General features: G+C 40.7%; 3 protein-coding genes and 1 pseudogene across 6 annotated transcripts; 2 read left to right on the top strand and 2 right to left on the bottom strand.

Moving 5' to 3' along the window:
- Window positions 1–204: 204 nt before the first annotated feature.
- Window positions 205–63501, bottom strand: DMGDH (dimethylglycine dehydrogenase). 3 transcript variants are annotated; one of them, XM_045847918.1, is made up of 17 exons: window positions 63330–63496; window positions 62331–62505; window positions 55621–55719; window positions 54008–54172; window positions 51033–51237; window positions 42264–42512; window positions 40276–40474; window positions 35223–35392; window positions 34686–34839; window positions 32857–33022; window positions 32264–32394; window positions 31744–31932; window positions 30731–30948; window positions 29259–29416; window positions 26981–27040; window positions 6827–6961; window positions 205–1596 (listed from the first exon to the last, which is right to left on the bottom strand). In XM_045847918.1, exons 1-17 carry the CDS (start codon window positions 63428–63430, stop codon window positions 1381–1383), a joined length of 2790 nt encoding a protein of 929 aa, XP_045703874.1. In that variant the 5' UTR covers window positions 63431–63496; the 3' UTR covers window positions 205–1380. The 3 variants fall into 3 exon arrangements, with proteins under 3 accessions (XP_045703874.1, XP_045703875.1, XP_045703876.1); XM_045847919.1 differs by lacking the exon at window positions 6827–6961 and having other exon boundaries at window positions 63330–63501; XM_045847920.1 differs by lacking the exon at window positions 31744–31932 and having other exon boundaries at window positions 63330–63491.
- LOC123824648 lies at window positions 44737–45797 on the bottom strand (annotated as a pseudogene).
- Window positions 63490–74913, top strand: BHMT2 (betaine--homocysteine S-methyltransferase 2). Of its 2 annotated transcripts, none has more exons than XM_045847922.1 (8): window positions 63490–63609; window positions 68132–68264; window positions 69137–69228; window positions 70162–70353; window positions 72018–72165; window positions 72401–72583; window positions 72843–73071; window positions 73966–74913. In XM_045847922.1, exons 1-8 carry the CDS (start codon window positions 63577–63579, stop codon window positions 74045–74047), a joined length of 1092 nt encoding a protein of 363 aa, XP_045703878.1. In that variant the 5' UTR covers window positions 63490–63576; the 3' UTR covers window positions 74048–74913. The 2 variants fall into 2 exon arrangements, with proteins under 2 accessions (XP_045703878.1, XP_045703877.1); XM_045847921.1 differs by lacking the exon at window positions 63490–63609 and adding an exon at window positions 66891–67036.
- Window positions 74914–88376: 13463 nt separating this feature from the next.
- BHMT (betaine--homocysteine S-methyltransferase) lies at window positions 88377–104913 on the top strand. The gene is made up of 8 exons (XM_045848047.1): window positions 88377–88532; window positions 92300–92432; window positions 96387–96505; window positions 97465–97656; window positions 98058–98205; window positions 101060–101242; window positions 102268–102496; window positions 103581–104913. The coding sequence occupies exons 1-8, from the start codon at window positions 88500–88502 to the stop codon at window positions 103762–103764; spliced, it is 1221 nt and encodes a 406-aa protein (XP_045704003.1). The 5' UTR covers window positions 88377–88499; the 3' UTR covers window positions 103765–104913.
- Window positions 104914–121896: the final 16983 nt, after the last annotated feature.

Genomic DNA, 121896 nt, shown 5'->3' with positions numbered 1-121896 from the left:
AGATATTCTAAGGTTATAGGGCTACAGAAAGGCAGAAAATGAGAATCAGGGCCTCTTGATTCCCATCCATAGTCATTAACCTGCACCTAATATCAGAATTAAAATATAGGGTCTGGATAATTCTTGTTAATTAGGAAAGGTTACCAGAAGGATTGCCTCCTTTTCTTACTTAAGAGGACATACCAAAGAGAAATGAATGCTATGTTGAAGTGTTCTAATATAGAATTACTTTAATGAAACATTTAAAATACAAATTAGACACTTTTTCAAAACTTGCAAGAAATTATTTGAAAATCTATTTTCATTACAGAATCTTCTCATGTTTCACATTCATCTTTCTTTAATACCTAGGAGAAATTCAATAAATGTTTAACAAGTATATAATAAATTATAAATGATAAATTACCTTTTACCAAAAATGTGATTTACTCAGTCAACTAAACCCAAATAATTTCAAGAAGTATATCAAAGAATTACTCCTAAATGGATTTTTTTCTTGCTGCACGCAGCACTAAGGGCAGTCCTGTTAGCTCTTAAGCTCTTGTTTGAGCTGTTTTGTGAAGTGCTTTGTGAAATGATATTCAGAACGGCACAGCGTGATGTCAACTTGCATTAATTCTCCCCACAGAGAGGTGTTCAGTATTCAAACTGTGTCTGTACTGGCACAATCTATTCCTATTTCAGCTTCATTTCAGAAGGTTTACAAGTATTGCTTCCTTTGAAAGACCGTTTTTGTTTTTTTGTAAGTTCTCTTCTAAAACAACCTTTGAAAAGACAATAATAATGTCCCATAAAGCTGTTTTCAGAGAGGTCATCAAGAAAATAAATATTTCAGAGAACTGAATAAAATATATCAACATTAAATTTTACTATTTTTATCAAAGATATATTATAAAAAGCCTATACTTTATCAAGCCTATTCTTCATCAACTAAGAAGATGTTTCTCAATGCAGTGAATCCATTAACAGTATTGCATTTGTTTTTATGTAAAACATAATATATTAATTGGTTTTCAGGTAATAAAAACCATATGCATATGTTTCTAAAATTATTTAATGTCTTTAAAAATAAAATGAAATTATATAATGTCCTCTAATTCTATTGCAATAATGATTGTATATTAGCAAACAAATGTTTTACTGATTGAATTTTATAAGCAACAGTACAGGGTACTAAAAGCATTCATTTCTAATTTCTTCATCTGAAACAATGTAAAGTACTAATCCATTATGCTATCTACCAAAGAGAAGAGGAGACAGGTTTTAAGATTCTAAATCTAGATTTTGATGATTTTGAAATAAGTCCTTGGTTTTCCTTGTTCCCCTGCAAATCAATGATAATTTTGCACACATAATTCATTTGACTGCTGAATATCTTTTTCAAATTTTGTCCTTTCCACTTTTTTTCTGAAGCCGGTTTCTGGTTGGTTCCGTCAGTACCAAGGGTTCTTGTATGATGACTGCTGGGTAATGCTTGCCTAATAGTTCAACTTCCACTTGTTGTCCTACCTTGCTCAGCTCTACAGGGACGTATGCAAAAGCCAGACTCTTCTGGATGCTGTAACTGTAGCTCCCAGAGGTCGTGTTGCCAACCACCTGAAAAACAAGGCCCAGAGATGTTCGGAGTGCAGGCCACAGCTTTGTGCCTCTCCCCTCCAGCTGGAAACATTTAAATTCGAGATTCAGTTCACAATCTGAAAGTTTTACGATATGCTGTCTATGGGTATACCACCAGGAGGAAAACTTCACTTTTTTGAGAAAATTAATGAAAATTTACAAATTATGAAAAGTAATTCTCAAATTTATATAGGTATATTACTTTGAAACTTTTCATTTTTAAATAATAACACCTAGTTTCTTAATACCTGGCAGCATTTGCTCATTTGCGTGCCAAGAGGTCTAATAGGAGGAAGAATGGAATATTTTCACTTTACACTTAAAAGAAATTCTCTTCTATTATCAAACTAGTATGGCAACAATAAATACATGGGAGAAAAATCTAAAACCCAAATGCAAACCTAGTTAACTGTCCCCGGTGGGGTTGAGAACACAGCCTGCCAAAACAGTACTCAATTAAACTATTTATTGACATACAGTCAATGGGAAGTGAACGTTCTGTGTGTGACTACAGGTAGCATTTAGCAGTTCCTGGCAACTGCTAGGCACTTAAATAAATGTTAACTTTAACCCTTCCAGCCCTACTCCGTACATTCCAGAGAATTAGTAGAGGCCTGGTTCCCACCCTCATGAGCTTCCAGCCTCACTGAGGAATTAACAGAGAGAGAGGAGGAAATATAACAGGAAGTCAAGACGGTTAAGTCAACATAATTAAGCCAGGATTTGTGCTACTCTTTGAAGGTGGGTGCAATTAGGCGGGTGGAGATGGGACATGAAACTTCCCAGATGAGTGGAGGCACGGTGTTCAGCAGGAACAATCCCCCTGAAGGAGGATGAAATAGGATGACTTGGGACGGCAAAACAGAGGAAAATACTGAACAAGGAATCAAACACAGGAGAGGAAAGCAAAAGCTTTATGCTACAAAAAAAAATTTCAGTATAACAAGGCTGATTAGAAGATAAGAGGATAAGTGGAAACCAGATCTAAAGGTCTAAAGGAAAGTTTGAAATAGAAGGAAAAGCAGATTAAAATGCTTTTACACATATATTGGGTTAAAATACCACATTGAAAAATGTAAAAGGAAGACAACAAAAGCCAAATATGATTTATGGCCCTGCTCTGAATGGCCTCTCCCGGCAACACAACGTCGCACCCATCCGCACAGCCTCGCCGTCCAGCTCACATGTCGCAGCCGCTGCCCTGAAACACACGCAGACAGGCATCAGCCTGGTGGCCTTTTGGCTGCCTCAGCAAAGAGCCCACTAGAGTCAACAGTTTTTACAGCACGTCTAGTCTTTTAGGTGCTGTACTTTCATGAAATTAAATATAGACTCCTACCTCTGTAGCCCCAGTTTTTTGAAATACCAAATCAGAACCTCTCTGTATCACTTCTGAACTTGTTATGGTGAGAACTGGCTGATTTAAAAAAAAAACCATAAATGCATTCATTAGTAAAGGCTTCTCTCTTGTAGATTAACTGCCCAAGTATTGCTGGGATAATACACGTTTTAAAATTGCTTTTCTCCTTTAGATCATAGTTAAGTGATATAAGACAGCAATCTGCATCAAGGAGGCTGGATTCTTAATCGCTGCTTTTGAAAGACTTTCTTGGTAACTTTGGGTTCATGTCCCAGTCTGTAGAACAGAGACCTGTTTCTGGAGAGCTGGGAAAGTTAGCCTGACTTCCTTGGGTATCTTAAGAAAACAGGGAGAGGCCTGAGCAAGTCTCTTGGCCAAATCCCCTAACTCACTAGGTCAAGACCCCAGAGCCACTCTTTGGGGACTGGGAATGAACACCACTTCCTCGGGCTCTCCCCTCTCTTAAAATCCCAGCAGTGATTGTCTTACAGTTCTTTCTGCTTTAGTAAGTTAAAGGAGTAGCATATTTTTTGTGAAAGCTATTTTGAAAATATGTATTGAATGCTTTGCTTTCTGCTAGATTACTTTCATTTCTCCTTTAATTTCCCACTAATCTCGGAGTTAGCTGCCCAGAGTATTTTAGAAGTCTGTCCTTTTCTTTTATCCTATTACTAAATATCCAGGGAAACATTTTTTTTCTAGCATAAATTTTATATTGTTTCTACCTTAAAATCTTCACATTCAATTAAATTCACCGGTTCTTTTTGCTCAGTGAATAAATAACAAGAACAACCTGCTTAGTAGATGCTCATTCTCATATTCTTGTTGTTCAAGTACAGTTGTCTCCATATATTCTTCGTGAAATCAAACATTGGCCTCCTTGGTACCAATGTAAAGAAGGCTCGTTTATTTTTAGCCTTTTCTCGTTCTTCTCTTATGAGACCTGAAGACGCCTCTAACCGACTTAGAGAAGATAACTTGGTAAACGGCCTTTGAAGGTGGTCACATAATTTAAATTGGATGATATATTGTTTCTTTGGTTGTCCTGGGGTGTTTTAGTTTATGAATAATGAAAAAGAACACGTTCTAAATTCTCCAAACTTCCTTTTTTTGTAATCTTCTTCAACACCTACTTACCAGCAAAGCTGCTTTTAAAACTCAGGGAAACACCTTCTCATTCCTATCTTTGTGCCTTGATTAAAAAAAAAATAAACCTTATTTAAAATTATAATCCTTAAAAAAATTAAAAAAATAAAATTATAATCCCTCTATTCAGCACTGCCCATCTCCCAACTGGACTTTCCTTTTCCTCAGTGTGCTACTCACTCCCTGACGGCCACTTATTTTATTTATATGTTCATCGTTGATCTCTCCTGCCCCTGGAATCTAAGCTCCACGGGGACAGAGATTCTTGCCTATTTTGTTCACCGCAGCATCCCTGGTGCCTAGAATATTGCTGGCACAGAGTAAACACTCAATAAAAACTTGTTGATTGCTTGAGTACATTTGTACCCTATCTCAGCATTGGAAATATTTGCAGGAATGGAATGCCAAATACCAAAGGCAGTACAAGTCCAGACAAAATCAGGAAATAAAAAGCAAAAACTATATCACATTATTCTAGAGCACAAAGTGGATTGAAGAGGGTTGTCCACGTGATAAAATGCAGAGCCTATTAAGCACCAAACAGCAGATAAGCTGATTTCAGAAAATTTAGCAGCGATAGTATTAATAAAGGATCCTACAAATAGGTTAAGCTCTTTGTAAGCAGATGACATACTGTGGGAAAGATGAACAATATAGCATGTAAACTCACCACACAGATACAGCAAAGGAAAATTCAAAAATGGACTTTAGTTTCCAGGGTTCCCCCTCCCAGCTTGGGGGCATAATTAACATATAACATTGTGTGAATATAAGGTACAGATGTCCAGGCTTTTTAACTTTAACTTGGGTATCATCATATTTAGCATGCTAAGAGTCTGTCAGTTCATCCTAGTTGGTGTGGGGTTGCAAACAGAATGTTATAGTGTAATCTGTCAATCCGTGGCCCAGTAAAACAGAAAGTTGGTGGAAGGATGGGTGTGCTCTATATTGTTAAGACTGGGAAAGCTGGATGAAATACAGTGAAAATGTAAAGCGTAAGAAAAATGAGGTGGGAAAAATATAATCCCTAGGGAAGATTAATTAGAGCTGGAAAGAACCTTAGACATTATCTTTTCCAATAGCTTTACTTTATAGATGAGAAAACTGAGGCCCAGAGAGGCTAGGATCAGGTCACACCGTTGGTCTGTGGCAGAGGTGGTTATCAGCAGAAACTGTGGGCAAATTTGAAATTGGAGGAAAAGCCTACTAAGAAAAGAGGGCTGAACCAGAGGTTTAAAATAGAAAGAGGAAGGGGAAACAGTGAGTTAAGAGTAGGAAAGGTTCAAACACAAGAAAAAGGCAGCACAACTATAGGGGAGGCACTTAAGAAAGAGTTCAAGATCTGAGAAAAGTATGTTGGCTTCTTATTGTCTAATGGCATCCAGCTGCTACTCACATCTACGAGAACTGTGGGTACCTAATTAGTGCTGAAGACACTGCAGTGGGACCTCAGCAGAGACAGAGAAGAGAGTAAACCGGGGTATTCGGCACGACTTAGAAGAAAAGATAAGCAATTCAAAGTCCAACTATGCCTGTGTCAGAAATCAGCTCCGTCAGTCATGAGCTGTGTAACCTCAAGCTACTTCACCTCTCCCAGCCTCAAAGCCTCAGCAAAATGATCAGCCTCATAAAAATGAAGATGATTGTACATATCTGGGAGGGGTGTGGTAACATCAGATTAGAGAGTACATAAAAACCACCCAGCACACAGTAGGAGCTCTGTAGATGTTAGTTAGCTCTATGCCCGACTGACCTATGCCTCGGCCCGAATGGCCATTTCTTCAGTAATCCAAAGGCTGGTATGCGAGCCCACTGGCTTTACGCACCTCCAGTGCTCTTTTTGTCACTGAAGAGATGGGGGAAATGGGAATTAATATTAGGTAGGCTGCAGGGCGTGAGTAACAACGGAGGCATGGAGTGTGTGGGTCCCTGGGTATCGACCAAGCAGACACTGTTCCATGCAAACCAGCTGTTCAGGTGAAGGCTCTGTGCCCGCCCCCCAGTCTAAGGTGCGTGCCCTGCACCTGCCTGATGACCCCAGCCAAAATGCAGCAACACCTTGAGCTGTACAGCAAATTGGGTTTTACAAGTAGTCATGAAAAGGGTGGAGATGAAGTCTATCATGAGTTACCTGGTTTTACTGAAAACCAAAAGAGAAAATGAAATGTAGCATCCCAAAGTGAGAAGAAGGTAATTTTACTCTTCCTGAAGAACAAAGTGGTTTCCACTTTTCACTTTGCTTCCTAAGTCCCTACCCTTTATTGTCATAGATGTTTTCATTTAGAATTTTTTTCCTGCCAATGTGCTCCGGTTCGAATCACCTTCTCCTGAAAGAAGCTAAGTTGGGAGCCAAATTCATTATAAAATCCATCTCTGCATTCACAGACATGGATGTGGTGGGCAGGTAGATGATCTTACTCTCTAAATCATACCTTCCTCGTTGTCGAATGTCTTTCAAGTTCTTGGGTTTATTTTCTTTAACCAAAGCATATGAATTTTTTGTTTTTGAAACTGTGTAGCATTTTGTTTTCCTTTTAGTTAATTGATTTCTGTTTCTTGAATGTCAGCCCAGAAATCAAAAGTTTGTCAACCCAAAAAGAGATAAATAAAGAGCAAAACTTCTGAAAGGAGACAGATAGAGACCAGGGAGTCCCTGTTGCAGAAACGCTGCAGTGGCCCCACTGGGAGGTCCTCGGCTCTCACCTTGCCATTGTGCCAGATGCTCTCATTTCCCTCCGGATCAACATCGTCCGTTGCCAAGGTGAGGCAGACCAGTCTCCGTTTCAACCCCTTGGCTTTAATCTGTTTCAGTGCTTGCTTTCCTATAAAGTCTGCTGGCTGCGGGAATCCAAGATAATGATGATGAATGAATGCTCAAACGCCGTGACAAGGTTAGAGATGCAAGCATTTAAATTTGTCTTTGCTATTTTCTTGCCAATTACACATTCAATAAAAGTACAGATTGGATCAAACGTCTAGACAAATATTTCTTAGTCCTCAAATGACAATATCAGCCACCTATTTCTGAATAGGTTAGACTTAAGGGTAATAACTTGTGATAACAATTCTACCAGAGCTACCTAGGCAGAAAACATAAGGTATTATTATACTGCAAGGGTGGATTATGAAAGTGACCCTTGCATCTAATGGTTCTGGGCAGTGGTCCTGGCTGGTGGTGAACGAAGTGCTACTCAGTTTCTACCGATAGTAAGCCTTTCACAAGAAGGAAATTCACTGTTTGAAATGTGATGCCAAAAAACAACTCCCAAATACTTGATGTCTTTTTCCTTCTTCAGAATAATGATCCAGGGAATGTATTAACCTACTGAGTTGCACCCATTAGCTTGTTCAGGAAACGTACAGAGGCACTGAGCCCGGGTGTGGGGCACCATGCCAGGCCCTGTGTGGGTCACAGCGTTGGCCAGGCACAGACGGTTGGATCAAAGAGCTTATCTCTAACATCGCGCATTTTAACATTTTTCCCCCTCCTTCCATGCAGCACATGACAGATGACATTCCTATTCCTGGTGCATTCCTCTGGGCACACTCAGGGTTACTTCCAACGCAACACAACTGAGTGCGAGCGAGCGGCAGTGTCACAGGGATAACCTTGAATCCATTCGTATGCGTGAAAAAAGGAGGAATGGAGGAATCAGGCAAACTTCAGGGCTTTCACATTTATTAATAACACTTTACAATGAACAGGCGAGTGATAACTCATCAGTGGAGATACTTAGTTAATACAGGAGAGACAATTCTGTGCAACCAGAAGGCCAGGCGAGTGGAAGACACTAGTCAGTGGCTGAGAGCAGGAGGAGTTCAGAGGACGGAGCACGGGAGGACGGCGTCCATGTGCTGTGCGCTCAGACCAGCACTCCTGCCAGACGCAGAAACGGGGCATCAGAGATGCACAAATCACATCGCTGAGAGTGAGATCTAATCAGGGTTACACTGTGGGAAATTAAATTCTCAGAAATAATTCTTATGTGCAGATCAACTACTCTCTAAGAGAAAAGAAAGGGAACAATGACTTTAATTTCTTCATTGGCCAAAAAAAAAGGAGGAAAAAATATTTCATGCCAAAAAATTTCTTCTGCTTTCAACATTTAGGATTTATACAGCTCTTCCTGCACACAAAACATTTTGGATTGGTGCAGTAAGTCCCCTTAACCTCTTGGTTAAGTAGCAAGAGGGGTCCTCCCATTCTCTCTGCCTAAGACCACCAGTTCACTCCTTTACTAACTCAGAACTTTCGGGGTAGGTCCACAATGAATAGTGATTTCTATGGATATTGCAACTTTAAATTGCTGACCTGTATAGGAAGCTACAGAAAGTGTCCATTGGCCTAGGTTAAAATAATTGCAAAATGAAAGTCCAATTCTTTCCCCTTCCCCAGTGTGAATCAGAAGGCAACCAATTCTAAAGCTTTATTATGAAGCCAGGCAAAAATTCAAAGAAGTCTTGATCCCGTGTTATGTAAGATAGGACTGCCAGGGGAAAACAAAGCAAATCCATAGGAAGAGCTTGATTCATCTGATTTCATATGTGGGAAATTCATATATAGGAAAAATTCATAACAAAAGTCACAAACCAAAGTTCATTATGGTTAAAACATGGGTACGTGAACATAGAAAGAACCCTATAACAATAGCAACATTTTTTTTTGCGACCTTTTTAAAAGAAGACTTACACTATGGCTAAATAATGGCAAGGGGAAGTCTTTAGAGGGCCGGGCGGTCTCCCCTTTACCGTGTGGACAAGCCCTGGCACCAGCGCTGAGAGGCCAGTACGTGGCACAGCGTGATCTGTGGCCGGGGGGGCCGGGAGAGCCAAACAGTTTCCGTACCTCCTGTTATGAACTCTAAATCTGTACTCTTAGAGATTCATTAGACCTTGAAGGTTTTGGGTCTTCGTGAGTCCCTATTACAGAACTTTCTTTCGATTATTTACTCAACTGTTATCCCCCTGCTGTGTATCATATACTGTGTCAGGCACGAGGCATTCGGAGCTAAAGGGAACCGTGGTCACAGCTCCCGCAAGGCTGCTGAGGAGATGTGGCCTCTTCCCTCCACCTCACGACATGCCCAGTCTGGAAATTCTTGTATCTCCTCGATGTGTTAACACGTCAGAAGCGAGGAGGATAAATTGAGATTGCTGGAATTTGGTGGAACAAGACACACGATAGCACACAAATCAGCTACACCAATTTGAAACACGACTCAATGTTGGTTCTGTTTGTTCAGTGAGAGTGTCAATGTTGTTAATACAATATTTTGTAAATTCAAAGCAAGCATGTCTGCTGTGTGGAGGCAGGGATGCAAACAAACATGCTGTAGGATCGGGGTCAGCACAGTGGGGGCTCAGGGACCAGTGCGATCCCTTCCCTCTGGGCGGGAGGGGCGGCGCTGCAGCAGGGTCCGTCCGCAACAATTGCACGGAGGGAGGAGTGTGAACTGAATTGTTAAAGATGAGCTTTCATAATAACTACTGCCTGCGTAGCCTTTTCCAAAAACTCTTACATTTACATTATAATTTGATCTTTGCACGAACCCACAGATGGTGGATTTGGAGTCTAAAAGTGAATCTGGCCAAGAAATCAGGAAACCGGTTTAGAAGGACGCTCTCGGGAGCCCCAGCGCGGACTTTCGTCTTCTGTGAGGGGCTTCCAATGAGCCGCTTACCCTGACACCTGCTACACCTTTGGGGGGCTGTGGTGAAGGATGGCCACAAGGAGAGCTTTCAGAAATGGGTCCTTGTGGGGGTGCTGGATGAGAGCTATCGGGGCGGGTGCCAGGGGGTTGAGGGAATATGTGCTGGAAGGGGGGCCTAACTCAACCTTTGCCAAATTCACAACCTCACCAAAGTCTAAGCAGGGACATAAAGTATCGGATAATCGCAGGAACCAGGGAAAGGAGGGGCTAGGGGGACAATCCCAGAATACTTCCTTTAGAAGAGAAAAATGAAAGTGATGAATTCAGTAAAAAAGAAATAATGTTGATAATATTTACAATGTATTAAGCACTTGGTGCTAGACACAGTGCTGAGGGCTGTACATTTGTGAGCTCATTTAACCCTCATGGCATTCCTACGAGACAGCAAATTTTACCTCAGTTCATGGACGAGAAAGGCCCAGCAAAGGTGAGGCTCAGTTACACGGCTACATAACTCAGCACCTTTAGATTTTATCCATATGTATTTTTTAATGACCATACCTGGAGACCCTCATTGGCAGACACAGCTGCTATAAATACTTTAAAAATATTTTTTAAATTATTCCTAGGTATCCGAAACCTATTTGAAATATATTCACTGTCCAATAATATTTTTGTATTACATAAAAGGATTTGAAAATACCCTAAGGCTAGTATTAATGAAATTTGACATCTATATGTCCCTGAATTAGGAAGTGATCTTGTCAGCAATATTATTCTCAGACATGAATGAAAACAGCACTCAAACAACAAAACCTAGTGAAATGTAAGGAACACAGACGTCCAACCCGGAGAAGAGGTGACCCCAGCCCCTTGAGACGACACGCCCTTCCCGAGCTCCCCTTGTGCCGGACTGGGAAGATCTGAAGGGGGGTGATGTCACGTCATTCTTGTTTCGCTTGACTTTCCTCGCAAGGCTGTAGATTTTACTGTATTACATAGTTATTAATTATAAATGAGAGAGGGAAAAATGACTAAAAGTAAGTGCTGTGATTAAAACTGGTGCTTTCGAGATGACCTGAGAACAGAAACACATTTCTTTAATGAGTCACTACCAAACTAACTATAGAAATAGCTATTCATGTCTTTAAGAGATGTACATTCCTGGGGCACTGAGACTATAGCTTAAAAATAACCTTGGCTTATATTTTTTAATTTATTAATTTTAAAGAGCAATAAGATCTATTAAAACAGCCACCTGTGATACATACTAAATCTAACACCCACATAGATGAAAATACTAAGTAGATTTTAAGTGAAATGTAATTACTCATCTCTTATTAGCTCTTTTAAAACTACACATATTAGCTAAAAGTATATGGAAATGAAATAAACCAGTACATTACTGGTCCCACTTCTCAGGGCAATGGAGAGTTCTCAGATGTAGCTAAAGTCAAATTCAATAATGGAACCTCAGTTCTTGAACTAAATTCATTCCAGAAAACTGTGCAAGAAGCAATATGTTTGAAAACTGAGTCTCCTCTGTTTGTCACCTGAGAGACGAGTGGCCGAGCCCACAGGTATCAGCATGGAAGTGTTGTCTGTTGGAAAACTGAGACTTTGGGTTTTCCTAGACAAGCAGGACATATTTTCCATGAACAACCTGACAGAGAACCAAACTGTTGGAGAACCAAGACATTCTAGAACCGAGGTTTGACTGGGGCAGCAGAAGGAAGGGTCTCCTACGGACAGAGCCAGCCTAGTAGGTTTTCACAGACTGGGAGAGGAATTATAAAAACCTAAATTTTGGAGGTTTTTTTGTTTCATATATTTGGGGTGTATACCCATTAGAAAATTCAAGGAAGTCACCAATTTGATATAATTTTTGGCCCAAGTCCCTTTAACTTAAATATCAAGAGGTTACAAAGGCATAAGACAATTGCTGTAACATCCTGGCTCCCAAGAAAGCCCCCCGCCTTAGAAACCAGGCGCAGCACTGGGGGTGGAATTTGCTCCTACTTTTACAGATGGAAGAGAGCCCCCGTTGTGTGTGTTCTTTATGACCTTCACTAGATTCACTGCCAAGGAGAATATTTACTTTCCAGTGTTTGAGTCTAATGATTCAAACAAGAACAGCGCGATGGACTTGTGGCTTTGTCTGATGTACATCCATGTTTAACAGCATTAGCGATATTACATAATAGAGTTTTCATAATAGTTTTCATCTCGCTAAAGTGAGAAACACCCACTTGGTGTTTTTAGTATAGCACTCAAGTCTAAATGCAAACTAAATAATTATTAAAGAAAATGAGGAAAACATGAAGAAATGAAGTCTCACCAGGGACCTAAAATCTTTCTTGCTGGGGTCTTAAAAAAATTGAAAGAGCTTTATCTATAGCTCTTTCTTTTAAGTCTAAAAGATTTTAGAGTCAATTCAATCAGATGGAACTAATGTTTATAAAAGTACCAAATGTTCTTTATCTCATCTAATACTTGTAACAAACCTATGAGATGGATAGTTTCTTCATTTTAGAGATGAGGAAACTGAAGTGCTTATAGGTGAAGCAACTTGTTTAGTTTTAGAACCAGTAAGTGGCAGACCCATGATTCAAACTGTTCAACAAATACTTACAAAGCCCCTAGTAATTATTAGATGGTTCTAGCCCTAAGAACTCTTGGCCCCGTCCTCAGGGGGCTCACAGTCTAGTTGAGGAAGCCTCCAGTCTTATGGGGTATGATAAGTACCTCATTGGTAAGGACAGGGTGCTATAGAAGAGGTGCTCCCAACACACCCCTAGCTTTAATTACCACCTTTCATATGAATCATCCAAATCTATACTTTTGGACCAGAGGTCTCCAAAACCATATGCTTAGCTGCTGCCTGAGACTCTGCACTTGGCTTTTCCAGAGCTCTGCAACCCCACAAATTCTTCCAAACTCCTCCTCAGCATACTTTTCACATATAGTCCTCATGGGGTCTCCACCCTGCCATCTTAATATCACTCACAACTCTTTCTTCTCCATCCTATGGCCACTGTCTTAGTTGAAGCCCTTGAGATCTCTCCACTGGATTTCTCCAATAATTGGGAAGGTGATCCCCCCAGGACCAGGCTAATAGCCTTTTAATTTGTTTTTCATTACTAGAGTCTCACTCCTTACTCAACACCCTTCATGGCTTCCCAATGTCTCCAGGATACACTACAAATTCTTTTTTTTTTTTTGAGAGAGAGAGAGAGAGAAGGGAAGGGAGAGAGAAACAGAGGGAGAGGAACATCGATGTGAGAGAGAATGTTGATTGGTTGCCTCTAGTATAGGTCTCAACTGGGCACTGAACCCACAACCTAGGCATGTATCCTGATGGGAAATCGAACCAGCAACCTATCGCTTTGTGGGACAATGCTCAGCCAACTGAGCCACACCAGTCATGGTGCACTCCAAGTTCTTTAGCCTAGTAAGTGAGGCCCTTCATCATGAGTCTCCAGCATTTTCCATCACCCTCTCTCAACACTGCTTTCAACAATGTAATACTTGCTCGGCAGCTGTTATCTGCCAGCCCTGAGGTAGGTGCTGGGCATAAAATGGTAAACGAAACACATTTTGCATTGTTAGAACTGTACTTACGGAGCTTACATTCTGTTCAAAGAGAGAGAGACAGAGAGAGAGAAAGAAAGAATTATAAGCTGCAACATCTTATAAGGAGAATGTAGCTGCAAATTTTCTTTTTTAAATTATCAAGTAAAATCCAACAATATGGAAAAACGTAATATATAACTAAGTGGGTTTTATTCCAAAAATGAAATGTGGGTTAATATTTGAAAATTAATAAATGTAATTTACCATATAAAAAATAAAAACACGATTATTTCAATAGATGCAGAAAGAGCATTTGCCAAAATCTAATATTCCCAATTTAAAAAAAACTTTTAGCACTGGAAATAGAAATAAATGTCCTCAACTGATAAAAGCACCCTGTAAAACCTGTAGCTAACACTGTACTTGAATGAAAGACTGAATGCTTCCCACTTATGACCAGAACACATAACGATGTCTGCTCTCACTACTTCTATTTAACTTTGTTGAAGGAGGTTCTAGCCAGTTCAATAATGCAAGAAAAAGAAATAAAAAGCATCCAGATTAGAAAAGATAAAGCAAAACTTATTTATATACTTATTTATTTATATACTTACTTGTATATTTATTTAAAAACTTATTTTTAGAACATAATTGTCCATGTAGAAAATCCAAAGAAGTCTACAGAAAAGCACACTACTAGAAGTAGTCAGTGAGTTCAGCAAAGCTGTAGAACACAAGATCAATGTACAAAACCCAATTGTTTTCTGTTTACTAGCAATACAAAACTGAAAATTGAAATTAAAAACTCCATTTACACTAAAATAAAAATGCAAAAAGATTACCTAAATAAATTGAGAGATATACCTTGTCCATGAGTTGGAAGACAAACTGACCTAGAGAATGCAAAACCAATCAAAATCTCAGCAGGCCTTTTAAAAAAATAATAAATTGACAGGGTGACTCTGAAATATATGGGGATTCAGAGGACATAAAACAGCTAAAACAACTTTGAAAAAGAAGAACAAAGTTGCAGGGCTACCACAACATGAGCTAAGCTACCACTATCAAGATAGTATGGTAGCGGTATCAAGAAGATCAATACAGATGCTTCTCAAATTACTATTCATTGTAAGTTGAAATATATCAAAAATGTATTTAATACACTTAACCTAGCAAACATCATAGCTTAGCCTAGTGTATCTTCCACGTGCCCAGAACACTCACATTAGCCTACAGTTGGGCAAAATCATCTGGCTACCAATGACCAGCATCACAGAGAATATTATAAAGCATGTTGCTAGCCTGGGAAAAGATCAAAACTCAAAGTACACTTTTGACTGAATGCATATTGCTTTTGTACCATCAAAAAGTTGAAAAATCATTAAGTTGAACATTTGTAAGTGGGGGATCATCTGCAGATCAATAGAACATAGTAGAATCCAGAAACAGACCTAAACACATATGGACAACTGATTTTTGACAAAGATACACAAGGAAATGCAGTTCAGAACACTAGTCTTTTTAACAAATGGTGCTGAAAACAATTGAATGTTTATATGCTAAAAAATAAACTTCATATCTTGCACCAGATACAAAAATTAAGTAAAAATGAGCCATAGACCTAAATGTAAAAAGATGATAAAACCCCTAGGAAAAACATCAGAAAATCTTTGTGATTTTGGATTAGGCAAAGATTTCATAGATATACACCAAAAGCATGACTCATTAACAAACTACAGATAAGGACTTTAAAAATTTAAAAAATCAGAGTCAGGTAAGAGGTTCTGGTTAAGATGGAAGTGTAGGTAGAAACCCTTTCCTTCCTCACACAACCAAAAGAAGGATAATAACCAATCTAAAATCAATAAACAACCAAAGTACCAGAAAATCAAACTGCATGGAACTCCAACAACCAAGGAATTTAAGAAATAGTCAACCAGACCAACCAGACCGGTAAGATGGGCTGACCATGCAGGTGGGGCTGGTTGAATGGGAAACTGAGACTCAGAGCTCACTATAGACTACAGTGGGGGTTGCCATGGTGGGAGAAACTCCCAGTCTCCCACAAGAGTTCATTGGAAATGGGGCTAGAGCCGAGCAGGTGAGCTGCATTGTTCCCTCCCTGACCCCTCCCCCATGAACAGTGCCATAACACAGCAAGGAGGGTTGCCCTGCCCAGGTGAATAACTAAGGTCCTTCCCCCTTACAACTTAACAGGTGAAATAGACAAAGAAATATGCCCCAAATGAAAGAACAGAGCAAAACTCCAGAAAGAGAGCTAAGCAAGGAGGATATAGCCAACATATCTGATGGAGAATTTAAAGCCTTGGTAATCAAAATGCTCACAGAACTGATTGAGCTTGGTCACAAAATGAAAGAACAAATGAAGAATACACAAAGTAAAATAAAGCAAAATATTCAGGGAACCAACAGTGACAGGAAGGAAACTAGGAGTCAAAGCAATGATTTGGAACAAAAGGAAGAAATAAACATCCAACTGGAATAGAATGAAGAAACAAGAATTCAAAAAATAAAGAGAAGCTTAGAAACCTCTGGGGCAACTTTCAAGATTCCAATATCCAAATGATAGGGGTGCCAGAAGGAGAAGAACAAGAGCAAGACATTGAAAACTTATTTCAACAAATAATGAAGGAAAACTTCCCCAATCTGGTGAAGGAAATAGACTTCCAGGAAGTCTAGGAAGCCCAGCATCCCAAAGAAGCTGGACCCAAAGAAGAACACACCAAGGCACATCATCATTAAGTTACCCAAGATTAAAGATAAAGAGAGAATCTTAAAAGCAGCAAGAGGAAGGGAAACAGTTACCCACAAAGGAGTAAGACTGCCACATAAGACTGTCAGCTGATTTCTCAAATGAAACCTTGCAGGCAAGAAGGGACTGGAAAGAAGCATTTGAAGGCATAAAAGGCAAGGACCTACATCTAAGATGACTCTATCCAGCAAAGCTATCATTTAGAATGGAAAGACAGATAAAGTACTTCCCAGATAAGGTCAAGTTAAAGGTGTGCATCATCACCAAGTCCTTATTATATGAAATGTTAAAGGGACTTATCTAAGAAATTGAAGATCAAAAACTATGAACAGTGAAATGACAACAGACTCACAACTATCAACAAATGAACCTAAAAAAAGAAAAACAATGAAAACAAAAACTAAGCAAACAACTAGAACAGGAACAGAATCAAGGAAATGGACATCACATGGAGGGTTTTCAGTGGGTAGGGGGAAGGGAGGAATAGGGAGGAAGCATAATCGGTAGGCATAAAATGGATGGGGAGAGGTCAAAATGGTATAGGAAACGGAGAATTCAAAGAACTTATATGTGCAATCCATGGACATAAACTAAGGGGGGGATGCTGGAGGATTGGGGGTGCAGGTCAGAGGGGAGATAAAGAGGGAAAATTGGGAAAACTGTAATAGCATAATCAATAAAATATACTTTAAAAACTTCAATACATTAGCTCTGGCTGGGTAGCTGAGTTGGTTAGAACGTTGTTCCAATACTCCAAGTGTGTGGGTTTGATCCAGGTCAGGGCACATACAGGAATCAACCAATGAGTGCATAAATAAGTAGAACAACAAATCTCTCTCTCTCTCTCTCTCTCTCTCTCTCTCTCTCTCTCTCTCATACTCCCCGTCTCTCTAAAATCAATGAATACATTTTTTTAAAAAATTAAGAAGTTCAACATAAAATGGAGTAAAAACAGTCTGTTCAACAAATGGTGTTGGGAAAACAGGACAGCTACATGCAAAAAAATGAAACTCAAGCACCAACTTATACCATACACAAAAATAAATTCAAGGTGGATAAAAGACTTAAATATAAGCCATGTTGCCATTAAAGTCCTAGAGGAAAACATAGGCAGGAAAATCTCAGATATTTCACGCAGCAACATTTTTACTGATACATCCCCCAGAGCAAGGGACATAAAGGAAAGAATAAACAAATGGGATCTCATCAAAATAAAAAGCTTCTGCACAGCTAAAGAAAATAGTATTAAAATAAAAAGAGAACCAACTGTATGGGAAAACATATTTGCCAATGATACCTCAGACAATGTTTAATCTCCAAAATATATAAAGAACTTACACGACTACACTCTAAGAAGAAAAGCAATCCACTTAAAAAATGGCCAAAGGACTTGAACAGACACTTCTCCAAGGAGGACATACAGATGATCCAGAAACACATGAAAAGATGCTCAGTATCACTAGCTTTCATAGAGATACAAATTAAAACCACAATGAGATACCACTTCACACCAGTCAGAATGGCCATCATAAACAAAGCAATAAACAACAAGTGTTGGAGAGGTTGTGGTGAAAAGGGGACCCTAGTACACTGTTGGTGGAATTGCAGGCTGGTACAACCACTATGGAAAACAGTATGGAATTTTTCTCAGAAAACTAAAAATGGATCTGCCTTTTGACGCTGCAATTCCACTGCTAGGATTATATCCTAAGAACCCTGAAACAACAGTCCAAAAGAACCTATGCACCCCAATGTTCATAGCAGCACAATTTACAATAGCCAAGTGTTGGAAGCAACCTAGATGCCCATCAGTAAATGAATGGATCAAAAAGCTATGGTACATTTACACAATGGAATTCTATGCAGCAGAAAGAAAGAAGGAGCTCCTACCCTTTGCAACAGCATGGATGCAACTGGAAAGTATTATGCTAAGCAAAATAAGCCAGGCAGTGAAAGACAAATACCATATGATCTCACCTTTAACAGGAACCTAAAACAAAGAAACAAGCAAAATATAACCAAAGACACTGAAATAAAGAACAGACTGACAGAGTTCAGAGGGGAGAGGAGAGGGAATTTCAGGGGAAAAGGGGAAGGGTTTATAGGAATGAGTATAAGGACACATGGATAAAAACAAGGGGAGGGTAGAAATGGGAGGGAGGAGGTGAGGGTTGGGTGGGTGGGCTGGGATGGGAGTAAAAGATAGAAAATTGTACTGCAACAACAATTTAAATAAAAATTTTTTTTTAAAAAGCTCTGTTCTTTGAAAGACTATTAGACAAATGAAATGACAAGACACAGACTGGGAAAAGATATTTGTAAAGCATGTATCTAATAAAGAATTTGTACCTGGAATACATAAAGAACTTCTAAAACTAAACACAAAAAGAAAAGAAAAGAAAACAACTAAAAATTAGTAAAAGAATTGACCAGATACTTCACATAAAAAGAGATAGGGATAGTAGACAAGTACATAAAAATATGTTCAATATCAAGACATTAAAAAAATAAATTAAAACTTTGATGAGATACTACTACCTACCTCTCAGAAAAACTAAAGTTAAAAAGACTGACCATGACAAGTGATTGGCAAAGTTGTACAGGAACTGGAACTCTTGTATACTGCTGGTAGAAATGTAAAATATAAAATGGTACATCACTTTACAAAACAGTGTCTTAAAAATTAACACATGCCTGATATTTTATCTACCCACTTCACTCCTAGGTATTTATCCAAGAAAAAAAAGAAAGTATTTGTCCATACAAGTACTTGTACACAAATGTTCATAGCCATTTTATTTGTAACAGCCATAAGCTGAAAACAACAAGAGTTAATCAGCAAATATATATATCTCCTAGTATCAAAAGGAATGATCTATTGATACATGGAACACCACAGATGAGTCTCAAACTAATTATATTGAGTGAAAGAAAACAAAGGGTACATTTGTATGATTGCATTTATATAAAACTCTAGAAAATGTAAAGTAGTCTACAGTGCCAGAAGGTTCCTTGGGATCACATCAGGGTGCGTGGAGGGTTTGGAGGTAGAGATTGCAAAGGGGCATGAACACACTTCTGGGGATGAGCAACATGCTCACTATCTTCATTGTGGCGATGGTTCCATGAATATAAACATGCATTAAAACTTATCAAACAGTATACTTTTATATTTCAATTTATTGCATGTTTAGTTAAGCTGTTAAAATAAAATAATGGTAAATAAAAGCAATCTAAATAATTACTTCAATTCATTCCTAGACCAAGGTACACGGACTTCCAAATTATAAAGCAGTCCACTAACCAGCACATTTAAGTTTGTAGGGTGGAATTACTATTTCATAAAGGAAATTCGGTACAAGTGAGGATAATGGTTCAATGCCTGCTAGTCTGATACACTCTGAATACACTCTGAAAGATGTTTCAGGAATTACAAGCTTTATCTCAACCTAAGTTTTTCTTCCTTTTTTCTTTCTTTCCTTTCTATTTCTTATCATTCAGCCATGGAAATGGGTAAGAGAATAAGGATGGCTTAATTAAAATGACACAACTATGTGGCTCATGTAGATAATGTAGCACTGATATCATCAACTGCTGTGCTAGCTGGTAGTTCCTAGAATTTTAGACATGGCAAGGGAGCCCTCATTTCACAGATTAGCAATCTCAGGTACAACATGAAATAGCTTTCCCAAGGCCACCTAGCTAGGATCTGGTGATTAAAAAAACAAATTACTGCCAGTTCCAAAGAAGGGGGGATAGAATGTATTCACCTGCAGACTAGCCAAAATGGGTCATGCATCTGCCGACTTTCAGCCATTCCACTCAGACTCTATAGCACCAGCCTCTGATGACTCTGCCTGTTCCTCTGCTTTCATGTTTATTCCTAGGACCACAGCAGGCATGAGGTTAAAAAACACTAAGACAGTGGTTCTCAATCTTCACTGCATAATAAAACCAAGAATCCTAGACCCTATTATCACCGCCCCCCATGCCCAGCCAGTTGGTTTGGGGTAGGTCAGGGTTCTCGAACTCGAGTGTGAGTCAGAATCTCCTCTTATAGCTCCAGAGAACAGATGGATGGTTGCCAGAGGGAGGGGGTGGGGGACTGGGTAAAAAAGGGGAAAGGTTTGAGAAGTACAGGCTGGTAGTTACAAAACAGTCAGGGGGTGTACAGTGCAGCACAGGAAATATAGTCAATAATATTATAATAACCATGTATGGTGCTAATATTGTAATAACTACGTATGGTACTAGAAATATCATGGGAAACACTTTGTAAAGTATATGATTGTCTCACCACTATGCTGTACATCTGGAACTAATACAAAATAATATTGAATGTAAAGTGTAATTGGAACAATTCTTTTTTAAATAAAAGTCTACTGCAAGACGTGTTAAGACAGACCGTTGGGCACGCAGTTTCTGATTTTGGGGTCTGGGATGGTACTCAACACCTTGCATTTCTGACAGATCCAAGGCAACACTGATGTGCTGGCCTGTGAGCCCCACTTTGAGAACCACTGGGGCACAACATCAGTAATGTTTTGAAAGTTCTCCAAGATAGAAAAGTTCAGCTAGTTGAAAATCACTGATCTGAAAAAATTATTCTCAATCTTTTCTAGAATCATCTGGGGAATTAAAAAAAAATACTGATGCCTAAGTCCCTACCAGCAAGATTCTTTTTAAACTGATCTGGGATGCAGCCTGAACCTCAAGATTTTTTAAAGCATATAGGAAGAAGTTGAAGAAGATACAAATAAGTGAAAATGTATATTGTGTTTATGGATAGAAAGAATTAACATCATTAAAACATTCATACTGCCCTGACCAGTGTGGCTCAGTTGGTTGGGTGTCATCCTGCAAAGGAAAAGGTCACTGGTTGGATTCCTGGTCAAGGCGCATGCTAGGTTATGGGCTCAGTCCCCAGATAGGGCATGTACGAGAGGCAACTCATCAATGTTTCTCTCTCACATGGATGTTTCTCTCCCTCTGTTTCTTCCTCACTTTCCCTCTCTCTAAAAATAAATAAATAAATAAATTAAAAAATGTTCATACTACCCACAATAATCTAGAGATTCAACACAATTCCTATTATTAGGACACCAATGATGTATTTCACAGAACTGGAACAAATATTCCAAAAATTTATATAGAACCACAAACACATAGAATAGCCACAGCAATCTTAAGAAGAACAAAGTTGGAGGAATCATGCTACTGGATATCAAACTATACTAAGGCCATAGTAATCAAAACAGCAGGTACTGGCATAAAGACAGACATATAGATCAATGGAACAGAATATATAGCCCAGAAATAAACCAATGTTTTTATGGTCAAATAATATTTGACAAGGGCTGCAGGAACATATAATGGGGTAAAGATGATCTATTCATTAAATGGTATTGGGGAAATTGGACAGATACATGCATAAAAACGAAGCTAGACCACCTTCTTACACCACATACAAGAATAAACTCAAAATGGATGAAAGACTTAAAGACTCAAAACTATAAAACTAGAAAAAAACATAGGAAGTAAAATCTCAGACATTTCTCATAACAATATTTTTTCTGCTATATTGCTGCAGGCAAGGAGAACAAAAGGAAAAAGTAAACAAGTGGGACTACATCTAATTAAAAAGTTTTGCACAGCAAAGGAAACCATCAGCAAAATGAAAAAGAAAACCCACCGAATGAGGGAACATATTCATCAATGAGACAAATGATTAGGGGTTAATACCCAAAATTTATAAAGAGCTTACAACACTAAAATCCCCCCCAAACCCCAAATACTTAAATTAAAAAAATGGGCAAAAGACCTGAATAGACACTTCTCCAAAGAGAACATGTAGATGGCCAATAGACATATAAAAAGTTGCTCAACATCACTAATCATCAGAGAAATGCAAATTAAAGCCACAATGAGATATCACTTCATATGTGTCAGAATGGCTATAATCAATAAATCAATAAACAACAAGTGCTAATGAGAATGTGGAGAAATGGGAACCATCATTCGCTATTAGTGGGAATGCAGAATGGTGCAGCTACTGTAAAAAGTAGTATGGAATTCCCCCCCAAAACTAAAAAATGGAACTGCCTTATGACCCAGCAATTCCACTTCTGGGAAGATATCTGAAGAAACTCAAAATACTGATTAGAAAGAACATACACATTCCTATGTTCATTGCAGCATTACTCACATTAGTCAAGATTTGGAAGTAGCCCAAGTGCCCATCAGTAGATTAAAAAGCTGTAGTATATTTACACAATAAAATACTACTTGGTCAGAAAAAAGAATGAAATCTTACCCTTTGCAACAGCATGGATGGACCCAGAGAGTATCATGCTAAGTGAAATAAGCCAGAGAAAGACAAGTACCATATAATTTCATTCATATGTGGAATCTAATCAACAAAACAAATGAACAAGCAAAATAGAAACAGACTCATGGATACAGAGAACAGACTGACAGCTGTCGGGGGGAGGGTGATTAGGGGCTAGGTGAAAAAAGTGAAGGGATTAAGGAAATTAAATACATTTTTAAAAATAAAAATAAATAAAAGAATACTCTGCTGAACATAGTGTGTGGAACACTGGTAGCTCCTTTGAAATATTATTATAATGCCATTTACTGAGGGTGCGTGGTGGCAAATATTGTTTGCAGGTAGAAAGAAAAAGCACTGTATGATTTAAAAGAATCATAGTCCAGATGATCCTACTGCAGCCAAGACTGAGAGTCACTGAAAATTTTCTGCCTCTTCAACTCCTACTACTACTTACCTAAAATCTCCCCAACAGAGATGGGTATTTTACCACTATAGCATATTAGAAATTCGTTTCTAACTTGTTGTCTGTCAACAATGATTAAATTCCACTCGGGTGTTTTAAAACTGCTAATATTTATTGACTACTTAGGGTATAGTAGGCCTGGTAATAAGCTCTTTGCTCCTGTACTGTTTTTGTTTTGTTTCATTTCTATGCTTTAAATAATTTTCCCTCAAAGAGAGATCCTGTATTTTCTAGAATCAACATTGTTTTCTAATTTGTGATTACTATATATTACATTTTATTTCATTTCTACTGGTTAGAACCCCAAGTCAGTAAGAGAGAGGGAGAGCAAGAAGGCAATAGGGGACCTTACAGATAAAAATATTCTGAACTACTTGAACACATTACACTTAGGTCTTGATTCTCTGTGAATCTTGGCTGAGATTCTCTGGAAATACACAAATATTCAGTTATTCCAAGAGAAAAATTCCAAGAACATGTATGACTCAATTTTAAGGCAGTTAATTTTCCTTTTGCTCTTGATTAGTGTGCTTCTTTCATTTTCAACAACAAAAAAAATGCCACTATTTTCCCCAAAAGTAACTTCCTTTGGAACAGATTCTAATACCAGTAACAGCGATGATATGAATTGTTTCAGGTAAAGGGGTTCTAGCTGAGGGAATTTAGAAGTGTATGCAAGTATTCAATTATTTTTACCTGCATCACAGCTGAGGCTAACGCTCCCGCTCCAGGCTCTCTGCTCACTCTCCACGAGATGGCACTGTTCTGCGCAGCCAAACAACTCTACCGTGTGGATGGTGTTTTTGTAATTAATGTTAAGAATGTTTCTTACATCTTTGGGTCCTTAAATACCATCTGATTCAAGTTTCATGAGATCTGAGAGCCACCAGGAGCTCTGTCTTTAACTTTTAGACCTGCGGTCCAGTGAGGTGTCTAATAAATGAAGTTAATAATGTTGACTCGATAGATGAATTGTAACGCCGCCAGGGAACCTGAAGCTCAAACAACTCTAAAACTTAAGCAAGGCAAGTGTCACACCGTCTTCCTTTGCCATCTAAGACTCCCTCAATATTTCACTTTCTTTTCCCTACTTTTCTACCAGTTTCACAAGAACTGAGTTCACCCTAACGAAGTATAATGGTCCATCTCCTCACTCACCTATTTTCCTTCTTAAATGGGCAAAACTACCAATCTACCAATTGGTAGTATCCAATACTACCATAAGACACAGAATTTGTTATAACAAAATACGATTATGGGAGGTATCAATTAATAAAGTTGAGTCCATGTAAATTCTATGATATATGTTCCCAGGGAAAGGAATTCCTGGGCAGTTATTTAAGACTGATAAACTCTTTATGGGAAGGGACCTTGCTGGCGAGAGGGCGGGGTGAGAAAGCACTGCAGTGAGGTCAGAGCTCAACCCGGGCCAACTTGCTGACTGCACCTACGTCTCTCTGCCTCTCTGTGCTTTAGTTTCCTCGCCCTCCAACGAGGAGGTGGTGCGGAGTGATCTCCAGGGGCCCTCCTAGCTGGGACACCATTGCATCTCTCCGTCTTCCTTAGTATTATGGCTCATTAACAATCATGTAAATGCTACAGGGCCAAGCAGGGAGTTCTACACAGAGGCTTACCTAGTTTAATTGCTGTTCACTTTATTGCATTTCACAGATGTGTGGGTTTTTTTTACAAATGGAAGGCTAGGCTCTCCACCAGCAGAAAGGTTACACCTTGCTTTATTGCAGTACTCAAGTATTAAGGCCTTGCCTTCAACTGGTAAAACAAACAAACAAACATTCCCCCACCCCCCAAAAAAAGCCCCACCATCAACAATACAACATCTGTGAAGAGCAATAAAGCAAACAGTAATAAAACCTGGTATGAAGGTAGGATCTAAACAAAGTTGATCCAACCTATTCACCTGCCTTGGAAATTACCAAACATCACTATGGCCAGGTTGACTCCCACCAACCACCTGAGTCAATACAATTGAAAAAGACCGGCTCAGGTGGGTCCAGGTCCTTGTGCTCCTGGACTTGCACCTGATGAAAGCACTAGAAATTAACTTTGTGACACCAGAATGAGAAGCCACAATTCAGAAATCATAAAAACACTCCATAAATCAAAATCATTATCTGTTAAATAACTAACTTAATTCTGGGCTGAGCTTTGGTTATTGAAATAATTTAGAAAAACTAATAAATACATAATCCATACCAGCTTATAACCATAAAGGGAGCTTTAAAATCCATTTTCAATACAAAGAGATAATTTATCTGTGCTTTATTCCCAAACAATAATACCCAAACACTGAAGTAAAACAGTTATCCATTTACCTATTGGTGACCAACAACAGAACTTTAGTGCTTTCAAGCACCAGGCCATTTTTATCCTTATTTTAAACAGCTAAACTAAGACTTCTGCTATCAGAAGAAGCAATCTGCTGCTAGGGTCTGCTTGGATTCCGAGCACCTGCTTCCTCTGGTCTGGAGGCAGATGGTACATCATAAAAATACAAGTCAGGGGGAATATACACAGAAAGATATTCCCTTTAAAACCCTTTAGGAGAAGGCTCTTTTTCCTAAAATCTAATACTGTAAATATACATGTTTATGTTGCTATCTTAGCTCAGAATTTGGGAACTGATGCAGGGACATTAAAAAAGTTTCCTTAGCCTGATTCATATGCACGTGCTCACATATTTCCATAGGATGGGAAAACAGCCTTTACTTTAGCTTATTAGCACCTAAGGCAGGACAGTTTGTTCTTGGAACTCTCACAAGAATCCTGAACAGCAGCAGCTGCTGTTCTAACCTACAACCCAACCTCAACTCCACCAAGTCCTTTTATAGTAACCAAGACACTACTTAGTGGGTGCGAGTCAGCTGGAGCTGCTCTAACAGAGGACCACAGGCTTGGTGGCTTAAACAACAGGAATTTATATCTTACAGTTCTGGAGTCTAGCACGTTCAAGATCAAGGTGCTGGCTGATTCAGTTCTTCTATAAGTGTTCTCTTCCTTGCTTGCTCTCTCGCTGTGTCCTTATATGTACAGAGAGCAAGCTTCTGGTCTCTCTTCCTCTTTTCATAAGAACATGAATTCCCGCATGGGGACCACACCTCATGGTCTCATCTAACCCTAATTACCTCACAAAGGCCCCTTCTCCAAATAGCATCCCATTGTGGGATTAAGGGCTTCAACATGTGAATTTTGGAGGGGGCACAACATTCTGTCCATAACAACGAGATGTTTCCTATATGTCTTTGTTGGCTTGAATAGATGAGCTAAGCTGTAATAAGTTGGCCTTAATATGCTTTTCCACAATAATTATGTAGAGTGGTGCTTCTCAAACTTTAGGTGCATCAGAATCTCCTGCAGCTTGGTAAAAGAGATTTCTTGGCCTGACCCCCAGAGATTCTGATTTAGTAGGTCTGGGGTAGAACCTGAGAAAATGCATTTCTAACAAGCTCCCAGATGATGCTGACATGACCTGTCTGAGAGCTGCACTTGGAAAACCACTGATGTATGAGTTCCCTTTAGAATGTTGATATCAGTGCTGATTCTTTGGGCCTGTATTGACTTCCAGTAAATACCTATTTTATACCGAATGCATTCGGAATGTGTCATTTGCTTAAACTCAGGTGCTGCGGTTACATACAAAGATGCTCAACAAACAGATGGAAGTTCTGCTGAGGCAAGGCTGCTCTGTGCTGTGAGCACCCAAGGAGAGTCATTGATGCAAATGTCTGACTAGCTGACATGTGGCTTCGCAAGGCACCAAATACGTCTGCTGACCTCTTATCCTTACTTATTTTTACCTCAGAACGTAGATTTTGTCTTTAAAGTTGCTGGGTTCAGCTATATTACCTCTATGAGCACACTGCAAAAGGTTGAACAGATAGCAAATTTTTGACAAAGCGCACTGTGGAGCACTTGAGCAATGCTTGGCATTTCTGTTCAACTCCTTTGTCCTATAATCACACGGCTACATTTCAAAGCAAGGCTCTGTCATGAAACAGGACAATTTTAAGATTTACTTCAAGTACACTTTGGAATGTAAACATACCTTATTTAGCTTTACAAAATATTCCAGGCCAGCTTCCAAGGGATTTGTATCACAGTTCATCTAAAAGGGAAGCAAACATTTTAAATCTTAGATGAGTACAAATCATTTCAGTAACTTTCATGTATTATTTTTTTTGAAAGAATACTTTTTGACTTTGAATATAAATTGTGAAAAAAAGAAAATCATGGATGGGTCTTTAAAGTGATTTTTTAAATCTAAAATTTAAATGTATCCTTTTAGTTATTATTTCAATAGCAAATTAGAAACTAAAATTCACAGTTTGTGTCCATGACTTTTATTATAATAAATACCTGAGAAATACCACATGATATTCCTTCCAGAAACAAGACTTTCATATGTTTTTATGTAATAATTTTGTGTAATTAGGTTTTGAAAACTTATGAAGTAATTTACTTATCTTACAATTAGCCAGGAATCAGGATAAGTAAAGGAGAAAGTAGACGGTAGGAAAATGACTTCTACAGAGTTCAGGAACAGAGAAAAGACAAAAAGAGAGGTTGAATCTCAATCTTTTCAAATACAGGTGAGTTATGAAAATATACTTCAAATCAGAACTAAAGACACTACTTGGGATTAGACTTCAAGTTAATGGTTTTTGTTTGTTTTGTTGTTATTGGTCTCCTTTGCTCCAAGAGACCTTGTCTAAACCCCATAAAGAGTAGCCAAACTTCTTTAAAAAGGCAACACAGCAATAGTATAACCAGATGAGTAATATAAACTTGTTTCACATAATATAAAATTTGGTTTCATATATTCTAATTAATTTGAGCAACCCTAAAATTATTTTGTATCTGCTCAAGGTTTCAGAATTTCTCCAGGAAAAAAATTAAAACAAAGCCCAGAAGATTGATTGCTGTAATAGCACTAGAGGGCGTGCTGGCACTGCTGGGAGACCAAGGGATCTGGGATGGGAACAGCTCTTCAGAGGACTGCTTCCTGAGAAGGAGGCACCAGATACACAAAAAGGCAGGAGGGTGCAGAAATGCCTAACTCCAAAGGTTGCTTCTGCTGCTTCATTCCCTGGGGCACAGAGTGGGGACAGAACTTTCTCTGTTTCCCTCCCTGCTGCAACCTTATCTGAAGGCTGGGAATCCCTTAACAGAGCCTCTCCCCTGCAAAATGACAACCTGCCCCAGGGCCCTCGCTCTTACACTGGTGCCCGGAGGCTGCCCTCTCTACCTCAAAGTCCACTTGCTCCTGCCTATAGTTTAAAGGCCCAAGGGGCCCTGCGTCTGCTTTCAAACTCACTCTGCTCTCCAGTTAAATTCATCCTACTATTCATTAGGCACTTTGTAGTCTATCTAATATCTATAGCTCTGTTGGAAAAAGATTGTCTCTATTTTACAGGAGAGTAAGCAGGGGCTTTGGAGAGTTAAGGTCGCACCTATGCAGTAGAGGATGAACTCAAACCCAAGAGACCCCACCACAGTCCATCCTTCACCACTATCACTCATCTCACCTCTCAAGCCTAAAACCTCAAAGTCTTCTAAGAAAAAACAAGGAATCTGAAAAAGCTAAGGGGTCCAGAAATAGCCTGCTACATGGGAGATCAAATAGGAGAACAGAGTTTGAGCCACAGTTTGGCCACTTCACATAACCTGGACCAAGCTGTTCACTGTTTCTGAGTATGATTGTGGGCAGAATTCGGATAATGTAGACACCCTGACTCCCAACCTCTTGTCCCAGAATCACCAACAATTGGAGAGCTGAGAAGGTAAGGGAAATCACCATATGAAACAGTGTGTAACTAGACAAACAGAAATCCTTCGTCCCCATTATTAATGGTAGACGTAGGCTAGACCACACATCCTGGACCATCAACTGGGCTCCTTGGAAAGATGCCTTTTGTTGTTATTTCCCCCAAAAGGAACATGGAAGAAGAAAATGAGAATGGGAAAAATGACAGAGGAGGAAGAATTTGAAAGGTGGGGGAGGGGGATAGGCTCCCTCGGAGCAGTCACAGCCCACACACAGTCAGAGATGGGCGTCCAGGGCTCTCGGCCAACAGGAAGGATTAGCCAGAACAACCATTATGTCATCATTCCGCTACACTTGCAACTGAGAAACTGAAAAGAGAAACCTCTGCCTTAATTAAATGAAGTTATTTAATAACACGTAATTTCTCTTACAGTCAGAACCAATGTTAAGGCAGTAAAAACTACCCCTTATAAAAATAAAGAATGAAAAAAAAACAAGCCCTCATATAAAAATCAGACACAATAAACAAAATTGTAATGAAGATGCTAGCATTTCAAACCTCTGATCCCCAGGCTCTGAAAGCTTTCTCCAGCCTTAAGGCATTCATGGCATATGTTCCAAAATTGTCAATTCCCTCCTCCTGGCCTGCATCCATGATGATGCTATACAGTGCTGCAGAATCTTCTCGCCTGTGGTACAGCTCCCAACCCAGCTCACCTAAAATAAACCCACAAGTGCCACATCAGATAGGAACAGTGGCCACTAGGTTTAACACACATTAGCTAAAAACCATAAATAGATGGAGAGATTTCACTTATGCAACATAGACATTGCTGAATTTTAAAAGGCCAGTTCACTTAAGAAAAAAACAACAACAACAGTTGCAACAAAAACCCACTGCAAAGAAACCTGCCATATCAGAGATGCGTCAGTGCCCAATCCTGTCTCTCACACAGAGGGCGGTGTTCTAGGACCCCTCTTCACATGACATGGAGAGACTAGAATGCAGCAGTTAATCTTGACCCTGGACCTCAGCTTCATAATGTTGGGTAATTAGCATGGCATAGTTTATCCAGCTGCCTCTTAATCACAAGGTTTAAAAAATAAGCAATTATCATTTGTTCAAATGGTCTTAATTGTGGTCTTCATAGTCTCTAATTCCCCCTACTCCGTACCCTATCTTCCCCACTTGGTCATTTATTTCACCATTTGAGCTGTAGGCACAAGTGGAGGAAATGAAACCCAACCCAGTCTGCTTATTTTTTAACCTGCTTGTGCCTTGTTCCGGTCACCATTTGGCCAAGGTTAGCAGGGAGGGGGTTGAGGAAAGGTACATGGACTCCAGGGAAGGTCGATGGGCTTTATACTGTGTGTTCCAATGGTCCCCCAGTGTCCAGGGCTGGTGGAAATACGTTTTTCCAGGACGGCACCATAACATGGGCAGCAGGTAGCTGAACAAGTGCCTGGGCACCAAGTACTCCTGGGAAGGGACAAGGTGGTCTGGAGGAAGTTAGAAGTAAACCCAGAGCTCAGTGGAAAGCTAAAGAGCATGCATTCAACTCTGTTTTGAATACCTACTATGTGCAAGATCAGGTGCTATATGAAGACTTCCCTAATGCACTTACAGTCTAGAAAGCAAGCTAGAGAGCAGGAATGCTGTAAGACAGGTGCCTGATATATTCAAGATGGGAGACGGCCTATGGGAGGTGATCTTGAATGTTCTCAGGTGGAGTCGGCTGGCCCAAATATCATGCCAACCCTTCCTATATTCCAGCAGCTGTCACCTCCTCTTCTCCTACCTACCCTTGCAGATGGTAGGCAGCTATAGCACAATTGAAAATCTCTGGAATAACTTTCTCAGACTAAAAAGTGAATAGACTAAATTTTTATAAAAATTGGGCAGGAGAAAATTTCCTCCAAAATTATACTGATGAAAGAGAGAGGGGGTGGGTGGGTGGAGAGGTGAGGGAAGTACATTTCGGGTAGCCTCGTTTAAACTTTAGAGACTCTAGGTTATTTTCTGATTCTTACCAGTGTAAGATATCCTAATAGCAGTGACAGGAATGTTGGAAATCTTTAAAGATTTGGTTTGAAGAAACTTGAAAACGTCATCACTAAGATCTTCAGAGGTCAGCTTCTGAAGGACCTTTCTTGCATGTGGCCCTGCAACTCCAAGAACTCCAAGCTCATCGGTTATATTTTTAATTTCAACGTTGTATCCACCTTTGGCTGCCTCTTCTTCAATCCATCTGCATTTGAGTCATAAACGTTGTGTTAAATTTTGCTTGAATAATGCATGTTATAACATATTATTTCCCTGAAGATGTACTCTGTGTTTAGAATTACCAGAAAGTCCCCAGAATGTTGTTTCATATAATCACCTAATTTTCAAATTTGAAGAAACTGAGTCCCAGAGATGTTAAGTGACTCTTTATAAACCACCCCCTTTTATAAACTTGGGGTAGTTTTTCACAGCATAGAAGGATCCTTCAATTTAAACAAGATCTGCCACACAATTATTTTAAATAGTGACAGCCCTATTGCATTTAAAATAATGACTTAGTCTTCAAAAATTAATTTAAACCCAAATTTTCTCTGATGCCCGTATGCAGAAGGCACATCCATGCTGCCGAAAGCTTAACAATGTGCCTGCCAGCAGACACAGAATTGCTTTGACAATCACAAGGAAAATATAAAAACTCTAAAGAATAGTTTAAATTTCTGTCTTGATGCATAATTGGGACCCGGTTATAGAGTTTGTTGATGGTTTGTTGAGCAGTCCCTAGAACTACACGAGTCTATCACAAAACAATCATCTGGGTTTACTCACAGCTAAGCTACTAAAATGGCTCCCAATACATCTTGCATTGGAGGATATAATTTGCATAATTTTACAACTATAGTAAGAATCTACCTGTCAGAGTCAAGATTTCTCCTGCCCAACTTTTATGGCAATTCTGTCTATTCACTCCTAGCCTGACACTTGTTAAACAATAATATTCCAAATATTTTTGGAATACTAGACGAGAGACTACAGATTTTACAGTAGACTAAACAGCAGACTGAAGATTGATGCGAAGGATCGACTGGGCAGGTCGACGGTTTGGATCCAGCTGCGAGCAGAGAGCACGAAGCACGAACAAGGGGGAAGGTTACCGACTGTGAGCGTCAGAGTCAGAAAGACTGGCTTCAGCACATTCTGTGATCCAAACCGCAGTTTTCTCACCTGAACACCGGAATGGTGAATACTATGTGAATATATATCCATTAAGAGAATTAATTAAGATAATATATAAAAAGAATTCTGACACATTGATGATGCCTAATAAATGGGAATCGACATTATTGGAATCAGTACACCTTATAGAAGGATTACCTTTTGGAGGGGGGCAGGGACAGGGTCCCCCACTTTAAATAATTTCCTGTAATGATGTGAGGTTTATTTGAAACAGTAAGGTTTAAGAATGAAAGTTACACTTTCAACTACTGGTAAAAGGAAAACTCAGCTTAAGATTGAGTCAATGTTTAATCCATATGAAATTCTCTCACTGGGTGTGCACTCACCTAAGATCATGAAGTTCTGATCCAGAACCAGTTATTAACAGAAATTCCCCAGGAGACTGGTGAGAAACAGTCAATTCAGCGTACACTCGGCCTTTTGGGGTTAACATGTGACTTATATTTGTAAAACCCACCTACACAAAAGAATTTAAAATGACCTCAGGATGAAACAAAAATCTTACGTATCCCTCTAAAACAACATGGGTATAAAAATGTGGGTGTCAACAACGCAAAACATCTGAATCTTATCACTTATACTAATTGTATGAATTATTTGTAAACCTAAGCCCAAGATAAATTTTGAAGTTCTCAGTTTACATTACAATTATTTGTCATAAAAATTGTACCTCAGTCAACGTTTTAACTCCCACTGACACAATTAAGCAAAGTCATAGGGTCCTTGGATGATAATTCATTCAACAAAATTTAAATTTAAAAATTAGCTACAATACTCTTGACTAATTGAAGAGCTCTAGTGTTCATACAGAAATCATTAGGTGGACTAAAATAACATATTGGGGTTTTGTTTTGTCTTTAATGATAGGAGAGTTAAGCAGACCACGATCTGAACCTTGTACCATTCTAAGGTTATTTACCTTTGGAATGACATTCGCAAAGAGATGGTCCAACAGTCTGATAGAATCCTGGCCTTTGATGTCAAACTTGCCAAACGGCGACAGGTCAATCACCCCTACTCTTTGCATAACTTGTTGATACTCAGAGCCCACAGGCTCAAACCAGTTTGTGCGGCGAAAACTTGGCCTGAAACACAGTTTGTGATAAAACAACTGTCATTCATTTTCAGAAAATTACAGAATAAGGATATTTTAATAAACCCCATTCATCTTGTAAATCCCATGTGGAAAAAGAATACAACCTAAAATTCTGGTCTGTAAATTACATGTATATGTTGGAATCTGATTTTTTAAAGTTACTCATATGTCCCTTTGACCAATTTCATAGTGAATAAAGTATTTGTTAACTAGAAAATAAGATAGCAGTTGTGGGCTCTCAGATCTGGAAGAGAGCTTAGAAGCCAGCCAGTCCTGGGGTTTTGAACCTGATTGCATATGAGAGCCCCCTAAGGAGCAGTTAGAAGGAGCAGTTTTTCGGATCTAATTAAATCAGAATGTGTGGGGGCGGAGCTGTGCTGCCCAGTGCTTTTCAGACATGAATAAAAACACAAATCACCTGCACTTGTTAAAATACAGACTCTGGTGCAGCGGGTCTGGGGTGGGGCCCCGATTCTGCATTTTAGCAGGCTCTACACCTGGGCTAAGTGAGGATCTGATCCAACATCTTCATTTTTTAGAAAAAAGACACGAAGTGACTCCCAAGGACCTTGTGTTATTGAATGACAGAGCTGAACCTGGAGCAAAGGCCTCCTGATACATTGCGCAGGATCCCTTCTATTTTACGAAGTGGACTTTCTAATGTGGTATTTTAACTTCAGAGTAAGCTGCTAAGTCTGCAAAATGAGTTTTCAGTAGTTTAATTATTAAAATAGCAAAAGAAATAGGCCAGATCCAAACAGCACAAGGTGAAGAATAGATCTGGCATTTATACAAGTCATTTAGGAAAAGCCAAGCCAGTATTTTGCCCCAGACAATAGAGATTGGCTGCCTGGGGAGCCCCAATTCATTAATCAACGACTGGCCTTCTGTTGTATTTTGCACTATTTAGATCTGGTCTTAAAGTAGACATCAAAACCTGTTTAAATAAGCAAAATGACAAGTTAAAAAATAACTTAATTTCTAGATTTGCTATGTGTTTTCTTTTGTCTTATAAACTCTCATTGGGAAAAATATATAATCACTATTAATTCCAAGTATAATCAGGGCATGTAATCCAAGTAAAACAATGGCAACAACATTAGAGGAAATCACAGAATTGTTCTAGTGACATTCTTTATGTTTTAGCTTAACCTCAAGTGCTAAGTAAATGATATTCTCCCCTAACTTATTGACAGTGCATTAATTTGCATGACTCAGTGTGTACACAGTAGGAAGTTGTTGCTTTGAGCTATTCCTTGATAAATAGAAGCCCTATGTATCCATTGTGTTTTCATACTGTGTGATTCAACCAGGCATCCTAGGCCAGAACAAAACTTCAGGAGCAAGTGAAGGTGTGTGGGGATTTTGGACAGTGTGGGAAGTTTCCTCTGAGCTCCTGGAAAATGCCAAACAGAGGCTTCGCCAGGGCTGGCTGTAGGACTCTTGAAGCCAAATGGGTCCTAGATGTAGGCCAGTGTCATGTGGGATAGACTGATGCTTCCACTGTTAGAAAATAAATTTTGTAGGAATGGGGTGGAGTGACAGGGTCAGTGGGGAGAAATGGCACTGGTGTCCCTCTGATGTCCCTCCAACCTACCTCTGAAATTTCAGTGGGCAGTGAGAGCCACAGGCAGGTTAAGTCATTTGCTTACCTGTACGCGGTGTCCTGGCCCGGCTTGTAAAACCAGTGTGGCTGTTCCCAGCCTGCGTGGAACCCCATGGAACATTTCGACTCCAGGGTTTTATAAAGCCCACTGACTCGCTGAGTCGGCCTCCCAGCAAATCGTTCTTCTTTAGGGTACCCAACTGAAAAAGGAAAATGAGTGCTTTATATAGCATATAACCAAAGCCATAACATACTTTGAAGGGACTCACAAAATGGAAAACAGTGCTTACAATCCAGAAGCATATAAATGTAGTAAATTTATGTTAAAAATACCCTAAAAGCTGCCATTTTTATTTTGATCATCAACGGGTAAAGTAAAAATAAATTTAGAACTGAACATCACTGATGCACTCCACACATTAAATATGTACATCAATACAGATTCCTTGTTGCATCTTAGAGGCACAAGGCTTTAATGCCTAGCTACTCCCACCCAAGTGCACAGAATAAAAAGCATCTAAAGTCAGAGGCGCTGTAAGGCAGCCTGTACACACTCTGTGGACAAGAGTAGTTTGCACTTCACCAATATTGTTGAATCCATATGACTCTCTTGCTTTGGCCTCAGTGTACTGAGTGGTTGTCCATTTGCCGTAGCGATTGGGATCCAGTTCTATCAGATCAAAAGGAGGCTCTCCATGCAGGATCCAGTCACTGAGATACTTCCCTACCCCACCAGCATGAATTATGCCGTATCTTTAAAATACAGAAATAAATGCACTGTTACTAACACATGTTATTTTCAAACAACAAAACATGTCCAAATATTTCACAGGGCCTTAAAATCAGGGTGTTCTGTGCTATTCGGAGCACATAGTCTATGTAATCTTTATGCTATAATTTTTTCCTCAAAAAGAAAACATATTTAGGTATCCAAATTAAATGTGCCCGACTTTATAACTAGTTTGTTTACACAGTTTCAAGAACTGCATGCTGGCAAAGTAGCTTACCACGCTTACTTAGCTAGTAACTATGCTCACTTTGGGAAAATGGGGTGGAGGAAGCAACAGGCAGATGTAGCTGGCACCTTGTTGACATACCCTTTGATCTGTGATTATCCTGATAGGAAATTTGCAGGAAAAGTACGTACACTGTGGAGTAGTATGCTCATTTCTTCTCTGACTCAGTTTAGTTCTGTGCAGGGATCCTGGGCCATCATCTTAGAAGCATTCAGACAAGAGGCACTCGCCCCGAAACTTGTGGGGCGGAGGTGGAAAAGAGCACTGGCCCCTGTATTTTGTAACTAAAAGGTCACTTAGTGTAGACGATGGCTTGTTTTCTATTTCCATATGAAGATGCTTTAAACAAAGAACATGACTGCGGCAAATATGTGATAGAGGTGGAGGTGCCATAATTTAATGTTAGCTACGTGCTGTTCTTCCCACACACTCGTGTCTAATGAAGGCCTTTGTCATGGGTTTATTTGTGGTTTAAGAGAGGCTTCTGAGGAAGCCTCTCTTGGATGAGCATTAAGTTATGGGGGGAGGACCAAGAAAAGCAGCTACGTGAGCAGACCTCTAAATGCAAGAAATCCCAGTACCCCAAATAACAGCAACTTAATAGCCAGACACACAGTTCTAAGTGCTTGGGAGGACCTTAGCAGAAACTGGGGATGTTCACTAACTTTTCCCACCCAAGATGCCAGTTTTGCTTTTTTATAAAAATGAATGTCTAAGTTTGTTATAAGGCTATTTCTCAAGCAGAATAAAAAAGCAGCAATTAATAATTCCTTTGATATTTAAAAGAGAAACACAGGTCATCCAAATTATACACAAACAGTCTCACTAAATTTCAAGAAAGCAAGAAAAATTATTACATATATACTTAAAATAATTATGAAATATATACTTAAAATGTTTATTAACTCATCCAGGCCCAATGTATGAGACAATAGTTGCCATTTTTGAGACCTAGAGATACTGTTTACAGGACTAGAAACTATAAAATTTTACTGGCTTATTGAAAGTGCTTACGGTGATCTAGGCATTGTTTCCATCTGACATGTGCCAGCTGATTATATCTGTAGCAAGTCTATTTTACTAATGAAAAAACCAACCTGCACACAGGGGTTAAATAAGGTCACACAGCAATAGGGAAAAATTCCGTATGCAAATCCAGTCATCTGACCCCAGTGAGCACTCCCTGTTATGGGGCTTCACTTCTTCAGTAGTTCTAAATCTTTTGTCAGACAAGACACACACGACAGGAGTCACGTCCCTGGCAGACTCCTTGGGCACAGCCAAGGTTATACTTCGGTTTCCTCTGGTCTCATCACTGGGCCATCATGTTCTTTCCCTTTTAGTAATGCCCGCCCATGTGCAAACAAATGGGACAGAGTGCTATAATTTGCAGATAATCCTGAATCAAATCTAGTTTCTTTTTTAAAAAGTAAATCTTATACAAACTTCCACCCTCTAACCACTAGCAATTTATATGTAAAATGCCACACAACTGACTGTTAGGAAATGTCTATTGAGAGCCCCTGAGTTAGTATCTAAAAGAAAGTATCAACCATAAAATTAAGGAGATCTGGGTATGATTCTTGTTCTGCCACTACGAACTGTGTGACCTTGGGCAAGTTGTGCAGCCACCCCAAGCTTTAGTCTCCTCATTTTCTTTATGGTGTTGACGAAGACTTCATTCACATGGCACTTAAAAGTGCATAGTAGGCAAGCAGCACATGGTGGCGGTTGGGCCCTCGTGTAACCAACAGGCGAGGATGGCTGTGCCCACTTGGTAAGATTTTCATAAGGAAGTAATGTGGGAAGTGGAAGTGGAAGGGAACTGGATGAGGAGAGCTAGGTTCTCCTTCTATCTCCAGCATAACTGCAGAACCTGCTTCTTCCCAAAGGCCCAGCTGCTATATTTTTTGAGTGTTTGTGTCTGCTTTTCACGACAACTCTGTTAAACTGTCAGATGTTCTGTCTTAAAGCACTCTCCCCTCTTCAAATTTGCTGCTTATAGTCTGTTCTAGGTCAACAAACTAGATTCAATTCAATACGATTCATTCAACATTTTGGGGGGCACTGTGTTAGTCACCCAGAAGCAGAAACAGTTACTAGATTATGACAAGACAAAAGCAAAACAGCTCTGTCTGAGAGTCATCTGTGAGTAAGGTACTCATGTGCAGGCAGTTTACAAATACCTATTCTATGGACTGGTTGCAGCAGAATAACAACATAAAAACAAAGATTCCTGGGTGTCTCTCCAGACTGCTGAATCAGAATTTATAGGAATGGGGTTCTGGAACCTGTTTGCTTATTAATTTTCCAATTCAACACATCTTTCATGGATTCTAGGGACAAACAATAGACATTTCATAGACAGCATGTAAAGGAGAATGAAACACACACAAGTGACTAACCATAAGTTGAGATTCTATTTTGAAACATTCTCAAGGGACGATTTTGGTGCTCAGCCAGGTATGGGCACCACAGGCCCTCAGAGCCACAGGATGGATCAATGAGGTGGGAGGGGCAGCCAGCGTGACCGTTCCTTCATATTACAGAAGAAATAGCTACTGTGAATAATGCTGTGATTTTGCCATGTATAATGTGCACCCACATTTTTGGCCCAAACTTTCAGGAAAAAAATCCATTTTAATTTTTTAATTAATTAATTCATTTATTCATTTATGTTTAGATACTTGCTTTTTTGTATCATAAAGGAATTTTAGCATTTTTTAATACATTATGGTGCAAGAAGTTTTATGTAATGAATAATTACAAAACACAAGAACAGATACAAGATATTTCAGGTACTACCCATGTATAATGGCACATCTTTGTTTTTCCCTCAAAAATTTGGGGAAAAAGTGCACATTATACATGCCAAAATATGGTATGTCTTTACAAATAAGCGTCTCCAAAATTTTCAGGCAGATACCCAGAAGAAGGACTGCTGGGTCATATGGGGGTTCTATTCTTAATTTCTGAGGGAACTCCAGAAAAGAACCATATGATTTCCCTAATACATGGATTATAAAACAATAGGCAACAGACAGACAAACAAAGGAAACCTTGTCGGTACAGATAACAGTATGGTGATCAGCAGAAGGAAGTGGCTTGAGAAGGATTCAGAGGGTCACAGGGGGGTCAAATATATGGTGATGGGAAAAGACTAGACTTCAGGTGGTAAGCACACACCAGACTACGATGTCATATTACAGAGTTGTACATCTGAAATTTATATAATGTTATTAACCAATGTTACTCCACTAAATTTAATTTGAAAAAAGAAAAAAATACACATTCTAGACTTCATCAAAATTAAACACTTTGTGCTTCTATAGACACTATCAAGAAAGTGAAAGAACCCACAGAATGGGAGAAAAAATTGCAAATCTGATGAAGGTCTTGTATCTAGAATGTATTTTAAAAAACTCCTACAACTTAATGATATGAAGGAAAATAAATAATCTAATTTTTAAAATGGGCAAAAGATACAAATAGACATTTCTGCAAAGAAGGCATACAAGTAACGCACGAGAGAACCACCTCCACGTGCACAGGCACACGCGGACTCTATAAGGTCACCTAAGCCCTCCCTTACATTGCCCCTGCAGCCCTGATCTCCCTCTGGCTTCTTCCCTCTAGATGCCCCACAGGTCTAAACTTCACACTTCAAACCCAACCTAGCAAAAATGACACCCGTTATTTTCCTGGTGCTCTCTCCCCACGGTCTTCAGCATCCAACCAAGGGCCATCATTAGCTATTTTTGTCTCTCTCTCAGGACCTAATGCAATCAATTGCCAAACCCAAATGATTTCCTCTCCTGTCTCAGTCCTCACTGCTGCTTCCTGTGTTCAGACCCCAGCCTCTCTCCTGTTGGCAGGTCGGCACTCCAACCAGCCTTGCACCTCTGGTCAGATCTCATGGCTGCCTTGTTCTCTCAGCTGTAGCCCAGGATGCAGCACTAACTGGAAATCATGTAAGTAGTAGTTGCATAGGCGGTCAAATAAAATGGGGAAGGAAAATAGAATATTAAAAGTTGTGGTATAACAATAAATGGGGTTTAATATTTAATATTAATACCAATATTAATAGCAATATTAATATTTACCAAATTAACAGCACCAATATTAGAGATGAAACATCAAATGGATGATGGACATAGATAGTAAGCAAAGTGAGAAATCATAAACAAAAACAAATCATGTTGGCCAAACATGAATTATGGTAAAAATAGCATCAGGTATGTTATACATTAGATTTTTTAAATTATCTTTGTTACGTCTTATGAAAACACCCTTGTAAAACTGGAGCCAAGTGACCCATCTAACATATACAGCATGAAACAAGACATAAATAATGGATATGGCAGGGAATATGCAAAGAGAAATTTCCAGGAAATCATTGCCCTTTTGTGTGTGAATCTTTAGAAACTTATACAAGTGATTAAACCATTATATAGTCAGCATTTTAAAAGTAAATTTTTTATTAGTTCCACTTCCTTGTTCATGAAAGGGAAAACTCTCTGACCCTTTCCCATTTTCCAGTTTGGGCCTGAGATTATGGGATAAAACTTATCTAAAATACATGACTCTAAAATAAATGTTGAATTACATGGAGATACTCACCCAAAGCCTATAGCTACCCAGTAGTTTCTGACCCCCTGGTGGGGACCCACCATCGGCAGAATGTCAGGAGAATAGGTGATAGGCCCATTGACGACATTGATGATGTGGGCCTTTTTCAAGACTGGAACCATTTCCATGGCAGCCTCGACGTGTTCCATGATTCGGTCTAGATCAGACTCAAAGAGCTCCTTTCCAAACCCTGAAAGGACATGATGTTGTGACTGACCAGGATGCCACTGCTGCAGTGACAAGTACCCTAAAGTGATTTGAATCCCTGAATCAGCTTACACTTACAGATGGCCTGTTAGGAAAGTACTTCCTCTTTTTGTTTTAAGTCTAAACTATATTATTGGGAACAATATTATTTCTTGAAACAATAAAATCATGAAAATTAACCTTTTCAATTAGTAGAAAATTTAAATTTATACATGTTAACAGTTTTCAGTATTTAATCCAATCACACTTTGAAATAACAAATGACAATTGTTTGGTTTGATAACAGACATCTTTTATCCTTCAAATAACCATAAAGTCTGCTTCTCAGGTGAGGGCGATTGAGAGTCATGTCAGAATGTTGAGGCTAATGGGAAACTACTCTAGGATCTGAGATGGTGAACCAATAGACCCTTTTAACTCTCAGCAGGGAGGGGGTGGCATGGCGGCCTTCCCCCTGAGCCCACTCCCAGACATATCTGAGGGCCAGAATTCTGAGAAAAGAGTCAGAGCCTGGGAGTACAGTCATCTTCTCTGTCCTAAAAGGCACTGTGATTGAAGGCTGGGTCACAGACGACCTTCTTAAAGAACATGTCCGCCAACAATACTGATGATTCTTGCACACAGCAGCCAGCACCTTCTTACTGCTCCTCCTCCACTGAGTGGTGGTGGATCAGGGGCATGGCGACCTGCAGATCACCAGGACTGGACCAGGACATGTGGCACTCGGGGCCAGCCCACATCTGGCTCTCCCTTCAACTGCAATTACTTAAATATTCATCTAACATTTATTTAGGGAAGAGGCTGCCAGCATGAGGCAGAGCAAAAAGGGAGGCTCCCAGTGGCAGATCAGCCCTCTCTCTGGGGTCAGGAGCTATTCTGCTCGGGCCCAAGTGTGCACAGCCCAATCAGCTGAACTACAGCCCTGGAATAACTGGTCCAATGTCTGTCGAAGGCAATTCAGTGATTTATTCTGACAACGGCAAAGGTGTTCTTTGAAGAATAGGAGGGAGGAATTTAGTCCCTAGCTCAAGTAGCTTATCAAAGTATAATTCTAGAAAGTATAAATTCCTCCATTTCTAAAGTATATTATATCCTTTATAATAATTCAGTTTCCCAATGACATTTTAGCTACCTCCCTAGTTGACCCAATCTTTAATCTGGCTCTGTTAAAATGTTTCATGAAAAACAAAAACCAGGTCATTTTTCCCTTGCAGAACTTGAGAGAGAAACTATGGTGCCTCCTCCTTTAGCACTGAGTCCTGAGTCTTTTCCTCATGCACTTACGCAGTAGGTAGGACTTCAGTGTGTAGTCCTACCCTATCCTGCTCTGTGAAAGACTCCAAGTCTTTCATTCTTAGCAGGTTGGACACCCTGTCTCTGATACCTGTCTATGTTTCCACCTGTCAAAGCACAGTAGCAGCTACATCCAAATCTGGAAATGAGGCCCAGCAGGAGGGGGAACAGGAAAGAGTGAGGATGCAGGAGGTAGGTGTGCGCAGGTAAAAATTACCTAGAGCCTTCCAAAGCAGTGGGGAGCATATTTCTTCAGCTTCTCCACCACCAACTGCCTCTTCTCTCTTTCCTTACTTCCTGCTGTGATTATTCAAAGCGATAAGAGAACAGAGGTTACCTCAAACCCCTCACCCCTAAGATCCCAGGTGTCCTATAGTCTAGTATTACAGCACCATCTTATTCAACCGCCAGTACCCCAGCCTCCGGGAGGATAAAATGTACATGTCTGATAAGCACACACTTCTATTTGCTAAACTTACCTGGAGGGACTCCATTGGCAACCCACGAATCCTGAAGTTTCATTTTCTCCTGACTTTCATAGGGACCAAACAAGAGCCCATCCCTTTCCTGTCGGAGGTAGTAAGACCCTTCCAGGTCGCGGAGCACAGGGAGTTCTCGTGTCAAAGCTTTTACTTCAGGGATAGTCGAAGTTACAACATACTGATGCTGAACCGGAATGAGAGGATGTTCCAGTCCAGCCATTTTACCTACTTCACGAGCCCAAAATCCTTAAATAAAAAATCATGTTCAAATGTCACCACATATATAAACAAACCACATCTGACACTGATAATAGCAATTTATATTAGCATAAAATTGTAGACTTCAATACTTATGGAAAAGTCTAAAGAATGTCCTAATGACTTTTTGTCATTGCAAACTCAAATAAGAGAAAAGAAGACAATAGTGCACATTGCCTAGAGTTTTGAATATAATTCTATAATCTAAGGAAATTCTATTCATGGAAAAGTATTTTGCCCATAAGTAAAGGTGGGCAGGAAAAAGAAAACACAGACTGACCCTACTTGTAGAGCAGGGATGGTCAGGCATGGAAGAGCCACCCCCGCCCCACCGATGACCAACATAACGCGTCATGGTCGTGAACAAATCCCTGAAAGTCAGCCTCCTCTGTTCTTCGGGCCCTCCTGAACGCCTAAAATTCCACCACTACAGAACTGTTCTGTTAGCTTAAATTTGAAAATACATATACTTGGAGAGAGAGAGCACATTAAGTTTTCTCTGTTATTTTAACAGTTTAATTTGAATATGTTTGTAAGATCCTTTCTTGCAAAGGGCACGAAGTCAGCGGAGGAGTCCAGGGCCAGAGGGAAGAGGGGCCACAGCCAAGGGAGAGGGCTCCCAGACAATAGGGGCACCCACAACCAATGTTTCTCACTTCACAGTGTGCATGGGACTGTCTTATTGATGAGAACGAATGTGACCTTTTTCCTCTGCAAAAGTTGAACCAGATGATTTGTGGATGGAAGAACCCTTGATTCTATACTGGGTGACTCTTCAGAAAAAAGATGTGCACCTCAAGTCCAGAGAGAAAAACAGACCTACCCAAGGTCAGAAGGGGATACCCTAGAAATACCAAATCTTATCACTTTAAAAAAAACACAACTTTTTTATTGTTGTTCAAGTACAGTTGTCTCCATTTTCCCCACATCACTCCCCCCACCCCCAGCCATCCCCACCTCCCACCCTTGATCCCACCCCCCTTTGGTTTTTGTCCGTGTGTCCTTTATAGATGTTCCTGAAAACCCTTCCCCCTTTGCCTCCCATTATCCCCTCTCACCTCCCCTCTGGTGACTCTCAGTTTGTTCTTTATTTCAATGTCTCTAGTTATATGTTACTTGCTTGTTTGTTTTGTTGATTAGGTTGCACTTACAGGTGAGATCATATGGTGTTATTGCTTTTCTTGCTGCAGGAAGACTTTATTTTAAAAATCCAAGACTCCTTTACTTGTATAAAGATATTTTAAAATCTAAAATGATAAAAATAATTATTTCTCAAACCTACCAATGGATTATTTGGGGGTGAGGGGATTCTATGTGTGTGTTTGTTTCATAATTTTGAGTAATCATCCAAATGATTAGGGGATCTTATTTAAGTTATTTCCTTAGGGGTTTTACTCTCTAAATTTTTAACCATTTCTCTTTTTTCCCGTTTTCATTGCACTGTAATTTAACCCCTCCTCTACTTGGTGGCAACTTGATCAACAGAGTTGATATGATTATGCCCAAGAGCACAGTCCCTTTCCATATGTTAAAGTCTCCTGTGTTCCTCGGTGACGTCTAAAAGCTTTTTTCATAGAAATCTCACACATCTCTGTAGGCTTTATATGTATTCCCATGTGTTATCTTTTTTGTAGTTGTTGTGAACAACAGATTTCTGTCCTTGGTCTGTCCCACTATGAGACTCACCCGCAGAGGAAGGGACAGTATGGGCTGCATGGAGAGCCCTGGGCATCAGCAATGAGCCTTTCTTGTATAATCATTAGTGACAGGGGGGTTACCTTAGGACTTTTGAGTCACCAGTTTCTGCAGGGAGGCAGCTAACACTTACTGGGTCCCTAATATACACATATGCCAAGCATTATGCTGGTGATTTAAATAAAAGTATAATATGTATATGAAGTAGATGGTACTATTTTTCCTTTACAGGTGAAAAAAATCAGAAGTTCAAGGTCACAGAGGCAGTAGACTTTTGGACTCCAAAGCCACTATTTTCTACTATATCCCAGAAGGAGCTATAGTAGGCAGTGAGGTGACCTACTGTTGTTCACAAGGAAATATTCATTCTCTATTGCTAATTATATAATAATATAATATTATTATAATTAATTATATATAATATATAATTAATATATAAATAATTAATTATATTTAAATATACTTATTAGGTGGCTCAAACTCATTACAACCACTATTCTTATCAAATGAAGGCAATATACATTTTTACTAAGTGGTTCAAAAGAAATTAAGTCATCATCCAAATGATTTCTAAATTCTACATGTCATTTTTTTCATGCTTTCACTATTGTTTTCCCCAAATTATCTCCTTTCAGTGTTTCCATAAATGCAGCTGGCATGTCCTCAAATCCTTCAATGACGTATTCATTGTACTGGATTTTCCCCTCTGTGACCCACTTCAGTGAGTCTTTCAGAGCCTTCTGGCGGCCCTCCCCTTGCCAGCAGCTGACAATGAACCCTTCCATGCAGAGCTGCTGAGAGATAATAACCTTTGGGGGTGGACCTGGGAGAAGTGGACAAGTAAGGTTATATGTAAAGATGGCCCCGCATATAGCAATTCTTCCAAATTTCTTCATCTGGGAAATAACAATGTTTGAAAATTCTCCACCTACATTATCAAAATAACAATCATAACCATCAGGAGAAGCTTTTTTCAAAGTTTATTCCAAAGGCTCTGCTGTCTTGTAGTTAAAGGCAATGTCAAATCCAAGCTTTGTAAGGTAGGCAACCTTACCATCACACCCTGCTGCTCCAACAACTTTGCAGCCCTTGAGCTTAGCTATCTGCCCCCAGCAGAGCCCATGGCCCCTGCTGCTGCATTCACCAGAACTGCATCTCCGCCCTTGCTCCGCAGATGTGGAGTCGGCCGAAGTCGGCTGTTAGACCTGGCACGCCAACTGTTTCCAGCCTCAAAGACAGAGGTAATGTGTCTGGCCTCTCCTCAGGCAGCGTCTCCAGTTGTTTTCCATCAGAAATGGAGTGTGTTGTCCAGCCCGAAGGAGCCGGAACAATAGTTCCTGTTGGGAAGGCTGAATTTTTACTTCCCACAACTCGGGCCACTTGCTCCCCCATCATCGTATCACCCTCCTTCAGTCTTTTGGCCGCCACTCTCACGTTAGCATCCACAGTGAGGAACAAAGCTTCCAGCAGGCCCTCTCCATTTTTAAGGGAGGGAGTTCAGCTGTCTTCATCTCAAAGTTATTATTTAGGGTGGCCTTCAAAGTGCTCCTTCAAGGTCCAACTCTTAGCACAGACCATCCTGAAGCTCCTGAGTCCACAGGTTGCACTACCTAGAGAAGGTGGTTAAGATTGCACAGCTGAGCACCCAGGGCCAGGATTTCTGTACGGACCCAGGGAGGGTGGGGCTTCTCCCAGGGCAGAGCTGGGGTGAAACTTTTAACCATTTGTATTTCCACCTTTTCCACCCCAGAATCTCATGAGGAGTTCTGAAGTCTCTGTGATTATGAAGTTCAGAGCTAGACACAGAATCAACAATTATGAGTTGGTCTGGGAACCCGATTATATATTATTAGGTGCTGAAGTTTATCTCTACTTGTCCATCTAAATGTCACTCTGGTCTGTTATTATGTTTTGGCTTAATGGTCACACTTGTATAATAGCCCCAGAAATGGGTATCCATTTGCAAACCAAAAATCTCACCTGTGGGCATTAGAGCTGTTTATTGGTCTTTCAATAATTTGGAGACTTAATTTATGTGTGCTGGCGGGAAGATGTAAATTACTAATTCAGGATTTTGTAGGAAAAATAAAGTAAAGCCACAAATTCTAGCTATATGTACTAGAGGAGCTTTATAATATAAAAAGCCAAAATGTTTGGCCTAGTAATTCAAAGTAGTGCAATATTCTCAATATATTTGTTTCAATTAAAAACATAAAATGAATAAAATAAATTCTGTTCTATTAAAAGATATTTATAAATTTCTGAGTCTAATTGCTTGCTTATTAATGTACTTCATCATTAAAACAAAGTGGAAACATTTGCTTAAGTATCATATCACTATATTATTTGAAACCCCCTGGAATAGTCAACACAGCTTTACCCTATGTGGTGGTGTTTGTTGGCATTCTCTCCTCTGTATGTCAGTCGAGCTAACCAAGGTCAAGCCAGGACTACACTTCAACCCCTGCTAGATCACCCACCCACCAAGTGCTAAGGGAATAGAGGCAAATGTGGAGGAATCATCTAAAAAATATACCATTATCACTTGAAAAACACTGAAGAGAAGAATCAGTAAAATAATGGTTGTAAATGGCTTCCAATTACAAACAAATCATTGATTACTAGAAATGGAGTTAAAATGAAGGGCACGGGTTTGTGGACAAGTTTACTGCTACTAGGGTTTACACAGTGGCCATGATGGTTATACAGGGACATTTACTGATGCAGAGTATCAGGCAAAATTAAGCAATTCTTTTGGCTGAACACTGGCCTCACATTGGCACAATCTGATCACATTTCTGATTTACCACATCAGGAGAACTCTTAAGTAAAGTTTACAAAGTTACCTCAGGCTTAATGAGTCGAATGTAGATGAGGTCAAGAGAAACATTCATCACTATACAAAGAAAAAACTGCGTCATCACTAATAGCTCCTGCCGTGCCCCTGAGCTGCACTCACAGGAGGGATAAAGTGAAGGTAAAATGAGGAAGTTTTTAAAGCAAGACTAAAGGCAAGTTCGCCTATTGCACACCAAGAGATCAGGGGTGTCAGAAACTGCTCTTCGGCTCTGCTCTTTTAACAACGAGGTTACCTCATTCTGTCTCCCTTAGGAACACCGGTGTAGTAGCGTTCCTCAAAACATGTTTTGCAGACCACTTGGTGCAGACAACACAGTACCTGGAATACTTGTTTAAAATGCAGCTTCCCACCAAGACCAGCTGGATTAGAATATATCTGAAACCTGGGAAACTCCCCACAGTGATTCTCGTGCACACTCACTTGAGAACCAAGCTTCTGGGGAAGTCCCTTTACCAGCAGAATGGGTGCCGGTTGACAATAGAGTAAGTAAAAGGATTTGGGTGATCTTAAGGCTGGTACCAAGTAGCTACGATACCCTGATGCTAGTGTCTGCCAGACCAGGTAGGGCACAGGCTTTCAAGGAAATAATAATAATAACAACAATAATTATTCATAATAATAATTCATAATAATTATTCATAATAATAATTATTATTATACTGAATTATTTTAGTGTTTTCTGTTTGGTTAACCCTGTTTTGAGTACTTTACATCATTAGCTCATTTACTGATCATAGTAACTTTTTGAGATGGACACTATTATCTCCATTTCACAGACGAGCAATCTGCCCAGGTCCCACGGTTGGCAATACATTGTCTCTGGGCAAGAAAGTGCTGCTGCCCTGGACGATGCTGGAGACACAGCAGCCCACGGACATATTTTTGCTTCTAGAGTTTCCTTCTCACAGACACCCTAAAGACTCAATAGCCTTCTGTTATGACTCCATGTACAGAAACTTCTAGCAGGTTATTGTACAATTGAGGAGATAACAGTGGGCTTTACATCTTTGGCATTTTGATTATATTTCCAAGTCTACATCCTGGTTAGTTTATTTATTTATTTATTTATTTATAACATTTTATTTATTTATTTTTAAAGAGAGGGGAAGGGAAGGAGATAGAGAGGGAGAGAAATATCAATCTGTGGCTGCCTCTCATGTGCCTCCTATGCAGCCTGCAACCCAGGAATGTGCCCCGACTGGGAATTGAAGCAGTGACCCTTTGGTTTGTAGATCCGCACTCAATCCACTGAGCTGCACCAGCCAGAGCCTACATCTGGTTACTTTAATTAGATTTCAGACCTGGCCTGAGGGTCTCACTTGAATTTGTGACATATTTTGGTCGCACTGAGCAACCCTGGAAAGCTTCCATCAAACACACGTGCTCAAATCGTGTTAGCATGACGCCTTCTGCAGGTGGTTGCTTTAATCATGAAACTGATCTTTGTTAGTTTTAATTCTAGAAGGGGGCATATCTAAACCTTCGCCCCCAATTATTGAAGCTTACCACTTGAGGAGCTACCATACTTTAAATAAGGTGTTTAGTTTTAAAAAACAGACTCACAACCAATTAAACACACACCACTCACACCTTGCATGGACTACTAATATGTAATCAGTTAAATTTTTTCCAGTCACTTTGCCCAGTGGAGGAGAAGACATGGAGGAAGAAAAGAAAAAAAAATATTTGGGCCAGAGATATGATCTGAATGAGATAAAGAATTAATGGGATATACAGTGATGTATTATAAAATTGTGCATTCAATAAAATTGAAACTTTATATAGAGTTATTAACCAATGTTACCTCAATAAATTTAATTTAAAAATTTCGATAGGATAGTTCTCAATACAACAGTCAACAAAGAGTCACCTGGAGTTACCCATGAGGATGGGAGCGGGAGCAGATGGCTGGGTAAGAGGCTCAGGGACAAAGACAAAAGGGGGCTGCCCTAGAAAACTGCTTTCCTGGTGCTGGCCTGGGAAAACAAGTCCCAGAAAGTCAGTGGATGGTACAAGCCTGTGCTTACCACTCCACACAGGGCTGCACAGTCAGTCAGCCTAATTCCTGGGATTTGTCCTCCCAGGCCAGGACCAGAAGGGCTGTTCTCCAGGACCCCAGCCACTGCCCAAGCTGCCCTGATCAACCCAGATTTCCTAGCTGCACAGAATATGTGCTTCATCTGGTAAGCAGTGTCCTGGGTTTGGCTCAGATCTCTTCAGAAAGTATGCTTTTCCCAGTGATTCCTTATTCCTTACAGTTTAAGGTTTAGGAAAAAAAATTATTACAATGGCAACGAATTACATAAACAAAATTGTATCCATTTTAGAAAAATAATTGAGATATGTGTTAAATTAAGGTCTTCTGTGTTATTTCTCAAAATATCCATCAGGAGTGTGTGGCTGCCTGAAACACTGTATTGGGGAAAATGGTTGGGCTTACTCACGCCCGTCCGAAGCAAGTGCAGTGATCACTTAGCAATGCCTGCCGCGGGCGCTGGCCTGGAAGTCAGAGTATGTGTGCTTAGTCTTTGCCATCACTCTGAAAACAGTAAATGTTTTGGGGGACTGAATTCATGAGACTATAAAGAATGTGCCAAGATTACAGAGAATCCTTGCTACTTGGGAAAAAAGGATGAAGGATCTTGTTGCCGTAGATATTCTAGCAAAGTTTAAACCAGTGGTGCTGAAGGATGGTGAGGGGCAGGGGATGTCACATGGGGATTGCAGGGGTAGGGACAAGTGAAGTTAAAGAAGAAGCAGTATTGTATGGCTTTGCTTTTAAGTTTTTAGGCAATTCATTTTATACAGCTGTGTTTTGAATTTCAAATGATATCAAAGAAGGCATGAGATTTTTTATGCTTTTCAAATGAAGGACATTGGGGAGAAAGATTCAGAAATACTCATTTTAATTCTTCAATATTAAATACATGAATTTTTTCTAGAACCACTAAAAATAATTTGTTAAAAAATAACATCAAAGTTATAGTTTAGAGGAATGGATCTTAAGGGTCCATGTTTCTATTGTCCACATGGCATATCATTTGAGCTAATATGTAATAAGGATTGTTTTCACTGTACAATTTAAACACTGACTCAAAGAGCAGACCACAAGAAAATCAGTTATTGCCTCCTGCTTATTTTAGGTTTTCAGTTGACCTTTATAAACTGTAAAGTATTAGCCCAATTTAGACTGCATACACATTTTCACTTGCACAGGAATTTATTTTTGAGTATATGATAGTTGAAATAACCTGTCAGAAAGACTATTAACTCAAGTGTCAAAAGATCCAGGTCCAAATCCTGGCTTTGACATAAGTGTCACTTTGCCAAGTGGCATGGCCTTTTTTTTTAACCTTGGTTCCCATAAATGGAAAATGAGTGGGATGTTAGATTTTCTTAAACATTCCTTTTGGCTTCACTCTATTCTGAGTCTAAATTGTAGCAGAACAACCTAAGAAAAAATTATGAAGTATGTTTAATAATGTGCTGAAAGGAAAACGGCTACAAATTTTTTGACCAGTGTCAAATAACCACACATAGATGAGAGAGAACACAAACGATCAAATCTGCCCCCAAAAGCAATCTGAGAACAAAGAAGATGCTCATGAATTTGAACACTGCAGTTTAATTATTAATAAAGAAAGAGTGAACCTAAGGAAGGAAAAAGAAACATAATTTGGCAAAACATGATCTGGACAAAAATAAAGTGGGGCATGGAGAAGAATACCAAGTTTCTACAGATTACCAAGACCAAGGACAGTGGTATCTCCACCAAGAGCACAGTAATGGACGGAGAGCTTTGTAGCTTAGAAACAGACAAAATGTTCACCTTAAAAGCATCACAGTGTTTTATAACAATGTTCACAATATAAAAATATTACTTTATGTCATCTTATTTCTCTGCCACTTTAAAAAAAACCTCACTAATTTAAAAAAAAAGATTTGACACTTACCTGCAGCATTCACAATTCTGTTTGCTCTCATCAATCCCTGCGGTGTTTCAACATCCCATGTTCCATCCGACCTGGCTTTCAGAGAAATCACTGGTGCTGGGTATTTTAAAAGGGCTCCATATTTCCTGGCCCCAGCAGCCAGGGCCATAGTTAGAGAATAAGGATCAATATGACCATCTCCAGGATTATACAGTCCAGCTAAAATCTAAATCGATCATAAGAAAATATTCAAATGAGTATATACTCATTTTTCAGTGGAACTATATCCTGCCAGCAAATGTGTAATAAAACTGGACTTGAAAAAATTCATCGGGGCATCAGATGGGTCAGTCTGCACTTCTTTTCTCCATGTCAAAATTCAGACTTGGGCAGGACCTGCACTGAAAGTTAAATAGACAGGCTACCTGAGGCACCCTAGCAATTGTCTCCAATATCCATTCTCCCCTCTCCAATCAGAGCATGGCAATGGAATGTTTGTTTAGACACATGTCCACTAAAAGCAAAGAGTTTCCAACAGTTGCCAACTATTAGCTCCAGCTGACAGACTAAGTTCTGGCCAATGAAATGCAAATGAAAATGTCATGTGGCAGCTTCCACAAACCATTATAAAAAGACAATTGGCATATGCCCCTGTCTCCCTTCTTCTTGGGCCCTTCTTCCTCCATCTGGCTGTGGCCTGCAGATGTGATGGCTGGAGCTCTAGCTGCTATCTTAGGATAAGAACATAAGAGTCACACCCAAGGAATGAGACAATGATACGGAAGAAGATTGGGTCCCTGAAGTCTCATAGAAAAGAACTACCATTCAAGTCTGGACTGTCCAAGTAAAAGAGAAATAAACTTCTATCTTGTTTAAGCATTATTTTGGTTTCTGACATTTGCAGCCAAATCTAACACTAACTGATCAATTACTTATATTTAGTTAATAAATACTCTTAGTAAATTCTCATGTTAAATATATACCTGGTGTCAGAAAAATATAAACTTAACTCAGTCATTTGACAACTAATTCTTAAATAGCTATTTTGTGGTAGGGCCTGAGGCTAGGTACTGTGGGGTGGGGGGAAGAATAAAATTCAGATGAAACGGGGGGAACACCGTGAAGTGGTATTTTTAGGTCTTAGCCATTCAACGAAAATCTATGGGACACCAAATATGAGCAAGGAGGTTTTGTCAACTTTTTTGTCTGCATCTGCCAAGGTAATCATCTGTATTTGTATTTTGTTTTATTAATCTAGTACTACATTGATTGATTTTCAGATGTTGAACCAGCCCTGCATTCCTGGAATAAATTCCACCTGGTCATGCTGCATAATCCCTTTTATATGTTGCTGAGTTCAGTTTGCTAGTATTTTGTTGAGAATTTTTGCATCAGTATTCATAAGGAATACCAACCTTTCTTTATTTGTGATGTCTTTGTCTGGATTTGGCATCACAGCAATACTGGCCTCATAGATGAATTGGTAAGAGTTCACTTCTATTTTTGAAATAGAAGAATTATGAAGAATTGGTATTAATTCTTCTATTAATTCTATTTTTGAAATAGAAGAATTATGAAGAATTGGTATTAATTCTTCTCTAAATGTCTCATAGAATTCACCAGGACAGCCATCTGGGCTTTTCTTTGTAGGAAGTCTTTGATTACTAATCCTCTTATTATAGGTTTAGTGCAAGAGGCTTTTGATTCTAATGGAATTCACATTACTGTAGACTTCCAAATGTTACACTGGTGTTTTATAACTGCTACATCATTATAGTAGTCCTATATCTATTTAATTTGTCACCCTCCTTGAGAACCAGAGAATATTCTTTTCACATGTCTCCATTGCCTAATGCCCTTGAGAAAAGTCTGTGATGGTGAGAACTTCCAGCAAAATATTCTAGGACTGACATATAAACAGATAAAAGCATATCCTCACTAGTAGCAGTGATAGAATTTCAATGCAGACAATGCAATGCCGTATAAGTGTGCCATCACACTGGCATCACACAGAACCATAGGCAAGAGAGTGCCAGTAGCTTGCAAAGACTCACAAGGGCAAACAACCTCAGCACCTATATCAATAATACAAACCTGAGGGTGTCAGAGATACTGCAGTCATCACCAAGGAGAATCGTAAGCCTCTGCTTTCTTGAACAGCCCTACCCAATACCCTTAGGTAGTATGTACAAAGAAGTCAGAAAGCCTGGGTTCAAATCTTTACCCAGCTCTTTTTATCTGGATGAGTTTAGACCCACTATGTAAACCATCTAAGCTACAGTTTCCTGTTTATATACTATATACCTTATATTATTACTGTGAAGATTCAATGAGATTATGCATGTTAAGGGCTTAGCATAGTATCCGGTACATAAATATGTGCTGTAGTGTCCTATAGAATAGTAAGTCATTGTTGTTAGTATTATGCAAATTAGATGATCAGCCAACAAAAAAAGATACAATTCTCAAGTGGATTATCTCAGTCAAATTTGGTTAAAACTAGATAAATACCTAGGATATAGTTCTCAGGGAAGTATAGCTATTAGTTAGGTACTATTTGTGTAGTAAAATAGTATGGTACTTCTACACTGGATTTTGTAAAAATCACAGTCTTTTAATACATATATTTAATAACACAGTCTTTCTATCCACATATCTATCATACCAGGTTACTGTTTTCTTTGTAGTTCTCAAACTGAAGGTTTATGTATGGAAACCCCTAGATCTGGGGGACACAGGAATAGAAAGGTATTGAAAATGTTTCCTCAGTTTTCATAGGTAGAAAACTAATAAAATTTTTTCATTATCTTTTCATATTTCATTTAGTGTACATAATAGCCCATCTTGTAATTTACCCAAACCCCAGCATTAATCATCTGATTTTGCCATTTAAAATGTGTGCACATAGTTTTTCCATTTTTAATTAACATTTTAAAATAACTTTCCTAATCTTCATTCAAGGCGACCAATAGTGAAAATGCCCTCAAGACAAGTACCTTACTCATGTTGAGTAAAGGGAACATCTCTTGAATTTTTTCAGGTTCAATAATATACTGTTCCGTTGCATGCCAGCGAGTCCGAGTCATTTGATATTTAAATTCATCCACTCTTACAGGAGTTGTAGCAAGTCTGATACTACCTGGCTGATGGAATCCCACCACCTGTTAAAATAATGCCAATAAAACTCATAAATAAATCATTATTCAGCAATGAAAATGCAGGTATACAAGGAAAGGGACTTATTGTACTATACAGTAAAAGAGATAACTATATAAACATATCTGCATCTTACAAAAAGACATTCATTCATCAACTATTGACTAAGTGCCTGCTCTGTGTCAGGCACTATGCTGAGTCACAGAGATGCTGTTAAGAACAAGAGAGGCAAAGACCCTTCTTGGATGGAGCTTATAGTCTGCAGGCAAAGGCAGACAGCTAATTGCATTATACAATAACATGAGATAATGTTAATGTACAGAGTGAATGAAAATTATGTGGAAAAGAGAAAGACAAAGGATTTGAAGAGGGAATATGAAGAATCAAAATGTTGCAGTGATAAGACTAAGTGTGGATTGAAGTAAATATCCATTTGACATTTATTGGAGTCCTTCAGTTGGCCAAGAACTCAGCTGAGCCCTGGGATACAGAGAAGATAAAAGATGTAATCTTTGCCCTCAGGCTGCTCACAGTCTGCAGGGAAGACCAATCAGTAAAGCAACAACCACTACAGAGAGCTGTGTGTTATAAGAGGGGTGTGCACAAATATTCTTAGAACCAAGTGGTACATCCTCAGTTCAGTCTGACTGGTGGGTGAGCAAAGTTGAAGCCAGCTTCCCCAAGGGGATGGCCCCCAGAAAAAGTGAAGGGTGAATGTTGAAATGCAGGGCGTGGGGGGGGGGTGAGGAGTGCGGCAGAAGGAATGTTGTTTCAGGCAGAGAACACGACCAGCGCATTCCAGAACTACAAGTAATTAAGAAGAGCTGTAGCATCTGAGCATAACAAAGAGAAAATGTGGGCTCAGCTGAGGAACGCCCTGCTCCTCTGTCCTTTGTCCTGTAGGGGAGCCATTGGATGGTTTTTGGCAAGGGAAATGGAATGAAAAATGTAAATAAATTTCAGTCTTAGCCTATGGATGTTCTATGCCTGCCACTTTATTTTCAGAGTCCTAATAACTATGAGAAGTGATAAAAATAAAAGCGAGGGCCCTTTAGTGAAGTACTTTTCAAAGCCATGTGACAATGTACCACCCAATGTTGTCATATCCTTTGCAATCCAGTTGCTGAAAGGCCCTAATTTCTTAGATTCTAGATATAGTAACAGACTAGACACACTTTTGAAGGCTGCTGCTTTTTCTTCTTCCTTCATTAAATACATCAGTAAGAGTGGGTAATCACATGTTTAATACACTTTAAGAAACTCAACTGATTGTAGAGCAAAATTCAGAGGTTCTTCCCTTAAATTCTCGTCAAATTTCTCTACCACATTAAACATTTCACATGCCCTTAACATCATTATACACAGCTCTACATGATGATATCAAAATTCTTCAGAGATCTTACATATTTCTAAGAAACTGACTAAAAGACAATTTCAAGTTCAACTGATTTACCTGTCCAGTTTCTTCTTCCAGTTTCTCATAAAGCTTGATACTATCATAGTGTATTTTCTTCAAGTTTATTCCAGGATGAAAGTAGGTTGTTAAGCCTGCCTTAAAAATGAGGAGGAAAGGAAATATTGGAAAACCATTAACACTCTGAAAATGTTGGTAGTTTAGCTGTTAAGCGGGATTTTACCGCTGGCCAGAAAATGGAGCAGCACCAGCCAGTCCCTGGGGGTGAGAACACATGAGCAGCAGGCTGAGCACGCCAGGGCCTGAGGCTTGTAATACAGTAGTAAGAACAGTCTGAACCGTATAAGTCATGTCAGAGCCAGCCAAAGAACAAATACAGTAAGTCCCTAACAGTTACTAGGAAAGGTTGTTTGAGACTAAGAAATGGGATGATCTGGCAGGAAGTTCAGGAACATGTGCTGCTACAGGGAAGAATGTGGGGGACGGCACACAACATGGACTCAAACCGGCAGACCGTGTGTTCCCTTACGGAGAAGGGCTACAGACTAGCAAAGAGTTTTCCTTGACCAATCCCCACAGTCCCTTGAATGGAGCAGCCCTCAAAGGGAACTGGAGTTCTCTTTGAAATTTCTGAAATTCAAGAATCAGAAAATTCCTGGAAATTATAGCCTGGTAAATTAGTGAACAGACCTTCATCATAACTTTACCTGTTTGATAAGCACACAGATTGTACATGAAAAATATTTGCTGAATAAATACTGAATAATTACTCTCAGGAAAAAATATCTAAATATTAGCATGCCCAAATCCTTCTTATCAACTCAGCTGCATTGTAGTACCCAGACAAAGAATTCTACGCAATTACATGAAGCAGGTTCTCTCAGTTTAGTGTCTGGGGCCCCAGATTGCAGCAGTGTATCTTGGAAAGTTCAACAGAACACAGTCTGTTTAAAATAACATCTGTTTAGGAGTATCTATCAGGCTCTTCTATGGTACAGTGGGCATTTGGTTCTCCTGAACTCAAAAACACCCACTTACAAGTTCATCAAACATTGTTTATGGAACGATCCTCATGCTTCTCTCAAGCATTGGTTGAAGCATTTCAACATACATACAGTTCTGAGAAAAATTCTGGCCCAGTTTATAAGTCCTCTCTTAGCACAGCCCTGTTACAATGGAACTAAAAGTTGGGCTTCTTCACTTTCAGTTAAATACTCTACTCTCCTGTAAATGTTTGGTATCTATCGTGCATATAAACTTTTCTAGTTCAATAATAGAGAATCCCTGACCTTCAGGTATCTAACAGAGAAGTCAACTTTGTCTCCCATATGGCACCCATCATTTGAGAAAACTGATATTCATGAGCACTGACCTAGAATTCTGGTCACCATTCACTCCTTGAGATACTCTAATTTTAACCTTGGTTAAGCCTGACCTCCAGAAAGTTATATACTATTTACACTACATCAACTCTCTTCTTCCCCATCCCAGAAAGCTATTTTCATAGAAGGAGTTAATGATCTTTCATTTGTAAGAGTCACATGGGTTACTTTTTATAAAACTGTTACTTAATAAAATTTAGCCCAACATCTTTTGTTTAGGGAACAAATTCTTCTAGGAATTTCTGGTCAAGGAAAAGTTAGCTCTACCTTAGTGAAATAGTACACCTATTTCCACCAAAAAACTCATACCACTCTAGTTTCCTTGTTACTGGGAAGGTCAGAAGTAAATCCTGAGCTTTTTTTTTTAACAGGCATGAAAGGATATTATTTATTTTTTGCATTGTATATATTTTTACTAACTGATTTTTATCTTTTAATCTGTGTTGAGAATTGCGGGTGAACCATATCTGTGTTTTTATTATAAGTTATCTGAATGTAATATCTTGTGTGGTATTTATTGTTAATTTATGTGCTATTCTTATGGCATGGGATATAAGATGGGTAAAATGTTTTTCTGTTCTGAGCTTCAGCAAGCTTATATTAAATGGAAAGTTTGAAGAAGGTGAAAATATTGTTTTTATCCTTCAAGATTGTATGTTGTGACTGAGATCATGAAACTTTCATACATGAAACAATAAAATCAAAAGCATATGATTAAGTGCCAGAACATAGAAAGACATAAGAACTAAGGGAACAGGGGGCATTAGAAGAGTCACAGAAGTCTTTAAGGAAGACAGGAAAGAGGCCTACCTTTGGTTTGAAGAAAGAAAATAACTATAGTTGGCAGAGAAGATAAAAGAGGGAAGATAAATCAGAGACATGAGTAATCATTAGAAAATATAGCCCTTTAAATAAAATTAAAATGTATGAATCCTTATTGATGTAAATAAATGAGCAAATGGGAAAGCTCTTCTTTATGGTAGACTGACAATAATGAATTAATGAAAAGATGGGGAAAAATTGGGACAACCATAATTGAACAAAAATAAAGAAATAATGAATTAATGAAAACAATGAGGGAGGTAGAAAATTTACCAAATGAGCCAATGATGTGCTCCTTACCTATCTCTTTAACAATCTTTCCCTCTTTCATGAGCCCCTATAGCCTCAAAAAGCCCATCGACTGAGCTCAAGCCATATCCCGGTGGCTCCAGATCTTCTATCCATGCACTCACATCTGATTTGAAAAGTTTGGGTATTCCCTCTAAAAATGTGCATTGCCTGATTGTCATATGATACATAAATATGTATCACTAAATTAACAGAGATCATAAAACACACAAGACAACTTGAAATGAATTAAATATTTTAAATCATTCCTTTGTTGTTTAGAAAAGGTTTGGAATATTAAGTTTATATATTGGTGAGGGCTATGTAATTAATACACTTTATTACTAAAATATATATTTGGGATTAACCTTGGTAAAACAGCAGTGTGAAGGCCAACATCTAGGTTTGTTCTGTTTTGGGTCTGGTCTGCACGGCAGTGGTGGCTGGAGAAGCTGCCTGGCGCAGCCCTAAGACCTGAGTGGGAGCAGTGCACTCTCCTAGCTGCACTTTCCCGGCTGCACTTGCTGCACCGTGACGCCACTTCCTCCGTCCCAGTCACCACTTACTTCAAGGTTTCCACTGAAGTTAGACTGTTAATGTCTCATGTTCTCTTGTTCAAGTTAATTGGAAGGTATTGCATTTTTATAGCTTAAATAAATGGGTACAAATCCCACTGAAACTCCTCATTTGGAAAATTTTTAGGTGGGTTAAAAAAGTTAATTTTTGCAGATATGAAAGTTTTTCTAGGTGATGCATATCATTGTGGCCAGAAAAATCTAGTAATAGTGCCAACTTTCCAAATTCTCTCTTCCCAACAGGACTGTTTTGCAAAAAAGAAAAAGCAGTTATTTCTCACTTGTTGTAACATCACCTTTAGCATCTATTTTTTAAATATGTATATGCTGTGTAGAAATGACTGGCAACCATTTGCATCACTACAAAGGTTGCCAAATTTGGGACACTGTCATTTTGTAAAAGAAAAACTTTAAGTTTCACAACTCTTTTAATTATTAATGTGAAACAACCAGTAAATCCCCATGTAGGACAACACTTTCAAGGTCACTCCCTCTCCCTTTCCTCAGCAATTACACCATTTAAAACCCTGGTTCTACAAAATGAATCACAGCAGTGATTTCCTACAGCACATGCTCTGCAATACAGACTGAAGACCAAAGAAGTGAGGACTCTCCCACCGTAGGGCTCCAGCCCCTCCCTCACTCAGTCGCTCGGAACCAAATCCAACACATCACTCACACCAAAGGTGACGGCTATTTATAAATACTAGTAAAGCTCAATTTATATCTCACATTTTTAGATAAAAATAGAAAGTTCTAATAGTCTTCCTTGTCCCAAATGACCCATCTTGCATCTTTAGTCCTCAACCCTCCAAAACATCCACTTTCTTACTATCCCCGGGGCACCCTGTCTTGGGGACCCCATGCTCCAAAACCACATCTCACTCAATCCTCTCTCCTACCCTTCAGCCCACAAGAAATGCTCCATATTGGTAGTAGTGCCAGGTGCTGACAAAGCAGTCTCATTAAAATATAGCAAACCCTCAGGATTTTGGATTTGTGACTCCATTTTGAAGACTCACATTACAACCTGTGCCTTCCTCCCTGAGCATTGATTCCTACACTCCCAGACAAGGTGGACTTGCGCACATGTTATACTTCAGTGAGACCACCCTTATTCTTTGTATTCTGCTGCTTTAGCTGGCTCCCCAACCTCACACCTTCTCTTATCTGCTGCAAATATTTCTGTGTTAAAAATTCCTAATACATGGGATTTTTTCACATTACTTCTCAGAGGCAGGCCCCCTTGACTTGCAAAAATTCATAGAATCAGCTTCTTAGGGGGACACTCTTTCTTTTCCTTCATTCCTCGGGGGCAAATAACCTGGCTTCTGATGCCTGACTCCATCTCGAGCTCCCACTGCATGGATCTCACTTTGCAAACCATCGCATAGCGCTTTCTTCACCAACCAGGAGAACGCCTTTTCCATTCACTCTGATATCTCTTCACTTAAGGGAAACTGTTTTTGCGTAGTTAACATTTAACAAGAAACTGGAGCCCTGGCTGGCATAGCTCAGTGGATTGAGCACGGGCTGGGAACCAAAGTGTCCCAGGTTCGATTCCCAGCCAGGGTACATTCCTGGGTTGCAGGCCACAACCCCCAGCAACCGCACATTGATGTCTCTCTCTCTCTCTCTCTCTCTATCTCCCTCCCTCCCTCCCTTCCCTCTCTAAAAATAAATAAATAAAATCTTTAAAAAAAATAAAATAAAATAAAATTCAGTACCAATTAAAAAAAAAAAAGAAACTGGAATGTTAAAAACTTTGTCCACTTTTCTTAAAAGAACTTAGGTTAAGGGTATGTTGCTTTAAAAAAATTCTTGGGATATATAAGTAAAATTGCAGGGAATTCAGTAATCTATTCTAAAATGTAAGCCACATCAAATCAATCAAATATAAATGAGCAAATAAGTAATTAAAATGTTAAAGAGTATATCCTCCTTAACAACCCAAAAGTGTTAAAAGCCACCCCCTCTTAGGTTACTTCCACTTGCCCAAATTTCCTTCTGCCTACATGCCTTCACCTGGACAGCCTGGGGCCGCTCACTCACTCACTTCTGCCTTATCTCTGCCCTTTCAAGTAGCCTCCTGATGCTTCTGTCTCTGTCATTCTTTCCTGCATTCATCCCTTTACCCAGACTTCCTCTTCTTCCTGGCACTGATTACTCTCAAACGCGCTTTGTACATTTTCTGTCTGCCCTCCCAGAATGTGGCGCCAAGAGGGCAGGGACTTCGTTTTGTTCACTGCCATGTCCTCACCTAAAACAGTGCTGGTCTGACACAATATGGGCTCTTTCAACAATACGTTTGTTGAAAGAATGATTGAATGTCCAGCAAGGAGAAGTTACAGGAGAACTATAGGAGAAATGCGGGCTTTCTTTTCCATGATAGCAAATAGCCTACACAGAAGGTCTAGTTCAGGGAGGGAAGAAGAGCCAGGAGTGTCAGTGGCCTCCTGGACGCCTCTCTCCAGACGGGAGGAAGGAAGCTGAGGGGAACTGGTGAAATGATGTGCCTGTGAAGGTTCTGAAATGACGCTCAGGAGCACTAGGTGCCTGGGCCTCTCTCCCAGACTGGGTGGGGACGGGGGGTGGGGGGGGTTTGGAAGAAGGGGAAAGAGGGAAGAGAAGATGTGTATGCTATGATTTTTCTAGGCACCTTCATCCAACCACGTGGTCAGGCTCTGCGGCCAGTGGGATGTGGCACCATCTGGGTTTAAATCTGAGCCGCACTCTCCTTCACACTCAACTAGAGGCAGGCAGCCCTTTTAGTGCTCAGTCTCCACCCATACCTTGAGCAGGTTCTGGATGTCAAAGGGGCCTAAAAGCAGGGTTTTCTCTTGTCTCAGCAGAAGAAAGTAATGATGAAAAGGGAAATTAATGACAGGAAGTTAAACTGACATTGCCTAACTAATCCTCCAAAAGAACTCTGTACAATAGTCATAAAAACTCTCTCCCATCCTTAGCTGACTTCAGAAACAATTGATTTGGTGGCATGAAAGCAAGTGTCAATCCCCTCATTTCCCTGAGCAGCTTTCCATGTTGGCCTCAGTTATTGCAGAGCACTGGAACAATTACGCATATACCACTAAGTACGTGAGACGAACTTGGCTGTGTGTCTTAACACAAAAGTGTGTCACATGTTCTCAATCCTCATAGTTAAGTCTTCATGCAGCCAAGCTGTTGTCTTACAAAATTAAAACCATAAATAAATAAACAAAAAGGACCACTAAAGTCAGGTGAGAGAAATGTAGGCGAAGGTCTCAGCCATATTCAGGATCACCCAACCACTGTTCTTTGATACAAAGGGTACCATTTACTAAACACTTAGTATGTGTTTAATAACTTTACACACAGTAACTCAATCTTCATCACAACCTTAGCAGTTAGGTATGATCATCATTTTCATTTTAAACACCAGGAAATGGAAACTTAAGTAATCTGCCCTAAGTCACATGGGTAGAAAGATGTGAATCCAGAAGCCATGTGTTCAAGATAAAGACATCACGAGTGTTGATCACTGCCTGGAGGTATGCCAACCAAAATGGAACTTCACGTTCTAACACTGTAGAAAGGGAACTCACTCTAAAGAGCTAGAAGTGGGGCGTTGTGAATGGGAAGGAAACTGATTGCACTAGTGCACAATTCAGTGTCTATGACAGTTTTGAGGTGTTTTTCTTACTGCATGCCAGGTAGATCCAGCAGTGAGCTCCGATTTCTCCAGTAGGACCACATCTTTCATCCCCGCTTTAGCCAGGTGATAAGCCAGACTCACACCAATGCAACCACCTCCGATGATCACTGTCTCTGCTCTCTCTTTCCATCTTGTTTCTGCAGATGAGGCTGGGTTGTCCTTTCTGGAAGACAATTTTTTTTTAATGGTAGCTCTACTAGGCTATGGTAGCTATAGCTTTTTTAAAGGCATCTACGGCCTAACTTAGGCAACCTGGTTGAGGAAGGAAGGAGGAAGCACTTGAGCCTCATCGCATAGAATTCTGGTCCATTGTAGATAACTAGAATAGCTAAAGGACTGAACAGATGACTTCTTTTTTTTTCCCCCCCAGAGAATCTAGAGAATACTTTTCCTCGGTGTATTTAAAGAATACACTTGCAATCATTTTATTCCATCAAAAACCATCATCATCAGGAAGTTTAGTTCTATATATGTTGGATCACCTCCCTCCACTATTTTCTGGGTAAAAGAGAGCCAGATGGAGTGAAACATTCTTCCTTACTTAACTTCCTCTCACCGTGAACATGCTGCTCTAATTATAATTATTGCTCAGTGACTTAACATATTTATTTGCATGACTGTCTTCCTAGCTTGATTGTGAGCTTCTGCAAAACATAGTGTAAAAAGTCATGTGTCAGTAAGCCAAAGAACAACATACATACAAACACCCGGGTTTGCAGACACACAGACCATCTCTGGGTTGACACAAAAGTCACTATAACAGGTGCCTGGGGAAGGGGGTTGGAGTTGGAGAGACTTTTCACTGGGAACCTTTTGTGATACCGTAAAGTGATACCATATCACTTTTGTGCAATCGTGCAAGGAATAAAAAAAAAAAAAACAAGAAGAAATCCAAATGACCCCGAACGCTGGAGTCTGCCTTAGCCCCTCGCTCCCACCCTTCATCCTCTGGCCTTGGGCCTTTGAGCGGTGCAGGTTCCCACTCACCCTTCCAGGCCGCTGACGGAGCGAGGATGGCCGGGGCAGCGGGACAGTGGTAAGCCCCGCAGTGGGAGGCCCCGCAGCCGCTGCGCACCCAGGCAGAGCATGGCGAAGCCTAGGAAACGGACACCTGCTCCGAGGCCGGCCTGCAGGCAAAGGCCGCGGTAGGGGCGGGGGCTCCTCCCCCCGGCAAGGGGCGGGCTCCTGGACAGGCGCGCTCCCTGCCACCAGGCTCCCACAAAACTGCAGCATCATGGCACCTGCCGGGCGCCCCGGAGCCAAGAAGGTGAGTCTCCCAAAGTTTGTGACTACTCAGTCAGCCCTCCGGGCCGCGGGTCTCCCAGTTCCAGGAGTTCAAATCCCACCAGAGCCCCCAGCCCTGCACTGCAGTGAGGTCAAGGCCCCTGGACGGCTCTGGATCTCGGTTAACCTGATCGAGAGGCCAGGGTGACCATATGCCTGGGAGTGAGGATAAGACAACAAACCTGGGTACCATTTATTGTGCCCTGAACTAGCAGTCGGCACTGCGCAGAGTGCTGTACTCAAGCAATCTCTTCATCTTCACAGTTGTCCCATTTTATGGTGGAAGAAACTGAGGCCCCGGGAGTCAAGCCACTAGCTCAGAGCGGGACGGGGATTTGAGCCTTCGGATCAGAGGCCACACATTCTCTCCCCAAAGCCGGCCAGCACCCACAGTATTCCGGCGCTTCTGCCCCACTATTCCATTCCCCTGGGTTTTGGGAAGGGCCACGGTCTGGCCGTTCCAGGGTCTAGCCGTTCCAGGCGCCCTCTGACCCGAAACCATCCTGGCGGGGACAGTGCCAGACGCGCGATGGAGAGGAGGATGCCTGGGGACCCCTCCTCCTCATTCCACTCTGCAGCCGCTGTCTCCAGGCTTTTTTCCTCAGCCCCATTTCCAGTCGGGTTGCCAGCTATTGGTTTTGTCCGCCCATTTCTATGCTGTGTATGTGTGTGTGTGTGTGTGTGTGTGTGTGTGTGTGTGCGCGCACGCGCGAACACAAGGTGGGAAGAAGGGGTGACAAAATAAAATTAGGAAAGGCATGAACTTGGACGCGGGGACATTTCCAGGGCCCCTCAAGGCACCCCACCTGCACCCCGAAATTCCTAAGAGACGGTGGGAAAGAAAGGGGCGATGTGGACATGAAAATGTGCACCACTGATTTATTTATACTAAAAAGTTACAAACAACCAAGACACCCTACAGTAGTGGGCTCCCTAAATAAATTAACGTTCATCCACTTGATAAGTTGTTAGGCAGCCCATTAAGGAGCAAAGCATGGAAGCAGGCAAAGTGCTCTGGCGATGCTCATTTACAAAAGGAGATACAGCACAGACTGATTGCAACTACATGTGAAAGTATGTACACACCATCAGGAAGGACAAAATAATGGCAGTAGTCACATAGGATGAGGAATATGGATTTTAAAAACTTAAAAACATTTTGAATATATTTTTCTGATGATATAAGTAAAGTATGGGCATAGAAGAACATGGGAATAGTAAAAGCTCTTAAGAAGCAAAAACTGTCAGGCTAATTTTTCTCTAAACTTTCCCTAATACAATGTTCTCTTTTACAGTTCATTTTTAAGGTATTGAAATATGCTTTCTCTGTTCAATTTCTTCCTAGCCTCTACTCCTGCAGCACCAAGGTTACGGTATGCTAATCTATGTTAATGAGTACCTGGGCACTCAAATTAAAATGTTAAAGAGAGGGAGCTGGTCTCACCTCTCAGCTCACAGGTGCATTTTAAGAGTTCATTGAATTGCCACAAAGGACACTTCCAATTGCTTCTTCAATCCGAAAGAGCAGTCCCAGCAGCAATTTTCAGGCAGATTGGATCTCCAGCTGCCTCCTGCCACAGGGCGAAGTTGGTGGACTCCTTTGTATATGAGCAGAGGTACCCTGAAGCCAGATCTTAAATCCAGAAGTCCAGACACTGATATCTGCATAAAGGGGGATAACTATCTCTCAGAGCTCACGATCAGGTCCCAGGCAGGTCCACTGTCTAACTAAGGGAGGACAGGATGGAAATATAAATGCACTTACTGCCAGTGAGTCTCCAGTGTTCTTTACTTCACACAGTCCTGCCGTTCTCCAGCTGGCAGTCAGTGGAGGTGGTGAACACAGCGGTAAAGGAGGGGCTAAACGATGTTGTGAATTCAAATTGTAACTTAGTTATTCTGCCAATGGCTATTTAGAAAACTGGCAAATTTAAAATGTTGGACAAACATCTGGATAGCATAAAAATGCCTTACCTTTATTTGGTATCATGAAGACACAGTCAACATGGGTGCTATAATTTTCTTGAAAAGGCCCTAGCTAATTTTCTGTTACAGAGTATCATTTTTTTCACCTCAGGACCAAACTCGTAGCATAGGTGAGACATGTGACATTTTGAAAACATGTTTGTCCATCTTCTAACTCTGCATCGTTTATTAAGTGCTGACTCTGTGTTAGGTGGTGTAGGAGGTGGTAGGGGTATGTCACAAGATACGTCACCTGAGCCTCAGACACCTTACAGCCAAACAGAGGGAACAGGTAAATAAGCAGGTACTGCAGTGCAGGTGATGGATGCAGAAGTGGAGGGTGTTTGGACTTAAGCAGGATGCAAAGGAGAAGGCAATTGCAAATAAGGGTAGGTCAGGCAAGGCTTCGCACTGTCAGCAATGGAAGATAAAATAGGTGGCTAGAAGGAATTGGAGATCATTTCAATAATCCAGGGGCAGTGAGGATGGGGGGACATATACTGGACGTTTAAACAGACACACTGGATTTGGATGTGGGATATGAGATACTAACTTCTAGTACCTAAATTGTATACCAATGTTTTTTTCTCTCTAAAATTGTTTGATGTATACTATTAAATTTGATTTTTAACATAGTTAATTGAAGTGTGTTGGATTTTCAAGATGAGATTTTATACAGGTGACTACACCTCTATTTCTCTATTCTATATCCCTCTGCAGCACCCATTTATTACATTGTCTTGGGATGGTTTGTTGACCCACCGGCCGTCCCCAAGGTACCCAGACTTTGAGCTTCTTAAGGGCATGGACCTGGTCTTATTCTAATGTTTACCCCTTGTGCCTAGAGCTGTATCTGGCATGTAGTATGGTCTCACTAAAAGTTTAAAGCTAACATCTTTATTTAGTTTTCAAAAGTTCAAAACAAAAGGAACAAATTGTATTTTAAGGAGGGAGTAGAGGGATAGGTGAGGATCATGGTAAATATTAACATTTCTTCCACGTTCTGCTGAAAGTCATCTTCAGATGTGAAATATAGGAAAATAACCAGAGTGAGGAGCTCTCTGTCCAACAGCATTTACGGGTAACACAGCAGGGCTCCCCTCTGCTTCCCTCCACCAGAAAACAGATGGTGTGGCTCTGACAGCCTGGAACTTAGCTGCCAGTGCAGCCCCTTCCAATGTCCCTTTCTGGGCTGCACATGTGACTGATTCGATGGGGTAGCTCCAGGCTTTCCTCCCCCACTCATGCATTGCTCTGTGTCCAGCTGTAGGCAGGGCTGACATGCTGACATGCGCTGTACCTGCATTGTCACTAAAATGTTGTATCTTCAACTAATGCAGTTGGTACAAGAGGAACAGACACCATGGGGGTGCTTGCAGTTTGTCACAGGGTGGTCAGGGAAGGCCTCTCTGAAGAGACGACACTTGACCAAAAACCTGAAGGAGGTGAGAGGTGAGCCTCACAGGTATCCGAGGGAGGCATGTTTGAGACAATGGAAACCAAAGCCCCTGGATAACTGCTCTGGTCACAGACTTTTATTCGAGTTGTGAGTGATCTGAATAGAAAGGTAGTAAAATGGAAAAAGGTACAAATTTAGAAGAGTTGACGTCTGCTTTGTTACTTAGCTCTGTGATCTTGGGCAAATCACATGGCCTCTCTGAACCTTAGCTTCCTCTTTGTAAATTGCCTAGTTCTCAGAGTTGTTGGGAATACCAAATGATGGTGTGCATACGAGCATGCAGGAAAACATGCAGGAAAACGTAGGGCATAATTATCAAACGTTGCATTCATTAGGATTGTGTTCAGTGATTCACACAAAAAGAGAGGTTTATTTTTCTCACCTCATAAGAATTCTGGCAGTCCATGGTTGCTGCAGCTACTCAAAGCCAACATTAAGACTCCAGGCTGCTGCTATAACTCCTTTCCACTGGCCTTAGTGTGTGGCTTTCAATGGCATGGCTGCGGGATGACTGCTGCATCTCCAGGGTTTACGCTGACATTCCAATCAGGAAGGAAGCACGTGTGGAGAAGGGAGGGAGTGGGCCTTTGTATTGGGAAAGCAAAGCTTCTCTGGAAATCTTCCGTGGACTTCCACCTACGTCTCATCGGTCAGCACTGTGTCAAATGACCATCCCCAGCAGCCAGGAACCCTGAGATTCTTTTTTAAGTTGGTAACATTGTTGCCACCAAACAAAATACATTAGCAAGGAAGAGGAGAGAAAATGCAAATTAGTTAGGCAACTAGCAATGTCCGCCACAAACACGTTGAAAAACCCAAATGACTACTATGGGTACCCCTTCACTGTTTTGACGCCAACTAAACGTTATGAGAAAAAATGTTCACAGCACTCTGACCAAAACAAGTCCCTGGATTGTCCAAGAAATAATACTATACTCAATCTTTCTGAAATACTATTAGATACTGGTGATTGTAACAGGACAGGAGCTGTAAGAACAACATACTACTTTTCCAAAAATTAGAAACTGCTTTTTGAGGGAAAAAGAGGGGCCTTAGGTGATTTTTCCTTCTTTTTTTCCAGGGTATTTTAGAGCGTCTGGATGGTGGAGAGGTCGTGGTTGGAGACGGCAGTTTTCTCATAACTCTGGAGAAGCGGGGCTATGTGAAGGCCGGGCTCTGGACTCCAGAGGCCGTGGTGGAGCATCCGAATGCAGGTCAGTGCCGGCATCCCCAGGACTGTTCATCTGGGTGGCATTTTCAGTACACCTGCCTGAGAGAAGATAAAAAAATAATAGCATGTGTTTCCTAAGGATTGTTTCACTTGTCAAAGTTGCCAAGAGGTGGAGACACTGACAGTACGTGGGCTGAACAAATAGAAGACAATGATTTCTCTGTCCTCTGCCCTCTGTGCACACATATTTGCATTGTCATATAGAGAGAGTGCTAAAGTACACATCTTAATATTTGTTTTTCATGAATATTTACCCTATGGATAGTCAAGGGTTTCCTTAAGCATAGTAAAACTGTTACTGCTTCAGATTCATCCTTCTAATTTGAATATTGTAACAGTGTTTTTGGTAATGATGATTGATGATAGCTACCAGCTAACAGAGCATAGACAATGGACAGCCAGGTTCTGTTGCCAAAGGAGGAGGGGCAAAGAAAGAAATGCAGTTTTCCTCATTCTACTTTGAGGGCTCTCCAGGGCCAACTCTAAGTACGCCAGCTAGATGCTTCAAGGCATGAGAAACTGAATAAGCCCTCCTAGACCCAGAAACCAAGAGCAATTGGTCAACCAACCTTAACCTCTGCATCAGACTTCACCAAGCTCTGAGGCCCATCAGCAGGATACTATGAGGCAACTCTGAACAGCCCTGATTTGGTACTGACCCTGCCGTCAGTACCAAACTGAATTTTACTAACCTTGAATTTTACTAACCTTAATTTGCAAGTTTTTAAATAAGCGATAGGTTTGAAATTGTGTATGATTGAGAGAATTGTGTGTGAGTGAGCTGCTACTGCTGAAAATAGTACCTTCTGTCATTTTTAATATTTTAATTTCAATGAAAAAAAACCTACTCTGTAGTTCGTCAGCTTCACATGGAATTCTTGAGAGCGGGATCCAATGTCATGCAGACTTTCACCTTTTCTGCCAGTGAAGAAAACATGGAGAGCAAGGTAAACAGTAAGGCCAGTTGGCTGGGTGGGGGCAGGATGGGGGGCAGGTGGGCAGGGATCATGTAACATAATAAGAATAACCTCTCAATGGAAAGCTATGGAATTGACCCTATGTGTTACTACCCTTTATTACAAGCTCCACATAAAATATCTAAGTAATTAATTATTATGTAGATGTATATTCACTAAATTAATGAGTTTGTGGTCTCTTTATCTAGGGGAAGGGAGGGCATAGGACTGGGAAAGTATAGGTCTTTGGAAGGGCATGGCCATTTTTCTGTGCTATTTTTTGATAGAGAAAGAACAGTTCATAGATGTTCTTTCTACCTTCTCATTTCACATTTGTCTTTTCTGACTTGTCCATCTGGAGATAGGGTGGTCCTAGGTCACACAGCACTGGCCTAGGAAAGAGGACGGTTGGATCAAATGCCCAACTTTGCCACCTATTGGCTGTGTGACTTTGTGCAAGACGCTTAACTGCAAGGAGCATTGGTTTTCTCCGCAAAATGGAGATAACTTCTGTGTAACTGCCAAGGGTTGTTGAGAAAGGTGAATATGGTGAAGGATGTGGAAATGTTGTAAGATATTTTACAAAAGTAAAGTGTTAGCACTTATTGAGTGTCTGTTATAGTACATTCCCTAACACTAGATACAAAGATCATACAAAAGCATAGACACTATTTTGAAGTGGCTCAAGGTCAAGTGTGGGAGGTAAAGAGATATACTAAGATCCCATGTGGTAAGTACAGTAACGGAAACACAAACACATTGGTAGTAGAAGAGATGGCACCCAACTCTGCTGGTCTTCTTGAATTACAATCAAAACCAGTGACTTCTACTTATTTTATGTGCTCATTTCCCCCTTTGTTCTTGATTATATTTTACCTTTAAAATGCCAAGCTCACCATCTTAATTCTTGCTCTCTAATCTCAGTGGGAAGATGTAAATGCTGCTGCCTGTGATCTCGCCAGAGAAGTGGCTGACAAAGGCGATGCCTTGGTGGCAGGGGGGATCTGCCAGACATCAATATATAAACAGCGCAAGGATGAAGCAAGAGTTAAAAAACTTTTTCAATTACAGCTCAAGGTTTTTGCCAAGAAAAATGTGGACTTCTTGATTGCAGAGGTAAGCCTAGTGTTATAGTGAGAGTGTTAAACCTAGTGACAAGTATAAATGAATAGTCTTCAACCATCCTGAGGGCATTGGGTTGCCTTATGACCTCATTTCCTTCATGAAGATGGTTAAAGGTTTGCTTAAATGCACTATAGTCCACCTGTATGCTAGGTTCTCTGTGAAGCCACAGAACAGACCCAGGAGAGGCCCAACTGTGGACTTTGGTTTTCTAAGGTCAGAGCAATTGCAGCAGCTGACTCTCAGGGGCATATACTATGGGGTCAAGAGAGAGGACAGTGATTCAGGGAGTGTCCTCCCCGAAGGGAGAGGCAGGACTAGAAGGAACCGTGTGTATGGGCTGGTGGCCATGAGGGAGCAGAGCTTGGGGGCAGGTGGCTGGCTGCTCAGGCTCCTCCAGGCCCCGCCAATAATCGTCAGTATAGGACCGAGTAGTTCCCTTGCCCTCCTCCACTCTTGCTCACTCTTGCCTCTCTGTTTGCACTCAAACTATAACATGTGAGCAATATTTTAAAGAAAGAAACAGTAAGAACTGGTCATTGACCAAACATGAAGGCCCAAAACACTCCTTTCCTCTGCCTCCCAAAATTAAAAGCCCTCTTTCACCATTTGCCTTTACAATTACCAGAGTCAAGTCCTCAGGTCTTCGCCTCAACAAGGACAATAGCCTACCAACTGCTGGTTTTCCAATCTCTGTTGAACCTGTTGAAAACCTTGCTTCTCCAGCCTTCCCAAGGCTCAGGGCCGCCTACAGCTGACCCAGCTGGGGACAGTCCTTAGCAGAGCAGAGCACAGGCTCCACCCCACACATTCCCCAGAAGATGGGAACACCAGTGTGCTTTTTAAGAACCTCTCTTTTGACTCCCCCTGTCATTCCTCACATACTCCTTCTGCAGAATCTGTTTCTAAGTCCAGATGGAAGAATCAGGGAGATTTCTGCTAGATTTTCTTCACGTAAGATCAGCTTTTCAATGGTGGGCCTTCAGGGGGCTCCTGAGAAGCACCCCTGCAGATGTCATAAACCCACCAGACCAGGTGTCCTGTCCGTCATTTGCAGAGAAATTCAGTAGCTATCCCTCCCCACTCTGGGCTTCAAAGTTCTCATCTGGGAACATGATATTTCCATCCCTACTTCATAGAACACCTATGAGTACTTAAACAGAAGTGAATATAAAAGCACTTGGAAGTAGTATAAAGCATAACAAACTATTCATTACCTCAGTTCCATGAAAGATGAGTCCTAAATGTATTAACTGTTGCTCCTTCAAATTATGATTTTAAATACTCAGTTACTTAAAAAACCTTTGTGTTTTTTAGATGATATATGAATGGAAATCTATATACAGAGTGTGGAAAGAGTAGGTTTACAGTTGTGTGAGAAACAAAGAGTTTATTATTGTATTACTACTTATTAATTATTGCATTATTTTCCATATGACCAATGGTAAGCCTATTTTCCCCCACCCTCTATTGCTAAAGGAATTAAAATATATACTCAGAAAGGTATCCTTTAGTCAGTCTGATAGAGACACATGCCCTCAAGTTTTATTACATATTATATACTGTTATTTTTATAACTGTTTTGCCACATTTGCATTCTGCCACTCAAAATCTGCTTCATATTTGAACCAATAGAAAAAAAATAAAATTTCTCTTAGTATTTTGAGCATGCTGAAGAAGCTGTGTGGGCTGTGGAAGTCTTAAAAGAATCCGGTAAACCTGTGGCAGCTACTATGTGCATAGGCCCAGAGGGAGACAAGCACGATGTCACGCCTGGAGAATGCGCTGTTAAGCTGGTGAAAGCAGGTCATTTGAACTCGGGGTATGATGCCCAGCTCAGTTGTTGTTTATGAAATTTAGCAATGCTTGCTATTGTCAGAGCAGTTCAGGAATGAAAGAATGAACTGGAATTCACTTCCTCATCTATAAAACTGGGGAGGTAGAGGGGGTTGGCTGACCTCTAAGACACCTTCTAACTATTAACAAATAAAATGAACTAATAAAAAAATAAAATGTAACAGTTCTTCATGTCTTTGCACAGGGGCTTCGATTGTTGGCGTGAACTGCCGGTTTGGGCCTGAGAGCAGCCTGGAGACCGTGAAGCTCATGAAGGAAGGCCTTCAGGTCGCAGGGTTGAGAGCGCACCTGATGGTGCAGCCCCTGGGGTTCCACACCCCCGACTGTGGCAAAGGGGGGTTTGTGGACCTCCCAGAATATCCCTTTGGTGAGCTCAGGCACGGATTAGATGTCCTTGTTATTTCTGAATGTGACAGAACAGAAAGAGCTATAATGAACAACTATGGTACAGTCATACAATTCAGGAATGTATAAGGCAAAAACATTACGTGTTAACCAAAAATGAGCCATCTGAAGAATGAACAATCTAAAATTTACAGTTTTTTAATCGAAGAAAAAAAGCTTATCAGAGCATCTATCATTTGAAAAGGGAGATGGTAACAAATGCCATAACTGTTGTGTTACAGGACTGGAGCCCAGAGTTGCAACCAGGTGGGATATTCAGAAATATGCCAGAGAGGCCTACAACCTGGGGGTCAGGTACATAGGCGGGTGCTGCGGATTCGAGCCCTACCACGTCAGGGCAATTGCGGAGGAGCTGGCCCCAGAAAGGGGCTTTTTGCCGCCGGCCTCAGAAAAGCATGGCAGCTGGGGAAGTGGTCTCAATATGCACACCAAACCATGGATTAGAGCCAGGTAGGAATTTTTAAATTAATAACACTATTTTCTCAAATTTCATTTTATTTATTAGTATAAATACTATGCATGCGTGTAATAATAAAAAAATTTAGAAAGTATAGAATTGTATAAAATGAAAAGTAAAAGTTGCTCCCCTCCTGACACCCTCCCCAGAGAAAACAAACTCAAATAAGTGAGAAGCAACTTATTTTAATTGTTACTGTCTAGGGAACCTTAAAGTGCAGTAGCCACTAAAGATAAAACATTACTCTCTAGAGTAAAGTCAGCCATTCTTTGAACCCTGAACTCCCAAACACTGATGTTTGCAGACACTATGATCACACAGAAACCTGTGTGCACCTGGTTTCTGACATGTTTACTGTTCCAACATATTGATTGGTTCATTGTTTTCGTAAGTAAAGGGGGGGAACTATAAAAATATATGTAACACACAGATCTGTGACAGGAAAGTTTGTACTTTTCTTTATTTGTCTAAAAACAAGAAACAAATATTGACAAAGCTATTTGTATCCTGTTTTTTTGTTATTTTTTGAAGAATGACACTTTGTCTCATTGCATTAAAAAGTCTTCATATACGTGTCATTACATTAAAATATTGTAAATATATTACATTAAAATATTGTAAATATATTACATTAAAATATTGTAAATATTCTAAAATAGAATAAAAAGAACCCTGCTAGAAATTTCAGAATGAATTTAAGACTATAAAACTCAAACCCAGTGTTTTTTTTTCTGACAGGTGATATGAAACCTAATGATTGTTACTGAGGATACAATTTGAGAAAAACCCCTGGCATGAATGAATATGGACAGTTATTCTGCCTGTGTGTTGAAACTGAAATGAGATACAAACCTTTAATGAATTAACTGTGTATTTTTAAAACACAGGGCTAGAAGAGAGTATTGGGAGAATCTGCTGCCAGCTTCCGGCAGACCTTTCTGTCCTTCGCTGTCAAAGCCAGACATCTAAGGAAAAAGGGAACAGAAAGAAATGCCCCCAAGGCACTTCTGGACCCCTTCCTCGCCTGAGCCCACCCTGAGGTTTCCAGCCACTCATGTGGGGCAGCGCCTTCGGTTAAATACAACATAGGAGCGTAGCACTCTTGCAGTGGTGGAGCACCCAGCTGGATGCTGCAGGGGATGCAACGACGATGAGAAAGGCTTCTTGTTCTCAAGTATTGCTGTCCAGTAATACTGTAGTACATTGTTTTCATAGTTAGCAACAATGGCAAACTTGTCTTGGGATAAATTAAAGATTAAAAAATAACCAGAAGTTACTGAGCACCAAGCTAGTGAGGAATTCAGGTAACTGAGCCAGGTGCTTGAGGAAGACGGGGTGGCATTCTGAACTGATGCACTGAGCCTGCTTTCCTTAAATGATTTGTATAATGATTCCAAAGGCATTTCCCAAAGAAAGAAGCAAAAACCATTTTTGAGCAATGGAAAGATTTTGAAATAAGTGTATAACCTTCCAAAGTGATTACTTTCAAAGATGATTTTACTTAAAGGTGTTAGGCACTAGAACTTTTATAATCACAAGTAACTAGATTTAGGGAAAAAGACAATGACAATGAGATAACATCTTATATTTTTCCTTATAGTATTTACCATTGTGCTAGGCATAATAATAGATGCTCAATGAAATGCTTATGGTTTAAAATAAGTAAAAACAAATAGTTTTAGAAGACCTTTTTAAAAGTCAATGTTCAAATCTATCTTGGTCTAATATTTTCTTGATTCATCTTTATGTTATTTTCTATGTACTGATTTCTCTCTATGTTTCAAAATAATGTACCAATTTGTGTCAGTTAATAAAAGTAAAAATAATTTACCTTTTATAGTGTTTGACTATTTAAAAATTTTTTGGATATTCTCTGAAATAATAATAACAAGCATTTATTACTTCTGTTCTAGGCTCCTGCTTTTCTTTCTCTCTCTCTCCCTGTGAGAGTGGATGCTCACACAATAACAGCTTGCTTAGTAGATAAAGATCTTGTGAAAGGGCAAAGGGCAAGAGCTAAGAGGCTACATCGGGAGGGGCGCCCTTCTTCACTCTGAACCCCTTCCTTGTGTCTGCAGTAGTACAGACTAAAACCTTCGTCCAGTGCCATACCATACAGTTCAGAGATGGTGTAACAAGTAAACATGAATTACATATGGTAGGTGATAAGGAAATGTTTTAAAATCTAGGTCCCTTGGCTCACAAAAAATGAAAATCATTGGAAGTCCATGTTAGCTGAGAGCAATTCATTTAGATTTTTAGAAAGAGTCAAGTCATTCATCAGCTTTTCAGATTGACAATTGTGATATATACCAAAAAATTAATTAAAATATGCTCTCTAGAATTTGTTAGTCATAGGATCGACATGAATTGAAAGATGTGAATAAGGAAATTAATAGGGAAAAATGAGTTTGGAGAAGATGCGCAGACTGAGAGTAACAAGATGGGACGTGACATGAAGATCAGCCAGAGCAATCACGCAGTGTGCGGCCGCGAAAGCTGCTCTAGAAGAGAATTTAACAACTGTATTGTGTGCTGCTTTGCTGTGCTAACTGTTGTCTGAGCATTATTGACTAGAAAAGTCATCCTAGACCTGTTAAACACGCTGGTTTCATTCTGGGTATAGTGAATGCAGTGCCCAGAATAGAATGTTGATGAGATGGAAATTGATAGAACTTCCAGACTCAAGCAGGTGTCCCATAAAGGAAATTCTTTAAGAGAAATATTTCCTACATTAAAAGGTCCCACAATTATATAGTGATTGGATCAAACGTCAGATCATAATAAAAACATATCAGGGAAACGTATTTCAAACCATATAGTTCTAACTCCAACTTTTTTAAATGCATACTAAAGTGTTAAATTCTTATTTATGATTTGCTTTAAATATATTAGTCTATTAAAATTGGAGTTATTTTTAAAGACAAAATTTCCTCAGGCTTTGATTTGGTTGGAAGAAATTAAGAAAAAGGTTATTGTTTATAAAAAGTGAAGAATGCTGAATGAAACTAAGAATTGGTTTGGACTAGCTCTTTCCAGTTCCACAGCAGATGTTTACTGTACTTGGGAGTTATCAAAAAACTAAATGTCCCTCTGATAAACCCTGCTGTGCCCTGCGTAGAATCAGCAGTGCCGACTAGTCGATAGCTGGCACAGAAACAATGTAAGGGGTCAAGAGACATGCTGAAACTAAGTTGTGAAGTTCAGCTGGAACAACAGTTCCTGCTTTGGGATGATCACAGCCATGATTTGATACCCTTATGCAAAGCCATTAGCAAAGTTAAGCAACTCATTCTGGCTGTACAGTCAGCTGATTTGAAGATGAGCACATATTTTGTTCAATCAATAATGAACATTCTGAAAAGAGCTTCAGAAGGGTGCAATTTTGCCCATCAGAGTTATTTTATCAAAGTCTTGAGCCAAGTGACCAGGACATGCTGACTGTGGCGTTGCTGGCACTCTGGCAGTCACATTTCATTTCATTCAAAATAGTAACATTGGAGAAGCCTCTTTCCATTCGACGATGACTACACGCCTTGAGGGCTCTGTGTGCTCATGCCAATTATATTCACTCACTCATTCATTTGTTCACTCACTCACTCATCCATTCATTATTCAAATAACATTTACTTAGTGATTGACCTATGATAGTCCCTGTACTCATCCTATGTGCTTCCACAGTACCCTAGATTTATCATGAATAAATACTATGTAGTTTTAATACTCCCTTGATCACTCTTATTTATTTACATGCCCCTGATGAGAGGGGGCAGAGAAAATATCTTAATTGTTGTATTTCCAGTACCTGGCACAATATAGAACTCAAAAAAGGTGTTTTTGGAGAAGACGTGGAGAAAAGGGAACTCTCATATACTGTTGGTGGGAATGTATATTGGGGCAGCCACTATGGAGTTCCCCCCAAAAGTAAGAATAGAACTACCATATGATCTAACTATACATGCTTCTGGATATATGTACCTCTGTGTTCACTGCAATATTATTCATAATAGACAAGATATGGAAACAGCCAAGTGTCCATAGACAGATGAATGGATTTAGAAATTGTGATATATATATATTGAAAACACTTTAGTAAAAATATTTTGGAAATTCACAAAAACTCCAGGAGTGCCAGAGTCAGGCCGATATCAATGAACAGCCCTCAAATCAGCTCAAGGGTGAACCTACGGTTGGCAGTAGGTCTGAGGACCCACACCCGTGCCTTGGCCAGAGCTTATGCCAGAATAGGGATTCCTACTTCATCACACTGCTTACTTCTCAGTCAGACTCTCAAGTTCATGTTTCTGATTAATAGGGCCTAAAGCACAGGCCCACTACATTCTGTCAGGAAAGTGAATTTGGGGGCTTCTACCTTGTGAGGGCAGGACTCCTGAAACAGGAACTTACACCAGAACACAAAAAATATTCAAAGCTTGGTAGGCAGCCAGACAACATGGTCACATTAACAAACAGAAATCAAATAATCAATTGACTACAAGTACCCGTATGAGGCTATCACATTAGAATTTATATGTGTGAAATATATCATATTTATTACATAATTAAAGTCATAAGCTGAGATTCTAAGTTAGAGATAATAACTGAAATAAAAACTAAAGAGAGGGAAAAGAATTTAAGTTTTCCAGAATCTTTAATGACCATGAAGATCTGATTTAAAATGGAGCATTTATTTATATTTAACTCATAGAAATGCTCGGTTTCTTTTCCCACATTTTCTTTCAGCCGGAATACTAAAACAGCAATATAACATTTTAGAGCCCTGGATGATTCTCTCTTCTGGTCCTACTCTATTTTTTGTTGAGGAAAGGAAACAGGCCCCAGCAGGTTTGGTGATTTACCCAAGGGGTCACTGTTGAAAAGAAATCATGTTGAAAGGCCCAAAAGTTTCATTGTTTTTTCAAGAGCCTCCCACAATACAGTCGGGAAGTAGGACTCTTTGATGGAGAGGGCCCAAGTCGGGGCTCCCTTCAACGTCCTGCCAGAAAGCCTACTTAGGCTTGCTGCGTTCTTCTGGGGAGATTTATTCCTGCCTCCTCCCAGTATGCAGTATCCTGAAGCCTCGGCCATGAAGAATGAGACAAATAAAACCAATTTCCACAGAGGCCATAATGCAGAAACTACTGCTCCCCCCGCCCCCCGCTGGTAAATCATGCAATTGAGACCACTTTCCCTACAAATTCTCTCCCTTTGTTGTGGCATTTCAGCATCCACTGGACAAATATTTACTGGAGGTCTACTTTGTGTCAGGCGCCAGTCTAGGCAGTGGCCAGCATTACTAACGTCAGTGCTTTAGGATTAATTTGTAGAGCATGGAAGCTTGCTCCATCAAATAAAGGTCTCTAAAATGTGGCAGAAAAACTATCACTGGGCGTCACCTTAAAATAGCAAGCAGTTACTAGAGTAAATAAATAGCCCTTGGAAAACATGTTTTGATTCTTTAAAAAAATACCTCAAGGAACAGAATAGAACATTTTAAAAAGGATATGATGGAGAAAATACATTTAATTAATTAATTAGCTCATTGATGTAACTAATGTACCTGTATCGGTATCACTTCTGAATGATGGGAGAGGAAGACTGAGAGAGGAGAGCAGCAAGAGCCTGGGTCATCTGAAGAACAAGTTAAAATTTTGTCCCTTGGTACTTTGTTTATACAGTAACAAGTGCCACAGGTCAAACTACATTTTATGTTGATGTAACCAAATGTTAGGGATTGGGGTAGAATAGTAAAGAAGGAAATTAGGTAAAGAGTTGGTGACCTATGTTCAAGTCCCAGTGGTTCCAGTAAAGATATCTGTGATCTTGACAAGTCACTAAATCACTCTAAGCTCCATCACCTTAAACACACACACACACACACACACACACACACACACACAAAAGAGTGAGGGAAAAGGGCAAACCATGGAAGGGTAAAAAATATTTGCAAATCTTGTATGTGATTAGGATTAATATCCAGAACATATAAAAAACTCCTACAACTCAACAACAACAAAAAGCAAACAACCTGATTTTAAAATGGTCAAAGGACTTGAATAGATATTTCTCCAAAGAAGGTATGCAAATTCCCAACCAGCATATGAAAAGATATTCGGCATTGCTAATCACTACGGAAATGCAAATCAAGATCACAACGAAATACCAGCTAACGCTGATTAGAAGTAGCCAGTGTTGGTGAGGACATGGTGAAACTGGGACCCTTGTGCACTTTTTGTGGGAATGTAAAATAGTATAGCCACTATGGAAAATAGTATGGCAGTTCCTTATAAAATTAAAATAAAACTATCACAGGATTCCACTCTTTGTGTATACTCAAAACAATTGAAAGCAGGGACTCAAACAGATATTTCTAAATCCATGTTTACAGCAGAATTCTTTTTAAAAAAATTTTAATTATTAGAGAGAGAAGAAGGGAGAGAGAAACAAACCCAGGCATTGCCCTGACCAGGAATCAAACTGGTGACCTTTTGCTTTACAGGATGACGCCCAACCAACTGAGCCACACCAGTCAGGGGTATAGCAGCATTATTCACAATAGCCAAAAAGCAGAAGCAACCCAAGTGTAAATCAATGGATGGATGGCTAAACCAAAAAAATATGGTATATACATACACTGAAATATATTCTGCCTATAGAAGGAATGACATTTTGACACAGTCTATGAACCTTGAAGACATTATGGTAAGTAAAATAATCCAGTCATATAAGAACAAAAACTGTATGGCTCCAGTTATATTGGGTACCCAGAGTAGCCAAATTCACAGAGACAGAACGTAGAGTGGTGATTGTCAGGAAACAGAGGAAGGGCACATGACAACCTGTTGTTCAACGGGGACTGTCAGTTTGGGAAGATAAAAAAAACAGTTCTAGAAATGAATGGTGGTGATGGTTATACAACAATGTGACCATATTTAATGCCACTGAATTTTACGCTTGAGAATGGTTAAAATGCAAATTTTGTCATGTATATCTTACCACAGTAAAAAAGTCAGGAGGATAATATCTCATAGAATTGTGATGCAATCAAACTTGGAACCTTGTACAAATGAGTTAATAGTGTAACAGGGTGCAGATTGGGGGTCCCCCAAAGCAGCAGAGAATACTCCCCACAGACCTGGATTGGGGAAGGGGAAGCAGATGATATGGCATTTAAGACACTTTGCATTACAATGGCAAGTTGATAGCCATGTCTTTCCTGAAGGGAAGCAGACTGCCAACCTGGGCAAAGGCATATGTGACATTGGGAGCACTCAGGGACTCCTGACATAGTCAGGGGGTGGGTAGGGGGAACTTATACAACACTTGTGTGAGAGGCAGGAGCCGGATGTCCGTGTGTCACTGAGAACTCTTGACCTGACTAAAGACGGCAGCTAAAAGAAGGTACAAGAGATATGGGAAAACTGACAAAAGTAGCAAATTGTAGGAGGGACCAGATATGAGGACACATAGGAAGTTCTGGACCAAGCATTTAAAATGAGGGTGGGTGAGAGAGAAGAGAGGCAGCCATGAAGAAGGAGCCATGAAGTAGGAGGATTCGACCATGAGGTCCGAGAGAGGAACCCACAAGCAGCTCTGCAGTTTGTAGTGCGGCAGTCCGCCATGAGGGCTGGTGTGTAAGGCAGAAACCATGCCTGCCCAGAGTCTGGATTCCACCATGCAGCCTGGGGTAGTGAGGAAGGCAGCCATGTGGGCTGAGGAAAGGGTGTAAGGAGAGAGCTGATGGAGCCGTGTGGGGATCCAGCAATGCTGATGGAACTGTGCAGGAACCTGCCAAACCAAGCACAGATTCACAGAAGATGCTCTGCAGCTGAACTGTGACCAGGAATGTAGACTCCTGCTTCTCTGAAGGACGTACAGGGAAGCCATTCTCTTGGGACGTGTGCCTCCTTGGACTCCACTGTGACCCAGTGCAACACGGCACATGTTTCCCTGAACCATTACATGGAGGCTGAGAACAACACACCCCAGATCCTGAAGGAGAGAGCAGCTGTGAGAGGATGATGACTCTGAAACCCACAAGGGCACCTTCCAGAGAGGATGGAGATCTGTTTGTGCAGCCACTGTAAGAACAGATAAGGACATGGGGAACTTCTGGGAATGGTTTTGGCTTATACACTGGTGGAGAGCAATGGAAGCACTGCGTCTCATGGGAGAACAGGGCTCTGAGCAGGAATGCTCCCATCCCACACCCCAACGCTGGAGTCCTGCAAGTAAAAACCTGCTTCATTCAACATTAAATGTTGAGTCCTGTATAAAGGCCACACTTGGATGAGTCCTGGTTTGCTTGGTTACAACAGCACTAGGCACCCAGAATGAGTTCCCCTCTTTGACATTGTAGGGAGCTCCAGGCCAGAATTTCAAGCCACAGCAGTGCCTGCCTTTTGTACACTCAATTCATCACACAACTAGAGCAAGTGGCCCCTGTGCCCTGTCCCACTCCCTCTACACTTTCCTACTTTGCAGGGTGATCAGGTTCCCTAGCCCACACAAACTTCCCTTCCTAGGGTGGAACTAGGGAAGGGTGATCAGGGGAAGATTTACCAGGGAAAACTTTGACTTGAATCTTAAAGAATAACCAAGAGCACAAGTGGAGAAAGTAAATGAATGCCTGATAATACACAGTTAACTAGTCTTCCAGATTTGCCAGACATTTATTCAAATGTATAAAATAATGTGTGGGGAAAGCTATTCATTTCAGTTTTATCTGAAGTGGCAAAGCATGGATATGTTACTATACATCAGTAGGGACAGGATAAATAAGTCCTAATATAGTGCACAATAAAATACTACTAAGCTATTAAAAAGAGGAAGCTTCTGTTCTATTAATATGAAATGATTGCAAAATATATTGTTAATTGAAAAAAACAAAAAGGAGATAATGTCTATGGTGCACTACCGCTTGGAAATGGGGGCCGGAAATGCTCAGACACATTCGCTGCTGTGCATAAAGTATTTCGGAACGAACACAAGGTAACTGGAGCACTGGCTGGTGGCGCAGGGGAGGTTAAACCCGAGGGACAAAACACCCTTTTTAAATGTTGAACCAAGTGACTGTCTTACCTATTTTAATTAACTGATTAATTAAAATAAAGTTAACTTTTAAAAAACAGATCGTCAAAAAATAAATAAGTAAAAACAGACCTTCTACACATTATGCAATGCTAATCTAATAGCCATTTTAAAAAGAAATGAAACCACCACCCTGAAATAGTGTTTTAATTTTCCTTTTTATTGTTTATTTTAGATCATCAATGTATAGTTAATCTCATTAACAATTAATGACCTTTTGAATTTTGGGTAGCTTAGGTATTTATTAAGCACTAAACTTATTTTTTTAATAGATTACTTTTATAATAAGGAAACTATTAGAGTTAATACTGTCTATCTAAATCATTCCCTACCACCAGTGAAATCTTTGTATTCAAAATCTAGACTGGCTTATTTTAGTTTTTTTAGTTTATTTAGTTTTGGGACCTTTTGTGGGATCTACAAAAGGTCAAGAAGCTGTTTTATGTCATTTTTATTTATGTTTTTAATTCCTATTGGTGTATAAGCAACATACAAAAATATATATATATGTTGTGAATGTATAGCTTGGTGAATGTACACAGCACTTAGATTAAGATACAGAACATTACCAGCACCCCAGAAATATCCCATTCCTTCCTTGTCATTCTCCCTCACCCTACAGTGATCAGTATTGTGATCTCTAAGAGCATAGCTTAGTTTTGTCTGCTTTTTGTACATTATGTAGATGTAATTTTATAGTATTGCCTTTTGTGTTTGGCTTCTTTTACTCAATACTGTCTATCAGACTCATCCATATTGTTGCATGTAGTTACAAGTGAATCATTTATATAGCATTCCATTGTGTAAATATGTTCATTTATTCATTCTATTGCTGATAGGTTTTTGGATAGCTTCCAGTTTGGGATATTTATGAATGGGCTGCTACAGACATTCTTGTACATGCTTTTGAGGAACATTTATATAAGTTTCTATACAGGAGTAGACTTGCTTGATACAGATATAAACAACTTTAAAAGATGTAACCAAACATTTTTTTCCTAAACAGTTACACCAATTTACACACCTACCAGTAGCATCAAGAGTTTCAGTTGCTCCCCATCCTCCCTGGCATTTCAGGTTTTTCATTTTAGCTCTTCCAGTGCATGTGTAATGTTATCACTGGAAGCTGGTTTCTGAAAGTTCCAACTTCTTTTAGAAATTCTTTAAGCTGAGGAGGTTATAAAGACCAAAAGAGGTTACAACTGAAGAAGTAGAAGTTAGAGAGAACTTCTTGTTTTTAATGTATCTCCTTTTTTACTCTTTAAAAATCTTATATGCATGTATGAACTTGAATATATATATTCCTATTTTCCTGAGATTCAGAAGATGGTGGGTGATGCTGATTTTGCTACTTAGAAATGTGTTATTACTTTTGTAAGCCAACTGAGGGCTGTGTATTGGTGATAATCTTTACGTAGACTAAAGTCATTCCAGCCTACCCCAAAGAAGTGCTTTACATGAACAAAGATTTCTATAATCACCAAGCTAAAGCCTTAATGGAGTCCTCTTCAGATGCAGCTGACTGGTAAAACAGTTATGTACAGACCAACAGGAAACAAAAATGAGAAAATATCAAGTTTTTCAGGAGGAAGAAAAGGTGGGGAGGAGGACTCTGGTTCCTGCCAAGTACTGGGTTTCCCATTAAATGTAAGCTCCTTGGCCCGCTGCTCGGGTCTAGCCTTGCCTGGGCTCAACAACACATCTCACCCCACCGTGGCCAGACCTTCCGTGAGCCAGCATTGAGCTTTCCCCCACGTATCTATCTCTCCCTTTTTCCCCTCTCACACCACACATCCGTCGACCTGGTGTGCTTTCCCCTGCAGATTCTAGGCCAGGACATGGATTGTTCCTGGGGTATAACTCCCAGATCAGGAGCTACATGCCGGAGCTGACAGACTACATGGGTATCGTGTGGTAGCCCCATGGGAAAAGGGGCGTCTTTACCCCTGACTGCACCTTTTTCCAGTTAAAGAGTCAATATATGCCTTAGTTCTCCTTTCAACAGCTCACAAAGATGAGGAAGACCAAGCTTTGACTGGCAATCCCAGGAAATTATGGCTTTTCTTTTCCAATGTCTATTTAAAACGATGACATTTCAGAGTGACTGGACATGCCAGGGGTCACACACAGTCCAAAAGTCATGGTGCATCTGCGGGTGATGCCCATGGCAGGACAGGCTGTTTCCTGTCTGTAACTGGTTGTCACTGAATCTGAACTCGCCCTGACCAAGAGAAGGGACCTCTCTGTTGGGCCAGGTGAGTGGGAGGGGCTGTGCTAGATGAAATTATAAAGAGTTGGGGAAGAATTTTTAGAAAATCAGTTTACTGAAGAGAAAAGTATAGAGTAGCTCTAAAGAGTACGATTTCTGGCTTCTTTCTGCCTGGGCTGAAGTCCCCCTCCCAGCTCCCTGTCAACACGACTTTGAGAAAGTTCCCATTTAACATGCTCCTCAGTGTGGTCATCGGTGAAGAGGGATGGTAAAGTTCCTACCTGCTAGGCTTGTTTGTGAGGGTTGCATAATGTCTATGAAGCCGTTAGCACTGCTAGCTCCATGTGGTAAGTGCTCTGAAGTTAGAGTTATACGAGGTTTTTCTAAGAAAAGAAGCAGAAGGACACATGGTGGCAGATGACAGGCTATTTGTGTGGACAGAAAACAGGACAGGCAAGGAGGAAGAGAAGAGAGGAACTTCCAGAGTGGGGAAGAGAACCTGCAGTGCTGCCGTCACACCAAGAGGACAGGTTAAGAAACTGGGGCGCCAGAACTCACAGGAAAATGACTGGAGGACTCTCTGGTGGAATCCAGGAGACTCTGCACACGCTGGCAGATCTGCCAGCTTTGAGAGAAACAATTTTACCTGGGGCAGAAGGAAGCTCTGAACAGCCCAGAAACAAACAAACAAACAAACAAACAAAAAGGAGTTTTTTGCTCCAGGAATTAGGAATGGACAGAAGTTGGCAGCACAACAGAGGTGTCCTCCGAGTCAGCCTAAGGAAGTGCTTGCTCACCACAGGGGAAGGCAAAGAAAGTGCCCTGGCAAAGGGCTATTTATATTATGCTCTAATTTACGTCAAGCCAACTTTATGCAAAGCCAACAGCAAAAGGAAGGAAGGAGGGGAGGGAGGGAAATCTGGAAAGTTACTTAGCTTCAACTTGAGTTTTAATAGGAAGAAACCAAGGCACTGAAAAGGGAGTGATTGTGTGAGGTGGTTTGATATGCCTGGTGTGTCGGGATGCATGTTGAGTGTGGCCATTGCACTGGACAGAGGAATAAAGTGAGAAGAGGCTGTGCACCCAGAGAAGAGGATGTTAGATGAAAAGCCCACCCTCGCCATCCATTTATGATGATCCTGGGTAGTGGCAACTGGGGTTAGGGCTAGAGGAAAATATAAGGAAAGTAAAACCTTCAGTTTGGGGGCTATCTGGTAGAACTCAGACCAAAGGATATCTCACGTGTATTTGATAACCCCCAAATACATTTGCAGAAGTTGAAAAATCAAATGCCTTTAAGTTAAGGTAAATATGTGAACCAGGAGAGTGTAGGACAACTGGATGAGGTCAGGCTGGCAGACTGGACGGCTCTACATAAAGGAATTCACATGCAATTTTTTGAAAAGCACTGGTCTTGCCAAAGGAAACCAGAGGCTGGCCCCATTTCCATGTCAATAGTTTGCAAACGCCGTTTTATATGGTGCTAAAACATAAACCCTTTTCAGCTTTTAAAGGTTAAAGGAAACATTTTTAGTCTAAAGAGATCTATGAAAAGACACATTCATTTTTAAAGACACTTCCAATTAAATGGAAAATGAAAAGTCCTGATATTTTCCCCATCTACATATTGAAAAGAAGGACATTTTAACTCTTTTATGAGATGGTGTACATCTCCCCCTTGGAAAGAAGGAGGGGCTATGAGCACGGTGTTTGAAACATTGTCTGAACAGTACTTCAATGTTTGTTGAGTGAATAAATGGGGTTATAAGTAAAGCAAAGCACTAGCGAAAGCCCTTGCTTTTCAGGTTATAAAACTTAGGGGGTTGATCTCAAGCTCTAAGCCTCCTCTGTCCATTCAGGATTTATCTCTCACCCCAAACATTTTGGTAGGAGGCCAAAGACTTCAGTGTTATGACCTTCCTCGTCTCATTGCTCTGGAAGAGAACAAAGAACACGGCAGCCTCCCAAGAACAGCTGCGACAGAGCTCACTCCCTGGTGGTATCCAAGTGGACTTGGTCCGTCGGGAACTGGCAGAGGAACTTCGGAGCTCACACTGCTAACTCTCTTAACTCTCTGAGTACAAAGAGGGGGTGCCTACCTCCCAGAGTTGTTAGGGGTAAATAATACTGTATGTAAAAGGCTTAATGTAGTGCCTTGCACATAGTAAGTGAACTGTGAACTCAGTGCTGTGGATATTATTATCTATTATGGAAACAGTAGGTGAATTTTTTTAAGTGGCCTTCACTGGGGGTTGGGTATGGGGAAGTAGGATAAACTGAGAGGCTGAGGAAAAACAAAAATATTTCAATGGCTGCCTATAAAATCATCTTGGAAAATGTGGAGGTACACATGTGTTTAAATAACTAAAATCCCTTACATTTAAATACAAATCCTTATTCATGCATGTGCACACTTAGACATACACAGTTACTCTGAAAGAATAGTGCACAGGTAATAGTGGTTGCCTTCCGAAAGGACTTATACTGGGAACAGCAGCTGGGAAAAGACATAAAAATTGTGTCATGTGTGTCTACATTATCTATTAAAAATTCACAATTTATTTTTAAATTAAATGCTGCTAGTTTAAAATCTCTTCTAAGTTTGCTGAGTTTGGAGGAAGTGTGAAATTGAGAATGTGTGCTTTCAGCTTTCACTGTCAGAGCCCCGATGCCGCTCCCTAGAGCCTGGCACCCACCGCGGCAGCTGCTCCCTGCAGCCCCGGCTGGGTTCCGCCTGCTTGGGGACTCCGGTGCTTGAACAGTGGAAAATCTAGTTACTGTGAAGGATGGCATTACCGTGTTCATCATTCTCCCTAGGCAGGTGAAGTATTAGGTTATTTGAAATACATATATTCATCCATCATCCTTCCATTTTTTCATTTTAAACTTGACAATTATCAGAAGCAAAACAACTTTTCTCAGTTACATATCAAGTGCACATCATTTAAAAAATTAAATGTGTATCAATTCACCATTTGCTACAGTAATGTTCTTCTTTCTATGTGTTGAAATGAAGACTATTGTTCCATGTGCAAATTTCCTCCTGTGCTTTTACTTTGGGTAAAAGAGTCTGAGCTTTGTTTCAGGCTTTTTGGCTGTTCTCTAGGCTATTTACTATATTGTTGTACATTTAAAAAGTAATGCTTTAATTATTTTAAAACCAATGTGTTCTCACTGTAAAGATGTTTTGCAAAATACAGTAAAATAATGAATAAATTAAAAGCAAGCCTCAACTCAAACATCAGCAGGTAACTACTGTTAACGCTTCCATTTCCTTCCAGTCTACGTTTTTATACATAGTATTTTCTGTGAATTTTGAAGTCTCTAAAGCACATTTCTACTGTCATGTATAAGTGTTAAAAGTCTGCCCTGGTTAAATATTGCAAAGATATTTTTATTAAAAATGCCTATTAGAACTGCAAGGCTATAAGTTCAGCTCTAAGGGGAGAAGGTCATTTTAAACATACCCACTAATGCAGGGTTAGTATGGATCCCTTCTGTAAATGCCACTGTTTGAGTTCCAGTCATGTTATATAACTGCTGGATGTTTATCACAGAGATGGCACTTGGGGCTGACTTTCAGGGCATGGCCTCCTCATCCAATAATCTTGTCCCACAGCCTTTGACAAATATTTGGGCATGCATGGATTTCGCAGGGACCTTGACAAGCGACTTGCGTAGGTAATGGTGCATGATCCCAGGCAAGGGAGAAGTAAAATCACAATCAGCCACGGGAGGGGCAAAGAGGGACTGTGAGCAGTCAGGTTTCCAGGTTAGAAACCAAGTGAGTGGCAAACTCATTATTATTTTTTTTTCTCATTTTACTTCACGTTGTTTTCACCCATTTGAGCGAACAATCTCAATCTTCCCTTCTGATCACCTCCTCTGCAGGGCGGGTTCCCAAGGAGAGGCAGGCTTCAATAAAAGGCTGGTGGGCGTGTTCCCTGCCCAGGGCCAAGGCCGGCAGTTGGACCACAGGGAGGCTAGGGAAACCACCCCACATTCGGGCAGCGAGTATAAAGAGCCCGGCTGCGCCCTGGTACAGCTCTGGACTTTGCAGGGGGGACTTGCAGGCCTCGTAGGTGCGCATCCGTGAGGAGTTCCAGTTCAGACACTACGAAGATGGCACCCATTGGGGGCAAAAAGGCCAAGAAGGTGAGTCTTTGGGGAACCTGAGGGCGCTCTCCATCCCGGCCAAGGATCTGGCTGCGGACCCACCAACCCTGAACACCGGGGAGTGCAGAGGCGCCCTTGGAGCCTGGTTGTAACAAGAAGGTGCTCCCGTGACTTCTCCGGCAGGACCACCCCAAGGCACCTCTGAGCCCACATTCCTGCCCTCGACCAAAGCAGTCCTGAGATCTCTGTGCCTCTGGACTGGAAGGCGCCGAGACTCACATTTTCCGAGTCCTGCACGCCTATGTCAGAGCACTCCTCCAGAAGTGCAGCTCCTAGACTCACAGGCGGGACTTCCCTCCCCCACAGCAGCTGGAGAAGGGGGTGCCTCCAGGTGCCAAGGGTGGCGTGGGTTCTTGTGTATCTGCCTCCCGCTGCAGCCTCTCTGCCTCCCGGACCAGCCCCGCTGGGAGGCACGGGCGCAAGCTCTGACCGTTTCCAGCACGCGCTTCCTGGCCTCTGCCTTGGGTCTCCAGGCGCCTCCCAGCGCTGGATTGTATTTTCGCGCAACTGCGCACCGGAGCTTGGTTGGGCAATGGTATGTTTTTGCCCATAGTTTGGTTTCAGTGATGGCTACAAAATGCACCATGCTAGCCTCAAAAATGAGCACAGAGGCCATAAGATAGTGAGGACAGGCTGTTAATAAGATTAAAAAATGTCTACTCCAGCACCCGTTTAACAAGTGCGTGTCTTCCCAAAGATACACTTCTTGGGACAAGTGTTCCAGTCCAGACTGTCGTCCTTGGTGGAGTTTGGGGAATGGATGGATGGGATGGGGACTGACTTCGACTATGGTTGGATGGATGGGAAGAGATCGACAAAGGGAGGAGGGAATGTGCTTGACCCTTAGGTGTCAAAGCACCTAGCCGGGGAGGCCTGGTGGACAGAGGCCCTCAGGGGACGGCAGAGGGGCAGACCTGGCCAGGCCAAATATACCCCCTCGGCCCTAGGAGGGCAGGTCTGCCTCTCATCCTCATTGCCAGCCATCCCTTCCAAATCAAAAATACCTCAACACAAAGAAAAAAGTTAATCCAGTTAAAAATTTTAAATGTCATGCAGCATTAATAGACATACGTCAACAGTCTGAGGAAGATGTTGAGGTGGCAAATGATTATAGGCTATCGACAGTTCAGTCAGGTTGACATTCTTTGCCAATCCATAAATCTTCTAAATAAATAGTTGATGTAAACTGGAAAGAATAATTCCTACAGAAATTAAAAAAAAAAATTTTATTTGACCCCCATTCACATAGCCAAGAATTCTAAATCACTCCTCAAACTCAAACTCAGAAAATGAAACATTTTAAAGGATTATATAAGCAAAAGATGGACATAAAATGGGGAAAAAAATGTTTCTTCAGTAATTTTGTTTCCATGCATGTGTCAGTGTTAAAACATGGACAATAATATGTTTATACTTTCGAGTTTAAAATTATATGTCACAAAGCTAACACATGTTCACTGTACACAGCTTGGAAAAGACTTATGGATGCCATCTGCTACATTTTAGTGTATATTCTGCTAGTTTGTTGTCTAGCAAATATGTACTTTTTATACAAAAATGGTCTGATATTACACATACTGTTTTGTAATACTTTTTCACAAAATGGTATCTTGAGCATTTTTTTCTTAGCACATTCCACTCCTTTTAAAAAGCTGTTTTGCTTAGTAACAAAAAAGTCTGAAGTCCAGGTAATTTACAAATGCACTAGACTATAAGAGGATGTTCTTCCTGATGTAATTGTTCAACCCACAAATGAACAACATGGTAATGGAATCACTGCTAACCATTCCACCAGCAAATATCAGATTCTCAGCTACGCTGTGTATTTAAATGTGTGTGGTATTAGGGTTTGAAAACACACATGTGTTCAAGGAAAGTTGTTAAGTGACTGAACAAAAATACCATGAACTATTTCAGACAAATGAAAGTTAGCAGCAGGTCATATCTCATTTATTTGATTCTTGTTTTTGTTTTTGATAAACTACACTGATTCTCTCTATATATATATCTATACACACACATATATATAATTTCTTGCTAATTAGGTCATAATCAAAGTTGTGGTGCTAAGATGTAGCATTTAGGCACATTGGAATGATGACATATTTATATATTTCAAAATTACATGTGATCAATTCTGTATTGTTGTAATTGTTTGTTATCTCATGGACTTTCATGCTTGAAAATTTTTCTGTCTGGAAAGGAGTTTTGGGCACATATACTGTGATCCTCTTATTTTACCTCTTTAAAGTGGAAATGTTAGTTGTATCTTCTCTCTGAGCACTCGATGACCAAAGGGCACAGGAAAGGGCAGGGAAGGGGAACAGGAGGCCCCGGGAAGATGAGGGAGGACTGTGGATACAAAATTCTATACATGGCTCTCACGGATTGATGTAACTCTTGATACTGATACATCAGCATTTGCTTTACCAACTGTTACAGCTATAAATGGGGCACAAAACACAAGTACTTTCCAAGTTACTCCATTACAGGGTCTTTTCAGGTCTGCCCCACCTTCCACTCCCATGTACGATCAAATCTAGATACCACTTACAAATCAAAGCATCTGGAGGCCCTACACTCCCCACCTGGCAGACTTAGTGTAAATGTTTAGATTCTGGGTCTTAACGCTTCACTTATAAAATTAGAGAGAATAACCTAAATTGAATATAGGTCATCTTTTATCCTTAAATTTTATGATTCTTTTAAATTAAAAAGAAATGGTTACATTAGAAAATTACTTTCTAATTCACAAAGCCCTTCAAAAATACTGAGTTCAAAATGTATCTATTGAATATCGACACCAGGGTAACTAGTGTTTTGTACTGCGAATGATGCAGATGGTGTGGAGGCTGGGCTGGAAACTGGTTTACAAGTACTTCACTTAGTTGTCTCTTTCCTATTCTTGTCAGCTCGCCCATGTATAGTGTAAATATGCATACTCATAACCTCCTGGGCAGCATAACATAGCTTCTGTCACAAAAACTGAATTTGAACACAAAAGATAGAAGACTTTCAGGGATTTGACCACCTTTGAGGTAGTATCTTCCTCCTCCTGTTTTTACCAAGAATCTTCTGACTTTTCAGTCTTCAAAATGCCTACACAGTATTATATGCCACTCCAACTTCTTTATCAATTTTGATCATCTCTTTGAATGTGTGCCTAAGTATTCATTTGAGGATTTACAATAAGACCTTTTCATTTAGCCCTGGCTGGTGTGGCTCAGTGGATTGAGCATTGGCCTACAAACGGAAAGGTCACTGGTTCGATTCCTAGTACATGTCTGGGTGGTCGGCCAGGTCCCAGTCGGGGGCGTGAGAGAGGCAACCAGTCAATGTTTCTTTCACACATTAATGTTTCTCTCCCTCTTTTTCTCCCTCCCTGCTCTCTCTCTAAAAAAAAAAAAAATAGATAAATAGATTCTTTAAAAAAATACAACCTTTTCATTTAATCCTTCTGCAGGTATATCTTCACACAGCACATTGTTTCACTACATGCTTTAAAACTCTGTAATGTGTCCTAAAAGATCAGCACATGTATATACAAATTTTCATTATATGAACGTGCAGGCTGTTTGCCTTACAGATAGTACCATGAATTATAAAATATACATGTAATTTCTGAGAACTCTAAAGAAGTCATACTTCTCAAGAATATAATAGCAAAAGTACTAAGGATAGAAAATTGTCTACACAATTCAAGTAACTCCTTTTCTTCCCCTTGTCCCCCTCATCTGTAATTTCAGGGCATCCTAGAACGTTTAAACTCTGGAGAGGTTGTGATTGGAGACGGAGGGTTTGTCTTCGCACTGGAGAAGAGGGGCTATGTGAAGGCAGGCCCCTGGACCCCCGAAGCTGCTGTGGAGCACCCAGAAGCAGGTTGGTGCCTTGCTCATGAAAGAGAACTTGGAATTGACCCAAGTCTAGGTGCACACCATCCAACAGATACATTCATGCCACGTTTTCCAAATACTTATTAAGGCCTGCTGGGCACTATACTAGTTGTGTAAATATGGACTCACATGTTGAATAAGCACAACAGCCCTCCTTGTTGCTGTCACCTGCATTTACTTCTTGGTCCCTGACCCTCACTCTAGAGTCTAGTACCTTGCTCACTGCCTTCCCCTCTGTCCCTCTCTCCCTCACCTCTCTGGGTGACTTCATTGTCCACACCGATGATCCATCCGGCACTCTTCCTGTTGATGCCTTGATCTGCCCCTCAGCTCCAACTGAACTGCCTCTCCACTGCCTGCCCCCCAGCCGCCAGATCCGAGACCTCACCATCATCAATAGCTGTGCACATCTGAAATTGCAGTTGCCAGGACTCCCTCTCTGACCACCCTCTCCCACCTCTCCTGTTCCCTTTCTCTAACACTGCCACTCCTCAACCTTGTCGAGACTCTCAGTTCTTCCTTCCATTTTGGTGTTTGTTATCCATTCCCCTGCATGTGCCCACCTTGCCTCCTTACCCACTCTAAGTTAAATGGTACAGTTATTAATCAGGGTCTCACAGATAGGCTCTCTGCCATTTTACATGTGCCACCTAGTTAAATACTTTGTATACTAGCCCACTCAATTTAAATTCAACTGTCTGCCTATCCTGTACCTGTACCCACGCAACTACTCTCATTTTACTTTTTTGACCACAAATTGTTTACGGACAGGAGGGGAGTTGGGATGGAATCTGAGGGTGATTATATGTGTATGGATAATAAATATCTCCCAGTTATATAAGTACAGGGCACAGTTTAATTTTACCCTCGTAACTTTACTTGAGAAATGCAAGTCTTTGGAATTCCACAGTGAACTCTAAAAGGTCAAATAAGATTTTGCAGCATTTCTTCAATGGGATACCAAACTTGCAGTAAAATCATTTGGGGACAAATGTGGCCTGAACTATTGTGGGATATTTATAATTGTGTGACTAATGATTTAGTGTGGTTAGTCATATAATTTGAAGCAAAAAACAAAGTATTAATGAATTTAACTGGGGGCTATTGCTTTAAGCCCTGATGAGAGTATTAGATAATATATAGCATATATACTGTATTCACTTTCTAAAATTCCCAAAATTCTGGATTCCAAGACACATTTGGTCCCAGAATGGCTTGGATAAGGAATTACAGACTAGCAGCGTAACCTTCCCTGTCTCGCCACACCCGACACTGGGAAGTCGAGCCCAGGCACCAGTCCTGCAGAAATATTTCAGGTGTAGTCCAGCTGCCAGGAAACTTTCAGAGTTTATCTCAGGGCTAGCTCTCACCCAGCCTAAATTAGAAGAGCATCTGCAGCTACACAAATTCATTTGCATAAGTTAACATAAAAACTGCTCGCCACTCTCTGTCAGAGCATGAATTCTTCAGACATCTTTCATTTCCCCAAAATGCTAAACACATATGCCATCACGAAGCACTTGGAAGACTACCCAGCAAATAGTGGTGATAATGATGGCGATTTGCCTTTATGTTTAATATAATAAGAACAAAATTCAACTAAATGACCACAAAATTCATGTCTTTCTGTATTTTCTCAATGAACAGATAAATGTATCACAAGTAAGGTTTTTTTCTAATGATTTAGAAATTAAAAATGGATGGTTATCCTTAAGAAACCCTAGTGCTGTAGGTCACACAGACTCATGGGATTTTGAAACTCCCTTTTCATGGTAGAGGTGAGGAAATGGCCACCTTGTTGGGGTAGGTAATGGCTTGCCCAACATCACACAGTTGATTCTAGCAGAGTCAGGAAGACTCCAGGTTCACTGACCTTTTGTGCCTATTACCTTTCCCCTACACAGTGTTGCATTTAAAAACAGTGAGAATGTAAGAATTTTTAAGGAAACCAACTCAGCATCTTAGTCAAGAGATGTGTAACATTTAGCTTCTATGATGCTAAAATAAGACTAATATCATAAGGAGTTGAAAGCCATATCATGAATGTGATTAATTAGTGTATGTTTTGCCTTTGTCACTGAGACCAGTCATACCCTATTATTGGTTAGAGGATGAAGACTCAGGAGTCTTAAGATGAGAGAAAACAGAAAATAGAAATTGAAAGAATACTTGGAAATTGCTAGATTAATTCTCCTACTGAAGTTTATGCCAAAAGTTGTGGTTCTTGCACTCAGTGGAATCAGTATTGAATTCGGCAAGGAGTTTGGGTTTGCTGAGGCTGGAGGGTTTGGAGCATTTGCATTCATAATAACTGACCCCAGGTGAGTCTAAGTTAGGTCACACTTTGAGAAGCACTGCAGTTTTAAGAAGCATGGTGGAATAAATCACTTAAGAACAAGGAATGTACATATACACAATTTGCAGATTTCCAACTTTTTTCACAGAGCCTCTGGAAATACACCCAAGGACACTCTGGGTGGACTTCCTGTTTATAACCCGTGTCACTCTGGTGTCCAGGTCCCTGGTCCGCAGGCCCTGCGCCCCTGCTCCAACTGCAGCAGCTCATCCGACCGATACATATGGGAACTCCACATAGGTGTTCTTAATTGGTTCTGCTGCTAATTAAAACAAGTTTGAAGCCCTGTAATTTAGGCATCCTTTTAAATTCCCACTGAGAACTAAAGTTTCTATGATTTAAAAAATAAAGATTTGGCTTCTAGGTTAGAAATCCATTTTCTAAAATTCAAAAGCTTTTTTGCCTCACTTACTTGTTCATTTGAAAACAAACACTGAGCTCCCCATGTTCTCTGTGGTCTCCTTGGCACCTGGGAGGCAGAGATGCCAGATTCATCTCCAGCCTCAGCCCCGAGGGCTAAGAACTCCATGTCCTAATAACTTCCTGGCTTCTAGTGCAGTTGCTTCCGGACCTTTGGATTTCACAGGTCTCTGAAATTTCAAAATAAATATCAGGGGCTTATACTGGATTGCTGATTTCTTACTTTGCCCAGTTAATTCCCCTGACAAAACAAACACCAGCTAAGCGTCACTGCCATTTTACAAAATGAGCATGTTTCCAATCTCTTAGAACGGTGGTTCTCAACAAGGCTGAAAATAAGAATCAGTGGGGGACCTTAAAAAAAAAGTCTGTGTCCTGCCCCAAACCAATTAAATTGGAATATCTATGGGATTATTCTAGTGTCCATAAAATTTTAAAAGCGTGCAGGGTATCTAGTGGGCAACCAGGGGTTAGGACAACTATTTTAGAGCAGAGGATAGATAATTCTTTAAATTTAATACATTTGGTTGTATGGAAAAAATTCTTATTATATTTCCTCTGACCTGGGAAAGCTTTGCTATTTTGGCATTCATCCATGGACATGTTTGGGAATCTTGCTCCAATTCTTACCCTACTCATTTTTCAGAAACACCTAGCTAATCACATCACTCAGTTGCTTACAAACTGTTGGTTTTGGCCCCACACTTATGGTCTGGAGCCTACACTCCTTGGAATGGCGTGCTACACCGTGCACACTTAGTCTGCCAGGCCGCCTCTCCAGCTGCATCTCCCATCACTTCCCCAACATGTCCTCAACTCTGGCTGCTCAGACTAGCTGCCCTTTCCCCGAAAGCCACTCCTGTTTCTGCTCAGGCTGTTCCCTCTGTAGGGAACACCCTTCCCTACCTCCTCTACCTGGCAAAAATGCGGAAACGATTCCCCCTCTCTGGGACCTCCCGCTTTCCTTTACCCCGCTCCATGGTGGAAATCCCTCCTTTGGCAAGAGACCCAGATCCACCTCTCATTAGCCCCCAGGATGCATGTATGCCAAACAACCAGGAATTTAAGCAGATATTTTCATATTTACTTATCTTAGAGCTTTTTGGAAACATCACAGGTTAATAACCTGATAACAATTAATGCCTTTCTTATTCAATCTCCCAGTTCGCCAGCTGCACCGGGAGTTCCTCAGAGCTGGATCGAACGTCATGCAGACCTTCACCTTTTATGCAAGTGAAGACAAGCTGGAGAACAGGGGCAACTATGTTGCAGAAAAAATATCTGTGAGTGACACTACCCATGGCACTCTTAGAAGGGTGTAATAGATACACGTCATCACCAAAGTTCTTACAGAGAAAATGTTAAGTCTCGTCACAGTGTTGTCTTATTTTAAATAATACAGCAATGAAATATATGTGAGTAGTACCTAGATTTTTATCTGGAGTTCCCCAGATTGACAGAAAGGTATTTAATGAAGCAGATCAAAGAAGAGGTATTTAATGATTAATGATTCTCCCAGTCTCCTAAGTTGCTGAGTGGGTATCCTTACAAATTCTTACACCCTCACAGTTTTTAATGTGGTGCAATATATGGGAAAGGTCACAGGCACAAGGAGTCAGCGAACCTGGAATCTTCCTGACTCAGCTACAACAGTCTGTGATGCCGTTGGGCAAGCCATTTACCTACCCCAACAAGGTGGCGATTTCTTCATCTCTACAATGAAAAGGGAGTCTTAAAAATCCCACGAGTCTGTATGGCCTATAGCGCAGGGGTTGAGGACATGTCCATTGTTAATGTCTAAATAATTAGAAAAGACCTTACCTGTGATACATTTATCTGTTCATTGAGAAAATACAGAAAGACAAAAAGTCATGAATTTTGTTGTCATTTTAATTGAATTTTATTTTTATTTGTCAAAAAGATAAATCATTATCATTATCACCACAATTCTTCTAAGTGCAGCTTAGGCATTGAAAGATACCAGATCTTTTTATGTAAAGGCTTTTACCCTCTTACAGGTCTTTGGTATAATGTAGTATCCTAGATACCATCATTAGATTTTTTTTTTCATCACTATTATTGGTATTTTGTTACTGCACATCGCTCAACTTGGGAAAGCACTGAACTATTCTGCCACTGTCATTTTCTGGAATCAAATCACGACTGAGATGTGTACATTTGAATAATAATTTGATTCAATGTCAAATGAAAATGTCGATGTATTATGTACTCACGATTTTAGGGGAACAAAGTCAACGAAGCTGCTTGTGACATTGCCCGACAAGTGGCTGATGAGGGAGACGCTTTGGTGGCAGGAGGCGTGAGTCAGACGCCTTCATACCTCAGCTGCAAGAGTGAAACTGAAGTGAAAAAAGTATTTCAGCAACAGTTAGAGGTCTTTCTGAAGAAGAATGTGGACTTCTTGATTGCAGAGGTAAACAAAGCAGTCAAAGATGAGAGAAATACACCTAGCACATTTTCTCTGCCTTTTGCTTTCCTGGCGACCATGTGAGATTAGGTGCCAATCATGACTAGTAATAGTAATATTTAGCTTTGAAATCTTTTTCCAATTTTGGGCTTCTACTAACTTTGATTCAGTTAATCTAGGACAATGTTCTTCAAACCTTTTGACTGCAATTCACAGTAAGAAATCACCTTTCTCATCCATTTAAAAATGCTAATGCTTTTCAATTTCAAATTCTCAATATTCAAAATATTTCAAACTCAGAGTCTGAAAGTCACACATGTAGTGATAATTAATTTAGCAATAGAATAAGTTTTCAAATTGTTCTAGACAAGTAAGATTAAAAGTACCTTAACCTTACCTTATTTCAGTATTTTGAACATGTTGAAGAGGCAGTGTGGGCAGTCGAAACCTTGAAAACATCTGGGAAGCCAGTGGCAGCGACCATGTGCATCGGCCCCGAGGGGGATCTGCACGGCGTGAGCCCCGGCCAGTGTGCCGTGCGCCTGGTGAAAGCAGGTGATGGCGAACTTTGGCCAGTTTGCAATTAGTGGGTCTTTAAAATAACATACAGATGCAGTTCCAATCTATGAAGCACTAGATACTATTTTTATTAACAGAAAAATCATTCATTTACTTTTTTTTGGAATATTGATATTATTGAATTCTATGAAGGAAAATGTTTAAAAAGAAAAAAAAAAACAATACACTCACTACCAGCCTTTTGAAAGGAGCCATTAGACCTATGCTGAAGATGTAACAACTAGAGATGGGAAGGATTTTGGTAAATCAGAAGGAGCACTTGGAAAAATCGTGTTTTATTTTAAACTTATCTCAAGTTGAGGTCTTTAAACATTAACAACTTTTAAGTCAGTTGCCCTCTTTGCCAAAGTTTTTCCATTCTCATAAATTATTGGTATGCTTTGCTTTTTATAACTGACTTGATAAATTTTAAAATCCTTTGATATGAAATACTGATCACTGGATTTATCTTTTTATGTAATTTTCATTGCTAATACTGGGTTTCATTTCAGTCAGGGAAATCACAGATTGTTTTCAACGCTGCCTCATTTTAAATCCAAGGAATAGCTCAGTGTCAGTGGAAGAGTCCAGCTGGCTTTGTGGGATAGAGAGAGTTTAGGTGGCTATTTGTTTAATTCCTGATTTTCATCTGACTCCTGATATTTCATGAAAGTCACTTTATGCTGGTCATTGACAATAACAGTTACTTAGATTTAGAAGTGAAGTTGGATAGTTGATTGGTAATATAAAAAAGGGAGGAGAAGCAAGTTCACTTGTTTAAAAAAGACCAGAGGAGGCCTTCATCATTACCATTGTTAACTGGCAAGGATTCTTGGCCTACATCTCATCCTTCCTTTGCAATTCTGTTCAGAGTAGATGCAGGCACAGTGTTTGAAATCACTGTACTGTATTTATAACTTTGTAGCAGTGCCCACTTATCTCATTTGTTTATCTCTTTAATGTCTGACTCTCTCACTAGACTTTAAAATCTAAGGGGGCAGGGACTCTGTTTGTCTCAGCATTGAGTACCCTGGGCCTAGGACATAGTAGGTTCATAATAAATATCTGTCTAATAAATCTATCTAATATCCATCGAATGCGTCTATCTTCCAATATTAGTTCAAACTCTACCTGCATGGATGCTTACGTAATGACTCCTACCCCAAGATCACTCCTTCCTCTTAGGAACTATAACACTTTCTGTTTATACCCCTCATTTGGAATATCCTCAGTCAACATTTTTAAATTTGTGACAATGTTAAGAGGGTTCTGTTGTCAAATACATTTAGAAAATGCTGTGTTATACCAAGTTAAGCAGCTCTCTTTACTACAGAAGTTGTCTGAGCCTTTGATGTGTTCAGATACATTGGCAGTGTCCAGGAGGGGATGTGGTAAACAGCTACTGTCTAACTTAACTGATCACAGAACGTTATTTTCATGGCGCAAACCTTGGAAAGCCCTGTGCTAAATTATGGAATCCTTGGTGTCAGGGACTATATATTTCTCTAGAACCCCAACAGGGGTATCCAACCTTTTGGCATCTCTGAGCCACACTGGATGAAGAGTTGTCATGGGCCACACATTAAATACATTGTGACACGTAATCACAAAACAATTTCATAACATTCATTAAATTTATGATTTTTTGTCGGGCCACACTCACAGCCATCCTGGGCTGCATGTGGCCCGTGGGCCACAGGTTGGACACCCCCACACAAGGACCCTTATACCCAATGGACATCCAATAAATAGCCAACATAGGATTAACTCAGTGTAATGAAGTCAAGCAAGGAAAGAAAAACTCTGGCAGAGAACATGCAAAGGAAAAAAAGAAAAAGAAAGAAAGGTAATCAAGATCCGAGCGGTTGAATAGACAAGACTGGAACCTAATGGCAAGGTCAGGTGAGAGAGATACATTTAGGAGAGTTCTGGATACAGATGGTATTGAAAACAGGGTATAGGGGAAGAATAGAAGATGGCTCAGTGGGATCCTGGGACACTGCAGGATTGAAAAGTTCAGGCTTGAGGAGGGGTGGGCCTGTAACACCCCCAAAACATTTCCAGAGAGGCAGTAGCAACACTCAGGGAGTATGAGAAGTTCTCAGAAGCTAAGAGGAAGGGAGTTTTGATGAGGGAGGAAGGAGTCCAACAGGCTAATCACTGCTGAGAGGTAGAGCAAAATGAGAACAGGAAGCAATTACTGGATTTGGCAAGACTTAGGTCTCAGGTGCCCTTACAAAAGCTAATTCAGAGGAATAACCAGGAGGGAGGCCTGATTAGAAGAAGAATGAGGAGCAAACTGCAGACCCAGCCCAGTGAGGACCACTGAGACTCCTGCCACTGAACACTGGCTGCCACAGCTTGTGGAGTCAGCAATGCTGCTCCTGGAATCTGGGTGTAGTGACACTATTAAATTGGCCTGATAAAAGGGAACATTGATTTATTCCTCGAATGAGTGGTATGGCAACCAGGGGTGCGAGCTAGCAGCTGGAAGTGCTAAATAATTATTGTGCTTGCAATATAATGTCAGAAATTGAAAATTTGACTACTAAAATTTGAAGCTTAAAAAAACTCTAATAATGATTTCTTTGAAAAAAGATGGACAGCCAAGTGTGCATAGATGACACTTCAATTATACCAGGCTCTTCAAAGTACTTGCCACAGAGAGTACGTGCTGCTTGTTAGCAATCACTCTTGCTCAAAGGTAAGATACATTTCCAGGGAGTAAGGGTCAAATGATATACTTCCAAATGCACTGTTCCAAATAAAAGCTCCCCAATTAAGAAAGGAGGGTCAGGCCTCCTAGTATTCTCGTAAATCCCTAAAGCTAAAATGTTCTCCTCACTTGCAGGAGCTTCCATCATTGGTGTGAACTGCCACTTTGACCCCACAATCAGTCTGCAAACAGTGAAGCTCATGAAAGAAGGCCTGCAGGCCGCTGGGCTGAAAGCCCACCTGATGAGCCAGCCCTTGGCCTACCACACTCCCGACTGCGGCAAACAGGGGTTTATCGATCTGCCGGAATTCCCCTTCGGTAAGACAGACATTCTATTGTATATACTGCCTCAATGTCTTTATGTTTGACAAATTCCTGATAAATCTATTGCCCAAGAGGTTTATCACAGTAAACAAACGTCTTCCTGTCTCTTTAGGCTCAGATATTCTCCCTGCAGCCACAAATCCCTTGATATTAGACAGTCATAGAAGGAAAAGAAGGGACCAGCAAGCAAAAAAGACCTCTGAACTTAAATGTAAAATCAAAGTTGAAGCAACACCTAGTTAGACAACCAGCTAGCCATGTGTGTCGGTTGGTAAAAAGAATGCCCTCATGGGCGGGATCAGCAAAGATTTTTGTTCTGGTTCCAGCCTTGTTGCTGAGTTGTATAACCTTTGTAGAATTCCCTAGCTCCTCCAGGTCTTAATTTTCTCAAAAAAGTAAGATGGTTAGAATCAGTTACCTCCAACATAATTTTCCCTTATTTTTAATGTTGCTCAGACACTCCAGGGTTTGAGGGTGGAGAGAAGATACCATCACTGGGCTAGTGTATGGCAAATTTGAATGAAGAGACCAGGCAGATGAAGTGAGGGCATGCCTGCAGTCTAGGCAGAGAGGAAAGTCCTGTAGCATGTTTTGGAAATGGGGGTGAGTCTCCCTTAAAAATCAAGCCCAGAGATATTGGTGGGGCTGGAGCATGGCCAGCCTCCTATCTCATTCTAAGGTCTTCATACCTTACCCCGTTTCCTTTAGGGACCATCCCTTCTGCCATATTATGTTGGTCTCGCAAACCAACCTGATATAATGCAGGAGAGGGCTACACAAGGATGAGAATGTCAGAGGGCAGGGTTCATCTGAAAGGCCGGCTATCACAACAGTTGAAACTGGATACACAGACACAAAGTAGCTAACAGCTTTGAGAAGTTAAGAAATTAAATATTGACAAATTATTTAACTCACTTATTCAAGATATGTACTTAATTATAGTTGCCCTCTTTAAATATTTTTTTCCACTTTAAATATTTTTTTTTAAAAGAAGTTGAGCATAATGCGATTTGTTGCAGGACTGGAGCCCAGAGTTGCAACCAGGTGGGATATTCAGAAATATGCCAGAGAGGCCTACAACCTGGGGGTCAGGTACATAGGCGGGTGCTGTGGATTCGAGCCCTACCACATCAGGGCGATTGCAGAGGAGCTAGCCCCAGAAAGGGGCTTTTTGCCGCCGGCCTCAGAAAAGCATGGCAGCTGGGGAAGTGGATTGGACATGCACACCAAACCGTGGATTAGAGCCAGGTAGGCACCTTCAAACTCTATTTGCCAAACCAAACTTGTGTAGATTATGAATATGCCCAAGTGAGGTCATTATAAAGACTGCAGCTAACTTGCTGTGTAATGGGAAAGAGTCCATTGTCCTTAAATTCTCTCACAGAGATATTTGTAAAACAACCTTATGGAGTGATTTCTAGAGAAGGCTTTAGGAATATACAATGTAAATAACATAAGTTGCAATAAAATACAATTTCATGCTCTAAAAAAAGCACCATCCATGTGGTGGACACTAACATTGAATGAACTCATTGTTTAAGATTTAAGTATAACTTAAATTATACTTAAGTATAACAAATATTAATTAAGTGCCTGTTCTGTGCCAAGGACAATTCCTGGAGTTGGGAAGAGAGTGGTGAATAAGATAGAAAAGGTCTTTGCCCTCAAAGTTTACATTCCTGTGGGGAATGGCATATTGAGAAACTAGAATCTTAAGAATATCAGGGACAGAATTTGATAGAAGACACAAGCCAAGAAGAGGAGGCAACCTTTTATTTATGCTCACTAGCTGAGTGTGAACTCATCCCCAAAGCAATGATGAGCCTGGAGGGTCACAGGTGGTCCAGGACAAGATTTGCAAGTTAGCAAGGTTTAACAGCTTTGAGACAGGGGAACCTGTGAGGAAGCCTTTGATAGAATATCAGATGTGATGAGGCTTGGACTAGAGGAGACAGTGGAGAAAGAAAGGAGGAGGAGGCAGGGTCCATGGAATGAGAGGTGCAGAAGTGATATGGTTTGGGGGAGAATAGTAAACGTGGGCTCAGCTGGTTTATGCATGGAGTGCCAGAAAGCGAGGCTGGGGAGGTAGGGTCCATCAGATAGAAAATGTCCCTATTCTAATTCTTAACTTTTGACCCCTATTCACATGTTAAAAAGAAGAAGTTGAAAGTAATTTTAGACCTGCAGATTCTGAGGGGAAGAGATTTAGTACAGAATAACAAATGTGTTTTATTGGACATAGTCTCAAGAGTGCAAAGATGGAAGTATTCCAGTTCAGCGACACAGGGATCGACACTCAGGGAGGAGTCTAATGTGTGTCTTGCTCACCCAGGGCGAGGAAGGAATACTGGGAGACTCTTCGGATAGCATCAGGAAGGCCGTACAACCCTTCAATGTCAAAGCCCGATGCTTGGGGAGTGACCAAAGGAACAACGGAGCTGATGCAGCAGAAGGAAGCGACAACTGAGCAGCAGCTGAAAGAGCTCTTTGAAAAACAGAAATTCAAATCTGTGTAGTAACCTCAGTGGAACCCAATTTTGTGAATTCTTCTGTGCTTGGGCCACAGCCCTTAGAAATAAGGAAAAGATGGTTAAAATAACAGTGCTCATATTAACACCAGCCTACACATAAAATCTGTACAAGCTGAACAAAATAGGATCACAAATACCACCTGAAAGTTTTAAAAGTATGTCTTAGAATTTTCCTCAGAAGCAAAATAAGTACAAAGTAAATCTTAAGCAGGTTTGCTAAGCACCCACCATGAATAAGGTATTAAAGAAATTGCTGTGACCAAGGAAAAGTAATTCGGACATTAATCCCACTTCAAGAAGTTTTCAGGCTAGTAAGGAGGATTAGACGTGAACTGTCAAATGGCTCAGAAACCAGACAGGGACAGATAAAGTGATATAGGGAAGTGACTTCCAAGCTTCTTTGAATGTGACCCTTAGAAAGCAATGCACTTTACATAATGACCCAGTAAAGCACATACTACACAACCATTGAAATACAATGTGTGATCTATTCCAATATTTTGTATTCCATCTTATTTTAGTAATAAAACATGCTGGTTGAGATCCTTCAAATTGATTTTATGACCCATTAATAAGTTTTGGCTCACAGTTTGAAGAACACTGCTATGGGACCCTTCAGCTATGGGGACTTTCCCACTTCTTGAAGTTTATTCTTGGAAGATCAGTGATATAGGACCTGTTAATAAGTATCCAAAGCCCAGAGTCCTGCTCTCAGAGTTCCAGAGCTGTTCTCATTAGCTGGTCCATTTCTACCACGAGGAAACATACCAACCAATAGGGAGGGGGTGAGAGGGACTTGTATCCAGACCTTCTCCATTCTACTCAAAACTGAATCCACCTAAATGCCTCCAGTAAGTCAGTCTGAGGAGCAACAAGTGTGTGCTACTTTGGTAGCTTAAGAAACCAGAAATTCTCCAAACTCTATCCAGGTTCACCAGACTGAGAAATATATTTTTACCTGATAATATCAACTCTCTCATGAGAGGTCAAGCCTGAAGGTACAAGACCATTAGAATGAACATAGCCACTCTTTATGGTTTAGGAAAGGGTTCATGTTGCTTTTGAAACATTCTCAGATTGGTCAGCTTTTTTGAAATTATAATTTCTTCTATTAAACACATAAGAACAACAAGACTATCTTGGTTGTATTAGATTTTTATTTTCATTCTATGATTTGCTAAATCCTATATGGAATCTCTATACCTCAATTTATCCACCAATTAAAAAAAATAATACTATTTTCTTTCTTCACAAGTATGCTAGAGTTTTAAAGGAGAAGGCTGTATTTAAAAGGAAAAAAATTTCCACAATTTTCTTACAAAGATAATTAGCAATCCATCCCTCATCCCCCAATGCACAGGAATGGGGCCAGAGCAGCACAGCTCTCAGAGGCTGCATATAACTGAGGTGAAATTAGAAAAGAATAAACAACACTTTTTTTTTACGAAATTGCTATGTATAATTTTTAATCCTCAAATCAGATTCAATGTGAATGCTTCCATTTATAGATGATAGACATTTTTATTTGATTTACTATTGTATTACTGTATAAGATGCTTGCCCCTTTGATATGCTTTTCAGAACTTTATTGCCACACAAAACATTGTAAAATCAAATCATTCTTGCTGTACTTATTTTTTAAAAATTTTATTGTCAACACAATTACAGATGACTCTCATTCCCTTTTAAAGGAATTATAGTGAAGATGTGCTTGAAAAACTATATGTCAACACTGCCTCCTAGTGGCTTATTTTATATTTTGAAAATAAATTGAAATTCAGCAAATAGTGGCAAGATGGCGGTGGAGTAGGAGACTTTATCTGGCACAGCCTCCCAGAACCAAGCTGAAAATAAAGAGGAGAACATCCACCCGAAATAAACAACTGATGACTACCTGAAGAGGAGATACTTAAACCAAGGAGGGGAAGAAACCACCAGTAGAAAGGGCAGGGATGTGAAAGGGCGCAGGACCACTTTCATGGATGCGGGCCAAGCGGCACAGCTGTGGGAGCTTTCCCCAGTGAGGAGTGAAGCCTGGACCTCACCCTGGGCTCCCAAGCACAGAGCACCCGTGTTGGGATCACCCCCCTAGACAGCATCCAGTGGTGAAAAGCCATGTTTTCTTTTTGTTTTGTTTTACCCCCCAGACAAAGACAGAACTTGCTGGAGATAGCCACTTTTTTCTTTTTTTCCATTCTTTTGTTCTAAAGGGCAAACTCACCAGTTTTTACATTCTGAGCCATTCACCTTGGGCTCAGGCAAAGGGAGGGCAGCACAGTCTGGAGTCAGTCGAGGAGAGTCTGGAGTGGCAAGCTTCGGGGAGAGGTATGAGGGAATGGCTGCTGGGTTCCCCATGCCAGGATATAACACCTTACTCCAGCAGTCTTTTTCTTGAGAAGAGCAATCTCCTCCCAGGGGAAAAATAATTACTCTACCCTGTGGGAAACCACTTGCTCCAGCATTGAGAAGGCTCCTAGCTCCGTCCTCCGGAATCTTACTTGCCACACCCATTATAATTTTGATGCGGTTGTGTGAAGAGGCAAGCTATGTCTGCCTATGCTGCCATCTTGACCGGAGGTCCCACTATACCCACTGGAATCCTTCCTGTCCCACCAGCATCCTTTTTTTTTTTTACATTTATTTTTTTATTTTTAAAGTTTTATTTCTTTCTTAATTTACCCCAACCTGCATCTTATCCCTTGCTGAGGAAACAGCAACACAGGTGGATTTATGGGTGATAGAGACAGGCTCTAGGGCACAGCCATTCCATATACTTTCCCTGGAACCAGGCTGGCACTTGCTCCTCGCCAGAGAGGAACACCCAAAGTCTGGGATCCGGAGGCCCCATCCACTACCCTACTAGGGGCTTTGCCCTGCCAAGTTCACAGAAATAATCTGGGACAAACTCAGACTGTGAACATACTCACTATCTCCTGTGAAGTCTGAAAGGCACCTCTCATAGGAGATCCAGGGGTCCCATCCTTCAGATTCTACCAGAAGCCTTCTCAGAAACAGATGGGTCAGTGGCTAGACTAAGACTAACAGCAGACTGAAGACAGAAGCAGGTGGAGGTGGTTCCAGCAGTGCTTTCAGTTGTTAGTTGCCAATCCCTGGGCCCAGTGCTGATAAAAAGTCAAACTTACAGAGCAGCAAGGCCCATCCCAGATGCAGCCAAGCCTGAAGGAGGCAGCCACAAACTGTGGATCTCTTATAGCTTTGAATAGGCTGCCTAGAGCTACCAGGCAGCATTTGACATTGGGTTGCACCAACTCTAGACCTCAGAGCTGTACCCAGAGGGAGAACCCAGCAGGCAAGCACTATGCTATGCTGGGACAAATTCCACTTCATTCTTTTTCATTACCTTTCTTTTGTGTATCTTTATATCATTTTTTCTTCAGTTTTATTCCTATTTTTCTCTACTTTGTACTTTCAAATCTTGTATTCTACTCTTTTGTTACTCCATTTTGCCTTCTTCCTTCCTTTTCTTATTTATAAAAAATTTTCTTTTTTTCCCTGTCTTTGTTTTTTTTGTGTGTGTGGTGATTACTTGTTTCTTTTCCTTACTCTTATTGTTTCTCCTCTCTTTATCTTCTCATAATCATTTATCTTTCCTTTGGTCTTCTCATATTCTTTTCTTTCTTATAATATTCTATTTCTCAATTTTTATTACTTTTTGCTCTTTTACCATTGATTTTGCTACTTTGTTATGGGTGTTTTTTCTTGTGTGGGTTTTTTTCTGTGTTGTTTTGCTTTGTTATATCAGTACTGGTACAATACCATACAAGATATGGGCCACTTTCAGCCAAGATGGAGGGGTAGGTAGATACACTTTGCCTCCTCGCACAACCAAAAGAAGGACAACAACTAATTTAAAAACAAAAACCAGAACTCACAGAAAATCAAACTGTATGGAAGTCTGACAACCAAGGAGTTGAAGAAACATTCATCCAGACCAGTAGGAGGGGTGCAGATGGACAGCTTGGGAGGGGAGGATGCATAGCAAGGCAGTAGCTGGTGGTCCCACATTTGCATGTGAATAAACCAGGAGGAACAACTGGGAAGCAGACAGGCCATGCAACCCAGGGTTCCAGGACGGGGAAATAAAGCCTCAAAACCGCTGGCTGCAAAAATCTGTGGGGGTTGTGGCAGCAAGAGAAACTCCCAGCCTCACAGGAGAGTTTGTTGGAGAGACCCACAGGGTCCTAGAACGGACACAAATCCATCCACCTGGGCCCAATTTGCTTGTGGATAGTGGGGGAAGTGACTGAAAGCCAGCAGAGAGCCGAGCAAGTGGCATTGTTCCCACTCTGACCCCTCCCCCACATACAGCAGCGAAGTGGGTTGCCCTGCCTTGGCAAATACCTCAGGCTCTGCCCCTTACTATGTAATAGGCCACGCACAGACAAAGAAATATGGCCCAAATGAAAGAACAGATCAAAGCTCCAAAAATAGAACTAAGCAATGAAAAGATAGCCAACCTATCAAATGCAGAGTTGAAAACACTGGTAATCAGGATGCTCACAGAAATGGTTGAGTATTGTCACAAAATAGAGGAAGAAGGGAAGGATATGCAAAGTGAGACAAAGCAAAATATACAGGGAACCAACAGTGATGAAAAGGAAATCGGGACTCAAATCAATCATTTGGAGCAGAAGGGAGAAATAAACATTCAATCAGAACAGAATGAAGAAACAAGAATTCCAAAAAATGAGGAGAGGCTTCAGAACCTCTGGGACAACTTTAAACATTCCAACAACCAAATCATACGGGTTCCAGAAAAAGAGGAACAGCAAGAAATTGAAAATTTATTTGAAAACATAATGAAGAAAAGCTTTCCCAATCTGGCAAAAGAAATAGACTTCCAGGTAATTCAGGAAGTTCAAAGAGTCCCAAAGAAGCTGGACCCAAGGAAGCACACACCAAGACACATCATAATTACATTACCCAAGATGAAAGATAAGGAGAGGACCTTAAAAGCAGCAAGAGAAAAGGAGACAGTTGCCTACAAAGGAGTTCCCATAAGACTATCAGCTGAGTTCTCCAAAGAAACCTTACAGGCAAGGAATACTTTGAAGGAAGTATTCAAAATCATGAAAGGCAAGGACCTCCATCCAAGATGACTCTATCCAGAAAAGCTATCCTTTAGAATGGAAGGGCAGATAAAGTGCTTCCCAGATAAGGTCAAGTTAAAGGGGTTCATGATCACTGAGCCCTTATTATATGAAATGTTAAAGGGACTTACCTAAGAAAAAGAAGATGATCAAAAATATGAACAGTGAAATAACAGCAAACTCACAATTATGAAAAACTGAACCTAAAAGAAAAACAAAAACTAAGCAAACAAGTAGAACAGAAACAGAATCACAGAAATGGAGATCACATGGAGCATTATCAGCAGGGAGGGGGAATGGGGGAAAAGGTACAGGGAATAAGTATCATAAATAGTAGGTACAAAATAGACAGGGGGAGGTTAAAAATATAGTGTAGGAAATGGAGAAGTGAAAAAATTATATGTACGATCCATAGACATGAACAAAGCGGGGTGGAATGTGGGTGGGAGGGGGTATGCAGGGCAGAGGAGAATAAAGAGGAGAAAAAAACAGGACAACTGTAATAGCATAATCAATAAAATATATTTTAAAAGGGAAAAAATAAACTAATAAAAAAAAGAGAACCAGAAGCACAGAAACAAGGAACAGACTGGGAGCTGTAAGAGGGGAGAGGGGAGATTGGGACTAACTGAAAGAAGGGGAACGGAGTAAACAAAGAACATGTATGAATGACCCATGGGCATGAACAACAGTGTTGGGATTGACTGTGGGAAGTGGGTGGCTGGGGGGAGGGGAGCAAGGAGGGGAAACTTGGTACAATTGTAATAGCATATACTATTTAAAAATTTTAAGAAATTCAGCCTGTCCACCAAGTGAATTCATTTTACTTCCAGAAATCTTATTTAGCAAAAGGGAAGGGTTGTTTAATACCTAGAGATTCTTTTTGTTAAATAGACATCTCTCACTGGTAAATACATTTTTATGGAATCAGAGCCAGAGGGATCTTAGAGATCTAAGTCCAAACTCTCTATTTTAAGGATAAGGTTACTAAGTAAGGCAGGATGTCAAGTCAAGAAAGACTTTTTACTAGTCCAAGGCTGCTTTAGCTTGGATTTTAGGTAAAAGAGTGGAAGTGAAACAGATGAATCAAAGAACTGACTTTATCCTCTGCCCATGAACTAAAGATCCTTGCATCACTCCAAGTCAGTGTAAACTCACTGAATAAACCATTTGCAATTTACAGGCTGACACTCCTTTACATTGCAGCAAAGCACCTTCTGGTAAGGAAATTGTGCCAACGCAGACCCATAATAAAACACATCTTAACAGAACGGGATCAGAAGCTTCAGTTCCCAACTTTTCCAGAGGGGGGCAGCAAGTCACCAGCAGCGAGTTGCCTGAGCAGCTCTATTTTGCTTTGAACCCAAGTTACTTCCTCAGAATGAACGACAACACTAAATGGCAGAACTATCTGGAGCCCTCTTTTTTTGTTCTGGTCAGTTTTCTCCTAAGATATGTGGATCTTTGAATCATGTTCGAGACAACTCACCCATGAAGGAAAACTTTATATATCTCCAACCATAATCCCCAAGGTCTCCAGTTCTCGCCATTTTCCCAGCTTTCAGCACAGTGGTTGGCTGTGAGCATTACTCAGATTTTTCCCAAACAGCTTCTCTGTCAGTCAGTAACATACCTTTGGCCAGTCTGGAACTTTCCACGCGTTGCCTGCCAGGTAGACAACATTGATTGTTACACAATAAAGGATGAAGAAGTTGATTTGAAGAGAGAAAAATAGAGGAGTGCTATGAACTGCTTCAGGAGCGAGTGTGTTAAATGAAGAACACAGGTCAGAGAGAACAAGACCCAGTCTTTCTGAACATCTCCAGGAACAAACGAATGTTTAGTATTTGAACAGAAAATTATTGAAAGGCAGCCAAATACAAAGACTTCTCACAGATGGTGGTGGGAAGGACAAGGTCATTTGGCGAAAACTGATAGGGGTGTGATGAGGAAAAGGAAGAGCTAGAAACTGCTTCCAGTTCTCCAGCTGCTGGAGGCAGTGTTAGCCTTGGATGGATGAAACATTAAGGCATAAAAAGTGAGAGGGAAGGGTATCATCGCTTGTGCTGCTGTGAGCTACAGAAATAATGCCAAACAACCTGAGGACAGCAAAACCAAAACGGGTTAATTCAAACACTACTAAGTCAAACACACAATAATTTTAACTCATGCTTTAACTGACATATTTGGTCAAGTTCCCTATGTAAACTTCTACATAAACTGAGTTTTCAAGAGGAACATTTAGCTTAATAAAATGTTTTTAGCACAAATAAAAAATATATTTCCTCAAATACCTAAATTTTTTTCTACACTTATCACTTATCTGTAAATTGTTAATGTACCATTTATAAATTATTCCTGTTTGTTCCTTCAAGCAGGTTCAGCGAGACCTCTGCTTGGCCCCATTATGTGGTTATTTGTTCCAATTTCCTTCATGACCTTGAAAGGAAAAAGCTGAATGTCTTTGAAAATATTTCAAACTTTTCCCCCAATTCAATCTGGCCATTCTTCCAATTATTTTGACTTAATGAGATCTTACTGTTCTTTGGAAAGGTTAATGTCTTACCATATGATTTGGCTTAGTGGAATTCAGCCATTTTCCCCAAACACTAGTGCAATGTAGTAGAAACAGCAATGAATAAATGTATTACTTTTTTTGCAGTGAACACATTTAGAATCAGGAATTTGAGGTGCAAGTTCTAGTTTTGCCCCTCCCTCACTGTGCAACATGGGATAAATCACTTCACTTCTCTGACCTTTAGTGTTCTCATTTGTGAGAATACAAATCTCTAATGCCTTACTTAAAAATCTCCAGTTTATGTTTCTAATTTGAAGGAATAGTAAGCAATAGCCTCATCATTGTCAACAAATATTTACTGAGTGCCACTTGGTGGTATGTTTCCAGCAGACTTAATTGTTAATTAATTATTCCCCTGGTAAAACAGACCTCAGACTAAAACAAATAACACTGTTCAGAGGGCAGGAAAATGTTATTAGCCTACACTTGGCGAGGCACTGGGAAATGAAAACGTCCTTCTCCCCACAGGTGCTGCTTCCTAGGGAGATTTGGGTCTGTGGATTTTCATATTATGAACTGTTTCTATTTTCAGGACTCAGAGTTCTTTGTAGGTTTGCACAAGCTTTGGAAGTTGTAGAAATCATCAAGTGGGTAATTCTTGTTTAGAGTTCTTCATCTACCTGGGAAGGGAGAGAACTGCGTTCTCACATTTGTTAATAAGATGGTGGAGTTTGGAAGCTAGAAACCTCAGAAACTTTTCCTTCTGTAAAGCCATTCTCAGAAGCTTGGTGACTCCCAGATTAATATATCCAGCCTAGACCATTCCCAGATATGTGCACTTGATATTAGTCTGCCCTTTAGATCCAAGCCAGTCCCTGCCCTGGGCCCTGAGCCCCTTCCCATGGCTATCCAGGCAGAGTGCCCCAAATCTGGACCTGGTCCTGCGTGGGTTCTAGTCAGCAGAGTTTCCTGCCTCAAAATGTTTAAGACCCTCTCTAGTGGCTAGGGTTGGCCAGAACCAGCTGTGCCACCTGGGAGGGGAGCCTTGAGCCTGGACAGATCAGCATGGGACCTGGTCCTGGTTTCTTCCCGTCTGGGTGCTCAGTGACCCTGTACATCCCCTTCACATGTCCCCCACTTCCACCTCACTCCTGGATTTGACCAAGTGCCACAAAAAGCCCTGGGACTCTTGTCGGCCCCAATTCCAGGTCAGCCTCCTGGTTACAGGATGCCCTGCACCAAGCAGGTGCAGTGTTTTTGTCCCAGAATCAGGTGAGATTGGGCTGCCCAGTACGGTGCTGACACCCTGATTTTGAATGAGTCATGCCAGACACAGAACATGTTGAGAGTTCTTGGCCACTGAAGGTCTACTGCCAGCTCTTCCCTTGAGCAGCCAAAGGGGGCTCTGCACTGGCTCTCTCCTGTGGGGGCTCCAACCTCAGTACTGCCCATGGCCCACAGACTCAAGGACAGCAGCAGCAGTGGCAATAGGTGTTCTTTACCCCATGTACACCTCCCCAGACACTGCCACTCACTACCACCCCACTACCACGACCATCACGTGGTGGTCACCCCACCTCTGCACAGCCTCTGTCACATGCCAGCCTTCTCTACGGGTGGCTGTGCCTGATCCTCAGAGGGTTTTCCAGACATTGCTCCACAATATCAACAGGTTATTGCTATCACTGTCCTCTGAACTCTCATGAATACGGTGCTGTCCTGGTCTTCCAGGTTGGTATTAAGTCGTGTCAGAAGAGGGCTGGGCATTCCTTGAGCGAATGGAACATCTCTCTTCTACTGCTGCCTCCTGGTGGAGATATGTGGAAGGCAGCAACACAGTCAATGCTGAAAGAGATCACACCCCAGGAAAGCTGTTTATGACCTACTAACATAGTTGGGAGAGGTCCTCGTCTGCATTTCCACTATAAAACTCCCAACAGCAAATTTATCAGAAACTTGTCATAAAAAATCATCAGTCACGTGTTCCCACATGTTCTGGGTAAGATGTGCACTGTGGTCATCAACCACAAAGCGCAGTAATCACCTCTGAGGGCTGTGGGGACCACTATTCACGGGCTGCCCCATGAATGATGTAGTGTCAGGGGCACTGACGTCACCAGCATTAAATGACTGCTACTGGGGAGCTCTGTAGGAGACCGTTCTGCGTGGCATGGGCCCAGCTCCCACTCAGAGATGCACAGGACCCACGTCCATAGATAGGTCCTCCCGTGGGGAATCAGGCCTGCAATGTGCCTAGGCTGCTTTGAGTTTGCTCTTGCTAAAAAACTCCCTCACCCTGAATTGAGGACATTTACTGCAAAGTAACTTCCTAAAATGCATGCTAAACCTTCCAAGGATGAGTGTAACCAGTTCAACCACTTTTGCCTTTTCATTTGCAAGTATCCCTCTTCTGTGATGTGATTAGTGACATTGGCTCCTTTATTTTCTGTAAAACATAACCTCCTAGAGCAAGCCTGTGCATAGTAAATGAGGACCATCATGTAATGTGCTGGGAGATAGAAATAAAGGCTTGTCATGGCAGAGGCCAAGGCTTTTGCTCCCCTTGAGAAAAAAGCCATGCTGTCCCTTTTCCTCCACTAGACTCAGTAGTCCATGTGAATGTCTCATTTCATCCATAATGACTTGGACACTGCGGGCCGGTGTCTGCATTGGAGCTCCAGAAACAAAATCTATATTGTTTCAATAGTTTCCAAAGAACCCTGGCATTGACAGTGATAATAATATCGCTCTCTTGTTCTCTCAGTGGAAGACACAAAAGTTGCACGTTTGACAATAAAGAACAAGAAGAGCTGGTAATCTTCACAAGCACCAACTGGACAAGGAGCAAATACAGAAGTACCTCTTTCTAGCCTCATTTGGACCCATGAATTTTTAAATACATTTTTAATCAAATACATTTTATAAATCTAATTGTTTATACATTATTAGGTGTTCCATATAAGCCCTTCACACCTGGTGACAGCCCAGCTTGACCCTGAAGGCAAGGTCCTGATTTTCCCTTGTCTGTCTCAACTCGCGCCTCCCACAGGATCTCCTATCTTACAGTACGGCAGCTCCAATCTTCCAGGTGCTCAAATCAAATCCTGAAGTCAATCTCGACACTTCTCTTCCTGTCATATCCACTTTCAATCCATTAACAAAGCCTGAAGGTCTACCTTCAAAATACATCCAAAAATCTAACCTCTTTTCATGTCCTTTCTACCATCATCTCCCTGGACCAGCCCAGCATCATCTCTCTCCTAGATTATAGCACAATAAGTGTCTCTACCAGTCTCCATGCTTCCTCCCTATCGTTCCTCAGATCTATTCTCCACAAAGTATCTTGGGCAATTCTTTTAGAAACTAAATAGATCATAAATTATGCTTCTGAGATGCCCCTTCAAGGATGGACGGATCACTCAGCTGTGGGCTATAAGCCCACAGCGTCCAGCTCCTTCAGTGTCGCAGCTGCACACGACCTCTTTGTTCAAGGTCACACTTCTCCTACTCAGCCTTCACCTGGTGCCTGAGCAAAACAAGGATATTAAACCCTGACATTTTGACCTAACAAAGGACAACTTTGATAGGCAGTATTCTCTCCAGAGCTCACCACTGGGTTGGCCAAGGTATTTTTGCATCTTCATTGCAATTCAACTTCAACCTCTGCCCAGTCCTATCTCCTGCTCCTCTCCTTTCACAGGCGTCAGACCTGTACTGTGGCCTGAAACGCTGCCTGACTGCTCCTGGTCCCTCTCCCCTTCAACTTCCACAGGCACTTCCTGGACCGTCACATCTTGTGCATCTATGTCTTTCTTGACATCTGATTCCCAAAGGACCAAAAATGACTCATTTTCCCTTACCACCCCAAATAGCAATGCATTCTTCTTTGACACTCTATCCCCATTATTCTGATTATTTTTTCTCCACCGAGTCACCACTTATCATACATAACCTAAAATATTTGTTTTTTCATCATCTGCCCACAAACTAGAATATAAGCTCCTCAAGGTGAGGGATTTGGCTTTGTTTACTTCCATATCCAAGTGCCTAGAATGATGCCTTAGATACAGTAAGAGTGCAGCAAATATTTAATGAATGAGAAAATGATTGCATGTTTGGAGACCTCGGCTAGAAAGAAGAAAACTTGAATAACTTCAAAAAATTCATCACCTTCTCACACACATGTAAGGAAAATTTTAGGAGCCAAAATTTGGGAGATTTGCTTGTTACTTTCAAATTTGTGTCTAAAACCCAGATTCCCAGATTCCCATCTTCTTTTTTCTATATGGACACATTTATGCCTCAAATATTTATTGAGCATCTTCTATGTGCCAGACACGAAGCTAAGGGCTGGGAGATAAAAATGATAATGCCCTGCCTTTGGTCAGTCCCTGGACCATGAGAAAGACAGACAAGTCCTAAGGAATTGAGTGCTACAACAGATGTTATAGACGGTGCTGTGAAGACACAGAGATAAGCCATGCTAAGGGGGGCAAAGGTGCCCTAAGGCTCCCCTGAAATATCTCCATCCTGCTTACCTCTTTCTGTTCTTCAAACAGCCCCTGAGCTCATTACCACCTTGGGGTCTTTGCACTGGCTATCACTTCTGCTTGGAGTATGGTGCCCCATAGATCGTCACATGGCGGTACCTTCTTGCCATTCATGTAGGACTCAGATCAAATGTCACCCTCTCAGGGAAGCTGTCCTGATGCCTAAAGTGCCCCGCCCACGAAACCTTCCCATTCCCTACACCTTCATTAGACACTCAAGTCAAGCAGCTTTGCTTTTGTGTTTCATAGCCCTTCACATGGCCCGTTTACTTATTTATATATTGTCTCCTGCCTGTCTCCTCCATCAGGTGCTCTAAGTCTTCTGAGGACAAGGACCTTGTTTGTTTTGCTCTCTGCTGTAACTCCAGTGCCTACAAGGGGGCTGGTACACTTAAGGGGCTGGATAAGCATACACTGAATGATTATGAGGAAAAGTGTATAAAAAGATGATGCTTCCATAGAGACACAAAGGACAACTAGTAAGTCAGGGTGGAAGTGAGAGTGGACCATGCCACACCAGGGAAGCACTTCTGCAAAGAAATGGGTTTTGCTGCTCTTTTTTATCTCCTTAGGGATCCCAGCATCAGAATTCTTCAGGTCTGAGCAATAGTATATGGGGATATGGACATTTAGTACACCATTCTCTTCACTTTTGTATTTTGAAAATCTTCACAATAAAAAAAAATTAAGGAAACAAGTCTTGAGGCCAAGTAGGTAATATAAATGTATGAAGCATCATGGATGGACCTGAGGGTATTATGTTAAGTGAAATAAGTCAGTCAAAGCAAGACAAATGTCATATGATTTCACTTACATGTGGACTCTAAAGAGCAAAAGAAATGAACAAACAAAACAGAAACAGACTCATAGATACAGAGAACAAACTGATCATTTCCAGAGGGGGAAGTGCGAGATGGGTGATAAAGGTGAACGGATTTCCCCCCAAATTGATTGGGGGGAAAATGGGGCCAACTGTAACTGAACAATAAAAAAAATTTTTTAAGTGTTTATGAAAAAAAAAAAAAAAAAGAAGAAGTACAAATTGGTAGTTCCAAAACAGTCACAGGAGGTAAAGTGCAGCATAGGGAACATAGTCAATGATATTGCTATAATTAGGTAGGGTGCCAGGTGGGTGCTAGACTTATGGGGGGATCACTTTGTAATTATACAAATGTCTAACAACTATGCTGTACACCTGAAACTAATATAAAATAATAGTGAAGGTCAACTGTAATTGAAATTTTTTGAAGTAAATACATAAAAATTTTCAACATGTATAAAGCATCTTTGTTTTTAGCCCAAAGGTGGGACCTGGGGTAAACTGGAGAAAACATCTCTGCACAAAAACATTCTTTGCACAAAAATATCCGCATTGAACTCTTCCCCTCATACTCTGTGCCATCTAAACAAACAGCCTGGGTTTATCCAATTTGTGACCCTCACTCAGCATAGGCTAAGCCATGGATCTTCTTTGTTGTTGCTATTTGTTGTTTTATTTTTTTTATTGTTGTTCAAGTACAGTTGTCTCCATTCCTCCCCACTCCTCCCCACCTCACCCATCCCCATCTCCCACCATCAATACTACTCCCCTTTGGCTTTGACTATGTGTCCTTTATACATGCTCCCTGATGACCCTTCCCCTTCTTTTCCCTGTTATCCCCCTCCCCCCTTCCCTCTGGTTACTCTCAGTTTGTTCTTTATTTTCATGTCTCTTGTTATATTTTGCTTGCTTATTTGTTTTGTTGATTAGGTTTCACTTATAGGTGAGACCATATGGTATTTGTCTTTCAATGCCTGGCTTATTGCACTTAGCATAATGCTCTCCAGATCCACCCATGTTGTCATGAAAGGTAGGAGCTCCTTCTTTCTTTCTGCTGTATAGTATTCCATTGTGTAAATGTACCTTTTTGATCCACTAATTTACTGATGGGCACTTAGGTTGCTTCCAACACTTGGCTATTGTAAATTGTGCTGTTGTGAACATTGGAGTGCACAGGTTCTTCTAAGCCATGGGTCCTAAACAATCTATTCATTTGATTCTTGAAAATACTACTCAACCATCTGGAAACCAAAGTTCAGTAATATTGAAGTATCAAGCTCTTTCCCAAGACTTCACTCCTACTTCAGCTCTTTCCTGTGGCAGACTGCTCGATTTCCTACTGTGAGATAATAGAGAATATGTAGTGTTTGTTGCCCCTGGTGCCTGGCACAGAACTCCTGAAACCCCTGTAAATTCCTAAGTGACAAGAACACCAGAAGCATCCCTTGTTCTACTGAGGCTACTCTGGGTGGGCTCCTGGGTGGCTGTTGGGTGGGGGCTGGTCATCAGAAAGACTGAGGCATGATTAGAAGCTTGGAATTTTCATCCTCCAGAGAGGAGGGGCAAGAAATGGAATTAGTAAATGATCCTGTCTACCTAGGGAAGCCTCCATTAAATCCCAGTGTTACAGGGTTCAGAGAACTTTCAGGTTGGTGAACACATCCACAATGAGAGGGTGACACGCCTCAACTCCATGGACACAGGAGCTCCTGTACTGGGGACCCCCACAGACCATGCCCTGTGTATGTCTTCATCTGGCCATTCATCAGTATCCTTTGTCATATTCTTTACTAAACTGGTGAATGTAAGTAGGTGTTTCCCTGATTTCTGTGAGCTGCTCTGGAAAATTAACTGACCCTGAGTAGGGAGTCATGGGAACTTCTGATTTATAGCTGATCAGTGGGTCAGAAGTACAGGTGACAAATTGAGTCGGTGTCTGAAAGGGGGGAGGGGCATTATTGTAGGACTGAATGCTTAACCTGTGGGATCTGACACCATCTCCCATGTGAATAGTAAAGGAGACACACAGGAAAGACTTACAGGTGAGAAACTGAGTTTTCTTATATGCCTACCTTCTCCAAAACTCCCTGCAGGGGGAGGGGGTTGTTACAGCTCCTCTAAACTCCCCGCTGCAACCTCCAACCAACACTCTCCCACCCCCACCCTCTCTCCTCCTTTGAGGCTCATGTCATCCAACCATCTACTCTCTTGCTGTCATTGTTCTTTTAATCTTTTCTCCCATGTCCCTCACCACAGTCAGCAGGGCTCAAACATCTTATAGGCTCTCTCTCTCTCTGCAACCTCAGCCTCCAGTCAGTATTCCAGAAAATTACAACTATCCATAAAGGTAACCCAGACTAAAGCCTCGTCTTAGGAGCTATTTTGCCTCCTTCCCCCATTCATTTCAGTAGGCCCACTCTAAGCCACACCTGAATCCCATTATTACCTTCAATCCTGACATCCCACTCTTGGAGCAGCCTCCCTTCTAATCTACTCAATTCTACTACATCTGGGATCTTCAATATCTTGACTTTTCATTCCCTTTTCAATCTATCAGCGCCTGTTCAACTTTTCTTTTCTTTTCCTTACATACAGCTATGTTTTGCAACCTTAGCTAAATATTAGAATCACCCGAAGAGCTTTTAAGGCTCCAGATGACTAAACTGTGTTTATCAATGACATCAGATCCTCTGGGGGAGGGGCTCAAGCAACAATACTTTGAAAGGCTCCCCTGATTCCAATGAGCAGCCAAGGTGGAGGACCACTCAGGGCTCTTCCACCAGGGCCTCACCATTCATCACTTTAACTGCTTTCCCACTAGCACCTCCACTTCCTCATTCTCCTCTCTGCCACATGGTCCCTGAAAAGTCCAGCCTTGGGACAAGCCCACTGCACAGTTTCTCTATTCCTACCCAGAAACTGCTGAGTCCTGCTGGAGGAAAAAAATCACAAAAACTAACAGCTTCCTCTGGGGGCCAAGTCTCACATAAGGCATTAGTATGGTGGGATTTGAAGAATAACAGGAAGGCTCATGCCTTTGGGATTCACATTGACTTCTTTAAGCAATAATCTTACCAAATGCATATGACTGGGAAAAGTTATAAAATATGGGAATTAAGTATTAATTTATTTAATGGCATAATAGTTGGGACTCTGATTGCAAGAAACAGAAACCTCCTTGAGCAAGATGTACAGCAGCAGGATGATGTGAGTTCTGATGTGAGTTCTGCGCCTCACATTAGAAGAATAATGCAGGGATTACAGCAGGCTTAGTGCTATATTGAGAAAAGTTATTAAATTCTCAGAGCTGAAATAAAGAGGGACCATTTGCTAAATGGAGACACCTATATTCCCAGGGACTGGAGAGACTAGATTGGTTTGCCAGCTTGTATCATGAAAATGGCTAAGAGGACTTCTTTTGGGGGGGGGGGAGCGGCAGGTGGGGAGACAAGATTTGATAAGAAACTCTGGTCTTTAGATTGGCCTCCTCTCCTAAGTTGAAGGAGGGGAACTCAACTGAACCACTCCAACTTGGTGGGTGTCTGAGTGAAAGAAGCCTTACATCTCAGTCCCTGGTTGCATGACTGGCGAGCACTGGTCTTGTCAATCTTCCTCAAGCTACAAGTGAGGGAACAAACATTGAGGCCAAATGGTGTAATCAGAAAAGAGAAGCCAATGAACACCCCCCTGAAATTCCCAATTCTTCACAGGTAAAAAGCATGAGCCTGCTCATCACCTCCTAGAACACAGAGTGGGGACCACAGATGGTGTATATGTTTGGACTCTGCAGGCTTGTCAAGGACCAAAGCGGCATGAAACAAACAGGAATGTGGTGGAAGGCTTCAGGCCTAGAGTCACCAGATCCCTCAAAGGCCTTCCGTTGGTGTTGTTTGGGCTCCAATCCCTTAAGGGCCTCCACCCATGTCTTTCAGCAACAATGAGCTCTATTACAAGTGAAGACTACAACTTTAACTCAAGAGGTATCTTTTCTCTTCTGCTCCTCCCTCTACCTGTGCTACAGAGGCACATTGTGGAAGAAGCTGGGTTTTTATGAGATAAAATTACATCCTCCTTCATCACTCCCATACACAAAAAATCAAAATCACACACAAGTCACTGAGGCCATGAGCCTCATGTACTGACAGGCGTTTGGGAGAGCTTTGGATCAAACTTGAACTTCAAGTTTTAAAATGAATCAGGATATGTGGAGAAAGAATCTGATTAACAATTTGGACTAGGTGTTTTCTCCTGGGCCAATGAGCCATGACTGGTGGTGAGTCATCTAATATTGTGTAATAATAGCCACCAGGTAGCCACCCTGTAAATGAGGGAGCCAGTCAGATTTAAAAGACGGGCAGAAATATGATGAATGTGTCAGAAACCCTAAAGACTGTCCTCCGTGGATTGCTTTCTTCCTGACTAGAAATTGGCAGATGTGAAAATGCCAAGTCTCTGAGCAGCCAGGGGATGCTGCATGTAGGAAGGAAAGAATGAAGAAGCAACAGAGAAAGAGAATCTAAAAGATACACTCCACATATTTAAATATAGACAATCCTATACCCACCTTCTTCCTTCTTGGTTAGTTTTGTTCCTGTAACTTTCACATTTTTCACTGCAGGTTTCATGGTTCATTATTTACTCTATTTATGACTTGATTTATATGGCCCCACAGAAATTATGTTTGACTAATATATTATAAGGAGAATACATTATTATATTACAAACTAGAAGAGAAAAAACCATAGGGACTATAAAATATCTGGAGGAACATTGAGAAGGTTAGAAAAACTATACACATAAAACAAACAAACAAACAAACAAAAAGCACAAATATCTTAAGGATACAGGACAAGAAACCAGAATTTTATCTGACACAACTTATGCCTGGAAAATTAGGGTGATACATAGCACCATCATAAAACATACGTATTATTAGAGAAAAGTGTCTCCAGGTGACTGCCTGGAGGTACTCACCTGTCAGAAACATGTGACTGTCAAGGTGAATCAGAGCTATATAAATTAACCAGTGGGCGCCTTGTAGGAGAAAATATGTTTCAGAGAGGAGACTGTAGCCTTGGATCTGTGGGCAGGAGTAGGAATGAAGAGAATGAAAAACAG

The sequence above is a fragment of the Phyllostomus hastatus genome, unplaced genomic scaffold, assembly GCF_019186645.2.
Source record: "Phyllostomus hastatus isolate PE091 unplaced genomic scaffold, TTU_PhHast_1.1 phas_contig_58, whole genome shotgun sequence".
NCBI lineage: Eukaryota > Metazoa > Chordata > Mammalia > Chiroptera > Phyllostomidae > Phyllostomus > Phyllostomus hastatus.
The sequence above is the reverse complement of the archived record's forward strand: the minus strand, read 5'-3'. Positions and strand labels throughout refer to the sequence as shown.

What these genes read in the sequence shown, in the direction of transcription:
- DMGDH (XM_045847918.1), bottom strand. Translation starts at nt 63,430, where the DNA reads ATGCTCTGCCTGGGTGCGCAGCGGCTGCGGGGCCTCCCACTGCGGGGC. An exon ending in TGCCAATGGAGTCCCTCCAG is followed by an intron (nt 40,475 to 42,263) that starts GTAAGTTTAGCA and finishes ATGTCCTTTCAG; the next exon opens with GGTTTGGAAAGGAGCTCTTT. An exon ending in TATTAGGATATCTTACACTG is followed by an intron (nt 29,417 to 30,730) that starts GTAAGAATCAGA and finishes GGTTTATTTTAG; the next exon opens with GTGAGCTGGGTTGGGAGCTG.
- BHMT2 (XM_045847921.1), top strand. Translation starts at nt 66,908, where the DNA reads ATGTTGTATCTTCAACTAATGCAGTTGGTACAAGAGGAACAGACACCA. An exon ending in AAGAAAACATGGAGAGCAAG is followed by an intron (nt 69,229 to 70,161) that starts GTAAACAGTAAG and finishes CTCTAATCTCAG; the next exon opens with TGGGAAGATGTAAATGCTGC. An exon ending in AAACCATGGATTAGAGCCAG is followed by an intron (nt 73,072 to 73,965) that starts GTAGGAATTTTT and finishes TTTAAAACACAG; the next exon opens with GGCTAGAAGAGAGTATTGGG.
- BHMT (XM_045848047.1), top strand. Translation starts at nt 88,500, where the DNA reads ATGGCACCCATTGGGGGCAAAAAGGCCAAGAAG. An exon ending in TGTGGAGCACCCAGAAGCAG is followed by an intron (nt 92,433 to 96,386) that starts GTTGGTGCCTTG and finishes TCAATCTCCCAG; the next exon opens with TTCGCCAGCTGCACCGGGAG. An exon ending in CGTGCGCCTGGTGAAAGCAG is followed by an intron (nt 98,206 to 101,059) that starts GTGATGGCGAAC and finishes CCTCACTTGCAG; the next exon opens with GAGCTTCCATCATTGGTGTG.